General features: G+C 38.5%; 5 protein-coding genes across 6 annotated transcripts; 4 read left to right on the top strand and 1 right to left on the bottom strand.

Annotated features, from left to right (window-relative positions):
- The first annotated feature begins 6880 nt into the window (after positions 1-6880).
- fn1a (fibronectin 1a) lies at positions 6881-62761 on the top strand. 2 transcript variants are annotated; one of them, XM_061723986.1, is made up of 49 exons: positions 6881-7143; positions 7981-8106; positions 8232-8366; positions 8696-8827; positions 9456-9593; positions 10503-10661; positions 14217-14399; positions 15049-15231; positions 15379-15555; positions 19926-20081; positions 21627-21755; positions 21844-21987; positions 27203-27324; positions 27434-27602; positions 27710-27895; positions 30281-30406; positions 30553-30642; positions 31478-31672; positions 34231-34512; positions 36615-36878; positions 37045-37139; positions 38187-38355; positions 38464-38550; positions 39240-39431; positions 40910-41182; positions 43841-43955; positions 44065-44141; positions 44232-44321; positions 44425-44691; positions 44800-44916; positions 46009-46173; positions 46254-46409; positions 48989-49102; positions 49202-49471; positions 50263-50474; positions 51454-51541; positions 51630-51815; positions 51972-52061; positions 53603-53794; positions 53884-53973; positions 55042-55147; positions 55295-55514; positions 55717-55887; positions 55974-56112; positions 58861-59028; positions 59795-59920; positions 60743-60849; positions 60972-61091; positions 61380-62761. In XM_061723986.1, the coding sequence occupies exons 1-49, from the start codon at positions 7011-7013 to the stop codon at positions 61452-61454; spliced, it is 7506 nt and encodes a 2501-aa protein (XP_061579970.1). In that variant the 5' UTR covers positions 6881-7010; the 3' UTR covers positions 61455-62761. The 2 variants fall into 2 exon arrangements, with proteins under 2 accessions (XP_061579970.1, XP_061579971.1); XM_061723987.1 differs by having other exon boundaries at positions 58867-59028.
- Positions 62762-65960: 3199 nt separating this feature from the next.
- On the top strand, positions 65961-75596 carry umps (uridine monophosphate synthetase). The gene is made up of 9 exons (XM_061724550.1): positions 65961-66179; positions 67738-67891; positions 69064-69376; positions 70072-70166; positions 70234-70394; positions 70473-70590; positions 71461-71636; positions 71727-71841; positions 74455-75596. Exons 1-9 carry the CDS (start codon positions 66030-66032, stop codon positions 74631-74633), a joined length of 1461 nt encoding a protein of 486 aa, XP_061580534.1. The 5' UTR covers positions 65961-66029; the 3' UTR covers positions 74634-75596.
- Positions 75597-91287: 15691 nt separating this feature from the next.
- On the top strand, positions 91288-94809 carry cryba2b (crystallin, beta A2b). Its single transcript, XM_061723977.1, has 5 exons — positions 91288-91426; positions 92598-92785; positions 93492-93633; positions 94027-94169; positions 94430-94809. Exons 2-5 carry the CDS (start codon positions 92628-92630, stop codon positions 94575-94577), a joined length of 591 nt encoding a protein of 196 aa, XP_061579961.1. The 5' UTR covers positions 91288-91426; positions 92598-92627; the 3' UTR covers positions 94578-94809.
- A 6895-nt stretch (positions 94810-101704) lies between these two features.
- Positions 101705-105562, top strand: fev (FEV transcription factor, ETS family member). The gene is made up of 3 exons (XM_061723978.1): positions 101705-103149; positions 103790-103861; positions 104946-105562. The coding sequence occupies exons 1-3, from the start codon at positions 103101-103103 to the stop codon at positions 105482-105484; spliced, it is 660 nt and encodes a 219-aa protein (XP_061579962.1). The 5' UTR covers positions 101705-103100; the 3' UTR covers positions 105485-105562.
- Positions 105563-117855: 12293 nt separating this feature from the next.
- cdk5r2b (cyclin dependent kinase 5, regulatory subunit 2b (p39)) lies at positions 117856-122545 on the bottom strand. The gene is made up of 2 exons (XM_061723979.1): positions 122130-122545; positions 117856-121373 (listed from the first exon to the last, which is right to left on the bottom strand). The coding sequence occupies exons 1-2, from the start codon at positions 122349-122351 to the stop codon at positions 120702-120704; spliced, it is 894 nt and encodes a 297-aa protein (XP_061579963.1). The 5' UTR covers positions 122352-122545; the 3' UTR covers positions 117856-120701.
- Positions 122546-144179: the final 21634 nt, after the last annotated feature.

The following is a 144179-nucleotide window of genomic DNA, read 5'->3' on the forward strand; positions in this document are numbered from 1 at the left end:
CATCAATACATGGTACTGCTTAGCATTTTGTTGTCTTACTTTGTTGCAAGTAATTCAAGTACATTTCTCAATACATTATAAGCTAGTGTTTAGCTAGTCAGCTGTAGGGTTGCCACCCGTCCCGTAAAATATGGAATTGTCCTTTATTTGAGAAAAAATGTTGCGTCCCGTATGGAACTAATACGGGACACGATTTGTACCGTATTTTCAATAACTTTTAAACCATATTCTAGTTGAATTATTGAAATAAATTAACTTTTACACCATATTCTAGTTGAATTATTGAAATAAATTAACTTTTACACTATATTCTAGTTGAATTATTGAAATAAATTAACTTTTACACCATATTCTAGTTGAATTATTGAAATAAGTTAACTTTTACACCATATTCTAGTTGAATTATTGAAATAAATTAACTTTTACACCATATTCTAGTTGAATTATTGAAATAAATTAACTTTTACACCATATTGTAGTTGAATTATTGAAATAAATTAACTTTTACACCATATTCTTCACCTGTAGGCTATATTACATCTGGGCTGATATGGACATACATAGCATAGGAGGATATTTCAGTTGCTAGTATGGTTGTCTGTCTGTACAGTCATGCAAGTTCAATGCTATTAAAGCACTTAAAACTTTAAATCAAAGCATTTTGTTTTTTTATATAAAATAAACACATTTTTATGCAGTTTAGAAGTTTTGGGGCTTTTTTTTTGGCTCCTGCGCTGCTGAAATCAGGGCGTCCCTTATTTCTATTTCTGAAAGGTGGCAACCCTAGTCAGCTGTTAGTTTGGCAATGCCAGCTAGAAGACGTTCTGACGTTCAAAACTCAGACCATTGCATGAATGAATAATATCCAAATAACATTTTCCAGATGGCTTAACATAAACAAATAGCAGCGCTCGTTCCCATAACAAAAACAGTGTAAGTGGTCCATGAGGTGCTTATGACACATTTGGAAGTTTCCTGCTTACGATCACAGACGACCAATGTACCAGCTCACTCGGTGGAGATGTGATTCACACATATCTGTGGTGTGCTGTAGCTAGAAGATGATGGTCGTGGCTGTGTTGCTTTCAAACTTTCTTGGGCTGTCATTTCAATCTCTCAGCCTTCAAATGTATGCGACAGATACGTCAGAGAGATGGACACCAGCAAATCCAGGAACCTGTTACCCATGCCATTTGTATTTTTCTCTAATCGTTATCTAGTCCTTTAAAAAACTATTCCCTGCACGACAAGAGGCAAATGCATACAGATGTTGCCGCTGGCTACTGATTCAGTGAAAGATTACGGGACAAATATTGGGCTGACTCAGCTGCACGGTGATTTATGTGGCATTTGAAGAGGTGAGATCTGATGATATCTACAACTAATCAGTCTAAGAAAAGTGTTGCGTCTGAGCCTCTAATAACTTCATGTGTTTTTTTTTCAGACTGTGACTTAATCTCCCTGGAGGACATTGAGTCTTAAAGAAAGAAAAAAAGGCTGTATTGTACATGTAAAGACAGATTACAGGTGTTCCCAACCACTATCCCCACCCCTACCCCACAACGCATTTCTGATTAAATGACCGGGTGGCTTGGACCTCTCAATCTCTCAATCTAGCAAACCTCTGATTTTTAGTTTGGAAAAAACATCTCCCTTCACTATATGAACTACTATCCAGATACTTTACATTAGCTGATAGGGAGTAGCTGATGTGACCAATGATCTCTATTCAAGTCACAACTGCTGAAAGTATGAGAAAGGCCTCATAACTCGAGGTCACAACTTGTATTGTAATCGATGCTATATAAATAAAATTGAATTGAATAACTGTCAGCTGTATTTGGAGAAGCCCCTCAAGACACGTGCAGGGAAAAACAGCAGGCCACCTTTGGGATGTAAAATAAAGCCAAGTGTTCATGTTGTACAGAGATTTTGCAGCTGTAATTTTTTTTCCCTCTTTTTTGGAACGATGATTCTGTAGGATCTTGTGCAATGAAATCACAAAGTTACTGTATGATTTCCACACTTCACCGTTAAACTACGTCTGCTCTGCCAGACTTTCTCAACTGTTGATTCACTTGCAGTACTTCCCATTTACTTATTCCCCAATATCTCAGGATTATTCATACCTCCTGCGACAATCTTTCCTCTTTTTCCTCCTATGTATAATGGAAATGATTGTTTAAGAAAATTATTTCCTCACTTCTTGTATTTTTTATGCTACACAAAGCAAAAGTTTTGCAGTGACAGAAAGAAAACGCTATTGTGTCACAGCTTTGTCACCGCCCAAGTTTCATAATGGAAATCACTGTTGCAATTTTAATTTTGCTGTTGCCTTGTGATTCACTTTTAATGGGAAATTGGCACTTAAAACCAGCCAGTTTAACCATAAGAATGTCCATATATTTATACATGAATCTGCATCAGCTGGTTAAGCTGCACTATAAAGGCTGTGAACTAAGACTTCCATCTTCATCATCGTTCGTCACAGCGCTGCAGTAGCAGACGTGGTTTGCAGATAGTAACCACAGAAATGAGTGTAGTCTGCCATGCACATGGGGGGTATGGGGTTGTCTAGAGAATTAAATACTGCTGTACACTTACTGAGGAACCTCTGCCAGCATGTTTTTGACAATAAAAGATTTGTGAGTTTATGAAGTAAGTACTTTATAAAACCAGAAATTATGACTTTATAATAGTGCAAATTTGCATGATCACCCTTATACTGTTAAATATGTCGTTAACTCTTTTTTGTTACTACAAGCTATCACTGACAATTCAACAACATACAACAACCATATGTTTTGAGGATTGTATTTATGAAGTGGAAATAATAAACCAAATATGATTTTAACAAGTCCAACAAATCCAAGTTTAAAGATAATCTTTATTGTAAAAAGTCTTATAAGACCCACCGCAACTAATGAAATGAACACATAGCTGAATGTTTCTTGGATATTTTAAACCAATTTACAGCCAAAAAAGCCAATGAATAAATAAATAAATAAATAAATAAATAAATAAAATAAAACAAAAGGTTTGGATTTTCCATGGACATAGCAAATGTGAAATTGCTAATGTGTTTTGGCGAATGATAACTCTTAAATACTTGTAATCAGTTCAAAAATATACTTTACAATATGCAAGAATGTGAACAGAGGTAATGTAGCAGGCTCAGTGATGCAGTCAAGCACTGAATATACTGTATGTTTTTTATGTCGATCCTGTATGATTTACCTCCTCTCCATATCCTCCAAAAATAAAAACACCTCAATATTTAACTATGGAGATAGAAGGATGCAGGCTGGCAAAAAAAAACAAAAAAAAACTGCAGTGACGTTTGTCTTCAAAGACCGATGGTAGTTTAGAGATGGATTTACAATTAGACTGCGGTGAAATATTTAAATGAAAACACCTGGAAGCAGATGCATGTAACCCAGTAGTTTCATGACTAACACTGTGTATGTATCAGGACAGAAATATGCATTCTATTTGCCAGATTTATAAAACTGTGCAAACGCCTGTTTCTCTTCTACTGTATGCATCGAACATTGTGGAATTTTATGCATGTGCACAAGACCGTAAACACTCCTCTACATCACTTGTGTATAAACAACACTATTTCTTCTATGGACATTTCAATAAAAACAACAAAAAAACAAAGAAATTTGAAGATATGTTTTGTTTGGCAGTCAAACAAAAACGTAAGTAACAGAAGCAGCAAACTATGTAAAAGCAAAACAAAGACTCTCCCAAGCAAATTCCTGAGTTGATTCAGCTCTGCGAGTTACTGCTGGTTCAGATGAATATCAACATTGATCCCAAACTTTGTCTCCATACAAAAAGAATATCAGAGTGAAACAACCCAACCTTGACGGGACTAAACCTTTTTTTTTTATATAAATTTATAAAAAACTGCATGGGTTTGCAAAGAACCTGCAAGGACAGTCACTACTGGAAAGATTTGGGCAGCTGTTTTCCACGCTGTTTTTTCCACAGCCTTATAATTGATATTTATAGTTAGAATCTTTTCCAGATTGATGGGTGGCAGCAGCAGCAGTTAATTTTCTAAGATCATTGCTGATGTCTTTCCTCCTTGGCATTGTTTTAACAAAAACTTGACCAGACCAGAAATCTACCAAATCTAGGGTTGCCACCCGTCCCGTAAAATACGGAATTGTCCTTTATTTGAGAAAAAAATGTTGCGTCCTGTATTGAACTAATACGGGACACGATTTGTACCGTATTTTCCTTAACTTTTACACCATATTCTAGTTGAATTATTGAAATAAATTAACTTTTACACCATATTCTAGTTGAATTATTGAAATAAATTAACTTTTACACCATATTCTAGTTGAATTATTGAAATAAATTAACCTTTACACCATATTCTAGTTGAATTATTGAAATAAGTTAACTTTTACACCATATTCTAGTTGAATTATTGAAATAAATTAACTTTTACACCATATTCTAGTTGAATTATTGAAATAAATTAACTTTTACACCATATTCTAGTTGTATTATTGAAATAAGTTAACTTTTACACCATATTCTAGTTGAATTATTGAAATAAATTAACTTTTACACCATATTCTTCACCTGTAGGCTATATTACATCTGGGCTGATGTGGATATACATAATATTAGGAGAATATTTCAGTTGCTAGTATGGTTGTCTGTCTGTACAGTCATGCAAGTTCAATGCTATTAAAGCACTTTAAACTTTAAATCAAAGCATTTTGTTTTTTCATATAAAATAAACACATTTTTATTCAGTTTAGAAATTTTGGGGCTTTTTTTTTGGCTCCTGCACTGCTGAAATCAGGGCGTCCCTTATTTCTATTTCTGAAAGGTGGCAACCCTAACCAAATCTTCTGAGCTTGTCTCTGCGTGGAGGACTGTCGGAACTGAGATCAGGACTGCTGGACCTCTGGCTGAGTTCTGTCAGAGCTGCTGTGGCCATCCGTTGCTGCTGGACGCGAGCCGAGGTCCAGCTGGCAGCAGCAGGGGTTGGACACCAGCCTCTAGTGCAGTGTTTCCAACCCTGTTTATCGGTGCACACCGCCCTTGTTGCTCTGCTCTAACACACCTGGCTCAAATTAGTGGGACATAGACAAATTTGTGTAGCAGCTCAATGACAAGCTGACGGTAATCCAATCAGGTGTGTTTGAGCAACGTCTCAAACAAGCAGGCCAGTGGGGAAGCACTGCTCTAGTGGTCAATCCATGAACTGCACATCTATACTGTATTCACTACACTAAGCAATTATTTGCCATGCAGGAGACAAAATGTAACAGAAGGGTCTTCATAATGATGTAAGCAATCATTGTTTTCTGTGTAGAACAAATGGTCAATAAAATATACCACCAGTGATGGCAACATTGAATCTCTAACACCTTACAAATCTGTCTGCACTATTGACATAGCATAGTGGCTATAGTCTATCCTCATATTTTTGACGCAGTTTGAATGGCTTAGTTAACCAGCTGATGGTTCATCTGTTTCACTGCTGTTGGACTTGAGCTCATGACTTTTCAGAGGAAATAATGACTAACCGGGAGCTGGTTCTTATTTCTGGGATGGGTTTTTGTAACTATAGGCTACATAAAACATAAATGATATCCACAAGTAAAAACTGCATATCATGCATCTGTGTTGATATCAAGTTAGTTTCCAGATTTAAGTTCACAATTTGTTTAAAAAAAAAAAAATTGGTTTGAAGATCAAAAAAGCATGACTGACTTTACAAAAGCTGATTATAGGCCTATTTTTTAAATTGTACATTGGGTTTCACCCATATGCTGTATAAAAAATGACATGCATCTAATCTTTTAACAGTCTAAATGTAATAACTAAACATTGAGCAGTCACCGCTGGAAGGAAACGCAGCACACAGATTAAGAACAGTGTGCTTTGTGCATAGGCAAACTTGTAATAGTTGAAAATAGATTTAAAATAGGTCAACCAGACTTTAATGGGAACCACAAAAACAAAGAATCAACTAATAAAAAATTAAATGAACAGCAGAATGGCTTAGCCAAACAAAAGCAGACACGAACTTTGAATATTTGTTTTCATGGCGGAAGAACCGTTTAAATAAAACACTTCCCAGACGTTCAGACTTACTGAATCCAGTCCAGAAACTCCACGTGACCTTATTCCTGCTGTTTTCAATGCGTAAAACCTACAAACCCATAATAATATACAGCATCACTGCCTTGCTGCAACTTTACTTTTTTTTTTAAACTAACTGGGAGACTTCTGTTACAGTGAGAGTCACAGTTGCAGGGGAGAGCGGCATCAAATCCTGAAAGATACAATTTCAAGTGAGAGAGCAGCTGAGGGCAATGATCCCCTGTGGCCATCAGGCTCCTAATAAAGGTTGATTTATGGTTCCGCGTTACACCAACGCAGAGCCTCCGGCGTAGGGTACGCGGAGTAATCGCAAGGCTGATTTATGGTTCCGCGTTACACCAACGCAGAGCCTACGGCGTAGGGTACGCGGCGACGCGCACGCTACGCCGTATCCTACGCCGTAAGCTCTGCGTCGATTTAACGCGGAACCATAATTTAGGCTTAAACCCTCATTTTCAGGTCTCTGTTGGCAAAAGCGTCCCGCATTTTAAGAGGTTGTGGGGACTCCAACAGGCGTGCGTAATTTCGCTTGTTTATAATTTCTAAGAAACCGCAGTTTGCACTGAGGCATCGGTGCCATTAGGAAACATTGTCAAATTTCAGTAAGTTTTTTTTTTTGGTTCGATATTTGTTTCGGAAAAGCGTCTGCTTCGCTGGCTTGGTGGGTAGTCCGTCCACTCTGTAGGATCCTCCTCCCAGTGAAAAGAAGCCATGCCCAGATAAATGCGTCCCAGCGCAGAGCGGTGACCTGCACACACTGGGAGCGCACTGGGCGAGGAGGCGCAGGAGCAGCAGCGGAGGCACAAAGATTTAGAAATAAGAAGAAAGAGGGAAAATAAAAGTTTCGGAACACCTCTTTTTTTGGCACCATGTCCTGTCTTGGCACCACGGCCAGGGTGCTGGTCGCCCTGTGGCTCTCCAGCGCGGTGGACTGCTGGCCCAAAGGCACGCAGCGGGGTCGCAGACAAGCTCAGCAGCATCACGGCTCCTCAGTCTCCCAAGGTTAGAGCACTACTCTCCTTTATTTGTCTTCCAAAACCTGTGTTTGAAAGACACTCACGTGCTTTTGATTGATTTTAGATATGAAACTTTTGGAAAACTCAAATGAAAGATCATATTTTGTAAGGAAACTCATGTGTTTTTGATTATTTTTTTTTATTAGGAGATTAAAATCAGATATTTAATACATATTTGGGTGTGTATCAGTTTAAGTGTCTGTCATCATCAGCCTAGTAATGACATCAAAAACTACAGGCCCTAATCAGTCATGTATATCTGATCTCGGGGTCACAAGATTAACCTTTAACCCCAGCTTTCTCCTCCACCTCCACCCATGAGAAAACCATAATGATTCAAGTGCTCGCAGAGGGGGAAGGAAAGACTCTCGGCATTCGTTTGAAGGTTGATTAAAGGGGGGGAAAAAAGATTCTTGGTCTGGGAAATCAGGACATGTGCACAAAGACAAGGGCTGGTGGGAGTGAAGGAGAGTAAAAGTGGATCCCTGTCTTCTCCACCCTGTGCAAATGATTTATCACTCTGTGCAGGCACCCTTTGAAGTCATGTTAACACTGTCAGAGTCAGTTTCACAGGCATGGTTGAAGTCTTATCCCTCACTAGAATGTTTATTCCAATTTAGGCTTTGCTTATTTTGATGTCTATATATATTATATAAACTTTTTTTTTTGTTGCTTAACCAACAATAATGGTAGATGTGGTTGGGACTAGACCATTTTCCAGAGACTGCATTGCCCCCCACCACCCAGTCCCCTGCTGTGTCTGTCTAAACAAATGCTTCATTAGTTGTGTTTTGTTTTCTCTTATCTCGTTCCCTCTGGTCAGATGGCTGTACAGAGAATGGTCACATCTATAATGTTAATGAGCAGTGGGAGCGGCCGTTTTTGGGCAGCACTCTTATCTGTACCTGCCACGGAGCTGCTGGGATTAAGTGTAAAAGCAAACCTGAAGGTTCGTTTTGTCTGCAGTTATTTTATTTTTTGACTTGTTTCCACAAATTGAAACTTTTTTTGAGTTCTGTCATTACATTTTGCCAAAAAAACTGACTCGTCTTCATTCTTTCCATTCTGTTACAGAGGAAAAGTGTTTCGACAAAGTCAACCAGCAGCACTACAGTGTAGGAGAAACCTATGAGAGACCCAATGATGGCATGATCTGGGACTGTACCTGCATTGGCTCTGGAAGGGGCAAGATCAGTTGCACCATTGCTAGTACGTGTGTGTGTGTGTTTGTTTTCTCCATGTGACTCTATGTGTACGTTTTTTTGTATGGGGGTTACAGCTCATCATTACTGTTCCAACATGAGACCACACACCCTGGTTCAAGTGTTTCTGTCCTGGTCTGCCAGACTGGTGGCAGTAAACTTGTTAAATCTCATATTAAAAATTCATGTCTTTCAGCTGTTTGTAATTACCCAGATCGTGAGGTAATGGGGGGAAAATAGTCTGGGTTCTACAAGTTTTTTTTTAACATTTATTTTAAAATAACCCTACATACAGATGAGCAATCCTTTTTTTTTTTTTTCTTTCTATCTGCCCAGATCGCTGTCATGAGGGTGGATCTTCATATAAGATAGGAGACACCTGGAGGAGACCCCATGAAACAGGAGGATACATGCTGGAGTGTGTGTGCCTGGGTAATGGCAAGGGAGAGTGGACCTGCAAGCCTGTTGGTGAGTCATCGGCTGGCTCTTAGACTGTTCTTTTAAAGAAAAAAACAAAAGAACCCTTAAAGAAAAACCCCTTTTGATTTACTAATTACATCACCAGAACATTTGAGACAATGGATCATTGCCTTGCAGTTTCTGCTAATCATTGCATTTGAGTACGCTGAGTCAATCAACCAAAAACTTTATTAAGGATACATATACTGAGTATCAGAGATGCACCGATTTTGTATTTTTTTTTTTTTTTTCTCTGGCTATTTTTCTTTTAGGGCTGATTATAATCATCTGGGCCCATTAACTAAATCAACAATGAAATATACCAGAGGCTGTATTGCTCTGATTGCTTTATTGTAAGCCTCTTGGGCTTTTTTTTTTTTTTTTTTGCTTCATAAGATTTAAAAATGTTCAGTATAGTGATGGTTTTTTGCAGTGGCAAAACGATTCCCAAAAACTGTTGTCATGATACGCTCAGTCACATGGAAATAAAACTAGGTTATGTCAGTATTGCATTTCAAACCTGCTGCATTTACTGCTGCCAAGTATACAAGTAAATGGTGCATCTCTAGTCTTAATGTATAGGCATTGATAATAACAGTGTGTGTGTTTAACTCATTAATGAGTGTGTGTATTACAGCTGAGCGTTGCTATGACAACTCGGCGGGAACATCTTATGATGTTGGACAGACGTGGGAGAAGCCGTACCAGGGGTGGATGGTAGTGGACTGCACCTGTATGGGAGAAGGAAGTGGACGCATCACATGCACATCTAGAAGTAAGACATCTTTTTATCTCTCTTTCTTTACTTTGGTGTTTCACTCACTTTTTCAATATTTACTTTTTCATTGCATCTCATTAATCGTATTCCCTGTTCTGTCTGTGCTTTGTCTTTTTTTTTTCTTTAAGAGAAATGCAACAGAAAACCCCCCTTTCTAAAGCATGTCTTCACAAATCTCTGCAAAGCAACTGTTTTTTAGTGGGTGGAGTTAGTATTTTAACTCCGTCCCCTTTCTTGTGAAATTGAATTGAAATTGGTTTTAAAGTTTGGCCCTACTCCCTTCAGAGTTGCAACAAATGCAACAAGATGTGAAACTGGGTGTAGTCGCAATATGAGGAACCTGGATAATTCTGCTCTCTGGGTCTGACAAATTCTCAGACATATATTTATTTTTCTCCCATTTATGGCCCCCATGACGTCTGTCACAGCTCCAAACAGAAACTGGGTCATTGAATCACACAAGCAGAAAATCAAATCGGTTGCTGCTGAAGTTCTGCTGTGTTTGAATCACATGTTTATGCACGAGCTCAAACATGACTTTCAAACAGATTTGTCTCATTGTCACGACTAATGGGGGAAAGTGTAACTTATGATTGTTAGAAGTTTTCAACAAGATGCAGAGGAAATGTTTATCAGCTGTGTTGCTGATTGAAACCATTGTATGGATCCTGTATTCTGCCTGATGTAACGATAATGATGAACATCTTTATTACCTTTTTGTTGCATGCAAGAGACCAGGCGGGAAGTGGAAGTGATCAAGTTCTAAACACATTTTCAAAGATCAATCACTGCTTTATGTACACATTCTGACTTTTCATGTTTTTTCTCTCACTGTAAGATTTGTACTAACTGCAGTGTTGGTGTTTAGTTGTTTTTTTTTTAAATTCCTCCTACTTTTTCTCTTAGATCGCTGTAATGACCAGGAAACTCTGTCCTCATACCGTATTGGAGATACTTGGACCAAGACGGATTCTCGCGGCCACCTGCTTCAGTGTCTGTGTACAGGGAATGGCCGTGGAGAGTGGAAGTGTGAACGTCATGCCTCACTTCACACCACAAGCCTGGGTGAGAACTGATAATATCCCCGTCTTTTCCTTCGCCTCACACCATGTCTGACGAGAGGTTTGTATCCCAGAGACAGATGTTATGAGGAGAGAGAGATAAGAAGTGCCAAGTGATGAAGTGTGATAGCTGTTGTCTTGCAACTTATGATTATGACCTCATGAGATGGAGAGGCAGACTTGGTGTGTGGGAACTGAGCGACGTTTAAGCAGAAAATGCACTGGGGGACATTGCTGAGAAAAATGCTGCGATTATGAGATGTTGCATATAAAACATGTTTTATTACTTGTCCTATGGGCAGCAGATTGTTATCTCAAAATGTTTTCTGTGTGTGTGCGTTTTATTTTTTGACTTTATGCATTAGTTATTCATATAAAGTATCTGTTCTTGTTTTACAGGGAGTAGTATTTACTTTTTTTAAACTAAGTTGCTCAGCATTTAGGGGCTGTTTTAAACAAACCTCTAGAAAACATTTATATTAGAGTTTACTGAGCATTGCTGCAGCATCTCATGCGGCTTTGTCTGACATGCTTTGTTTCAGTTCAGTTTCTTGTTTCTTTAAGAGTAGAGGGAGTTTTTCAGAAGATGGGCCGGCTTGTGAAAAGTCCAGTTTGTTCTGATTGGCTAACAATAACCGTAATAACACTTTTTGCTACATACCAGCGTTGCCAAATATACGATCATTATTTATATGATGATTTTGGTTTCTGTACGATCAATAGATGGAAGTGTATGATAATTTCACGATCCCTCTCAAAAAGCATTTATATTTATTCATGACTGTTGTTCAGTGTAAGTCTGATTTGGAATTGGATTCAGCAGATTTATTTGTTGGTAATTGATCTGGTGTTTCAAGTCACGTTTTTTCTTTATTGTATCCTCACTTTGAATCTCACACAGACACGCCTCCATAGCCCCACACCATCAGAAAACTTGTTTCTCTTTCGCCACTGTTTTAGCATGTGATAATTTTCCCGGACATATGGTAGTTTCAGCCTCTCAGTAAAATAATTTGGTTTTTGGTATCTGCCAACACTGCTGCTTAAGTCATGTTTCCACTGAGCAATAGACTGGTCACAGTTGGGTCGGTAATCCCTGACCTGGCTGGAATTTGTGCTGCCGGATGTGTAGGCCAGGTGGTTATCCCTGTGTCAGCTTTACAAGACTGTCTCAGAAAATTAGAATATTGTGATAAAGTTCTTTATTTTCTGTAATGCAATTTATAAAAAAAAAAAAAAAAAAGAAGAATGTCATACATTCTGGATTCATTACAAATCAACTGAAATATTGCAAGCCTTTTATTATTTTAATATTGCTGATTATGGCTTACAGCTTAAGAAAACTCGAATATCCCTCTCAAAATATCATGAAAAAGTATACTAGTAGGGTATTCAACTAATCACTTGAATCATCTAATTAAAGGAGCATGAGGCTCCTTTTAAGAAATGAGACTCATTAGCGCCACCCTTCGCCACGACGGCCGCCAGGGGTACTGCAGCCAACAGCGAAGCCGGCACGGGAGAACGGGGAGAACACGCATTCAGCGTCGCATCCGCAGGACAGCGCAGCAAATTCGCCCCCACAATTGCATCACATTTTGCAGCACACAGCCTGTTCAAGGCAATGGAGAGATACACTAGAGGGCTCATTCTTTTTGGTTTGGAACGCTTCATCTGACATTATTACTAGAAAACTTAAAACGTATACGAATTTTTTTCATAAATCCTGCCTCAATCCTGCCTCATGCTCCTTTAACTCGAAATACCTGCAAGGGTTTCCTGAGCCTTGAAAAACACTCAGCTTGGTTCAGTAAACTAAATCACAAGTATGGGGAAGACTGCTGATCTGACTGCTGTCCAGAGGACCATCACTGACACCCTCCATCAGGAGTGTAAGACACAAAAAGACATTTCTCAAAGAGCAAGCTGTTCACAGAGTGCAGTTTCAAAGCACATCCACAAAAAGTCTGTTGGAAGGGGGAAATGTGGCAGGAAACGCTGCACAACCAAGACAGATGACCGCAGCCATAAAAGCATTGTGAAGAAGAGTCGCTTCCAGAATTTGGGGGAGCTTCAAAGACAGTGGACTAAAGCTGGAGTCCAGGTATCAAAACCACTGTTCACAGACGTGTCCGAGAAATGGGCTACAATAGCCGTATTCCCATGGTCAAGCCACTTCTGAACTCAAGACAACGGAAGAAGCGCCTGACTTGGGCTATGGAAAAGAAGCACTGGACAGTTGCAGAGTGGTCCAAAGTCCTCTTTTCAGACGAAAGCAAGTTTTGTATTTCATTTGGAAGTCAAGGCGCCAGAGTCTGGAGAAAGGCTGGAGAGGAGCAAAATCCAAGTTGCTTGAAATCCAGTGTGAAGTTCCCACAGTCGGCGATGGTTTGGGGAGCCATGTCAGCTGCTGGTGTTGGTCCACTGTGTTTGATCAAGTCCAGAGTAAATGCAGCTGTGTACCAAGAGATTTTAGAGCACTACATGCTTCCGTCTGCTGAAAAGCTCTATGGAGATGATGATTTCATTTTCCAGCATGATCTGGCACCTGCCCACAGTGCCAAAACCACCAGTAAATGGTGTACTGACCATGGCATTACTGTCCTCGATTGGCCTGCCAATTCCCATGACCTGAACCCCATAGAGAATTTGTGGGGTATTGTGAAGAAGAAGCTGAAAGACACCAGACCCAACAATGCAAATGAGCTAAAGGCTAAACGCTATTGAAGCATCCTGCGCATCCATAACACCTCAGCAGTGCCACAGGCTGATCCGTGCAAAAGGATTCCCAACCAAGTACTGAGTGCATTAATGGACATTTTCAAATGTTTGATTTTGTTTTGCTGTTATAAATCTTTTTTTTTTTTACTTGGTCTGAGGAAATATTCTAATATTTTGAGATAGGATATTTGAGTTTTCTTAAGCTGTAAGCCATAATCAGCAATATTAAAATAATAAAAGGCTTGCAATATTTCAGTTGATTTGTAATGAATCCAGAATGTATGACATTTTTTTTTGTTTTTTTAATTGCATTACAGAAAATAAAGAACTTTATCACAATATTCTAATTTTCTGAGACAGTCCTGTATACCAGAGAAACCCTTTACCCATGGGGTGCAGTTGTTCTTGGTAGCTTTTCATATTTTTATGTGACAAGAGAGGCGACAAAATACATTCTGCAGCTGAATGACTTACTATTTAAGTTAGGGAACCAACATCATGGCAACAAAAACTTACCACGTCTCAGCCATCCTTGGAACCTCCATGCTCTCTACCAGTTTGAATCATTGTCATTCCTTATCGTGCCACCAAGTTCCATTTCCACCTCTGCTTCTATGATCCTTGAGGCATGCCACACTAACCCAAAATGATCAAAGCTTAATATTGACTCTTGAGGAAGATGGTTATTTTTGTTTTATTTCAAGTAAACAACTTATTTAACTTCCCATTTTTCATATGTATATGTTTTTGCCATTTGATTAGGGTAGAAAATATTTGCTTGGTGTAGCTTTGATTATTGATGCATGACATCTGATTTGATGTTTCTATTACATTATAGGCAGTGGAAATCGAGTGGTCACCAACATCCAGCCTGTCGGTTTACCTGAGCCTCCCCAGGAGGGAACCTGTAAGACTGAGGCTGGACTGACATTCTTTATTGGACAGCGCTGGATGAAGACCCAAGGAACCAAGCAGATGATCTGTACCTGCCTTGGCAGCGGAATAAGTTGCGACCCGTGGGGTGAGAGATGGTTTTTTTATTCCTTTTTACTTCCCAAAGTTTAGTTTCCCTGGGAAAGTGAATTTGGGCACAACCACCTCCAGCAAAGCACCCATAAGTTTAGCAGTTGAAAAGCATCAGAGGTGTTTAGGGCTGTTCGATTTTGCCCAAAAATAAAATCTCGATTTTTTTTTTTCTCTCAAAATCCGATTTTCGATTACGATTACGATTATTTTGTGAATTGACAAAAGGCAAAGAAATGATTTCAAATATGCTGTTTTTTTTATTGAACATTTGCCCCAAAATGAATGAATAAAGTGCAAAACTGTGTAAAATAAGTTGAAAAAAAGTTTAAAAAAATATAATAATATATAAAGTTTTATCTCTGAAAAAAAATCAGCAAATCAGCACTTGCAGACATACAGTAAGTTATATTTCCAATTTTAAAAAAAATTTAAAAAAAAGTGAAAAATCGATTTTACGAGTTTCACGTTTTGACATCGTTCTAATTACATAATCGCGATTACGATTTAAAATCGATTAATCGAACAGCCCTAGAGGTGTTGTATGAAAAGACCAATAGATGACCAGTAAATGTATAATTCAAAACATCATTGTTATTTCAACTGTTATTTTTGCGACTGCAACTCATCTTTGTGTCCTCATCCAGACGGCCCAGCTCCAGTGTATGGTGGCAACTCTGGCGGCCAGCCCTGTGTGTTTCCTTTTGTCTACAAAGGGAAGACCTACCACTCCTGTACCTCTGATGGACGTGCTGACGGACAGCTGTGGTGCTCTACCGCCTCTGACTTTGAGACAGAACAAAAATATTCTTTCTGTACCGAGAAGAATGGTGAGCAGATGTGTAGGGAATAAGTGGGGATTGTGTAGGGTGTTTGAACCGTATGGAGGCAACAAATTAAACATCTTTGCATAAAGTGATGATAATGATTTATTTTACTAATGTCAATTTTATGACCTTTTTGTTCTTTTCTAACAGCTATCGTGGTGACACGGGGGGGCCATTCTAACGGAGCACTTTGTCAGTTCCCTTACCTCTATAATGGCCGAAACTATACGGACTGCACTGCAGACGGCCGTCGGGACGGCATGAAGTGGTGCGGCACAACAACAAACTATGATGAAGAACAACATTTCGGCTTCTGCCCCATGGCTGGTAAGTGTGTGTGTGTGTGTGTGTGTGTGTGTGTGTAGTAGAGACGTGAAATGTTGAGACCTTGGGGTGTCTATTATTTTTGTGTGTCTGTGAATTCCTTTATTTCCCCCAGGTGGGGCACCTTTTAAGCTCTCACCAACATCTTGCTATTGGTTTCTTTGGTGTAGGCCTGTCACTCATATTTTCAGTGTGTAAATCCCACTTGGGACTGCTCGACCTAAACGTTGGTGGTTGGTTGGTGAGAAAAATCACTCGATGATCAGCATAGTGAATCAAAAGCTTGCACCATGAGGGAGGGTCCATGGCTGTTTCTGAAACCACGTGATTGGTATCTCCAGATTTTTTTTAAAGCAAAATGCAGTACATAGGGCTGGGCGATATGGACCAAAAGTCATATCTCGATATTTTCTAGCTAAATGGCGATACTCGATATATATCTCGATATTTTTTCTGTGCCATAATTGGGGTTTCCCCCAAAGCATTATAGCATAGCATCTCTGTTAGCTTCATTTTTTTCTGAGGCAAACCCTTAAAAAAACTGTCAGTTTTAATACAAAGCCTCGTGCCAAATGTCACACAGGTACCTTTGTTAACAGAGGTCTGCACAATATCAAAATGTATAAAACAAATGAAATAAAAATAAACTGCCTGCATATATAGAATAAAAATGCTTCTTGAATAAAATAAAACAAATATCCCTTTCCTGCATAACAATTAAATTAAAATACACTGTAATTAATACAATGTAGACAGTAACAGGCAGACTTTTCCACTGAGGTTGTGCAAATAACAAAACATTTGTGACAATCTCAAATAAAACATTCAAGTCAATTTGTCACTAAATAAGCTATATCAAAATCATTAAAAAAAAAAATGTAAAAAAAAAAAAAAATTTTTTTTTTTTAAATCGATATAAACGATATTGTCTCGTACCATATCGTGTTTGAAAATATATCGATATATCGCCCAGCCCTAGCAGTACACAATACCTATATGTACAACTGCATAAAGAAAGTATATCATTTGCTTCAAGTGTTTGTGTCTTATAATGCAGTAGGGTACTACAGCCTTCGATGCCTTAGCATAATCTCTTTTATACCGGGTACTGATGATGATTGGTGTACGAGTATGCAGTATGTCTGCATACTGAAATATATGAGCACTTACACTACGTGGTTTTGAAAATGGCCATTGACTAATTGCCCACATAACACTCACTCTTTATTCTTATCTTTCCAAAATGAGAAACACTTTGCACATTGCTTTGGGTTTTACTTTCTACTTTGTATACTAGTTTCTGCTTTTGAATAACTTTTTTGTATTGCAGCCCTTTTTTGCTGTGGAGTGCGATGACCTCTTTCACCAACACAGGCCTATGTCCAGGATTGTTTTTTGTTTTGCCTAGATGCTGGGGATGCGAGCAGCAGGCCTAGTTGAGGAGCTGTTTATGGTGGCGTATGTCTGTATTGTATGTATAGGAGCCCTGAGACGATCTGCCAGCTGACCAACTGTAGATAAGATCAGCTATTTACTGTTCATGGTGGTAACTGACCTGATTAGCACCGTTAAATGCGATGCGTCTCCAACTCTTTTCAATGCATCACCACCTCAGGCTGGGTAATGAGTAAAACAGAGTCAGGACTCACGGCACAGACAAGATCTCATTTACGGTTCTGGCTCCTTTTAATCACAGCACAGCCAAATTCACATTCAAGTCAGTGAATGTGTTTATGTGATGTCTTGGTGTGAATTAGCCCTTTTGTGGGTAACGAAGGAGGTGGAAGCCAGTGAAGCGGTAGGGGGTCTTGACACTTCACTCACATACATGGAGCCGTGATGAAATGGTAATAATGACGTCATCATGAAGATAATGAAATTTAGTGCAGTTTAATCAATCCTCAGGACTGACATGTGATATAGCAATCATCTCATACTGAGACAAAGACAAGTGTCCGTGTTACACTGCTGCAAGAATCATTTCACATATAAATCTTGTTTAACTTTTCTTTGAAGCAAAATCTAATTTGTACGATCCAAATGTTTCGACCTCATCAACTCATGTAGACTTTTGATAAAGCAGCAGTGGAGCAGTGGTTAGGATCCCTTTAACCTTTTCTCATATCTGTAATACATTTTTTTTTTTTTTAAAGATGTGGAGTTAGGTGAAAAAAAAATCTTCACATTTTTGAAAAAGTTACTGATGTGTCTACTTTACTTCCTTCCTTCGGCATCATCCAATCCCTACATTAGTGATGACCATCTCAACCTGCAGCACACTACTTTGATTGGGTGCAGATATTCTTCTCACGAGAGGACAAAAGATAACGGGATGGATCTTGCAAAAAAAAAAAGCAATTAAAATATTTTTTTTATAGTTTTTTCTTTCTTCATTGAAATGCATTAAATGGATGAAATGGCTGATATGTACCCCAACCCAGACATGCATTTACTATAAAACAGCTTTTGAAAAGCTGTCCACAGTAGAGACCACCGTCAATGGAGGAGTTAAATGCTGACCTCACTGCTGGGACCACCTTTTGCCTGACGCCTTGATGTTAAATCAACCTTGTGAAGCTTTTAAAAAGGGCAGACAAGAACTGTTGACTACTGTCAGAGGTGTTTGTGTGCGAGTCTAGCGGATAAAAGGTTTGGCGGTGGGGGAGGCTTTCTTTATATTGACATTAATTACTTCAGAGACACTGTCAAAACAAACATGGTTGTTGAAATGTTAATGGTGGGTGTTTTAAACAACTTGGGAGGCCCTCTCTCCACCATTCTTCTTCAGAGGTAGTTGAATTGGCTAATCCACTGTGTTTTGTGCCCATGGGAGTTTGAGCAGATGTTACTCCATTCAGGTTTTTTTGCAAAATATTTTGTAAACTTGCTTCATTTGCATTATTGGATGCGTCACCACAATCTTATCATTCAAAGACAGGTCCAATCAGCCTCTTTCTTCATCGTTATCTGCCATGCAGATTGTGATGGAGCTGCTCTACAAGGAAGACATAGATTTTCTGCTACACTATGGATCATTATTGCATAACAGGCATTTTTTCATATATATAAACTTAAGACCGTGAAAAATGGTTCTGGTTTAAATGAATGATTAACTTTTGGAAGCAACTGAGAAGTTGGTAAAAAATAAGTTGTAGATGGATTTTGGGTCCTTTTAAACAAGACTCAGCTGAGCCCAAATTAACTTTGAGTAGACTGATGAACATGAAGTCACTTTAAAAAAAAAAAATACTATTTTCATTGCTCATAGCTGGAAAGCAAAAAGGTTGAAAGAACATTGCTGATTAACAAGAGGAATTCATTGTGAAACACTAACAATGGTGTCTGATAATTATCTGTACTGAATAGTTATCAAAATATTTGTAGCCATTTAATGGCATTGACATTTGACTTTTCAGCAGTACATTATCTTTTTCGATCAAAAACGGAAATTCTTACTAGTGTTTAAAGGCTTTGTTTTTAAAAGAAACTCAACAAGTCTATCTGGACTGCAGTTTTGCCTTTTTTTTTATTTTATTCTATTTATTCTTTATTCAGCCTCGAAGGGCCGATTGAGAAACAAGGTTTCTACCTCTAAGAAGTCCCTCTCCAGACGGCGGCACAAGTTCATCCAGATCTTCATATCATTTCTTTCTGTTTTTTCACCTGTTGTGCAGCTATGATACTATATCAGGCATTCTACTTGTGACAAATAATAGTCTGTAAAAATAAATGCCTCGTTTTGTGTTCAGGGTTCATTGCAAGTTCTGCTCTTTTCTGAATTCCTTTACACTGAGTAAAGAGAAGAGGCTACATCCTGCACTACATACGGCCAGCGTGCCATCAACTTTTCTGTTGCATACATGAATAAGTTGTGTATAAATACAGGTCTCTGCTTGCCCCACCCACATTTTCAAGCTTTCTCTCTCTGATAAAAAACTGAATACACTTTTAATTAACTGGGAACATATGGTGAACACACACAGTTATTCAAACACACAACCACACAAAACAGCTGTTTTCAACTTCTAATCAAATTTTGTTTCCTATGGACACAGGTGTTTATGATGGTTGTGTCCTCTGCATGCTGTGATAATTACAGGCTGAAGTCAGTGATCGTTGAGGGGAAACTTCCAGTGAAATGTCTCTTTGAATATGTGTGAAGTGGCTCTGCGTGGAAGCTTTGTGCTGCAAGTTCCCTACAGTTTTGCCATTACTGTTAAGATTTCTTCAGAATCAAGCCATTCAACTGCATTAAATAGACAAAAGCAGGAGCAAAAGTCATAATTTACAGAATCAGCGGGAATCAAGATCCTGAAATATGTGCTTCAGTAAAGTTTTTCTTTTCTTCCTTCTAATCTGTGTGTGACTCCTAGCTCATGAAGAGGTATGCACAGCAAGTGAAGGGGTGATGTACCACGTAGGTGACCAGTGGGACAAACGACACGACGTGCTAGGTCACATGATGAGGTGTACCTGCGTCGGCAATGGCCGAGGAGAATGGAGCTGCGTTGCCTACTCTCAGCTGAAAGGTATGTTTGTGTGGAACAGACAAAATAGAATACCGGAGAAAGAAAAGACATGGAGAGCTGAAGCCATCACGTGACATAATTACCCTCTAATATTGGAATTTGCTGAGTGATGAGGTGGAAGGGCACGTTTGATTTAATCACTCACCTACAAAAAAGCCAAGCTTGAACCTGCACACCTGGACTTTGTATAGCCTTAGCTGCACTGGTAGTACAGGAGTACATTGACATTTACACAGTTCTCAAATGCAAAATATAGAGAAAGTCTACATAATCTTGACTGATTGTTTGAGGCCACCTTAATCCGAAAAAAAAAAAAATCTCTTTCAGTGAACCAGTCAGATTTCCAGGTCCTTTGACGTCAGACTACTGGGAAATTAGATCAAGACATAATTATACAGCTCCCCCGTCTTTATCTGTTCTAGTTTCACATCCTACTGCAGTTGCAGTGTATCTCAAGTGTGTAGTTCATACCTATAACCAGTACTAGAGGGCCAGTCTACTGCACGTTTTAGATGTTTCCCTGCCTCAACACAACCCTGATAGACAAGGCTGTGTCACCAACAGAGTAGGGATGGGCGGTATGGACTAAAAAATGTATCACGATTATTTCTGGCATTTATCCCGATAACGATAAAAATGATGATAAAAAAATACCAATACAACTCCACCTTTTTAACTATGAATCTATCTCGCTCTCAGATCCGCCATGTTTGTCATCAACGGGGATCTTTCTTTCTTTCTTTCTTTCTCTCTTTCTTTCTTCCTTCCTTCCTTCCTTCCTTCCTTCCTTCTTTCCTCCTGCTCTCTCCTTCCTTCATTCCTTCCTTCCTTCCTCCTGCTCTCTCCTTCCTTCTTCCCTTCCTCTTTTCTCCCTTCCTTCCTTCTTTCCTTGTTTCCTTCCTTCCTTCCTCCTGCTCTTTCCTTCCTTCTTCCCTTCCTCTTTTCTCCCTTCCTTCTCCCCTTTCCTTCCTTCCTTCCTTCCTTCCTTCCTTCCTTCCTTCCTTCCTTCCTTCCTTCCTCCTTTCCTCCTGCTCTTTCCTTCCTTCTTCCCTTCCTCTTTTCTCCCTTCCTTCTCCCCTTTCCTTCCTTCCTTCCTTCCTTCCTTCCTTCCTTCCTTCCTTCCTTCCTTCTTTCCTCCTGCTCTCTCCTTCCTTCTTCCCTTCCTCTTTTCTTCCTTCCTTCCTTCCAAAAATCAGTTTTACACAAAAACATCATCAACGGGAATTTATCGTTTTTACCGCGTCATGACAAATTCTTATCGTGAGGAATTTTTTTGACGGTATATCGTGAACGGTAAAATATCGCCCATTCCTACAACAGAGTTGTGTAGACATTGATGACGACCAGTGATCAGAATCAGGTGTGTTGCTGCAAGGAGACATCTAAAACATGCAGTAGACTGGCCCTGGAGTACCGGCTCGTGTGCAGTCCTGCCTATAACACTGATTTCAGAAGAGACTCGCAGGAGATGTGGGGGGTGTGGCAGCTGACTCCAGCTCCTTAAAACATGAAACTGGCATAAAGCTCTGTCCGTGTGTCTTGCAGACCAGTGTACTGTTGATGGTCTGACCTATGATGTCAACCAGACCTTCACCAAACAACACGAGGAGGGATACACGATGAACTGCACCTGCTTTGGACAGAGCCGTGGCCGCTGGAAGTGCGATGCCATTGGTGGGTCTATCATTCTCAAATGTATAATTACATTCATTTATGTCCTGATTCTCTTTACTCTGACCTGACGTTGCATGTCTGCTTTTAGACCAGTGCCAGGAACCAGAGACGAGAGCTTTCCATCAGATTGGGGAGTCTTGGGATAAAGTCATCCATGGAATTATGTACAAGTGCTACTGCAATGGCAATGGCGTTGGAGAGCTCAGCTGTGAACCTCAGCAGTCGTACTCTGGTAAGATATGCATTTTTAACATTGAGCTGTGTCTTGACACTATAAGACGTAGGGCTGGGCGATATGGACCAAAAGTCATATCTCGATATTTTCTAGCTAAATGGCGATACTCGATATATATCTCGATATTTTTTCTGTGCCTTAATTGGGGTTTCCCCCAAAGCATTATAGCATAGCATCTCTGTTAGCTTCATTTTTTTCTGAGGCAAACCCTTAAAAAAACAGTCCGTTTTAATACAAAGCCTCGTGCCAAATGTCACACAGGTTCTTTTATTAACAGAGGTCTGCACAATATCAAAATGTATAAAACAAATGAAATAAAAATAAACTGCCTGCATATATAGAATAAAAATGCTTCTTGAATAAAATAAAACAAATATCCCTTTCCTGCATAACAATTAAATTAAAATACACTGTAATTAATACAATGTAGACAGTAGCAGGCAGACTTTTCCACTGAGGTTGACAGTTGTGCAAATAACAAAACATTTGTGCAAATCTCAAATAAAACATTCAAGTCAATTTGTCACAAAATAAGTTATATCAAAATCATAAAAAAAAAATGTAAAAAAAAGAAAAAAAAAAGATTTTTATTTTTTATTTTTTTTAAATCGATATAAACGATATTGTCTCGTACCATATCGTGTTTGAAAATATATCGATATATATTAAAATCTCGATATATCGCCCAGCCCCATGATGGCTCATAGGCGCTTTTTGGAGTATCAGACCTCAGTGAGTACGTCGCAAGACAGTCATGCAGACTATCATTTTGACTTGGGTCTTTTATTGCGACCTTGTCAATTTCAGCAGCATCCTTTTCCAAGATTGCGAACTTCCGGATGTGGGCCTCAACTTGGAAAAATAGTTTGTTGAAGTCACCTTGAAAATGAGGCCCTTAACTTTGATGTGAAACAGACGGCGAGGGGAGGGAGTTGCAGTGTCCTCTTTTATGAGCGCACCCTCATCGCTGAGCCTTTGTTCCTGCCAGCATGCAGAACATCCCCTGTGTTGTTGCTACAGCTGGACCATAACACTGCAGGTCATGACTGTGTAGAAAAGGCCCATGTACATCTATTTCTTACAAGTATATCTGAACATCTGCAGTTCAGTTTGTGGGTGCAAACTAAAAGATATATTAATATTATGGCATTTTATTACTCTACATAATTTGTTGTATTACTTTCCACTGTACCAGAGAGAGAATACAATCGCTGGTTTTCTCTTCAAAATGACCGGCTGCATGCGTGCCTGTAAAAGTCCAACTGAAGCTCTTATTTGTAAAGAGTTAATATATTCTTTGAAGTATGAATAATTTGTAATAATGTGTGTTACAAGAATAGCTCTTTTCAGTCAAAGTTATTCTGGAAACAACTAGTTCTACAGACAGTACTGCTCCCAAGCAAATAGGGCTCATTGCCTGAAACTACACACTGATTTTTATAATTGTAGTTATACATTTTTAATCTACAAATTAACAGGCTTGTAGCTTTTAAACACATATTGAAAGTATGCTCCATCATCAGCAATGGCCATTATATCACAGGTATGTTTCCCTCATAGGTTTTTGCATGCCAGAGCAGCTTCCCCTGGTGCTTAAGTTAATCTGTTATTCACCTTGAGAGAACAGTTATTGTTGGCACCCTAGATATTGGGCGTTGTGAAGATATATTAGCCCTTTAAAGATTTTCTTGAGTGCCTTTTCTATAGAAGTCGGCTATATGGTGTGGAAGCTATCAATTTTCACATAATTTGCATTTGAAAAAGTGCAAATTCTGGGTACTTTGAATTCTTGATTAATTAAAAGTACAGGCAATTTCCACTCGGTGTATGTAAGTATTTCTGTTTCGCTAACTCGCTGGCTGCTGCTGTGTGTGGCTGTGCTTCCATATGTTTCATGACTACTTTTGGAAACTTCATACAGAACTGAAATGAGCCTTTTCATTTCAGAGTAACAGTAATGTTATAACTAAGATGCTGGTAGGAATTAGTTAAAACTACTTGTTACATGGAAAAAGTAATACTTGTAATGTGTTAGTGCTCAACAGTGGTGTTAGCGAGTGAATCTCATGTTGGAAAGTTTACAGCTGTGTCTGAAATCACCCAAACTCACTACAGTGTGAGTAGTATTTTTTTTTCTTTCCAAGTGCTGTCTCCATAGTGCAAACTGTTATACACCATGTAGTGCCCTCAGTGCATCCCAAAAAGTATTGTAGCCTACAGCTGATGATCACTGCATTAACCAGCAGTCATCCTTTACGTCTTTACTATTTGCAGTGACACGATGAAAAACACTGACAAAATTACGCTGGTAGTGTCTAAAAATTGTCTCTGCTGATGAGCTCACTTCAGTCTTGTATAAACTGCAGGGAATGAAGGGAGAAGTGAATAAGCAACGCAAGCCAGCATCATTTAGAGCTACCGGTAACTCATGGATCACTGCACGTTATTACCTATCCCTTATGGTTAAGTTATCCAATTTCTTTTGATCAGGTGGTATAACTGCGACTTTATTTTAAATATTTGTTTTCTTTCTGTATGTATGCATGTGTGTGTGCGTGTGTGTGTGTGTGTGTGTGTATGTATATATATATATATATATATATATATATATATATATATATATACACACACACACACACACAATTTCTTTTTTTTATATATGCATTTGGTACTTGGCATACCTGTACATGAATATGATAGTTCCAGGTGAGGCCAGAAAGTTGAACAAGTTTAAATGGTGCCTGGTTCGCTGGGTCTTACGTTAAATACGTTTTAAACTGTTACTTGTTTGCTGCAGCAGGTTGAACGGAGAAACAAAATGTAGGGCACTTCTCTGCCACAAGTGGCCATAATAACAACCATCTGTGAACTTGCTGTGTGTGTGTGCGCGTGCGCACACGCTCCAGTGTACAACACACAGCATACAAAGATTTAAGGGCAACATGAGATCCAGACTAAAGTTCAGTTTGTCTTACTCAGGAAAACACCATAAAAAGTAAAAATGGGAAACCCAAGTTTTTCACAGGCCTGAAATTGAGCACTTTGACTTTGATACTATCTTAAAAAAATGTTTTTCTTTTGTCTGCTATCTGGTATCTTAATTTCCTCCCCTTGTCTGTGATCTAATTTAATGTTTTGGGGATTTTTTTTTAGTCTTGAAAGACTTCCATTATTACATCCTTTCACTGTGCTCCTTATCACCACCAGTCTGTCTGAGTGTGGAGAAAGGGTGTTGTGTCTATGTGCAAGTGAACATGTAGGAAATCTTTTTTTTTTTCATGCCCCTCCCACATATGATCCTATGCAACGCTTACCCTCACTAGTGGCATGTGGGTCTGTAATAGGTAGTAATTGGTCCCAGATTGTTTTTGAGGTTTGTGTATCTGCTCGCAACTTCTGGTTAACCGAGCCACTTGCTCAGAAACTTTGATTATAGGTCTGCTATTTGGAAACGTGGTTAGAAAACCTCACTACTTTATGAAAGCAACCAGTTTCTATCAGCACAGCTTATATCAGGGGTCTGCTTGCCACATGGAGAAGAAGACTTGATACCCTTTTTGAATATCTTTTAAAAACCACACAGCTGCAAGTTTTGCCACTACACATATTATCTCTGCTCTTGCATCTGTCAACCTGTTAAAAGTCAACTTGTGCACTCTTTGCAGTCTTGGGTAAATTTGGACACTTGAGTCTGATCTATTTATTATTTTTCTGTAATGCAGACTGTGGATCTATCCACCGTGATGTCAAATGTTTTAATGACCAACAGACCTCACAACTGGAAAGTTTCTCAAGACGTCCACTAATGTTCCCTGACTGGCTGTGGCAGCTGTTAATGTTGTGTAGTTTAATTAAGTGAGAATTCAAATTAAGCCATGAAACCCAGAGTTATTTCAGTAAAAAAGTCCTTTTCCTGCACCGTAACTTAAGTCTAGTAATGTTGTACTGGTTTCTTACTCACATTTATTCATTGTTTCCAAATGTTTCTTTTTTTTTTCTGATCATGGTTCTGCATGATTTTTCCAGGCAGCCGTTAGGTCTCTTTCATTTGGCCACTCATGCATTTCCATGATACATACGGTTTGCCTTAATGGTAGGGCATGCATACATTTGTGGGGGTGTATTACAATCTTTAATTAATTTTTTTTTTTCTATTGTTTTAATGTTATTTTTTTCTTCTTTGTTTTCAGTCTCAGATATTGAATAGCTATTTCTCTAAAATCCATCCTCACAATCTCTGCTTGTGTTCAGATCTGCTGTAGCGGATTCACTGCTGCTTGTACAAATCTTGTGATCTCCACTTTGAGTTCTTTTCCTTCACTTGTCTTCTCCCTCCTCCTTACTTGGGATTTGTTTACTGTTTGCCTGTGGCTCTTTTGCCAGATATGACTTTGTCACAGCATCTTTACCAGTGTGCTTGTTTTTACTTCCCAGCACCTATTCCAGACGGTTATTGGTTGCTAGATTCAGTGCCTTGTACACAACTTAATTTTATTTGGTTCATTGCAGTTCAGTTTAGTTATATTGCATTACACTTATTGGGTGGATGTTTAAGGGGTTGTTTTGCAAAGCCCAAGGAGTTTTTTCAGAAACTGAATATGATAAAGTAAGAGATAGAGAGCCAAAAGATGGTTATAAAGACCCATGTACATGTATAATTTTTCCTCCAGAATTACTGACTATCCATTTGCTAATAATGAAACACAACAACACACAGCAAGTTGGATGATGACATCTTTAGTTTAACAAAGTATAGTTTTCGAATTGGAAGAACCTAGCAGAGATTAGATGTTGGAAATGCTTTGGGAATTCTGTTTTCTTGCAAGTGTCACGTTCACTCTGATTATCAACAATATTTCCACTTTAAATTTGCATTTTCAAGAGGAAAGGCAAGATTAGAAAACACAGTGAAGTAGAACAAGGTGGCTAAGTTTCTCCCCTCCAGCAATGGAAATCTGTGCTGGAATCTCACAGGGACTTGTTAGTTTTATTTTTTTCCCACTCTGCTTGTCTTCTTGTTTGAGGAAAAATAACTGCAAACTGATGCTGCGTTACGTAAAGTGGGTGTAACCTATTTGCTTTACGATAGATCTTTTGTTTCTGAGCTTGTAGATATGATTTTACTTAATTGACTGTTCATGTCATGAAAATGGCTTGACTTTAAAAGTGCAGTCTCTCTTAACTCCCGTCTGTGCTTTCTTTTTTTCCACAGGTGGCTATCGCCCTGTTCAGGTAATCATAACTGAATCTGGAAACCAGCCCAACTCCCATCCCATTCAGTGGAATGCGCCATCATCTGCTCACATCACCCAGTACATCCTTAAATGGAGAGTGGTGAGTTTTCCGTACAACGTACAACAAAGACATGTCTCGTTACTCCAGTGATTTCAGCGTATTGCTCATTCAGTTGTGAACTCTGAAGCATCCTCAAATCTAACCGCAGAAAGACACACACACCGCATGGAGGGAGGTGAACATTCCTGGCCATCTTAACTTCTACACCATCTCTGGTCTGAAGCCGGGCATCACCTATGAGGGTCAGCTGATCAGCGTGCTGCGATTCGGACGCAGAGAGATCACACGTTTTGACTTCACTACTAATTATGGATCATGTAAGTTGCGATCAAGCCCAGATATCGACGTCGGCTGGTATTGAAATCAGAAAACCCTGTCCTTTTCACAAGACAGATTCCATTTCCAACTTCCTTTTCCCCTGCAGTGGCTACATCCCAGGGCGAGACAACCCCACCTCCGTCTACGGTGGACACCTCAGAATCAGTGACAGAAATCACTTCCAGCAGCTTTGTCATCTCCTGGGTTTCTGCATCTGACACAGTTTCTGGATTCAGGGTGGAGTATGAGCTCATGGAGCAGGGACAGGGGACAGGACAGCCCATCGTTCTCGGTAAGTGCAGAAATGCACATTTGCAGTTTGACTTTTGCACTTCATTAAAACCGCTAATATCTAGGGCTCGAAGCAGCAAAGTTCCTGGGTGATAAAAATAATAACAATAATCATAATAAACATCATCATTAGGCTACAGTATTTTCCGCACGATAAAGGCTCAGTTATGGTTCTGCGTCACACCAACGCAGAGCACACGCCGCAGCCGTGACGCCGTGCTGAACCCTTCAGACTTCTCCGTCTCTCCATTTGGTCGCGGTGCAGTACCCCCCGCGGCCACTAGTTAGCGATCTTTTTCTGAATGGTTTATCCGACTTTTTCCGGTCACAGTAAATCAAAGAAATAAGGACAACTATTGTGCAAAGAACAAAAACAAAAAAAATCACACATAAACGAAGAAAAGAGCCCTGGAAGTTCACTACTGATTCAAACCGGAAACCAGAAATGCTTCGCTTTCAAACGAACCAATCACAGCCCTCTCGGTCTGCGTGTGGTCGGCGTCTCCTCGACACGTAGTTACAATTTTCAGGAGGTGCACGTCAGAGACGGCGCAGGTGACGGCGTGTCCTCTGCGTCGATCCAAACCACACGCTGTAGGCACGGCGCCATTTTGACGCAGAAGCATAACTGAGCCTTAAGGCGAATTTAAAATCCTTAATAATCTCAAAAATCGGCACTGCGCCCCATAATCCGGGGCGCCTTATGTATGAATTTTGTTGAGTTTACTAACCTTGAACCAGTTTTATGTCATACACCGCACTCAAAAATCTCTTAAAATGTTTTAGTGCGACTTTGGTAGCGATGAAGCCGCTCCGCTTGATTGGTTGTCGGACCATTCAGCTGACACATTAAAGTCGGTCCTTGGTTGGATACGGGTTGCAACGTCAGACAAGATAGATAACTAATTCTGTAGTGCTGGCAAGCAACCATCATCCAACATCTAGTCAATGTTACCTTACTATAGTTAGACGTCAAGCCAACGTTAGGTTTTTAGAGTAAACCAAATTGTCAAATCTATATCATAATCCAGTTATAACCAAATGTTGGAATACAACAGTGTTCCCACCTCACACTAACTTCAGGTGATGAACCAATCAGAGAACAGGACGTAGTACGACTCTTACCTCCGCCACTTTTTATTGGTGGATTTGTGGAAGACGAATGATTTAAAATGTGAGTGTATTTTTCTGTATTAGTTACAACTAAGTTATTGTGAATGAGTTGAATAAAAGTTTGACTTACCAGTTTCGCTTATATATGTTTTATCGTGCACCTTATAACCCAGTGCGTCCTATATAAGAAAATAGACCCGTTCATTGATATCGCGCCTTATAATGTGGTGTGCCTAATGGACCACTAATTACAGTATTATTATTATTGTTGTTATTATTATGGTTATTATCATTTAACAGAAATTTCTGCCATTACAGTTTTGCCACCAAACAATTTTTTGAAAGTGTGCCTAAGTTCATGAAGCTTGATCCATAAGGGAAGCTACAAGCCATACTTGTCTATTTGATGAACCAATTGGGATACAAATCTATAACTTGGCAAAAGAGACTTCAGATGTAGGCAGCACCAGAAATATCAATTAGCTGACTTGAAAAAATGGCAAACAGCCAATCAAACTGGATTTAGTAAATTAAAGTTTTGGCTCATGTCCTGGTTGTTAAAGTGGATGGAAAAAAGGTTTTTCCCTCTCCATTTCATCCATGCGGGGTTATCGTTGAAGGTTGCAAATGTTTTGAATTGGGTTGGACGCCCCTGATCAGCACTTGTACTTGTTCTAGTATTCGTGGTCATTTACAGTCATTTAAAGTAGGGATGGGCGGTATGGACTAAAAAATGTATCACGATCATTTCTGGCATTTATCCCGATAACGATAAAAATGACGATAAAAAAATACCAATTCAACTCCATCTTTGTAACTATAAATCTAACTCACTCTCAGATCCGCCATGTTTGTTACACAAAAACGTCATCAACGAGAATTTATCCTTCTTTCTTTCTTTCTTTCTTTCTTTCTTTCTTTCTTTCTTTCTTTCTTTCTTTCTTTCTTTCTTTCTTTCTTTCTTTCTTTCTTTCTTTCTTTCTTTCTTTCTTTCTTTCTTTCTTTCTTTCTTTCTTTCTTTCTTTCTTTCTTTCTTTCTTTCTTCCTTCCTTCCTTCCTTCCTTCCTTCCTTCCTTCCTTCCTTCCTTCCTTCCTTCCTTCCTTCCTTCCTTCCAAAAATCAGCTTTACACAAAAACTTCATCAAGGGGAATTTATCGTTTTTACCGCGAGATGACAAATTCTTATCGTGAGGAATTTTTTGACGGTTTATCGTGAACGGTAAAATATCGCCCATTCCTAATTTAAAGTCATTTACGTGATTTTTCTTGCCAGACCTTCCCCATACGGCGTCCTCAGTCAACATCAATGAGCTTCTGCCTGGAAGGACATACAATGTGAATGTCTTTGAGGTTACAGATGGCGAGGATAACCTTATTCTCAATACTTTCCAAACAACTGGTGAGTTGACAAATGTTTTACAGATTACAATTATGGCAGTTTTTGCATTATCTTCAGAGGCACAAAGTATATGTGTGCCAGGGAGACGCATGATAAAAATCAAATAAATGTTTACTTTAACACATCTCGTCTGATTTGTTCCACAGCCCCCGATGCTCCCAAGGAGCATGAAGTGGAGGAGGTTGGAGAAACCTCCATTGTGATCAGCTGGGACAAACCACTGGCTCCAATCACTGGTATGTCAGTTACACCCAGTACTGGAGTTGAGGGGGGATGGCATCACCCCTGAAATAAAAACAGTCCAAATCATCCCCCCTGTAAAACTGCCATCCCCTCTTTCCATCCCTTATGTCATTTCATCAATGAATGTGGTTTTACTGCTATTTCAACATTTAGAGTCATCACCAGAAAAATAACACCAGAAAAATAACTTATTTGACAATTTTCACCTGTTTCAAGTAAATTTTCAATTGAAATAAGTAGGAAAATCTGCCAGTGGGACAAGATTTATCTTCTCATTACAAGCAATAACATCTTGTTCCACTGGCAGATTTTCCTACTTATTTCAATTGAAAATCTACTTGAAACAGGTGAAAATTGTTGTTTTTTCCAGTGATGAGTCTTGTTTTAAGTGTAATGAGATTTTTTTACTAAAATGAGACATTTTAACTAGAAATAAGACAAATATTCTTGTTAAGATGTTGAGTTTTTGCAGTGATCCATTTTACTTATCCTGTGAAGGACAGAGTCATATTGATAAGTTCAGAAAACTGTTTTTTATTGTTGTGTTTTGATGTATTTGATGTAAGCCCAGTGGATATTTAAAGCTTACAGAAGGCTGCATTTAACTGCTGCTATGTCATTCCTGCAGTAATTCTGCAGGTGTTTTGGTCACTGCTATTATTTGTAATATATTATATTATTTGTAATCAGCACAAATTATCTGTCCCCATATGATAAAATCAACCATCCCCCCTGATTTTTTTTTTACAACTCGAGTACTGGTTACACCTCTGCTGGTCTTTGAACCCCCCATCCGCCTTCACAAACACATGTTTTCTCTCCTTTCAGGGTATCGTGTTGTCTACACGCCATCCATAGAAGGTGAAAGCACAGAGCTGAATCTCCCGGATACAGCAACGTCTGTGACACTCAGTGACCTGATGCCTGGGAGGTCTTACAACATCTCCATCTATTCAGTAGAAGAAAATCTTGAGAGCGAACCTATCTTTTTCCAGGTCAACACCCCAGGAGAGCCACTGCCAGGTAAATGGTAAACTGTTATCGTGACAGAGACAGGCTGCACTCAGTAAGCTTGTATGCTCAGAAGTCAGGGTTGGTAGTGAGATGGGGCAGGAATTAAGCAAAGTCTTACGGAGAAGAGTTATTTCAAGTTTGCTTTTTCTTCACATTTAACCTGCTGAACCCAAATGCACTTGTTTTTTGTACAAAAGAAGTGTGATGACTGAAAACACCCTGATTACAAAGATCTTAACCACAAAAATGTCACGTGATCTAATCATGAACTATTTAAGTACAATTGCACCAGAGTAGAGAGAAATGTATCAGCACATACAGGCTCTCGGGTTGCTCAGATACTGTAAATGTGACATCATACGGGATCCGACTTGCAAATTATTTTCTGACCTATTTAGTGTCGTTAGTAGGAGTTTACAATTCTGAGTACTAGTAGTATGAAGTTTTCCAATGAAAAGTGAAGTCACTGAGTTCACAGCTGCTCTGCTTTTATTCTGCTTGACTACAGTTATGTAAAACTTATTAGTCTGCCAAGTCGAACATGCTGTTGGGCCAGTCGTGCAGATGTTGGGGAGGTTTGGGAATGCTTGTTTGTGCGAGACCTAAAGAAGCATGACCTCCTTGTGTGTGCTGTCACCTTTTGACGCAAAGATTAACCCTTTCAACATAGTATAATCATGTGATTCTATGATACCAGCATGGGAAAAAGGTCAGCTGCGTCTGATTGGGTTTGCCATTTTGAGTCAGGAGTGAAAAATTATGTAGCTTTGTTTATTTATTTTTCATTGAAAGGCTGTAGTCATGAGATTCAGCCTGAAATTACAGGTTCTGCCCAGCAAAAACTAATTTTCTATCCGAAGCAAAGCATTGTACTGTAGTAAATTTGTTTTGGAGCTTTGGAGTCTGGAGTGATGAAAGGTTAGACGGTCACACATCTTGCGTTAATTATCTTGATCTTTCCTTTTCATTTTTCAACTTTGTTTTTCTTCTTATATCCTTCAGAACTTAAATCTTTGGGTGCCCTTTCGTTGCCCTCTGTCCAGCTCTTCTTTTGTTCTGCCATCTGTGCAGTCATTGACTTACAACCATGCATGTATGAAAATATACAAAAAATAAGACAGCTATGAATTTCCAGATAGTCCTGCAAGATATGTGATATGAGCCTTTAAATTAATCATTTGAATTTTATTAATAATGACAGTTGGAAAAGAACTGTTAAGTTGGCTAGTAAGTGACTTGGATACTAAGACACTTTTTTACAGATGTGATTTTTTTTTTTTTTTACGAAAGCATTGTTCACATGTTAGGTTAGAATTACTAAGCTGCATGTTTCCACTGAAAGACACAAATGCAACAAAAAAGACTTTCTGTCAAATTGAAATATCAATTTCAGTTTTATTTGAAGAAGTGTTTGATTGCTTTTTAGGAAGAATTGTCTTGTTCTCCATGTTTCCTTCCTAAAGACAAAAACGAGCCAAAGTACCTTTGGCATCACACTTTAGCAGTGATGACACTAGCTAACAGGGCAATTCCATATCGCAGTGGTGACTAAGAAACTCAGGAAAGAAATAACGGATGAGACATCAAGAAAAGGGCTCAAACAAGAGACCAAACTAATCTCAGTGTCATATAAGCAAGATAACCTCACATATGGGGAACTTACCAGAGGTGGAAAAAGTACTGAAAAATTGTAATTGAGTAAAAGTATCTTTACTTTGCTTAAATCGTACTCAAAGTAAAAGTAAAAGTACTCATCTAAAAATGTACTCGAGTAAAAGTACAAAAGTACTTCATTTAAAATGTAATTTGAGTAAAAGTTACTTTCAGTTATTTAATGCAAAAAAAGGATGAGTCACGAATCAAATCCAGCACAAGTTGTTTTAATTAACTTTGAGGCATATTAAAGTATTAATTTAATTAATTTAACATCCACACTTGTAAAAGCTCAGCTGAGCTCAGTAACATGATCCTCTTACTTCCGCAGAACAGGAGAAAAAGGACAGTCACAACCTGTACTGTAAAGTGCAAACTATTTTCAGTCATATTGTCCAACCAACAACACTAAAACCAGAATCAAAGTATTCAAACACAAAATAAAGTGCCCAATGCCCGCAGGATCCTGCTATTCACAATAAACCAAAATGAAATGCCCACAAGATTTTCACCATACATTTTGTACTCAGTAACGTGAGGGGGTTCTAATGTAGCAAAGTAAAATACTTGGGTCAAAATGTACTTGAGTAAAAGTAAAAATTACATATTTCAAAAACTACTTAGAAAATTACAAATTACTCATAAAAAGTACTCAATTACAGTAACGTGAGTAAATTTAATTTGTTACTTTCCACCCCTGGGACTTACTGAGCTACAGATTGCAGAATAATTGCTTTGTGCTGATTTAATGGTCTTCAAACTACATGTTTTTACCTGGTTTCCTCACCGTTTCATTCAGGAATAGCACACTTTTGTCGCCCATAATAAACTGTCCAAGTTCTTTCTTGTAAATGGAGATTTACAGACTTTACAATTTGGTAACATATGCAACCTTTTTGTCTTTCCCTTTCCAGAGGTTGAAGTGGTTTCCCCAACTGACCTGCGGTTCTTTGAAGTATCTGATAAGAAAATAGTCCTGACCTGGACCGGCCCGGGCACTGATGTCTCCGGCTATCGGGTCACTGTGCTCCCTGTTGAGGAGACCGGTGCTCCCCGCAAAGAGATGACGCTACCCGTCAGTCAGAACTCCTACATTGAAGTGACTCACCTGGAGCCGGGCACAATGTACCGCTTCAACGTCTACACCATCCACAACGGAGAGGAGAGTTTACCACTTATTGGGGAGCAAAGCACTAGTGAGTACATGAATAAAGAAAACGCAAGATTTGGTTCTTAGGAGTAATTATGACAGAGTGCGTCTTAATTATCATTGTCACCAAAAGTTGTACTCATCTAATCTTATTATAAGAGGCTTTTAGTCATTCATGCTATGAAATGGCATCAGAGGGAAGAGATTAAATACAGTCCAAAAAATTGTTGCGGGATGTTCAAGATATTATGAAGTAGTATGGTGAGGATAATTTAAAAAAAAAAAATGTCTTCTGTGGACAGCTTATTCTAGTTAATTTAACAATTGACCCCATAAAGATGCAGTCAGACGAAACCTGAATTCCTCAGTGGATTTGGGCTATAATCCATGTTGGCATGTTGATCGGGGCTCTTTGTGGGTCATGGCATTTATCTTTGACAAAGAGTTGACTATGAAATTGGCAGGATTGGGTATTAGTCATGTTGTATTATGAATCGAAGACTGACAAGATCACTTGTATAACATGATGTATGTATGTATGTATGTAGACGATCTCATGTCCCTCTGCGTGCGCAGCACACCGTATACGTATTTGTGTTGGCCTTTACTGCACACTTGCCTGTACCAGGTTGGACCCTTTTTTACGGACTTGATTCTTTGTAACGGAGAATTAACAAGGTGCTAGAAACTTTCTTTATGATGATGGTCCATATTGAGGAGATGTCATACAGTTGGCGCCATTTGAGCACAGTGATCTTATTGTCATGTTCAAAAGAACACTTTGTAACATTGCAAACATAACATTTCCTGCTGGGAGTAGCATGGAGGATAGAGGCCATCAAGGGATATAGATATTCTTGTATGCTGGGGCATTTAATGATTCACATTAGGCACTAGGGGACAAAGTGTACTGAGGAAATATCCCCCACACCATTACTCCACCCTCAGCAGCCAGAATTGTCAGTACAAAGCAGGATAAATCCATGTGACGCCAATTTCTGACCCTACCATCCACATGTTGCAACAGAATTGGACTCATCAGACCAAACAACCTTTTGCTTGTGTTGAGCACAAGTATTCTCCAGTTGTGATAGGCTCATGTGAAGAGGCACCTCAGTTTCTTGTTCTTAGCTGATAAAGTGGGAACCAGTGTGTTTTTTTTCTCCCTGCTGCTATAAACCATCTACGTCAAAACTCAATGTGTTCAGAGATGATCTTCTTCATAGCAAAGTGGTAACAAGGGGTTGTTTGAGTTGCTGTTGCCTTTTTGTTATCGCAAGGCAATCTGACCCCTTTCCTCTGACCACTGGCACCAATAAGGTATTGTTGTCCAGAGAAATTTCAGAGAAGATATTTTCTGTTTTGAAAAATGAATTGTAAACCTTAGACATGGTTATTTGAAACTCCCAGTATACCAGTATCTTCTTAAAGGGGACCTATTATGTCATCTAATACCTCTTTTAAACAGGCCTTGCATGTCTTAAAAACAAGCTTTTGATTGTTTTTAAATTAGAAATCCAGCCTCTGAGCCATGTCTGCAGCTTCCCAGTCTCTAACCTCATTATTTATCCAGTATTCTGAGTGGGCGGGGCTATGATAATGAGGCTCTGTGCTGATTGGCTGCCTGAATGACGCGATACACCGCTACGAAAAAATGGCAGAAGCTCTGGCCGGCAGAGTTAGTTGTGGGCGTGGTTTCACGCATCGGAGGCCAACCTATGTAAATCGCGCCCGTCGTTGCGTAACGACGGAGCAGAATCTGAACGGCTTGTAGATGCCATTCTACGCCTGGATGGCTCATCCGGGCGGCTGTACAGACACTGCAGAATTTGGTTGCTTTCCTCCTTCTCTGAGTTGGCAGGCTGAGGGGAGACCACTTTATATAAGTTAAAGCAAGAAAAAATGTGTTTTTTATAATAGGTCCCCTTTAAGGTAAAGATACCACCTGTCTTCTTCATTCTGATGCTCAGTTTGAACTCCAGAAGGCCATTTTGACAGTGTTTGCAAGTGTAAACATTAAGCTATGGGGCTATGGAGTTTAAACATCAGTACTTAAAGTGACTAGAGTGCAATGCAAAACAGATCTTCCCACTTTTAGGAACCAAACTGCTCCACATCTAACGGTATTGCCTAACTTCTGTCTTTTAGAGCCAGATGCTCCCACTGACATCCATTTCACCAACGTGACAGACGAGAGCGCAGTGATACATTGGTTTGCGCCCCGTGCCAAAATCACTGGTTACCGTCTCTTCCTCACCATTGAGGGCTCCAACCCCAAACAGCTGCGTCTGCCTGGCCTCCTATCTCACTACACCCTCTTGAACCTGCAGCCAGATACAGAGTACACCGCCACGCTGTACGCGGAGCAGGATAACACGCTGAGTGTAGGAGAGAGTGCTGTGTTTACCACAAGTAAGTGTTGATGCATCAACAACCTTAAAATACATGTGGTCATTTTGAAGAGGCTTGCAAATTGTTTTATTTTTAAGCCAGTGTCGAAAGCTTATTTTTAGTTTTTTCCTGCATGATGGTAAACTAAATCTGATAAGAGCACGACTCCTCTGTGTTGTTTTTCCAGACCCACCAATGGGCAATGCTCCTCAGTTCAACACTGATGTGACTGACACCTCCATAATCATTTCTTGGACTCCAGTTCCTCGTGTTGAATACAAGGTATATTTTATGTCTTGCCATCTGCAAATATATCTATCAACTGTGTCTTGGTATGTCTCTTTAAAGCAGGTATGGGATCTTGTGATTTCCCTTAAATTCAAGAATTACCTTTTTTTTTTTTTTCCTATTGAAAAAGAAGTCTAGTTATTTAAGGTTCATTGAAGGTAGGGCTGGGCGATATGGACCAAAAGTCATATCTCGATATTTTCTAGCTGAATGGCGATACTCGATATATATCTCGATATTTTTTCTGTGCCATAATTGGGGTTTCCCCCAAAGCATTATAGCATAGCATCTCTGTTAGCTTCATTTTTTTCTGAGGCAAACCCTTAAAAAAACAGTCAGTTTTAATACAAAGCCTCGGGCCAAATGTCACACAGGTACCTTTATTAACAGAGGTCTGCACAATATCAAAATGTATTTAACAAATGAAATAAAAATAAACTGCCTGCATATATAGAATAAAATGCTTCTTGAATAAAATAAAACAAATATCCCTTTCCTGCATAACAATTAAATTAAAATACACTGTGCAATTAATACAATGTAGACAGTAACAGGCAGACTTTTCCACTGAGGTTGACAGTTGTGCAAATAACAAAACATTTGTGCAAATCTCAAATAAAACATTCAAGTCAATTTGTCACAAAATAAGCTATATCAAAATTAAAAAAAAAAAAATTTAAATCGATATAAACGATATTGTCTCGTACCATATCGCGTTTGAAAATATATCGATATATATTAAAATCTCGATATATCGCCCAGCCCTAATTGAAGGTATCTTAAAAGTTTAATTCAACGTACTTTATTTGTATTGCAACACTGGAGAGGAACAACTTGGTACTAAGAGTAAGAAACCTGAAGCAGAACTGTTCTTGTGGAGGATGGATATCTGCCTCAACCTCAGCAAAGCATGTGATTGTTTGCGAGATGTTACACCAGAGCTGACAAAGTACCACTGGTTTCAAGGTTCTCAGGAAAATGCTGACCTCCGTCTTTTGGCTCCCATAACCTCGACCCATGACTGTGCTGTTCATCTTTCAGCTGACGGTGCGCCCTAGTCAGGGCGGGGAAGCTCCAAGAGATGTGACCTCTGACTCGGGAAGTATTTACGTATCTGGTCTGACTCCTGGAGTAGAGTACATGTACAGCGTCCAGCCAGTTATAAATGGCCAGGCGCAAGGAACGCCAATCACACGCACTGTGGTCACACGTAAGTACGCAGTAAATCCCCTGCAGCTTGGTTCTTTGCTACTTTGTTTCAGTTCTTTTATTTATTTATCCGTCTTACCCTTTTTACCCATTTTTCCTTCATGTCCAGAACTGTCTCCTCCTACTGATCTGAATCTGGAATCCAACCCAGACACTGGTGATCTATTAGTCCAGTGGAGTGGAACCAGTACCCCAGGTAAAGACAGTGACACGTCTGCAGTATAAATATATGGTTAATAACCCAAATTATCATTCTGTCAACTTTCTATTTCATTCATTTCATTTTTCATTTATTTATTTATTCAAACAGGTTAAAACAAAAACTAAATATTCAGAATACATAAAATGTATATACCGAGGAAAAAAAACAAAACAAAGAACAACAAAGAAAACCATAAGCAAAACAAAGCAAATTAAAGAGACAAATCTATATGTAAATAAATATTTCCTATTTGAAAGGGTGTAGGATGAAGTTTCAAAAAACTTTTCTGGTCCTACCCCTTCTAATGTTCTGTTTTTACCGTTTCACACAACTTCTAAAAGAAAAGCATAAAAGAAAAGAAAAAGTGGTTCAGCTGAGCAAGGCACTTTGGTGATTGGCTGTCAGTTCATGTGTCCATTTCCGTTTTGTATCCATACAGAGTAGTGTTTTTAAAGATTTGTTTAAACTTACTTAGTGATTTGCATGATTTCATTTCGTCTTTACAGTTGTTCCACAAATTGACTCCCTTCACTGATACACAATGGGTTTTGATGTTTGTTCGTACATGTTGTTTTTTAAAATTACATATTCCCCTGAGATTATGTTTATTTTCTTTTATTTGAAACAACTTCTGGATGTCTATACCTCTCCGTCCTGACATCGTACTCTTTGCTTTATTCAAGACATTACAGGCTACAGAGTGATGTGCAGGCCCACCAATGGACAACAAGGAAACAGTGTGGAGGAATTTGTGGAGGCGGGGCAGAACTCCTGCACCCTGGAGAACCTCAGTCCAGGTGTGGAGTACAATGTCAGCGTTGTCACTGTTAAGGATGATATGGAGAGCGCTCCAACAACAACTATCATCACTCCAGGTGGGTTTAAGTTTCCTGAGCTACTTTGGAGGGGGTTGGGTGTGCGGGCTCATGTGGGCCTCTGGAAGTTTGCTGTGTACATTCAACCTGATGAAACCAGATAAAAAATATGTATGCATACATTTGAAGTCCATGTAAAGGTTCTCTAAGTGTGTGCTGACGGTTGGAATAATTTCTGTAGTTTGTGTGAAAAAGTAAGAGTGTGCTGTGATCTGCATTCACAATTTTCAAAATAACACAATGTTGAAAGTTTACATTTCAAAACACTGAATGTCACTTTCAACAGGTAACGCGCACTACTAGTACAGCTGCCGTTCATTTGGCAGCAGCTGCTAGATAGTTGGACCTTTTCCATCAAAATGATTCCAGTGCTGGTTCAGAGCGAGTTCCTAATGTGGAACTGTGTTTTTGTTTGTTTCAGAACCAGGCAAACCTGGTTCTAGTCTAGCTCTTAAACTCTGCTAGGATGGATGCAAGAATCACTTATCTCAGGGGCTAGAGGGTGGGGGGTCATGAGCTACCAAAACATTGTGACTACCCTTGTTAAGTCACATATGTGACTGATAAAAGCACAGCTTTACTCTGGTAGGGGGGAAGAAACTAACAAAAACAAATGAACAAAGAATGGGTACTACCATCTAAAAGACTGGAAAGTTGCAGAGCAGTTACTGACTGAAGTGCAGGAATCACAAGTGGTAATGTGTATGCATTTGATGAGGGAAGGAAATATGCAGCAGTCTGAATAAAACATTTTGACTAACAATAAAAAAAAAAGATCTGTAGCCTCTTGTATTTCACTATCCTGCTCAGAAAATAAAGTTGCTCAATATTGAATTTCATTGGAAACAGTAGCAGAGAAGCAATGTTTTATATGTTAAAATGAGCAGTTGGTGTTTGTGAATGTTGTCTAATACTTGGCATAAGGCAGGATTCACAATGTTTTTTTTTTAATTTAATTTTTGCATCTTCATCTGTAAACACTGAGTGCTGCAGTATAATTTGCTAGTGTTTATGAATACTGCTGAAAACAAAGGTTATACATCCACCATGGGAATAGAAGTCATGACATGATGGCGTGACTTTGATTTTTATGTGAAAGCAAATCGTTATTACAACGTTCCAAAGTTGAACCCGCCCAATACCAGCACGCGGTTCAAGTTGGTGGAAAGTGGTTCCTGCACTACTAATGCTTCATGATCTGTGGAGTCTATTAATAGCGTTCAATGAAGCCATTTGATTGAATAATCTCATTGGATAGCAATTAATGAGAAGCAGACATATTAGCTCTTCCATCAGTGGGATATTTTGAATATGTCAAGCTGTTGGAAGTGGACCTTACCCATTACTGTGCCTAACCACTGCTTCTTTGGTGTCTCCTGTCTGTCTTTGCGTCCAAACCCTTTGCTTTCTGTCCGTCTTTGCCTCTGTGTTTGTTTTGGTGTTTGTGTTTTTCTCTTTTCTTTTTCCCACCCATGCAGAAGTGCCCCAGTTGACAGACCTCAGCTTTGGGGACGTAACTGACTCCACCATTAGTCTCCGCTGGTCACCGTTCAACACCACAGCTATCACCGGTTACAGGGTCACCGTGGTCGCAGCCGGCGAGAGCATCCCAATTTTTCAAGATTTAGTCTTGCCAACCACGGGTCATTACACAGTTTACGGACTGGAACCTGGCATCGACTACAACATCAGCATCATCACTGTGACGGAGAACGGCGAGAGTGAACCCACCACGCTCATCCAGCAGACATGTAAGGGTTCCAACCAAACTGATAAAAAATCCCATTTATAGATGAAATTAGCAGGGGTTGATGCTGTGGCTTCATTTGCGTGTTGAAGAATTAAAAATGGCATTATAGGGGTAAAGAGTGCCAGTATTTTCAGGTGCTAGACTCAAACAATAGTGAGCTTTATGAAAAACTATAAGAAAAACTTTTTTTTCTTTTTTTTTTTTAAATTTCGGATAGCCTACACCAGGGGTCGGCAACCCAAAATGTTGAAAGAGCCATATTGGACCAAAAACACAAAAAACGAATATGTCTGGAGCCGCAATGAATGAAAAATGAAGTCTTGTATCAGCCTTAGAATGAAGACAACACATGCTGCATTTTTCTAAAAATCTTCCCCAAGTTATACTTGGGGAAGATTTTTTTTTTCATTATGCACTTCGAGAAAAAAGTCGAAATGTCGAGAAAAAAGGCGAAATGTCAAGATTAATTTTGAAGTACAATCTTGAGAAAAAAGTCGAAATGTCAAGAAAAAAGTCGAAATGTTGAAAAAAAAGTCAAAATTTTGGGAAAAAAGTCGAAATGTCAAGAAAAAAGTCAAAATGTTGAGAAAAAAGCTGGAATGTCAAGAAAAAAGTCAAAATGTTGAGAAAAAAGCTGGAATGTCGAGAAAAAAAGTCGAAATGTCGAGAAAAAAGTCAAAATTTCAAGAAAAAAGTTAAAAAGTCGAAATGTCGAGATTAAAAAGAAGAAAGAAAAGAAGAAAGAAAAAAAGAGAAATAAAGGAAAAAAAGAAGAAAAAAGGAAAAAAAGAAGAAAAAAAAGAAAAAATGAAGAAAAAAAGGGAGAAAAAAAAAAGGTCAAACATTTTTGAAAAAGCTCCAGGATCCACTAGGGCGGCGCTAAAGAGCCGCATGCGGCTCTAGAGCCGCGGGTTGCCGACCCCTGGCCTACACAAAATCCTATAAACACCTAAAGCTTTGCTTTTTGTACCCAAAATGGTTCAAAAAATGTATTAAAAAGAGATCTTCAGACGCTGAACCCTTCCCAGATGTATCAGCACATTTTGCTTAAGTCAGCCTATGAATATCCCTTTTATCTCACAAGTAACTACTCTGTAATGTCCATGGCAGGGCTGGGCAATATGACCTCAAACCAATATGATAAATTGGGCAGTTTTACCTCGATAACAATAAATGCACGTGTTGTAACTTAGCTGAGACTCAGACTTTACCTGGCAACAGAAAAGTCTATTTTCTGATTGGCTGTTAGGCTGGTAACTACAGACAGCTGCTCAGAGCTGAGAGCGCTGTAGCTTACCGTGACCCGTTTGTAAGACGTGCTGTTGGAATTACTATGTGGCGCGAGAGCGTGTGAATTTGTTGAACTGTGTGAGTCTCATGCTCAGGGCCAGTCCATGGTATTTTAACTTATAAACTTTCAGATGGCACCAGTAGGGTTGCCACTTTTCAGAAATAGAAATAAGGGACGCCCTGATTTCAGCAGCGCAGGAGCCAAAAAAAAAAGCCCTAAAACTTCTAAACTGAATAAAAATGTGTTTATTTTATATGAAAAACAAAATGCTTTGATTTAAAGTGCTTTAATAGCATTGCACTTTCATGACTGTAGAGACAGCCAACCATATAGCAACTGAAATAGCCTCCTATGCTATGTATGTCCACATCAGCCCAGATGTATAATATAGCTACAGGTGAAGAATATGGTGTAAAAGTTAATTTATTTCAATAATTCAACTAGAATATGGTGTAAAAGTTAATTTATTTCAATAATTCAACTAGAATATGGTGTAAAAGTTAATTTATTTCAATAATTCAACTAGAATATGGTGTAAAACTTAATTTATTTCAATAATTCAACTAGAATATGGTGTAAAAGTTAATTTATTTAAATAATTCAACTAGAATATGGTGTAAAAGTTAATTTATTTAAATAATTCAACTAGAATATGGTGTAAAAATTAATGAAAATATGGGACAAATTGCGTCCCGTATTAGTTCAATACGGGACGCAACATTTTTTTCTCAAATAAAGGACAATTCCGTATTTTACGGGACGGGTGGCAACCCTAGGCACCAGACACAAAGAAATCAGGAAATATTGATTCTCTTCCTTACTCACTCTTAAGAGTCATTAAGATTACTATTATTATTAAACTTTATCTTAAATCCGTATCTGTAATGTGTTAGACCAGCACTTTAGATAAACTCCTGGCCATGGATGTTGTATATTGGCCTACAATCATCTGAACGGTTTCAGTTTTCCATATGTAATCGGTTTCTCTTCAAACAACAACAAAAAGCTTTAAATCGCTGATGTAATTGCTTTGCATGCTGGTGTTGTCAGTTTAATAAGCCTTTGTGTTTACATGCACGCGTGCAGCATCTGGTTTGGGTTGAGTGGTTTTATTATACCAAGCTTCACTTTGCCCCCCAGTGAAAACACTGCTTGTTCCTTCACTTTAAGATGTTGTAAAGTTTCAGACTCACAGAGTTGTCTACGTAATAGATTATCATCTCAGTGCCTCACTAATATGTTCTTGTTTTTCTCCTCTTGCCTCATTACCCCCTTTATAAAATTATTAACATTTCCCGCCCACCTTTTTGTAAATACCGTAGTAGCAAATCCTGTTGATGTAATGGCCTGAACTCTCTTCTTGAATAGCTGTACCAGCTCCCACGGGCTTGAGCTTTGGTGAGGTTGGGCCGGACACTATGGAGGTCACCTGGGCCTCTCCTCGGGTCCCAAACACTGCTGACATTAACAGCTTCCTTGTTAGGTATGAGAGAACGCACAATCTTTATCTTTGAGAACATTTAATGAAAAATGAATTCAGGTGCTGTTGTGAATGCACGCCGATTTTCGTTGCTGTTCTCTGTATTTTTCAGGTATCACCCCATTGATGATGAAGATGAAATAACAGAAACCAGCGTAGGAGGTGGGAACAACCGCGTGGTGCTCAGACGTAAGTTTTACAAGCAGAAATGTTGCACAGCAGGGTATGCAGACAAGCAGAGTGTGCAGTTTTTATTGTTGCTCTCTTTCCTTTCTTCAGATTTGCTGCCTAACACAGAGTATCTAGTGAGTGTGGTGTGTGTATATGAGCAAAGGGAGAGCTCACCTCTGGTTGGCACCAGGAAAACAGGTGATTTGAAACTTCATTGAAGAATTGTTTTCAGTTTTCCAACAAGAGATTTTGTCTTCCCCCCCACCCCCTGACTTTTATCCATCTTTTTCTATCTACAAAGCTCTGGATTCTCCAGTTGGCCTTCGTTTCTCCGAAATCCTCACAAACTCCTTCACCGTCCACTGGCTGGCTCCTCAGAGCAAAATCACCGGTTACCGCATCCGCTACCAAATGATCAGCGGTGGGAGGGCCAAGGATGAGAGGCTGCCCCCGTCCAGGAACCACTTCACTCTGACGGGACTCGCTTCAGACACGGAGTACTTGGTCAGCATCTACGCAGTGAGCGGCCGAGAGGAGAGCATGGCGCTCACTGGCAAACAGAAAACAAGTACGGTTGCAGAACGGAGTAATTTAATTCATTTACTCATCCTGTTTTCACAAAAATGTTGTGCAAGTGTTTATTTTTTTTGTCTTTGGGTTTTTGCTCTTTTTCCAGTTTCTGATTCTCCCACTGACCTGGAAGTCCTGGAGTCAACCCCCACGAGGATCACTGTCCGCTGGGCCGCCCCGCCAGTCACTGTGCGCTACTACAGGATCACTCATGGAGAGTCAGGTAAAATTAAGTAGATTATACACTGGATGGATTAAAGTAAATTGGGGGTTTACGCTGCCAAAACAGCCCGACTAACAGATCCAATATTTAAGCTGTTTAGATAGATCTCTTAAGTTAGCGTCATCCTTAAAAATGTTTAGGACCAGCTTGGTGGGGTATCTTTTATTTAGACAAAATTAACAGGCTATTCTTACTGAAATGAAATTGCCATTTCATGGATATTTTTGTTTTTGTACTTATTGTATTTTTCTTTGTTTCTTTTACCTTTTCTTTTTTCCTTTCTATTCTTTTGCTATTGACTGATTTGTTTTGGTGATTTTGTATTGAGGGGAGGATTTTTTATAAGCCCTTCGGGCTTCTTTTCCTTTCCTGCACAAATTATTTGTCCTTGTATGATTAAAAAAAATTATTGTGTTATCACTGTGCAAAAAATAAATAAATAAAAAAAATAAAATAAAAAAAAGCTTAATCCCTCTGAGCAGAGAAGTCACCATGGCGGATAATATTTTACACCAGATGCCCTCCCTGACGTAACCCCACAAGTATGGGGAGAGACAAAACCATTTACACGCACACACCCTTACGGGCAATTTAGAATTGTCAATCAACCTCATCTTACGTGTTTTTGGACTGTGGGAGGACAGAGGACCAGAGACAAGCCACGCAAGCACGGGTTTCTCCCCGTAGAACATGCAAACAGAATAACTCCCACTGGGCCTGGGAGTCGAACCAGGAACCTTCTTGTAATGAGGCAACAGTGCTAACCACTTAGCCACTGTGTTGCCCACATCCTGAAATAAGCATAAAATAACATACATTTTGTCAAAATAGTCTTTATTTCAAACAAAGACAAAGAGTGTTTCTTGACTAGAATTCTTAAAACTAGCAAAATTGTCTAATTTCCTTCAAACAAGTGTTTTCTTACTTAAAGAGTTTTTGCAGCGTAATCTTTCATTTCTTTACAGTGTAAATTTTGTAGTTGCGATTGGAAAGTCTTATTTTGGTCTTTACCAAGCCGCATTTTACTCCGCGTTTATTCAAAGTAAGTTTTGGTGTTTGACTTTATCTGCCATACTGCGCCTGTTCACCCAGGGGGCCACAGCAATCCTAAGGAGTTCACCGTGCCCGGTTCTCAGTCCACGGCTACGATCAGTAACTTGAAGCCCGGCACCGATTACACCATCACCGTCTACGCTGTGACCGGCAGAGGAGACAGCCCCGCCTCCAGCATTCCCATCTATGTCACACACAAGACGGGTACATACACACACACATGCCGCATGTCTCTGTGAATGTTCCAGTCTTTGTGTCCTCAACTTTGCTTTCTGCTTCCCAAGGTGTGGACACTCCCTCTGAAATGGCAGTGACTGAAGTGAAGGACAACAGCGTGACAGTGAGGTGGAGCCCAGCCCAGGGCCCCATCATGGGCTACAAGGTGACGGGGGTACCCAGAAATGGACAAGGTCCCACTTTCACAGAGGTGGTGGCTCCAGGTATGGTGTTCACATTCACACTATATACGCTGGCAAGAGGAAGGAATGGGGGAATCTTGGGAATTTAATAGTGTTCTCCATCAATTTTTATAAAATGTAATCCCATGTTCATCTAAGTCAATAACAGACACAATATGCTTGAGCTTGTCATACCACACAAATAATAATTATTTTTAGTGTCTTTTATTGAACACCCATATAAAACACTCAGTGCTGGGGAAAAAAGTATATAAAGGTATAAACTAGTCCATCTAGTGCAGGGGTCGGCAACCCAAAATGTTGAAAGAGCTATATTGGACCAAAAACACAAAAAACGAATATGTCTGGAGCCGCAAAAAATGAAAGGTCTTGTATAAACCTTAGAATGAAAACAAATGGTGAAAGGAGAAATGTCGAAAAAAAAAGTCAAAATGTGGAGAAAAAAGTCAATATTTAGAGAAAAAAAGTCAAAATGTTGAGATTAATGTTGAAGTACAATCTCGAGAAAAAAGTTCAAATGTTGAGAAAAAAGTCAAAATGTTGAGAAAAAAGTCGAAATGTCGAGAAAAAAGCCGAAATGTCGAGATTAAAAAGGAAAGGAAAAAGGAAGAAAAAAAAGAGGAAAAAAAGGAAAGAAAGAAGAAAAAAGAAAAAAAAAACAAGAAAAGAAAGAAAAAAAGAGAAAATAAAGACAAAGAAAGAGGAAAAAAAGGAAGAAAAAAAGAAGAAAAAAGGGAAAAAAATAAGAAAAAAGCAAAAAAAAACCAAGAAAAGAAGGAAAAAAAGAGAAAAGAAAGAGGAAAAAAAGAAGAAAAAGGGGAAAAAAAGGAAAAAAAGGTGAAACATTTTTGACAAAGCTCCAGGGAGCCACTAGGGCGACCCCTGATCTAGTGGAATGAGTTTAGAGTTACCTTGATATAAGAAACGGAAACATTTTAAGATGGGTTGTTATGACAATCATCACAATGCAGACACACTGAGGTAAGGAAAAACCCAGGAGTAATAGTTTAAAAGCTTAAACACATCACAAAAAATTGGCATCTACTACATGTAAATCCCAGAACAAGCAGGCTGTCTGTGGCAGAGGTTCAGAGGAAGCTGCTGCTCCCTTGTTTAAAGAAAACATGCTGCATGCCTGAAGTGTGCTAAAGCTGTAAATACTGGGGAAACGTGTGTGGAGCAATAAAATAAAAGTGTAATTGTTGGAAAAGCATACTCGGCACATGCATGATTCAAAAGAAAAGGGAACAGCTTGCAAATATAAGTACGGCGGAGCGAACACTATGAGTTGCGCTTGTGTCACTGCTTCAGAGCCTGGACGGCTATAGATTGGCTTCAGGAAAATAAATAAAAATATAACTTTTTTGAAGTCACCAAGTAGGAGCATGGACCATAATTAATAGGGATGGGCGATATTTTACCGTACACGATATACCGCCAAAAAAATTCTGCACGGTAAGAATTTGTCATCTCGCAGTAAAAACGAGAAATTCCCGTTGATGACGTTTTTGTGTAAAGCTGATTTATGGTTCTGCGTTAAATCGAAGGAAGGAAGGAAGGAAGGAAGGAAGGAAGGAAGGAAGGAAGGAAGGAAGGAAGGAAGGAAGGAAGGAAGGAAGGAAGGAAGGAAGGAAGGAAGGAAGGAAGGAAGGAAGGAAGGAAGGAAGGAAGGAAGGAAGGAAGGAAGGAAGGAAGGAAGGAAGGAAGGAAGGAAGGAAGGAAGGAAGGAAGGAAGGAAGGAAGGAAGGAAGGAAGGAAGGAAGGAAGGAAGGAAGGAAGGAAGGAAGGAAGGAAGGAAGGAAGGAAGGAAGGAAGGAAGGAAGGAAGGAAGGAAGGAAGGAAGGAAGGAAGGAAGGAAGGAAGGAAGGAAGGAAGGAAGGAAGGAAGATTCCCATTGATGAGGTGTTAATTTAATTGGTGTAGTTTAGTAGTATTTAGTATTCTTTTAGAGCAGTGTTTTGGGGACTCCAGACTGAATGTGGTGATAGATTTATAGTTACAAAAGGGCAGTTGAATTGGTATTTTTTCTATCGTCATTTTAATCGTTATCGGGATAAATGCCAGAAATTATGGTGATACATTTTTTAGTCCATACCGCCCATCCCTAATAATTAAGCAGATATGCTGTGGAATGAGCACACGACAGCCAATCACTCCAAATATGGCATAAATGTTAAAAATTCCCCTTGTGCAGGTCTGATCCAAAGCTACTGGAAGTGTTTGATTGTCATTAACCAAAAAGTTTTGACCAGCTTCTAACTCCAAAAGCTAACTTACTTTCTCCGCCAGTACTGTGAGTGTGAATGTTTTCAGCTGAAGTACATTGTGTTTGTCTGTTATTGCGACTTAGATGAAAATCACATCACATGGCAAATTTGTTATATTATATTACACTTATGTAATTTCCCCTCGGGTATTAATACAGTATTATTGGCTTGAACTAAATTCAATTCAGTTGAACTGGACTGATTTAATTATCAAAACCACTTGCTTCTTTGGGGTCTGCATGCTTTTTCTTGCCACCGCAGATTTGTGTATGTGGAAGCTTTTAAGCCTATTAAGTTAACCTTAAGCAAAACTGTCTTTCCCCTCTTCTTTAGATCAGACAGAGATAACCTTCTCAGGGCTGATGCCGACAGCAGAATATGTTTTGAGTGTTTATGCTCTGGGACAAGATGGCGAGAGTACACCACAGGTGGTGAACGCTGTAACACGTAAGGGTTTGATATTTATACGGATACATTTAGAAAGTTTGATGAACTTACCTGAACTGACTTCATATAATATCTTTCCCATTTCTCTCCCCTCTCTAGATGTAGACCGTCCCAAGGACCTGTCCTTTTCAGACATCGACTCAACTTCCCTGCGAATCACTTGGGACAGCCCCGAGGGATTTGTGACGTCTTACCGGGTCTTGTATTCCAGCTCAGAGGAGGGGGAAAGAGAGCTGTATCCCGCTCCCAGTGAGGATGCCGAGTCTGCTATTATTTATGGACTCCAGCCCGGCACTGAATACACAGTGAAAGTCATTGCTATGCACGATCACACAGCCAGCACACCACTGGTCGGGACGCAAGCTACAGGTATGGAAGCTTTGCGGATGGGTGTTGATTTTAAAGTATCAACTATTTTCTTTTTATTAATCATTTTTTATACTTTTATTTATAAATCGTAATAATATTTAAAGGGGATCTATTATGGCATCTAAAACCTATTTTAAACAGGCCTTGAATGTCTTAAAAACAAGCTTTTGATTATTTTTGCTAAATAAATTAGAAATTCAGCCTCTAAACCATGTCTTTATCATCCCATTCTCTAACCTCATTATCTATGCAGGATTCTGAGTGGGCGGGGCTATGATAATGAGGCTCTGTGCTGATTGGCTGCCTGAATGACGCGATACACCGCTATGAAAAAATGGCGGAAGCTCCGGCCGGCGGAGTTACCGTGTCTTAACACCGTGTCATAACTGTATAATGTGATAAATGTGAATAAATAAATGTGAGCGAGCGTCAGCGACAAAATCAATTCCATTGCTTTTTTTCTATTGGACTGTCCTAACTGGCCGCGAGCGACGCAGTGCGACGCGGCGCGCCGTTTTGAGCTGAACATTTGTCGGACGCCCTGCTTCTATTTTCTTCCTGTCGCTCGCGTTGAACCACTTTATATATGTTAAAGCAAGAGAAAACGTGTTTTTCATAATAGGTCCCCTTTAATACAACTGGCAGAGATTACATTCTTTTCTGTTCTTTCCACCCATCAGACAACAGCAACCACTTTAAAGCTCCATCTGCTGTAAACCTTTTAGTAGCCCCTCCCCCATTTTCCAATAATCTTTTCTTTTCTTTTTCCCAAATGTTTTGCTTCCCTGCAGCCATCTCTCCTCCAGCAAACCTTGAGTTCTCCCAGGTTGGTTCCACATCTTTCACCATACGCTGGGCTGTGCCGGGTCAGGAAAACACCCTATCTGGGCTTCCAGGCCTCACTGGTTACCGTGTGGTGGTGAACCCCAAGAACAAGAGTGGGCCCACCAAAGAGATTAACCTGGCCCCAGACACCACGCAGACTCACATCTCTGGACTCATGGTGAGCATGAAATCACTCATCATTTTAAAAAAAAAGTGACATGTTCATAGGTGAATTAGGTTCTTATTCTGTGAAGTAGGGCTGGGCGATATATCGAGATTTTAATATATATGTCGATATATTTTCAAACGCGATATGGTACGAGAAAATATCGTTTATATCGATTTAAAAAAATAAATAAATAAATAAAAAATTTAATTTTTTTTTTTTAATTTTTTTTTTTAATGATTTTGATATAGCTTATTTTGTGACAAATTGACTTGAATGTTTTATTTGAGATTTGCACAAATGTTTTGTTATTTGCACAACTATCAACCTCAGTTGAAAAGTCTGCCTGTTACTGTCTACATTGTATTAATTGTACAGTGTATTTTAATTTAATTGTTATGCAGGAAAGGGATATTTGTTTTATTTTATTCAAGAAGCATTTTTATTCTATATATGCAGGCAGTTTATTTTTATTTCATTTGTTTTATACATTTTGATATTGTGCAGACCTCTGTTAATAAAGGAACCTGTGTGATATTTGGCACGAGGCTTTGTCTTAAAACTGACTGTTTTTTTAAGGGTTTGCCTCAGAAAAAAATGAAGCTAACAGAGATGCTATGCTATAATGCTTTGGGGGAAACCCCAATTAAGGCACAGAAAAAATATCGAGATATATATCGAGTATCGCCATTCAGCTAGAAAATATCGAGATATGACTTTTGGTCCATATCGCCCAGCCCTACTGTGAAGTATTTGTATTTATTTTTGAAAGTAATTTAAAAATAGTAGTTCACTGGAAAGTTTCCACTTTAGTGCCCTTGCAACTTACACACAAACACACAGACGGAGGCCTACAAACTTGTAGGTCGAGATGAAAATGAATATGTTAGCACATTTCCCACCTGTGGATACCAGGCTGCATTTGGGATGTTCAACCTCAGTACTGCTTCGTCTTTGACAGTTTTCTTTTGTTTTTCTTTCCTTCCATCAGATTGCAACAACATATCAAGTCAATGTTTATGCTTTGAAGAACTCTTTGACCAGCAGGCCAGTCCAAGGAGAAGTCACCACCCTGGAGAGTGGGTGTCTATAACTAGCAATCTTTGAGACTTTTGGTGTAGGACTTTCTTTGTTCCAATACATCTCTTGTTTTTTATCACCTTGAAGGTATCAGCCCACCTCGGCGTGTTCGTATCTCTGATGTCAACGACTCCTCCATCACTCTGACCTGGCGGTCCAAGACGGAAACCATCTCTGGGTTCCTGATCGAAGCCACGCCCACGACCTCCTTTTCAAGCTATAATCCCATTCAAAAGACGATCGGCCCAGACTCTCGTTCGTACTCTATTACAGGTACGCAAGTCAGCTACGTCAAAGTGAAAGCTCAGGCTCTTAGAATGAAACATAAACATATGTAGTATACTTGTCACCACATTCTCTTTCTATACACAAACACCTGCACAGACACACAATTCATGTAACTTTCTGTCTTTTCTTCATCCAAATAAGGTCTAGAGTCTGGCACCACGTATAAGATCAACGTCTACACACTGAAAGGCAACGGACGCAGCGTACCTTTCACACTCACTGCTACCACAGGTAACCAACAGCCTTTGTTCCTTCATTGCAGTCAAGAATTGCATCTTACCGTATTGGCCCGAATATAAGACGACCCTGATTATAAGACGACCCCGTCTTTTTCAAGACTCAAGTTTGAAAAAAGACTTTTTGAACACCAAATTAAATTTTTATACAGAAAATAATTACAGTACATCTGAAACAAATGATTATAACAACATATTCGAGAGAAAAAGCATGTTATTTTGCCTCATTGAAATCATCATCTTGAAGTTTGCATCATAACTTCTCCTCAGCTGCCGGTTCACCTGCCGATCTTCCACCCACTTTTCTCCAAATTGTCGCTACGTTTCTCCATTTTCTGTTATCTCTTCTCTTATTTTCTTCTCTTTTCTTTCTTACCGCTATTTTTTATTTTTCTTCTTCATGCTACTGCTATTTTTATTTTTCTTCTTCGTGACGGGTTCGCTTTGGCCTGGGGAGTTAAGTTCGGCATTTGCTTTAAAGATATCTGGCGCCATCTAGCGTTGTGAATGGGTATAACGTCTAGACCCCGAATGTAAGACGACGCCCACTTTTTCAGTCTTATTTCAATGCAAAAAACCCCGTCTTATATTCGGGCCAATACGGTATTTGCCTATTCATGTGTCACCGTTACAGAGATAACATGTTCTTGCTGAATACGTTGTGTTCAGGTCTGCCTGGGTCCACTTAAAAAAATACAAAATGTCAGCAATCTTTTTGCATTTTAATGTCCGACATCTTCAGTTACTGAGGAATTTCTCCACTGAGAGACTCATAAAGGCTTATCTTTTTTACTTACACACAACAGAGGTGCCTGAAGGCTCTTAAAGGTGACCGTCCTTTACATAAATACATTTTTTGCAAAGGCGAATTGGGAGATAAAACTCAATCTAATTAGTTCTGTCTGAGGGCATGCTAAGGTCACTATTCAGATAATCAAACCACAACCTCTTATAAATATTTATTTTTGTGCCACTCCAGCTGCTTTGTTTTAATTATTTTTTTGTACTCGCTCCAAATCCTCTTAATTGTATTCCTGCATCTCTTCTCCAATGATCCAAGGAGGTTTTGCTGCTCCTGTTATTTCCAGTGATAATTGCTTTGCACTGCCATTGCTGTTTTAAAAACAATACATCTCGACTCCTAGCTTTATTTGCATTAGTTAGTTGTGTTTTTCAGCTTTTTGCATAGAAGTGAAGACCCTTTATCAGCTAAGCTACAGTGTGAAGGGTTTTTTTTTCCACCATTTTAAGCATACAGTCCCACTGGTTTTGGGACAGGACTGATCAATTATTTTGGTGCCCTTTTCAACTTTAGACAATGAAAATGCAAGAAAATGTGTGGTGTATGATTTTACATTGTTCTGTACCACTAAGTGGATCCCAACTAGTAACTAGCAGTTGCTTTTATAGTAATTCCAGTATAATTTGAGATGAATTGAATCTCTTGGGTTTATCCAAACAGCAGGTTCAAAATGTCCCAAATTTAGTTTGTTTTCCTGAATAATGACTGTTATGATTCATATGTTTTTCTTCTAGCCCAGCCACTGGTGGTCCCACCCAGCAACATCCGCTTCACCTCCCTGAATCCCAGCAGCATTTCCTTCATGTGGGACCTCTCCCGCAGTCCCAGGGTGACCGGCTACTACGTCACCTATGAGGAGGCTGGGGGTTTACCTCGGGAAGTCATTCCCAGACCCCACGCAGGCCAGAGCTACGCCACCATCAACGGTGGGTGTCCACAAGTGTTATCGTACACACACAGATGGCCAATACAGATGTTCTTAACTCTTTTATTATGTGCTTTTGTTTGATCTTAGGTCTGAAACCAGGAACAGAGTATGTCATTAAGATTGTAGCCCTGCAGAATACTTTGAGGAGCACGCCTCTAGTGGGCAGAGCTAGAACACGTAAGTTGCAACCACCTAATAGATGTTTTTTTCTTGTATCGGAGGTTAGTAAGTATTAAAATATTACAAATATTGGAGGCATAGTTGAGCATTACTTCTTTTTACAAACTGCATCCCTCTCATGCTTTCATCTAAACATCTACAGGGTTTCCGCGGGGTTTTAAAAAGTATTAAAAAGTGATAAATGAAAATTGCCAAATTTAAGGCCATTAAAAGTGTTAAATTCACTGTCAGAGGTATTATTTTTTTTAAATTGGTATTATTTTTTACCTTTTACATTAATTTAAGCAGTCTATTTTATTGTCATTCACAAAGTGAAATAAATGTGAAACATCTGGTCAACATCAATGAGTCTATAAATCTGTTCTGTATAGTGTTCTATAGGTCAAAATCTGTATTAATGTTAAAAGGTCCGTGATTAACACTTAATGTTGTGACAGTTTTTTAAAAAAAATCTGAAGGTAGTGAAAAAGGTATTAAATTGGTATTAAATTTAACATAAGGATTGCTGTATAAACCCTGATCTAAAACTAAGCTAAAAAGTTTTCCCTTAAAAAAAAAAAATCTAAACTAGACCAGTGCTTTTTTATTGAGTCCTGGTTTCCAGGACCCCCTGCCCTGCATTTTTAGATCTTTCCCTGCTCCAGAACACCTCCCTCAATTTGAGTGGTCATTCAAAGAGCTCTGCCAAGCTGACGAGGTGATCACTGATTTGAAACGGGTGTGTTGGAGCAGAGAAACATCTGAAGCAGAGGGTCATTGAATGAAGAAAATCTATAACTTCTACTTTATTCAAATCAAAAATTGAACAAGTTTGATCACAGCCTTATTGGACTTATTGGTCTGTTGCATTCTTACATTTGAAAGACATTTTTGAACCATATATCTGCTTTATATATGTCTTGCTGTATTTGATATTTGTATTATTAGAGAGCAGCCTCTCCACAGGTTCCCTGCCATTTCAAGTTGAAAACAGTTAAAGCAATTTGAACGTTTTTCACCTATTTATAAAGCAGCTGGCTAATGTCTGTTTTCTTTTGCTTGCATCTATCGCTCTCATGTCATTAGAACCAGCTACAGATTATTCAACTGTGCCTGAGCTGCCGCAGCTTCCCATTCCCCATCGACCCAGCCCCGACATCCTGGATGTTCCAGAGTCCTTCAATGATAAAACGTAAGCATTAGCTCAATCATGTAGCTATTTAAAAATCGAATGCATGTGATTTCTATGTTTTAAAACTGTTACCTAATCTTAAGTGAAGTCTTAAACCCCACAATTGTATTGTTCATTTGCATTGTCCTCTTCTTTGTTCATGTCAAGTTTTGACTCCAACCATGTCCACTTGGCCGGTACGAGTGGCCAGAGCCAACCAGGCCAGCAGGGTCAGCACATCTACACGGAGTATCAGAACCTGGGCCCCAATAACGGCCTTCATGGCCCCTTTAGCGGACCCACAGAAGGCCAGAGACCCACTCTGAGAGAACCACTGGTTTATATTCCTGTAGCAGGCCCTGATGGAAACAGAGTGCCCCTGGTCAAGGTGCGAGTGGCTAAAATTAAGTTTTTAGTAAAGCTGACAACACTTTATTTGGTTTTATTAATTCATTTTGCTACTAAGCTTTAAAGAATTTCCATATGTTGTCCTGGAATTATATGGGGTTAATGTTTTTTTGTTTGTTTTCTCAAATATAGATGAAGGTTTGCATGATTTTGCTTTGTTGCTTTATTGTTTGGCCGTGTAGGTGAGCGACAGCCCTCTGCCAGGTCTTGCATTTGGTTTCCCTGACAACGAAACAGATTTGCCCCAAGAAGCACAGACAATCACAGCCATCTCCTGGCAACCCATCCCTGAAACTTCAGAGTATGAGGTGTCCTGTGCTCCCATTACACATCTGGAGGAAAAGAGCTTCCAGGTGTGCACAGATACACACACACACACACACACACAAACTTACAAAAGAAGAATCCCGGCTCAGCAACGCTCTGTTTCTTCTTGCAGATGCGTCTTCCTGGCACCTCCAACAGCGCAACACTGATCGGTCTAACATCTGGAGCGTCCTACAATGTTGTTGTAGAGGCCATGAAGGGTTCGGCTAAAGAGAAGGTTTTGGAGGAAGTCGTAACTGTTGGCAATGCCGGTACAGTACAAATTCTGTCTCATAGGAATACTGTAAAGTAAAGAGGACATAAAATGGAAAACATTGAGTATAGTGTATATAGCCATTAAAGGTATTGCTGAGGTATTGACTACCAATTAAAAACCTTTGAAATAACACAAAGTTGTTACTTTGTTTAGGCTACTTAAATTTGAAAGCGTGCCATTCACTGAGGTATTCATATTTGCAGCATACTGTGACATCACAAACCCACACTAGAGGAGAATTATCAATCTTCCCCATCAGTCTTTAACATCTTGTGAAGCTAAAACACCAATTGAAAAATTTGCACACTGCAGATAAGGCTCTAAATTCCTACATCTGCTGCTGCGAACAGAGCTAAAAGACATGAATAAAAAGAGAGCTTTAGTAACATAATCACTGTTATTTAAACTAAAGTACGTGAGACGTTTTGATTAAGTAGAGAAAATAACTTTTAAGGCACACACACAAAAAGTTGTTCAATAAAACAGCGGGAGTACCACACATCACACTCCCAACAATGATCATCTTTTTTAGAGTAAATCCCTAAGAGTCGCATTTGAAAAACATTATTAAACAAACAAAAAAATGACGGCATGTCTCTCGTTTGTTTCTCTGTAAGCAGAGGTGGACAGAGTACTCGACCCCAGTACTTGAGTAAGAGTACAAACACTACTGGCCAAAATTTACTCTGTTACAAGTAAAAGTAGCTCAGTCAAAATATTACTCGAGTAAGAGTAGAAAAGTACTTGCTTTTAAAGGTACTTAAGTATCCAAAAGTAAATGCTTTTAAATTTACTTTAAGTAAAAGTAAGAGTAAGAGTACATTTCTTATTTTCCACATCAGTAAATTACTATATTTTTTCTAAATTAATTTAAGGATCTTTTAACTCTTGTTTCTGAGAATTAACTCTTTGAAACCAGCTGCACTGATGTGCTGCTTTTAGAACCACAATGTTATATAAAACCTGCAGAAACACCAAAAACAAATCAAATGAATGGGATCATAAGAGGACAGCAGATGATGCAGAGTTTATTAACAATCATGAACTGAAACCAAATGAACCTGCACCATCCAACTAAGTCTGGATCCCCCTCAAAGACCACTGCTTTACAAAAAACTACATATCTGCTTTCAATAACTCAATGTTGAAGTCACTTAACTTTACAGGAAGGACATGTACCAGTACAATATAGCAATAGACGAATCCGGCGACCGGTTTGTGTGCGCCGCCATCTTGCGGCGGCGCCATTGCTGCGGTGGCAGGTGTCAATCTGCCACCGCAGCGCTGTTATTGTAACCTGACGCTCTACAGCATCATTATAGCTGGATTGATGATGTTAGACAGTGGCCTTCCATAAATAATGAAGGTATCTTAAATTAATGCTGATGTTAATTTATAAATAATGATTTGTTTGAGCGATAAGCAGGAAAGAATAGAGGAATAGGGAGATAAGGGAGTGTATGATTAAACACTGTAATATAGCTCTCTCCACCTCCTCTCCTTACGAGGCACGTCTGCACAATTAAATATTACCTGTGTATGTTTTGTTTAATTTTAGGTATCCAAGAATATTTTATTGATCGCCTGGCGTCCGATGACGAAAAAAAACGCAATTACAGGTCTCTAATTGAAGGGCAGAACTATCTCAGCTCCGGATGATACAGAATACATACATACATAACCCCAATCTGCAGATAAAACTAGTTTGTTGAGGAAAAAATATTAACTCTATTTGTAGCTGCAGAAGAAAAAAATAATCTCACGAGGAAAACAAAAATATTGCTCATGTCTCGGAGCCTCATCAGCATAAAAAAAAAGAAAAGAGAAGTAAGAGTAATAAAAAAGATGTACTGTATGTTTTACTATTATACTAATTTATTGAAACACATGGCGAGTCAAACATCTACCAAAGCAGCTGTCAAACACTAAACAAGGTAGTAAGACGTGGGTTGTGCAGAACTGCGGCAGTAAATCCTCATCGGAGCTCCACTAGTAGTGATTTCATATGGATCAAACCGTTAATAATCATTATTTTCTCCATATACCGCTCCCTGGCTTCCTTGTTTAAGGTATCCAGGTAAATTCCAGTTCCTTTCCAGCAGTTTAACATCTTTTTTTTGCGTTCCGTCTGTTCACTTGGTGAAACAGAAAAGTGGTTTTGACAGTCCGTCCCGTCTTCATTCACTATCAAAACAAATGCACGTGACGGGACAGGAGTTTTCCGATGATACAAATACATTAAGAGAGCCTGGCAGGGAGCGGAGTAATAGATCCATACGTATATATGTCTATGGGCTGGAGCGGAGGAGCGGAGCCGCCACCGCAGTAATGGCGGCCCGCTCGACTTCCGGGTTTCGCCGGATTCGTCTATATAGAGCATAACAAACTGTCTCCCCATGTCTGTCTGAGAGCGTGCACTGTGATAGGTCTCCTCCTTTGACAAAAACAGCTTGTGTCCAATAGGATTTTAGGGAAGAAGAAAAAAGAGCAGACCTGAAAGTAACGAGTACTTTCTAGCAATTTCTAGAAATTTACTCGAGTAAAAGTAAAAATATTTGTCTTGGAAATGTATTCAAGTAAGAGTAATAAGTACCAAAGAAATCTAATACTAAAGTAAAGTACAAATCTTCTGGATATGTACTTAAGTACAGTACTCAAGTAAATTTACTCCGTTACTGTCCACCACTGTCTGTAAGGCACATGATTTGTTTGTATTTTAAGTGTTTTTCTTCCCTTCCATAAGTTCCAGGCGACATCCCTGTCACCACCAACCGGGACGCGTGTTACGACACATTCACGCACACCTACCACGAGTTGGGCTCGGAGTGGGAGCGCATGTCCGAGTCCGGCTTCAAGCTGTGGTGCCACTGTCTGGGTCTGGGCAGCGGCCATTTCAGGTGTGATTCATCCAGTGAGTGGCTTATTAACATCCATCCCATCATGCTTTGCAAACATCCAACAGCACACCATGGAATTACAAAAAAAAAAAAAAACCCTCAATAATTCCATGTGATCAGCCTGAGGAATTTATAACGCATTCATGTACATCCGGCATCAACTACGACTGAGTTCACAAGCCATAGACACCTACAGTTCCTGTTCTATGAGCTGCAACATGGAATAATACAATCTCAACATGGGCAGCAATGAATCCCTCATTTACAGTATTTTTTTCTTCTACATAATGAATGATTATTTTATTTTTTATTACAGATAATTGGATATAATATTTAATTAACCATCAGCCAGATGGTGTGTGAGCTTGCCCATGCTGACCTCTGCTGTGTTTGTGCTAACCTTCACAGTAAAAAGGCAGAAAACTTTACTATAGTTCAGTCTCTGTTTGTATTGTCCATAATTATTAGTACCTAACCTGACAATACCAAGAACTGAGATCATCTATCAGGTTCTGGTTCTATGCCAGCACATTATGAGGTTGTAATCCAACAATGTTTTTTTTATTTAATAAAGGATGGGACCAAGGGTTGTTTGACATACTTAACTATTTCACCTGTATTTTTAAATGTGGTTTTATACTTGTATGAAGGAGAACTGTATTTTGTTTGGCTGCTTCTGTCTCTCCATTCCTCCAACTCCTGCGCTTCTCTCACCATCCCTCTCTCATCACTGTTATCTTCCATTTCTTTCCCTCTGTTTCCTGCTGCTCCTTCTTTCAGAGTGGTGCCATGACAACGGCAACAACTACCGTATTGGAGAAAAGTGGGACCGCCGTGCTGAGAACGGTCATATGATGAGCTGCACCTGCCTTGGAAATGGAAAGGGAGAATTCAAATGTGAACCACGTGAGTACGGACTGGATTTAGAGTTATTTCAACAGTGACTCGTGTCCTGTTTTGACTGATATGTCAACCCGTGCCGTGTCTTCTGTGTTGTCGCCACAGTGATGCACTTAAACAGACTTGCTTCTCGTTATATAACCTCAGTGGCAAGCCAGTACACTTCAGGTGTTGATTGTGGAAATTAGTGATGCACCGATTGTTCGGTAACCGAAATTGTTCGGCCGAAAATGGCAAAAAAACACTTTCGGTGTTCGGTGGAATAAGTGGGGAAAAAAACCGAACAATTAATAACGGCGTTGTACAATAAGGAAATAGACTGGCCGCTCCGTACCGTAACGTTGCGCACTACATAAATCGTTGGTCAACCAAAACCCCATAAGAATTTTACCTAATAGACTGGCCGCTCCCCGTAATAAATCGTTGGCCAACCAAAAACTAACCCCATTAGAATTTTACCTAACATTCACCAGGAGGTGGAACCAAAACAACATAATGCTGGGAAATTAAAAAAATTTCATTTTTTTATGTTCAATAAATATTTTCTACCTTGTAATTTTGTAAAAGATTTTTTTCTTTTTGAAAAGCCTAAATCAAATTTATTTGATTTATGCAATGGTGAAAAAATTGGCAAAATAAATGAAAAACTGCTGAAGAACCATGTTCGGTATTGTTCGGTATTCGGCCAAGTGTTTATTATTATTTTCGGTTTCGTTTTCGGCCACAAATTTTCATTTCGGTGCATCACTAGTGGAAATGTTCCTTTTGTGAACTGGTTTAGTATGGTTCGGTACTGTTGAACTTTAATATATAAACATCTTTCTCTAGATGAGTCTACATGTTATGATGATGGGAAAATGTACCAGGTTGGAAACCAGTGGCAGAAGGAATATTTGGGGGCCATCTGTACCTGCACCTGCTATGGTGGACAACAAGTAAGATTATAGTGACCCCAATGCCCTGCTGTTTTACTGATGTAAACAGTTATGAACAGTCTATGTTTTATTTATTAATTGTGGGTGTGTGTGTGAATGAATCCTCTAACCTTCCTCTAAAGGGCTGGCGATGTGAGAACTGTAGAAGACCAGGAGGACATACGGAGGTGGAAGCTGACCTCATGCAGCCTGTTCCTTCAGATGCCTACGACCGCTACAGAGAAAATGCTCTTGCTAAACTGGTCAGTCTTAGTCTCATAACATTTGATATTAAATCTTAAAAAAGGTGAATAAGGTGAATAACAAAAATGCTCAAATCCAATTTTATGACAAATTGCTGCAGAATACATGTTAATTCCAAGGTTTTCACTTTTTTTTTCTTGCCATTGTATTATATCTTGCAGTACCATGCAAATAATCATGTATTTTTCGCATTTTTCTTTTAAATGCACAACTTTTGGTTTCATGAAAGATAATGACCAGCTCCTTATCATCCATCTTTCTTCTTTGTCTTATTTTCTTTTCTCCAGAACATCCAGTGTCCAATTGAATGTTTAAGGCCAGAGTTGCTTGCAGTTGCAGATGCTCAAAGCCCCTTGGAGTAGAGGAAGAGTGTGAAGAAAGGAGGATACAAGAAGTCCCATCACTTCAACAAGAACGCCTCCTCCTGCTGCATTCAAAGACAATATTTCCATTAATTTGTGCCTTAAAGGTTTTCACCATACCAAAGTGCAGTGCCTTAATAAGAGTTTTTTACTCTAAACTCTGTGCCTTTCCAAAGATCTTATCCAGAGATCTGTCCAAAATCCTATCAGGATCTCGATCCTGTTCACTGTAGCAGAGATGGGATTACTTTATTGGATCTTTTGCATTTGGTTTTTTTAAATTTTCACAGGAATTACAGCACAAATCATGCTGCTTCGTCACCTTATACTTTCTTCCACAAAACATTATTTTCTGTCCACACACACATGAAGTACTGTTGTGTATTTTAACTGTTCCATTGGACTTTTGTTAATTTCAAAACATTCCACTTAGTTTTATTCCTTTTAACCGAGATGAATATCAATGAAAGTCTGTAAAAGACTTGTGTTCCCTAATATGACTGCAGCCACATTGTTGTATCCATTACTGTTTAATCTTTTGTTGTACTGTGACTAATACGCATTCAGAAGTCTTTTGGGTAATGTTGGAACACATGTTGTAGTTTCTCAGATATTTCCAAATGAAGAGAGTAAAAGAGTTGATATGAAAAGACATTTCGCAGCCAAACAGTATTTATATTGTCCCCCAAAACTCAGCTCCTATATATCGGCTCCACTGAACAGTTAGACATGACATAGACAATTAAAATTGCAATGAAATTGTTTTGACAGCTTTTTTTTAAATTGAGTGTGCATTCATTTGACAGAAAGTGATTTTACTTGGTGTCAAAAAATGTATGATTTTAATCACCCTATCTGTGTCCATGTGGTCAGTGTGCTTACAAGCAGGTTATAAATCCATGTCTCTGCTGATTAAGTTACAAAACAAAGCACTGTTACTTTTGAGATGGTATTATTGAATTTATCAGCTTTTATTACTGTTTAGATTTTTGGATTCATCGTGTAGATGAGATTTCTCATCTGTAGCTGAATGTGGGTGTTTTCAAAAAAGGCAAAATAAGCCCCCTCCAAAGCTGTCTATCAACAAATTAAACAGTAGGCAAATTTGCATTGCTCTGAACTAAGTTTGATTTTGTGTTTTTGTTTGGAAAGTAATTTCCTTTTATTTATCCCTTTTTATTCAGGCATTTTGCTCAATGCTGTTTTGAGGTGTACACTTTATTTTGAATTAACTTGTTTTTATATTGTTGGCGCCAACCTCTGAACTACTGTGGACTGAATCTTTTTAATAAACTTTTACAAAATCATGTCGGTTTGTTGCAATCAATGTGCAATCTGTGCTGCAGACTGTCATAGGGCCCATGCACCTTTTCTGAGGGTGAGAAGGTTAGAGAGTGAGGGTCATTAATAGCTGTCACATAGAAGTGGAGCTGGACTTGTGGAATTTGTCACTTTCAGCTTGAGTTCATCTTTGTCTTTTACCGAGCTCACTAAAGAACCGAACACTGGTTCTCTGTGCATTCAGTAAGTGGTAAATCTGTGCAGTCCCAGCCGTGTCAGATCATGCAGCCTCATATATGACTCACACTCACCGTGTAACCAACAAGGCTCTTAGAAAAGACAAATACAAGCACATGTCTTCTGGTGAAAATTGCCACAGCTGTGCTCTATTGTACAAACATAAATGCTCTTGAGCCCAGAGCAGATTCACCTGTGAATGATTTTTTCCTCTGTTTCAATATTCTGTACATTTCATATATATATATATATATATATATATATATATATATATATATATATATATATACATACATATATAAAATCTTTCCCTCTTTGTTTCATTACAGCCATTTGCTAAAAATCAAAAAAGGTCATTTTATTTCTCATTAATGTACACTCGGCACCCCATCTTGACAGGAAAAAAACAGAAATGTAGAGATTTTTGCAAATTTATTAAAAGAAAAACTGAAATATCACATGGTCATAAGTACTGTATTCATACCCTTTGCTGTGACACTCAAATTTGACTCGCATGTTGTCCATTTCTTCTTATCTTCCTTGAGATGGTTCTACTCCTTCATTGGAGTCCAGATGCATTTAATTAAACTGATTGGACTAGAACAGGAAAGGCACAGATCTGTCTGTATAAGACCTTACAGCTCACAGTGCATGTCAGAGAAAATGAGAATCATGAGGTCGAAGAAACTGCCCAAGGAGCTCAGAGACAGAATTGTGTCAAGGCCCAGATCTTGCCAAGGTTACAAAATAATTTCTGCAGCACTCAAGGTTACTAAGAGCACAGTGGCCATCATAACTTTTAATAAAACCGGTTTATTGCATAAACTGGCACATAGAGCCACAATAGAACCTGTCATTATATAACCTGCTCCATAGAACACCCCAAATAGAACTTACTACATAAAGCCTCCACATAAGGTCATATAGGACCGCCATAGGACCTGCTATGTAGAACTTGCCAGATAGGACATCACTAGGGTTGCCACCCGTCCCTTGAAATACGGAATTGTTACGTAATTGGGAATTAAAAGTTTGTGTTCCGTATTGAACCAATACAGACACATATTATGCTCTTATTTATTAATGTCATAATATACAGGTGAAGGTCGGAAAATTTGAATATATTGCAAAACTTTATTCGTAGTAAATTCAACTTAAGGTGAAACAAATGTATTATTTCCCACTACATTCAAAATGAGATATTTCAAGCCTTTATTTGTTATAATTTTGGTGATTATGGCTCACAGTTTATGAAAACCCCAAATAAAAAATCTCAAAAAATTTAAATATTTTATGAAATCAATAAAAGATTCAATCATCAAAATTATAACAAATAAAGGTTTAACATATATTGCTTTGCATGTAATGAGACTATGTAATATATTAGTTTCACCTTTTCAGTTGAAGTATTGAAATAAATTAACTTTTACACTATATACACCATATATTACCATACTTTTACACAAACATAGCATAGGAGGCTATTTCAGTTGCTAGTATGGTTGGCTGTCTGTACAGTCATGCAAGTTCAATGCTATTAAAGCACTTTAAACTTGAAATCAAAGCATTTTGTTTTTTTCGCATAAAATATATATTTTTCTATGCAGTTTAGAAGTTTTGGGGATGTCCCTTTTTTGGAGTCTGCGCTGCCTAAATCGGGGCGTCCCTTATTTCTATTTCTGAAAGGTGGCAGCCCCTAGACATCACCATAGAACCTGCTACACAGAACCTTAACCTGCTATGTAAATTCTACATATAACCTGCCAGTGCTACCATAGGGCCTGCCTTATATGATCACAATAAAACCTACCACATGGGACCTGCTACATAGAACCTGCCATATAGGATCACCATAGTGCCTGCTACCACTTTATACTGTCTGACTCTGCACAGACTGAATAGCACCTACCAATCACCAGCATCCCAATGTGGCAGATGCATGGACATACTGTAGCAGCCAGGTGACACAGCCCAACTTGCTTCCAAATTTCAAAGTATATGGATCTTAGCATTTGGGTTTTAGCAGTTTGGGTTGTTGTCATTAGTTTATGTTCGTTGGAAAGTAACGTATAATATCGAAAACTGATTTAATTCCGCCCATATTTCCCCTCTGTGGGACTATTAAAGGATTATCTTATCTTATCTTATCTTATCTTATCTTATCTTATCTTATCTTATCTTATCTTATCGTATATTTGGATTTTTATTGTAATTCAGATTAATATAATTGTATGCAGGCCTAGTGGTCTGCAGATGCAAGGCAAGGCAAGTTTATTTCAACAAGGTGAAGAACAAAGTGCTTTACAGAGACATTAAAACATCACATAGTACAAATAAAAAGCATGATTTAAGTTTAAACAAAAAGGCAATAAAATAGAACAAAACCAAAAAAGAGTTAAAACGCAATAGTTATGACAGACAGACATCAGTTAAAACGCATGATATAAATGAGATACAAGAAATAAAGGTTTTTGTGAATTGTGGTGGATTACTGAAACGTAGCAGTAAATATAAAGGTGTGTTCCCCAGGTGGGGCTTAAACTGAAAGCTACATCACCTCACTGTGTTTGGCTCCAACACTGGTTACATAACGTAGGCGTGAACCTGGCGACCTGAGGGTTCTGGTTGGTTCCTAATGCACCAGATCAGAAATGTATTTTGGCAGATCACCATTCAGAGATTTATAAACCACAGCAGGATTTTAAAATCTATTCTGTGACAGACAGGAAGCCAGTGTACAAATCTAGGAACTGGGGTTATATGGTCAACTCTCTTGGTCTTAGTGAGGACGCAGTAACCTTTTACTCTGTGAGAAAAATACCGGTTTTGTTTTCGTGTACAGAAAAACTCATACAATAGTATGCGCCCGTTAAGGCTGATTTATTTAATTCAGGCTTTACTACAGTCAAAGGTTGTAGGTGAAGTGGACGCTTTTATTGTGAAAGAGCCGCACCGGAAGCCCAGATTCCGTCCCTCCCCTGCTCGTCACCAGACTTGCGCGGTTTCATGCTCGGAGTTTGAGATAAAAGTGAGCCAGTAATTCACGAATCCTCAAGAATGGACGACATTTCCATTGACAGTTTGATCCTGAAGCTCCACGACGCCAACGCCGTGAAGTTTGGGGAATATAAGCTGAAGAGCGGCTTGCTGACACCGATCTACATCGACCTGAGAGTGCTGGTGTCCTACCCGGCTCTCATGAACGAGGTAAACACGTGCTGCGATTAAACAACCAGAAAACACTCCACATGGCTGTGCTATCACAATATAAAGCTTTCTGCATTCATCTCTGTAAATTCATCTTTGATTTGGAGCTGGTATTGGTGCATATGTGAATGTGTCAACGCTGGAAGGTGCAACAGTCAAAGGGACGGATTTTCAATAAATCATTACATTCACTTAGTTAAAAAAAAAGATTTGTGAAACTCTCTATCTGTGCAAGAATGCCCCATTGATCAGTCAATATCTGAGAAACAGTGTTGGTGGGGATATACTTTGAGTGCTGTGATTATGAGTGTTCTCATAATCCAGCTTTTACAGGTCCTTTTATGCCAATTTGATGAATATATTGTTCAGGGAAGAATTTGGAACGAGAACTGAAAAATGTGATTAGAATCATCAAATCTAACTAAAACTAAGTTCATAATTTTTGGCACTAAAAAAATAAATAATCAAATAATTAAAATTAGTTGTATGGAAATAGAATATACGAATATAAGTTCCTGGGGATAATAATTGATGATAAACTTTGCTGGAAATCACATATAAATAGTGTAAAATCAAAAATGTCTAAAACCCTAGCAATATTAAGTAAAAAAATGATATCTTCTGTCAAAGAGCACAGTTTTTGATGTATAACTCACTCATAGTTATTACTATACATTACTTATTGTGTGGAGGTATGGGGTAACACCTATAAAACAAATACAAACCCTATTTTCTTATTACAGAAAAGAGCTTTAAGGATAATTAATAGATCTGACTATTATGAACCAACAAATAATCTCTTTATTAAATATAATACTTCCATGACATAGTAGAGCAGAAAACTGTTTTATTTGCAGCAGAAACTGCTTCCAAACTGCATTCAGGATTTGTTCCAAATAAAATAAACCTGCTATGACCTGAGGGGGAAACTCATGTTTGAGATGACGACAGTAAGAACAAATATTAAAAAGAAATGTACATCAATTAAGGCAAGAGAATTATGGAATAGTTGTGACAACGACCTAAAAATGTGCATTTCTATCTACAAGTTCAAGAACATATTGTAAATAAATATGAAACACTATAACTATAAAGTATATTATCAAAAACATTATAGAATGTGACACCTCAATTTTATATTTTGTCTTATTTATTTTTTTGTCTTCTTTATGTTGGTTTTCACAGATTAATGCTAATGTTTCAGATTTAAGCTGATCACAAGATAAAAAGGGTATAAGCTACGGCTTCAGTCTACACGTTTTCGGCAAAAGCAATGTTTATTTTACTTTTTTCATTTTTTGTTTTGTAAAAAATGGCTTAACTTGTAAAAGGCTTAAGACCGAAATAAAGACCATTCATTGGGATATACTTTAAGTGCTGTGTTTATGAGTGTTCTCATAATCCAGCTTTTACAGGTCCTTTTATGCCAATGTGATGAATATCTGCCAATCCGTGGCCATCATGTGGTGCGTCTCTGTTGAATGACCTGTGACGCACATTCAACCCAGGAATCCTGACCTTTTTGTTAAAGCAGAACCTTTTATGTGTGTGTATTCAGGTGTCGAGCCTCATCTACAAGCGAATGCAGGAAGAGAGTCTGCAGTTTGACTCGGTGTGTGGAGTCCCATACACAGCCCTTCCTTTGGCCACAATCATCTGCTCCAGGCATGAACTTCCCATGCTCATCAGAAGGAAGGAGGCCAAGGATTACGGTGAGTCCTGCTAATCTTGTCAAGCTCTAGAAAAAAGTAATCAGCCTTGGAGTTACTTGCAATTGCTTAGTTATCCATAGCTTTATAATAACTTGCTGTATTGATCTTGCATAGTTGAATGAATGAATGAATGAATGAATGAATGAAGTTTATTCAGTCATTGCAACACAAAACAACACCAAAAAAACATTGTACACAGCATTAACTATTAAACCAAAAAAATTTGTTGAACAATAACTGAAAAGGCATAGGCAGAAGGAAACTGCTTATAAAAGCCTATCCTATATTAACAACTTTCTATTTTTGGCTACCAACCTCCAGAAAACCAAAAAGAGAATAAAAGAGCAAAGAAACAACAAAAGGCAAAGAAACAATAGAAAAGCAAAGAAACATTTACAGATAGTCAATTGCACTTATAAGCTTCAAAAATAGCTTTACAAACCATTTTCTTAAATACAACAAAAGAATGACATGTTTTTAAATTTATGTTGGCATCATTCCAGAATTTAACTCCAACGATGGAGACATATCTCCTTTTCATACCTTTTTTAGCCATTTGTACTGTGAAATTGCAGACACCTCTAAGATTGTAACGAGTCTCCTGAATTGAAAAGAACCTCTGTATTGGGTCAGGGAGCATTTTTGATTTTGCTTTAAACATAATTTGCATGATTTTAAAATAAAACAAATCATAAAATTTAATAACATGAGAATTTAGAAAAAGTGGATCTGTGTGAGTGTAGTAATCAGCCTTATTGATGGTACGTAATGGCTTGTTTTTGAAGTTTTATTATTGCATTTAAGGTGGATCCCCACAATTCCACACAGTTAGATAAATAGGGAACAATCAATGAGTAGTAAATCAAATGCAAGGCCTTGGAATTCAGTATATTTCTGGATTTATACAGGATTGCGAGTGATTTTGAAATTTTCCCTTTAATATATTCAATGTGTTGTTTCCATGTTAACTTTTGGTCGATGACAACCCCAAGGAATTTAGTCTCAAAAACCCTTTCAATATCAACATTACATATTTTTAATTTAATATTACCATCACTTTCATTTTGATTCCCAAAAACCATGAATTTTGTTTTCTTAATATTTAGACAGTTGTAGTTGTAGTTCACACTGTCTCCAGCAGGGGCTGATGCATTTATGACACTCTGCTTCAGGGACCAGGAAGATGGTGGAGGGGAAATTTAGTGAGGGGGATAAGTGCCTAGTCATCGAGGACACGGTGACCAGCGGCAGCAGCATCCTGGAGACGGCAGAAGTGCTCCACAAAGAAGGACTAAAGGTGACGGATGCCATAGTGCTTATGGATAGAGAGCAAGGTGGCGTGGAGATGTTGGCCTCTCAGGGAATCAGGCTGCTGCCCATCATCTCCATGTTCAAGCTGCTCAACGTGCTGGTTGCAGCTGAACGCATCGATAGCCAAACCGCCCAGAGTGTCTCCAAGTTTATCAAGGAAAATGACACTTTCAGGTACAATTGTATTGTTTTTTTTCCCCCTTTGGTAGCATGTATAGTAGGGCTGGGCGATATATCGAGATTTTAATATATATCGATATATTTTCAAACACGATATGGTATGAGACAATATCGTTTATATCGATTTAAAAAAAAAAAAAAAAAAATTTTTACTTTTTTTAAAAAAATGATTTTGATATAGCTTATTTTGTGACAAATTGACTTGAATGTTTTATTTGAGATTTGCACAAATGTTTTGTTATTTGCACAACTGTCAACCTCAGTGGAAAAGTCTGCCTGTTACTGTCTACATTGTATTAATTGCACAGTGTATTTTAATTTAATTGTTATGCAGGAAAGGGATATTTGTTTTATTTTATTCAAGAAGCATTTTTATTCTATATATGCAGGCAGTTTATTTTTATTTCATTTGTTTTATACATTTTGATATTGTGCAGACCTCTGTTAATAAAGGTACCTGTGTGACTGTTTTTTTGAGGGTTTGCCTCAGAAAAAATGAAGCTAACAGAGATACTATGCTATAATGCTTTGGGGGAAACCCCAATTATGGCACAGAAAAAATATCAAGATATATATCGAGTATCGCCATTTAGCTAGAAAATATCGAGATATGACTTTTGGTCCATATCGCCCAGCCCTAATGTATAGTCAGTGTTACCATAAATAGAAAAAATGTTTCCTTCTTTCAGCCCCAAGAAGAATGGAAGTGATTCTCCAGCCATCAAGAAGCTGTGTGTGGAGCCGAAGCATGAGCTCAGCTACGCACACAGAGCTGAATTACCAAGTATGTTGTCTTTGTGATTAATGGAAAGCTCTGTCATTGTGGCACTTACACCGTGTTTTACCCCCAGACGTTCACTCTCTGGCCTCCAAGCTGCTGAAGATCATGGAGGAGAAGCAGTCCAACCTCTGCGTGTCCGCTGACGTGACCAGCTGCAAGGAACTGCTTCAGCTGGCCGAGTCTCTCGGCCCCAAGATCTGCATGCTGAAGACTCACGTGGACATCCTAAAGGTACAAGGGAAGTGCTCCACACGGGGAGCTTTTGCGAGAAAAGATAAAACTGATCACATTGTCAATATGTGCTGACAGGACTATACAGTGGACTTCAGCCACAAACTGCTGGATTTGGCCAAGAAAAACAATTTCCTCATTTTTGAAGATCGCAAATTTGCCGACATTGGAAACACTGTCAAACATCAGTATGAAGGTGAAATGACTTTTCAGATTTTTTTTTTTATATCTTTTCACTGGCTGGTTGTCCATATGTTTAGTTTAGTTTATTTAGCACATAACATAAAAAAAGAACATTACACAAGTAAGTTCAGTTAAAAGAAACTGTGCAGGGAGGAGCGAGCAAGCCAGTAGGCTTATGAGGAGCCCCCACCTAATAACATTTAACAAAATCCTTATGAGGATATAAAATCATAAAAAGAAATCATAAAAATTGCATGTAGAACATGAATGAAAATAAAATAATAAAAAAAAAATATATATAATAAAAAAAAATTACTGTACACATGATCATGAAAATATGAGTATTAAGCTGAACAAATGGCAACACAGAATATGAAGTGCAAAAGAACATTAAGAGCTTTCTTGGCTACATTTTTGAATTAAATGCTCTCTTGGGCGACTTTTGAACATGGATAGGGACCTACAATGTTTTGCAATATGGTACCAACTATTCCAGACTTTGACACCTCTAAATCTAAACAAAAATTGGCTTCTTGATTCCAGACATTTAGGCGGATGTAGGGCTAGGGCCTGCCGAGTTGAGTAGGAATGAATTTGAGATTTAGTGGCAAAGTATGAACTAAAGTGCTCAGGAACATTTCCTTCTGAGGAAAATATTTTGTAAAGAAAAATGCATATTTGGTAACTGTTGTCATAAATAGTAAGAATCTTTAGATTTTTAAATAAGGGAGCAGCAGTAGCATCCCAGACAGATCCAGATGCAAGTCTTACAAAACGGTTCTGGAGAATTAAGATTTTATGGAGAGTAGTTGTAAATGCACAAGGCTGATGTATGAAACATGTTCAGGTTAATTAAGAAGGTGTCTCGTAAATGCTTGTTTAGGCGGCGTGTACCAGATCTCGTCATGGTCCCACGTGGTGAACGCTCATGTGGTCCCCGGGCCGGGGGTCGTGAAGGGGCTGGGGGCCGTCGGGAAGCCTCTGGGCCGAGGCTGTTTGCTCATCGCACAGATGAGTTCCCAGGGCTCTCTGGCTACTGGTGAATACACAAAGGCTGCGGTAAGCACGTCCCTTCTGAGGCTTTGTTCTGGTGGTGTTGCTTGTCAGTTCACAGCTGCTTTACTCCTGCTTTACGCCGTACCTTCACAGCTGCAGATGGCAGAGGAGCACTGTGACTTCGTGATCGGGTTCATCTGCGGCTCCAAGATCACAGAGAGGCCGGAGTTCATCCACATGACCCCTGGGGTTCAGTTGCAGAGTGGAGGTAAACGTGACAGTTTTCTTTGCCATTCCTTAATGTTGCTTTACCATTAATATTCTTAGGTTGATAAACGTAAATCAGGTGTGCATCCAAGTATGCAAACAATGAGCAGAAAGGTTGACTAAAGGCTGAATTAAGGTTCTGCGTCACACCAACGCAGAGCACACGGCGTCACCGTGACGCCGTCGTGAACCCTTCGGACTTCTCCGTCACTCCATTTTGTCGCGGTGCAGTACCCCCCCCCCCCACCCCCCGACCACTAGTTAGCGATCTTTTTCTGAATGGTTTATCAGACCTTTTCCGGTCACAGTGAATCAAAGAGATAAGGACAACTATTGTGCAAAAAAACAAAACAAAAAAATCACACTTAAACGAAGAAAAGAGCCCTGAAAGTTCACTACTGCTTCAAACGGGAAACCGGAAATGCTTCGCTTCCAAGTGAACCAATCACAGCCCTCTCTGTCTGCGTCGCTCGACGCGTAGTTACAATTTTCGGGAGGTGCACGTCAGTGACGGCGCAGGTGACGGCGTGTGGTCTGCGTCGACCCAAACCACACGCCGTAGGCACGGCGTTTGTTTTGACGCAGAAGCATAATTCAGCCTTTACTGGTCTTATGTCTTAAAGATGATATACTAGACTTTTTTCATAAAGTTGACACAATATCCTGAGCTTGTATTGAAATATCCAACAATTTTTGCTTAATATACCATATAGAATAAGGAAATAAAAGTATTTTTATTTTATTTTTTTTACCCCCAGCTGTGGGTTATCAGTTTTGTCCATAGCAGTGATCTAAGGTGGTAGAATTAGCTTCTTTACTCGACTCCCTCCTCTGTGGAGTGGGGCTTTTGGAGTCTGATGGAATCAGGCCAGCAATATCAGTCTATTTATTTTATTGGTATTTTATTGGCTAATAAATAAACTGAAAGAAAGATGAAATGGGGGGGGGAAAAAAACCCTACCTGTAACCATGTAAAGAATGTTGACGTTGCGTAGCTTGTCCACCAGAGGGCGCTCCACAATCACCATTTGCAACACGTGTTTGGAATTTCATGAACTTTTGTACATTTTGTTGTTACAAGTGATATTTGGGAAGAAAACTACAGTTGTTTTAGTGACTGTTAAATGCCACACATATCAAATGTTAGGCAATTCTGTTTGTTTCAGTTTGTGTCCGTGTTTGGCTAAGGGCCTACATTACATTGTTCAGGCTCTACCACTTGTGTCAGGGATACAGAAAATGCATCAAGATAAGAAATTAGGTGGAGATAAAAATGGTAACACTGGATGAATGTACCCTGATGTTGTAGCATCTAGTGAATCTGGGCAGTACACTAAATAATGTATGTTCAGACATAGTTGGCCCCAAAGTGACAAAGTTCTGTCACATTTTTGAGTTGGGAGTTGCAATAAACACCTTTTTACTATTAAGGCTGTACAATTTTGGAAAACAATGTAATTGCATTTTGTTTTTGTTTTGTTCTTCCCTAATATTGTGATTTAATATGCTTTCTTAATTTATTTATGAAACCTAATAAATGATTTTAATAATAAAATGCTGGAACAAGTTTGTAGTTTTACCATGTGAAGCAGTAACTTTAGTACATCGTGCTCTGAATACCTGATGTTGCACGGCATCTTTCTTTTTTAAAGACCTAAATAATCCCACAGTGTGGATGTGCTGTTCTTCTTCTAGACTAAAGTTTCATATGATTCAGCTTCTGGCTGTTCGGTCCAGCCAGAGGCCGGTGCGCTGCAGATGCAAGGGCAGCATGAAGAGTTGATGCTGTCGAGTCACGTGACATTATAATCGCCCACGTTGCAATTGCAAAATTGCGTTTTGTGATATTATTGCAAATGCGATTATTCATTCAGCCCTATTTGCGATTTCTTTTTTTTCCTTTTGTTTTTCTTTGTTCCATTTAATCATTAACTTTTTGTAATTTACAGTTTTGAAGGACGTACATTTCTCGACTGGGGTCTTCTAGTCATTGACCTTCAGCTCCCAAAGAGATGCAGTTGATAAACTCATCTCATGGAAATATGGTCACCCATTCGTGTGAACTGATTCAAGGCGCGTGATACAGATTGAGTCGAACTTTTAATAATACAGTAATGGTCGTCTTACTGAACTTTTGCATAACTTTTAAAAGACCCCTGAACATTTGAATTTAGTTTAATAACACTTTATATTGAATGAATGTGTGTCCCTGGTGACCTGTCCAGGGTGAACCCCTGCCTGAAATGAACTGGGATTGGCTCCAGCAGACCCTCGTGACCCTGTACAGGATTAAGTGGACATAGAAAATGCATGGCTGGATGGAAGCTGTTAGAAACTTGATTGTAGCAGAGATGGGGGTTACCAAAGATCAGTGTGAAAGCACTGGAAAGTCCCACTATAATCTTCATCAGTGCTCTGAAATTCTCCACTGCAACTGAGAGGAGAGATAGTGGAAACTCATTGCTCTTCTTTTTATTACTGCTCTTCAACTTTTTTTTGTTTTTAAATAATGCCATTTTCGAACACATGGGGGTGCTGTAGCACTATGTTCCTGCTGACTCATCCATTACCTCACTCTCAGCCTCTCCTGTCTGTGTGTCTGTCCTCCTCCCAGGAGATTCGCTGGGTCAAACATACACCACCCCAGAAGAGGTCATCTTCAACAAACGCTCTGACGTCATCATCGTGGGACGAGGTATCCTGGAGGCCCCTGATAGGCTGCAAGCTGCTGAGTCGTACAGAAAGTCAGGCTGGGATGCTTACACAAAGAGAGTGAACCAGAGCAGCCACTAAGAGAGCAGGAGCTGAATTTGCATCATTACATCCAATTTCAAGCTGAAGCTCTGGGAGGTTTTTACAGATGAACCGTCAGCTTTTATGGGCCCTCCTGCCAACACCTACTTGTGAACACGTAGAGATCTAAATCTGTAAAGGATCAGAAACTACACGTGTCACAGGCCAACCCCACGTTTTAACATTTGCAAACGGTGATAAGTCAGCAGGTGCAGGAAACCACAACGTTGCTGTTCAACATTTGTCAATGCATTAAGATACTCTATTTTGGATTTCTTTCTCTGACTAGTTTTATAGTATTCCTTTAAAATCAACCAATTAATTCCTCATGTTCAGTTTGAACCTTTATGGAGGTAGAAAAGTGTTTTAATTACAGCCTGCTTAACTTTCCCATGCAGTCCTTCAGGGTGTGTCTGTTAATGCAGGAATGCTCAACACTTCCAGTCCAGGAGAAACTTTACTTTGCTGTGAATTCACCACGCTTGTGCACACTTTTTCTATCTTTGAGATGTGTAATTAATGCCTTTTTTATAAATTCTGTAAACTTTGCTTTAGATTTCATGGATTCTCCAACAGATTGACCTCAAGGTATCAATATTAAGCAGACAAAAGGTTATCTCCAGTAAAAAGGTGGGCTCATGCTTCAGTGGTGGATGATGGGGTGGCAATATTTCTATTGGGGTTTTTCATTTGTGTTTTGCTCCTTAATTCATTACAAAAGCTTTGAGTGAATCAAGCCAGTTAAATGACTATTGGCCTGTTTGATAATGGTATTTTTCAGCTGTAACCATTTTTTCTTTTTTTGCCATCTGATTATTGCGACTAACATGAGGGAGAGCTCATTGTAGCTGTTTTGATAAGGACCAGTGTGTGCCGTCCATATTTTTTCATCCAGAATAGGAAAATCATACAGAATTTGTCATCTATGACTTGAATTAATAAATAATTGTTTATGCAAACGGGGATTCAGTTTTGTGATTCTTGATTTTAATGTTCAACATGAGCTGAATTTTTGACTTCCTGCTGTGCAGGTAAAACCACATCCAGTGGAGCAGCTTCGTGTGATGTTCGGGATTTACTTGATAACTGAGTTTTCTTTTGTGACGGTATTAAAGGTTCTTCTTTGAGCTAAGGATACAGTTTTACTTTGTGCAAATATCAGCAATACATGTGGTTAATATTGATATTTTGGACAAGTGACACAATCTGTTTGGACGTCTGCCCTCATGCAGATGGTTCAGATCTATAAAGACTAAAACAGACTAAGAAACAGTTTCTATCCTTCAGCCATTACTATGCTAAATGCTGCTATCGTGTGCACACTGCAATGACATTGCAGTCTCAGGTTTACAATTTTTACTGCAAGTTTTAATATTAACTCCAACTAAGGGATTAGTGCAATATGATCTTTGTACGATTGCATGACTTTTAGTTGCTAGTATATGTCTATTTGTTCTTGTTCTTCTTTTAGCATATTTATCTCCTTTAGCACTTAATGTTGTTGAACATTTTTTGATTGCTACAATGATAATAAAGATTCTGGTTCTGTATGACGTGTGTAGACGGGTGAACGAATCAGTCAAATCTAGAATAAATGCAAAAACGGGTTTTATGCAGAACAGAAAACTGACATGTTTTGAGTGTTTTACTGTAACCGTTAATCTGAGATAAAAAGGAGAATATGTTTACTGTTTATGTGATTGTCCATACTGAACTGCACAATTAAAAATTTCACAACATTTTTTTTTCAGGAAATACACAATTTCTTCTGTTTCCAATTACTTTTTTTTAATTTTTGTCTTGTCTTCGGTCGTCTTTTTCCCCCCACATTCATTTATTGAGAAGATGCAAAAAATGGATTATCACAGCTTTTTATTAATAATTTATGGGATTTAAGAGATAAAACAATATATTGCATGTGTTTGTTTTATTTTTATTTACATTTTACACAGCGTTCTACCTGTTTTTGGAGTTTTATATTCCCCTGTGTTGCCACAATTTGAGGGAAAATAGTTTTGATCTATTTTCATCAGAGCAAGGTCCTTAGGTTTTAACTAAGTTCAGAAGTAGAGGAGTGTCCCTTTGATTCAAAGACATGCAAGCTTCTGAAAGGCATGGAGCAGTCTCCAGTGTTGTATGCTAAATCCTCTCCAATCACGTGACTTAAGTATGGATTCTTTTACAGCAATTTCCACCAATTATGTATTTATTTCGATCATCTATTTAGCCTATCAATCAACATGCTGGTTATTAAGATGCATCATACGTAATGACCTTATGATGAAGTACAAATGTTAGAAAAATAAGGTCAAAAGAAAAATAAAACCTCTAAAAATGGATAAAATGGCACCACAGAAGCTCAGGTCATGTCTTCTTTTTTTTTTTTCAATGTTTTAAGATTTTGCACAGGGTTTTTTTTTTTTTTCCATTGAGACATTCATTTTATGAATGCATGCCCCCACTCATGCTCCCCCCAGACAGAGGAGATGTTAGGGAGGCAGGAGTAGGAAACATTTAAGCCAGTGCTTCTATGTATTTTTTTTTCTTTTTAAGAAAATCTGAAATGACAGGCACATAAAATGAAATAGCTCAGATCATCTGGATCACATACAGGGAGTCAAAGACTACAAACATCCGCGGTGACCTTGAGAAAAAGGAGGAGGGACCGCAGTCGTATAACAAAGGCTGTTGTAAACCCTGGACATGATAATTTGAAGGAGCATCTCTGAACCCTGGATGTTGTGCTGTTGACTGTCAGTGCTTTACTTGTTGGAGACATGTGACAGCATCAGCTCCGTTGTTGCCAGGCTACAAAAACACAGCACCCACACATGATCGATAGAGATTTTAACAACGCCTCTTTTTGCTACACACACAACTTTCAGTTGAACTGCTTTTAATTTCTCTTCTGTTTATTTATCTTCGATCAGCGCTGGGAAATGTAGCATTCAGTTCAGTTCAATGCACTGAAAAAAATAAATCTAAGCGCATGTAAATATAACATACTTAAATCTGTGATATTAACAGTTAAAAATGAAGTTTGTTGCTTTGAATTGAATACATCTAGTTTTGAACTTAATCTGCATTTGTTCAAAAAACAAGACATTGTGCATTTTTTCCTTAACAAGCAGTATTTATGTAATTTATGCAAGTAAAGTACATTTTTGCAAGTAAAACCTAATTCTTTTTACATTTTTTATATATATATATATATTTTTCCTTTTTTCTCTTTTTTCCTTTTTTTCTTTTTTTCTTTTTTTCCCCCTTTCTCTTTTTTCTTCTTTTTTTCTTTTTTCCCTTTTTTTCTTTTCTTTTCTTTTTAAAGTCAACTTTAATAAATAAAGTAAACTTAACACAATTAAGTTGACTGTACTTGCAAAATGTATTATTTACATACAAAAAATTAAGTAGTTTATACAAAGACTAGTCTTTCTTAATATACATAATAATCTAATGCAAAAAGTTGACTTATTTTTTTTAAGTAGATCATGCACAATATTTGTATCAGTAATAGTTGTTGTCTGGTGCCACAAACTCAGTCGTGAAGCAAAAGTTGTGAAGCAAGGCCGAGCGTCCTGCAACTGCCGGTCATTTGCAAGGCAAACTGCATGAAAATGATGGCGGACCGGCGAATCCAGGAGGTCGCCAGGTAGCGACGGTACAATGAAGCTTTTTACACCTCAGTGCAGGCACAGCGTTGCCTGGCACACACACACACACACACACACACACACACACACACACACACACACACACACACACACACACACACACACACACACACACACACACACACACACACACACACACACACACACACGTCTACCCCTCCCTCTTTGTGTCAATATTGGATCAGAGCAGAGCGCCGTGCGACAGGTGTCTGTGCGCCCCGAGGATCCACTTTAAGGGGAGGAGAGAGACAGGATAGGAGAGAGAGAGAGGGAAGAGGTATAAAAGGTGTGTACCTGCCCCAAACCACGCACATCCCAGCGCGTGTGAGAGGTGAGAGGTGAGAGGTGGCCCGCGTCTGCTCAGCCTCTTCTCCAGGTAAGGCCCTTATTCCCAGCAGAGCATCCACTCCTGCACCAGCTCTCACTTATCTAACTTCTCCTTTCCAATCTTCCTCCCAACAGGTTGACAAAGAAGCCAGCTGTTTCCCCCGCTGGAGCCAAACTTTGCGCTCTGCTTTTGTGACCTTTTCCCATCTGAGTCCGTATTTGCTTCACGTTGAGCCTCACGTACAATACCTGAAGATGAAGTTTTGTTCGTTCGGCTCGCGTTATGCAGGTACGGGTGGGCGACCGGGAAAGACATTCACAAGAAGATTGTTCTTCCTCTGCCGGGACTCCCTTCATAGTGGAACTTTATCACATTATTTTCATGAGGACAATGCTCTCACCAAATCCTACATTTAGTTAGTGGATTTAAATAAACAAGTCCAGGTGTGGTATTGTTGCCACTCAGAGGTGTCAAAAGCTTGCATTAGACATTTTAAGCATAAACTGTTAAGCCATGGTTATATCTTCAGTTGAGATCAAGAAATGATTAGACTACATTCAGCAACTGACACCAGGTGGGTTGTTGCCTGTTTTCTACTGGAAAGGTAGATTGTCTTATTTGCATACAGCTGGCAGCAGACAGAGCTCTAAAGAAAGCAGCTGCTTGGCTAGAAATCACAATCATTTATCCAAAGTTTGAAGGCTAATGATTTGTTCAATGGGCATATGTTTGTGCAGGATTCAGAGCAGAATAAAGACTTCATTTCTCTGACCAGAAGGAGTTTGTATCCAACCCACTGTGTATGTTTCTCATGTTTAACTGAAGAAGTAAAATATGCAAATTCAGAATGTGAATCATGGTCTCTATCAGTCCAAGTTTTCATGGAAAACCAGGTCGGGCCAGTAGTGTGACACATGTGAAACTATAGCACTGGTAAAAGGTCAAAGTGGTTCTGTTTTTTTTTTAATTTATTACAAGTTCTTGTTGAACTTGTCTGCATGTGTTTGCTTGGGTAGAACCAAGAACATAAAAGGCTGGAAAGGTTGACATCTGCCATGATAAAGGGTGATAATCTCTTTATCTCCCCTTAGTGCACTTTCAATAATCATTTTCCCGTTGGCACATTTATGACAGGAGCATGTTTTTTCCACTGGGGCGGACCTGGTCATCACTACCCATCCCCTAAATCATGTAGCGAGACCTCAGGCAAGCTACAGAGTGCAGATAGATGGCTTAATGGGAGGTTGTGTTAATCATTAACTAAACATTAACTACACACACATGCACAGCAGACACCTGATACAAGCCATCTGCTATCTGGATGCTGTGATGAAGCATTCAGCCATAGAGCTGCTGCCACTGATTAGTCATTGTTTCCTACATAAAGGTTACATGTACCTTTAAAGTTACACACCAATTAGGTAAACTAATTAAAGGGGTTTAACAATAAGTTGGTTATTCTTTTACAAACCATGAATTCTGCTTTGCCAGTTTTTTTCTTGCTTAACTTTGACTTATCTCCAACTGAGGATAAAGCTGGAACCTTAACCATCAAATACAATCATGAGTGACGAAGAGCCAAAACACAAATATGTCTAAAGTCAAATCATCTGAAGTTTTAACTGATATTCTGCACTAATTATCCTCCACATTATGAACAACCACCAACATTTTGTGTAAAAGACAACCAGAGCTTGGGTGAAAGTGAAGAAACAGTTTCTATATTTAATTAAAAGTTGTTCTATGAAAAGTGAACTTCTGACATAACTGAAGATCTGAAGAGATAATTCATGCTCATGTGTTGTTTTTATACTTCTGCTCCTTTGTGGTTGTCATTTTTACATTGATTTTGTTTCCCTGTTAAGTCCCCATCACTCATTTATTATGTCAAAAACAGCCTCATGTGGCCCTGGATAGCTCCGTGGGTTGAGCAGGCACCATTTCTAGAGGCTGTAGTCCTCATGCAGGCAGCGCAGGTTCAAGTCACTCTATAGTACCATGCCGCCCCCCACCGTTTCCTGTCTACCTACTTTCTCAATAAAGGCCACTAGCGCCACAAAAACCTTAAAAAAAAAAAAAGTGTCATGTACATTTCGTCACCTCATGCGCTGCATCATTATGAAAGTCCACCCCGGCCCTGCATGTCACTCTTTACCTCCAGAGCCTATTTGCCTCTGCTTGAATCTTCAGTCAATATTTGTTTAAAGCCAGCGGAGAGCGAGGCTCACAGTCCTCAGTATCCTGGTTAACCTGCTTCCATTCAGAGTGCCCGTCCCAACTGCTGCTGGGGCTCCACCCGTGCTTTCGCTGCTACAGGAGCCGGTTATCATGCAGCTCATTTGTTTGGGATGCAGCATGAAGGCTCAGCCACCTGCTACCTTGCAGACTATAGTTCTACCATGTGCATAATCATTTACACATGATGTTTCCTTCATCAACATGAGTAAATGTCATTGCTTTATTAATTTATTCTATACCTGCATCATCCGGTTCAGGGTCACAAGGGAGCTGGAACTTCTCCCAGCTGTCGTAGGCTGAGAGGTGAGCTTCACCGCCAAGACATTAGATCATTTTAAGAGAAAGAACAAGAACTACAATGATGCATTTCTTTTTACACAGGAACTGCTTACCATTGCAAAAAATATAACAATGTTAAATCGATTTAACAATGTTAAATGTTTTTTTTCCTGATGAATTCAATGTGAACAGTGAAACAATTGGTAAAATATTTTATTTTTTACTTTTTATTTAACCTTTATTGACCCAGGCAAGCAATCTAAGAACAAATTCTTATTTGCAAATGCAGCCTGAACAAAGAGCATAAGCATTTTGAGGGGAAAGGGGAAGGGGAGTGCTAGAAATAAAAAACAACGTTATATAAAATTGCATAATAATACAATAAATATGTACAATAAACATAAATACAAACACATTGAAAAACATTAAGACATTGGGATGTAGCAAGTCGGCCTGATCAACAGGTGCAAGAGTCAACTGTATTTTGTTGCAGATTTTGTTTGAAGACAGAGTGTGATATGAGGGCAGAGAGTTTTAGAGTGTTTTGTAGTGTGTTCCAGTTATTAGCTGCAGCAAATCGGAAGGCGCTGTGACCAAAGACTGTACGGACTGTGGGGATGGAGAGTTTAATTAAATGACTGGACCTCAGATTGAGACAGGTGTAAAAGGGAAGAGAAGTAGAGAGATGTTACGCCCAGTACTGGAGTCAAGGGGGGATGAGGGGGATGGCATCCCCCCTGAAATAAAAACGGTCAAAATCATCCCCCCCTGTAAAACTGCCATCCCCCCTTTCCATCCCTTATTTCATTTCATCAATGAATGTGGTTTTACTGCTATTTCAACATTTAGAGTCATCACCAGAAAAATAACTTATTTGACAATTTTCACCTGTTTTGAGTACATTTTTACTTGAAATAAGTAGAAGAATCTGCCATTGGGAAGATTTATCTTCTCATTACAAGCAAAAAAATCTTGTTCCACTGGCAGATTTTTCTAATTTTAAGTGAAAATCTACTTGAAACAGGTGAAAATTGTTGTTTTTTCCAGTGATGAGTCTTGTTTTAAGTGTAATGAGATTTTTTTTTTACTAAAATGAGACATTTTAACAAGAAATAAGACAAATATTCTTGTTAAGATTTAGAGTTTTTGCAGTGATCCATTTTATTTATCCTGTGAAGGACAGAGTCATATTGATAAGTTCAGAAAACTGTTTTTTATTGTTGTGTTTTGATGTATTTGATGTAAGCCCAGTGGATATTTAAAGCTTACAGAAGGCTGCATTTAACTGCTGCTATGTCATTCCTGCAGTATTTCTGCAGGTGTTTTGGTCAGTGCTATTATTTATAATATATTATATTATTTGTAATTAGCACAAATTATCTGTCCCCATATGATAAAATCCACCATCCCCCCTGATTTTTTTTTACAACTCGAGTACTGGTTATGCCAAGTATGGTTTTGTAGATGAGCAGGAGCCAGTGACAGAGCCGTCTGGTATGGAGGGATAGTGAAGAGTATCCAGTTTCTTGAGGGTGGATTGAGATGCCATCCTGTAGATGGTGTCACCATAATCAAATATGGGCAGGATGGACTTGATTGATTGATGGATGTGATAAGTATATGTTTTGTTGAACGAGTGAAAGAGGCCTTTTTGCGGTAGAAGAAACTCATGCAAGCTTTGACTTTTGACTGTAGGTGCTTGAGATGGGTCTGAAGGAGAAGGTGCCAGATGTGGAAGTCACGGGTGATGGAGAAGGAACAGTAGTGGAGGAAGGTGAAACAGAGAGGACAGCTGAACTGTGGTTGAAAAGTGTTGGTTGAGAAGCGAGGCCATGCGAGACTGATCCGTGACCACAGTCTCACCAAAGGTCATCACGATGGGGAAATGGGGTGGAGTGAGCTTGTTTTTCATGGACTTGAGCGTTTTCCAGAACATTCTAGCGTCAGAGGCACAGGATGCAAATTTATCCAAGAAATAAGAAACTCTGGCTTTTCTGACTGCCTGGGTGCATTTGTTTCTACATCGCCAGAAGGCCAGCCAATCAGAAAGAGCCAGGGAGGACCTGGCTTTCTGCCAGAAGGTGTTTTTCCGGCGGATTAAAGTAGCCAGATCATGGGAAAACCAATGGCTGAGGCGGTCCTTAATCCGTAACTTTATGAGTGGAGCGTGTTTGTTGATGATCTGGCCAAAGGTGGATTTGAAGTAGGACCAGGCATCATCCATAGAAGAGGAAGTGCTGGTTCTATCCCAGTTTACTGCAGCAGCATCGTGGAGAAAGGCTCCCAGGTTAAACTATTTTAAGGAGCGCTTAGATACAGTCACAGGGGGACGTTTAGCTGTAGAACCAGAGCGTATGCAACCAATAGCACAGTGATCACTCATATCCTGACCAAAAACACCGGATTTATAATTAGAGGGGGCATCTGTAAAATATGTGGCAATATATGAAAGTGTAAACCAAAAAAATATAACAGTCCTGCTGTTTAGTCGTACTATGTTTCTGCTACCAATGTATCTATTTTTCATCAGCCCTCTGTTGCTCCTTCTTTGCTTACGTCCTGTCATCCCACATCAGAGGCTTCCCTTACAAGCTAGCTAGAGTGTAGTAACAGAAAGTACTGTTCATCTAAAAATTCAGTCAACACAAATGTTATGGGTCTTATGAATTCAACAGGCTAAACCAAACAATCTTTACCTTGCATTGACCCTATAAACTGGTCTGCATGGCCGTTCTGTATCATTAACAGCAGAGTTTGTATCTGTGCAGCAGGAACATGATTGCATTTGTGGTGCCTGCCCAACTCTTTGGCGTTATCTGTAAATGGTGGAGTGGAGCAAGAGCTTCCCAGAGGCGGTGTGTGTTTTTCTGAATGTGTGTGTATGAGGGTGTGTGAGTGTGCTGTCTGTGGGCTGTGTGCTGTTTCCTGTGACAGTTACTGATAATGAAGAGTCATGCAAATGCCTGGGGCCTGTTCCCTCTTCCAGGTGGCTCGTCCCCACTTTTGCTCTTACACTTTTTTGATGATATAGGAGCGCCTCTGGATTAAAGTGAAAAGACAATATTTAATAAATGTCAACAAGTTTTCTAAGAAAAGATGTTTAGATTTTTGTCAGCAGTGGTTGAAGGCTCTTTCTCAATGATACCTAAAACTATTGTATCTCGCATGTGCCCGATCTGTTTGCTTACACACCTACGTCCCAGCAGACTACATGTCGGTGCTTGTCATCAGTTTAATACTGATTGTCTTTATGTCTTTCAGTTTATATCACCAGCCATGACTGATAAACATGGCCAAAGAAAATATTCTCATCTTTGTAGAATTTATACATGATTTTGAGCCCATTGCTTAGGTGTCCAGTCGGAGAACAACTGGGACAAGAGGAGGCGGCACGAGCAGATGTCCTACTCACATCATCCTTGGATTAGTCTCCGTGGTAACGTTCCACCTGGAGGAGGGCATTTATTCAGGGCAATCTGCATGACAGTGTGCTTGTGTGTAGATATACAAACATTCGTGTGTGTGTGTGTGTGTGTGTGTGTGTGTGTGTGCGTGCGTGTGTGTGTGTGTGTGTGTGTGTGTGTGTGTGTGTGTGTGTGTGTGTGTGTGTGTGTGTGTGTGTGTGTGTGTGTGTGTGTGTGTGTGTGCATGGTAGCGGATTCACTAACTATTCAATGTAAAAAAGCAACACCAGTTATAATACACTTGTTTCGCTACAACCCAAATATACTCATTATAATGTTTGCCTCCACCTATTGTATGATTATTATTATATTTACACACATCAGTGTATTCCAGTGCATTCCATAAAGAAAGGAAACAAAAGGATGGGTACATTGACTATTATTTTGATAAACACTTAAGTAATCCTTTTTTTCTAACATATGTGTGTACAGATACATGCATGTATGTGAGTGTAAGCATGTGTAGTGTACATATGTATGTGGATATGTAATGTGCTTGTATATATGTATGTACATGTATGGATATATGTGTAAGTACGTCATAAGCAGATAGGTATGCATGTATATGTGCATATGCTTTTTGTTGTAGTTAGCTATTATTCATTTGTGTTTATTTCATACAAGGAAAATGTCTCAAACATGTCAGACAAAAGACATTTTGAAATGTAAGTAGGGGGGCATTCATAAGCCGAAGCTTCAGCCCTGACCCTTTGGTCGTGACCTAAGTGTTCATGCTTGGTGGTGACCAATACATTTTTTTCATTCATTCATTCATTCATTCGTTCGTTCGTTCGTTCGTTCGTTCGTTCGTTCGTTCGTTCGTTCGTTCGTTCGTTCGTTCGTTCGTTCGTTCGTTCGTTCGTTCGTTCGTTCGTTCGTTCGTTCGTTCGTTCGTTCGTTCGTTCGTTCGTTCGTTCGTTCGTTCGTTCGTTCGTTCGTTCGTTCGTTCGTTCGTTCGTTCGTTCGTTCGTTCGTTCGTTCGTTCGTTCGTTCGTCCGTTCGTTCATTCGTTCATTCATTCATTCATTCATCAGTACCAGGAGTATGTCTTTAAGAAACAAATTAATAATAGTTATACAATGAAGGTGTCTTCATACAGAATTTCTGTAAGAAGATAACATTTTGTGTCTATAGCCCAGGTAAAATAAAAGGGACAGAATGACGCTGGTGGAGTTCTACTTTGCAGTCAAGCATGAACAGAATATAATGTTTCTCTATTACCCCATGTTATTTCCTTTTTTATTTCACAGTCTGAGTCACTTTGCCAAGAATACCGGTACAATCCTGTAGCTAGCTTTTAGGCCAGTTGTTGATGGCAGTCAGCAGGGTTAATAAAAAACACTGTAGACTTTCTATTTGTAGGCGTAACCGACTTTTTAGTGGGATGGCCCCGGCTCATTCAAAGTGCAGCAGCTGTAATTCTTGCCTTGACAAAGGAATTTGAATAAATTGATGCACTGTTTTATCTCTCAGGATATAATTTGTAGGTCATGTAGCTATGTCCAAAGTTTAGTTTTAAATCTATTAAAGATACTGTTAGTTACTGTGGTCTTACTTTCTGGAAAAGCAGCTGAACTGGTCTAACGTCAACTACAACTGTCAACTGTTTCACCACTGAATTGCATAATGAGACTTCTCCTTCTCCAGCTGAAACCTATCCCCCTCTCCAAGGCTTATGGTTAATTATTACATTGGTATGTATTTTGGTGCTCACTCATCCTTCCTCCCTTCTTGAATAGTGTATAATGTGAGGGTATTGTTTATGTTCATGTTTGTATGATTGAGAGACCACCCAAAATCAGACAAGGCATTTATACAACATGAGATATGCAGTTTTTAATTTCAATATACGTTGACCTACAACTACACCCACAAATGCTAATTAAAATGGTACTTAGCAAGAAAAAAAGAAAGAAAAAGTCTGGCTTATGTTAACCTTGTCCTGAAGCAACATTGGCATCTTTTGTTGACTCTGAGGCATCATGGATGGATTGTGGTCTGATGAATTGGTATTCTAAAACTTTTTATGAGGAGATGGCCAAAGTGTGCTCCAAACCAAAAATACCCTCCAGACTGCCACCAACAACTGGCCTAAAAGCTACAGTAGGTACAGGGTTGTACCAGTATTCTTGGAAAAGTCATTTCCAACTGAAACACGTCGTCACTATCACATAACAACGTGGTATTAACTTTTTTTTAAATGTGCTGCAGGTATGAAATCCAAAAAAGAGAAAAATGGTGTATATTAACAAATGGACACAGCCTTTTGCTTAAATAGAGCAGTAATAGGTTCCCCAGGTCCCCATGACTCTAAATGGAAATGAGCTGGGATAGAGAATGAATAGATAGATGGATGGATTAATAAATGGAAATGAGTGAGCTAGAAAAAAAAAGGAAACATTTCCATACTGTCTACAAAGAATTATAAGTCAAAGTGAACTCAGGAATTACTGCATTATTGCCTTTTATTGGACTTTCCCAGATCATCAGTTTTTTTTTGGTTTGGGATTTTACACTGAGTTTATGCTTCAGTGATTAAGACTTTCAAGTTAATTTCTGTGGTTTGTTTTACATATTTTCTTTACTTCTGTCTGTTTTGTTCATTGTTTGTTATTCAGTGTAAAGTACATTTAGTTTAAGTTGAATTACATTTCCTGTTTAAAGGGCTGACGTCAACGATATGACAGTGAACAAGGCTCTCTCTAAATATGACAGGGGAAACTTGAGTTCTGACCAAACATATGCACCATATCTCAACTGTAGTGCAGAGCTGGTGAGTCATTTGACCAGTTAAAACACATGAATGGATTAGTTATGCAGCCAGATAAGGATTCAAAACAGAACCACACAGTACTAGCTCTGTACTGGACTACACTGACCCGTACACATGCAAATTCCTCCTGCCAGCTGTATTTAACAGGGAAATGAGGTGTGCATGCTTCTATGTCTGTGAATGTGTAGATTCATTTGTGTTACCTCATTGGGACTGTTTCCAACAAAAACAGAGTTTGTGGGGTCCAGTAATCCTCGCTGGGGATCACATCCCAGTCTGAATGAGACAGCACATCAGTTCTGAGGTGGTCCCTTTTTAGGTTTCAGGTTAGGTGTGTGTGTGTGTGTGTGTGTGTGTGTGTGTGTGTGTGTGTGTGTGTGTGTGTGTGTGTGTGTGTGTGTGTGTGTGTGTGTGTGTGTGTGTGTGTGTGTGTGTGTGTGTGTGTGTGTGTGTGTGTGTGTGTAAATATGATGATAACTACCTACAGCTGATTGCTGTTACCAGATCAGATAAAAAAAGGAAAAAGAGAACATGTGGGCATTGACATGTTTTTTTTTTTAGATTTATTTATTTGCATAGTTAAACATTACACAAATAAAATTACCAACTTTACAAATTAAAGTGCAGGAAGAGGCGAAAACTCAAAAGAGCTTATCAGGTGCCTCCACCTATAGTTAACATAAAATTTAATATCATACTTATAAAAACAAAATATACAAATGAGCAGTTAGAAATCTATAAATGATAGAAATTAAAGGAAAATTACAAAGAATTTACACAAAAGAGAAATGATCAGATATATGAAAAACGATAGAGTACAATTTAATAATTAAGAAACAATCAAAAAATAAACGACTAAATAACAAACCAAATGAACAAAAACAAAAAATAATTTCAAGGAGATGACACAAAACGATAAAATGTGTCGGTACATCCATTACTTATGCCGGAGCAGTTCCATTTACAAAACAAAAATTAAGTGGTGTTTCAGACATCCTTTAAGAATGGATGTTGGGGATGTTAATGGTAGTGAATGGAGAGTACACGTGCATGCAGTCATAGTTGTCATAGTTGTCATCACTTTACATAACATGATATCAAAATTTAATGATTCGTACAACGGCAACCCGTTATTATGTTGACTTGCTTTTTATCTCCAAAAAAAGAGTGACAGGTTGACACAATGTCTAAAGGTAAACAGAGTTATATCCCCCGCACTATGAGTAATACCCACAGACAGAAACACAACATCTGTGTCTATATAAGCCTTTCCGTTCACCTGCCCATCACCTGCTCTCAGGGCAGGCAGGGTGACACACACTAATGCACACACATGTAAAGGAGGACAATGAATGGGTTAACAGAGGACAAAGAGAAAGCTGTTCACACAAGTAAACAGCACACATGCCCCACAGGTGAAACACACTCAGGGAAACTCTCACTCTGTATATGAACAAAGTAACTGCATAGGCCTACTTCCTCATATAAAGTGAGAAAGTCAAGATAGTTCAGTTACATCCTCTGTGGATGGATGGTTGTTGTTTCAGATGTATTATTATCTGGTAGCAGACAATTCAGGAATTTGGGTGACAGAAGGAATACAAATGAACAATGTAGTAGCATCATGACAATAAAATTAGTTTAGTTTAGTTTATTGTTTTGCACAGTTTTTAAAAAATATACAGGACATATCAATGATAAACACTATAGGTACAGGAAGAGGCAAAAAACCCAATGGGCTTATTTGAAGCCTCCACCGAAGATATTAAAATTTCATGTCAAGATTAACATACAAAAAAACAGAAAGTAAAACTACACAAAAGTGATGGCAAACTAATAATGCAATATATAAATAATAAAGAATAAAGACAAAAAAATAAGTGTGTGTGAGTGTGCATGGGATATTGTTTTTACAACTTATATTATATTGACTCCTGAGCAAATAAGACTGTACATGTCACTATGAGTGAAACACAAAAAAAAAAACAAAAAAACAAAAAGAACATGGATACATAAACAACAATACATTGGGAAAACAGTTACAAAACAGCAGTCAAGTGGTCCTTCAAACGTCTTTTGTAATATTTCAGAGAGGACGAGCTCTTTGCCAAGTGGGAAAAATCCTTCCACATTACAAATTGACCATTAATTGTAAATTAATGGGCCCCTTTTTTCAAATACTTTGGCTTTTCGGCTTAAAATAGATTACCCAAAAAAGACATGAACTTATACAGGAAACATACAGCATGTATCACAAATTGAGATTGCTGGCTTTCATGAGTCAAGACTCTTTACCAACATGCATGTAGTGAAAGATTATGCCACTAGATGTCACTATAATACTAAAAGGATAAGCTCGCTGAAACAATCCCACAGCACTGGTGACATTGATATTATTCAAAAAAGTGCCAAAGAAAATCCTCACCAATTCTAAGACAAGTACACATTCTCAAAGAAAGAAAGAAAGAAAGACAGAGAATTGGCGTTTAAATAGTTAGACATTAAACCCTACTTTCTCTCAGTCTACACTGCAAGTCTTCTGACAAAACACTTATGACAACACTTATGTCATTATTGTTGCATAAACTGAAAAGGATGTGGGAAACAAACATTTTCATGATTAGCACAGCTTTGATTATTTATCATAAAAACAACACTGTCTTACCCATGTGTGCATTAAGATGGAAGTCTTGGGTTAAATATATGTATTGCTCAGTAAAGACAAACTCTGTCTATGTTTAAAGTTTATTTGCCACCTAGCCAATTCATTTAACAGGCATTGATATTTTAAACGAACAACTGTTCACAGCTAGTGTTATTTCATGCAGAGAACTAAATATGTGAGGGAATATGTAGTTCATTTATTATAGACGTCAGTGAGTAAAGGAGTAGGGACCATTTTTTATCGTTCCTGGAGCCTTTTACTGGAATATTTCATACAGCTTTTTCTAGACCCGGGGTCGGCAACCCGCGGCTCTAGAGCCGCATGTGGCTCTTTAGCGCCGCCCTAGTGGCTCCTGGAGCTTTTTCAAAACTGTTTGACCTTTTTGTTCCTTTTTTTCTTTTTTTTTTTCTCTTTATTTTTTCTTTTTTTTTTCTTTTTTTCTTTTTTCTTTTTCTTCTTATTTTCCTTTTTCTCTTTCTTTCTTCCTTTTTCATTTCCTTTTTAATCTCGACATTTCAACTTTTTTTCTCGACATTTCGACTTTTTTCTCGAAATTTTTACTTTTTTCTCGAAGTTTTTACTTTTTTCTCGACATTAAAGACTTTTTTCTCAACATTTCGACTTTTCTCTCAAAATTGTACTTCAACATTAATCTTCGACTTTTTTCTCGAAATTTTGACTTTTTTCTCGACATTTTGGGTTTTTTCCTCGACATTTCAACTTTTTTCTCAACATTTTGGGTTTTTTCTCAACATTTCGTCATTTGCCTTCATTCTAAGGCTGATACAAGACTTTTAATTTTTTTTCGGCTCCAGACATATTTGTTTTTTGTGTTTTTGGTCCATTATGGCTCTCTCAACATTTTGGGTTGCCGACCCCTGTTCTAGACCCCCTGAAAAAAAAGGAGACCTTCCCTCCAGGTGGACCTGGCACACATCCAAGCATGCACTATGTGGGATGCCTTGGACCCTTTTCCCATCTGGAGTTTAGGGTCCAGTTTACCTAGAGAGAGAGAGAGAGGTCGACAGAGAGAGGGGATCAGCTCCCAGAATGTGTCTATTATCCCGCTACACCAATCAAACTGTTGTGTCAGTCTGTTGCCATTGTATAGTCCTGGGTCAGGTTGCCACTGACCATGGCTGCCATATTGATGACTTGGTCAGTTTGGGGCTCTGAGGACAATAGTGCTCTGGAGCCTCCACAAAGCACGAGGCTAATGCTCCCCATTCAGCCGGCCCGCTCAGCTGCTGAGTGTGCAAGGCTGCTGGGCAAATGGAGTGGCACAGGTCCAGGGGGCCCGGCCCTATAAAAACGCCAGTGAGGGCCTCTTCTCTGACATTGATTATACTGGATCTGTCCCACCTCAGTACCGTCTGTAAGTATACCATCAATTTGCTTCAGACTTAACTGATGCAGAAACTAGATGCAGGGATGTGTCACTGGGGCAGAGCCACCAAAATGCTCCCAATATACTGATAGATGGAGGATTATAGATGCACTTCGATTTGCTAACAGTAAAAACATGGTCACGTCCAGTGGTGGACAGTAACGGAGTAAATTTACTTGAGTACTGTACTTAAGTACATATCCAGAGAATTTGTACTTTACTTGAGTATTACATTTCTTTGGTACTTATTACTCTTACTTGAATACATTTCCAAGACAAATATTTTTACTTTTACTCGAGTAAATTTCTAGGAAGGCTGAAAAGTACTCGTTACTTTCAGGTCTGCTCTTTTTTCTTCTGCAGGTTTTATATAACATTGTGGTTCTAAAAGCAGCACATCAGTGCAGCTGGTTTCAAAGAGTTAATTCTCAGAAACAAGAGTTAAAAGATCCTTAAATTAATTTAGAAAAAATATAGTAATTTACTGATGTGGAAAATAAGAAATTTACTCTTACTCTTACTCTTACTTTTACTTAAAGTACATTTAAAAGCATTTACTTTTGGATACTTAAGTACCTTTAAAAACAAGTACTTTTCTACTCTTACTTGAGTAATATTTTGACTGAGCTACTTTTACTTGTAACGGAGTAAATTTTGACCAGTAGTATTTGTACTCTTACTCAAGTACTGGGGTCGAGTACTCTGTCCACCTCTGGTCACGTCAAACTTTCTCCCTTTATTTTAGTTTATTCCTAGCCAATAATAAGTTTAGTAAAATAAAGTAAACCAAAGATAGGTATGTATACTTGTATGCTTTCACTTAGATACATGTAGGTTGCTCTTGTCAGGGATGCTTGTCTTTAGTTCCTGACCTCATGGGCTGGATGACACAAATCGCTTCATCGAGGCGAATTACAAAGAATACAAAGACATATTTCTGATTATTCTAGAATTGTATTAAAAAACGTACTAACTGCTTTTTTTGTTTGCCCTGGAAGATTGTAGGCATAGGGAATTTAAGAAAAGCATCACTTGTCTGCTTCAAGGATAAAAAGTGCTTAGTTTATTTCCTGATATTTTAGCAGCAGGCAGGATGCAGTTAGGTATGGCCTTTGGTTGTTCTGACACTTTTATATTTAATGGCTGTTTTTATCTGCAGAGATTAACCCCCAAGGGAGAAGCAGCAGCCATGAATACCCAACAGATGGAGCAGATGGGCCAGTTCAAGATCACAGTCTGGGAAGAGGAGAACTTCCAGGGAAAGCGCTGTGAGTTCATGCTGGAGTGCCAGAACATCATGGAGAGGGGCTTCAACAAGATCCGCTCCATCAAGGTTGAGAATGGACCGTAAGTCAGAACTGTTTGTGCACTTCTGCATCCCCTGCTCCTAGATTGTTGGCTTCACCTTCTGAACTGTTAAATTCATCACTCTGGATTCTGTTTTTTTTTCTTTTAACAATGGAATATTGAGAGCCAAAGCAATATGCAATAATTAATAGCGTAATTTTCCTTATTTAATTTGCTTAAAAAGGCCCGATAATAGTAGACATGGTTTCAAAAGCAGACTCTAATCAAAAACTAGAAAAAAGACAGAAGAACAAAAAAATACACAGATTAAACCTTCTGTGTTATTACATGCTAGATGGCATGCCTGTGTGTGTGTGTGTGAGGGTACATTCATCCAAGTGTGACTGTGTTGTGTTATGAGCTGGCCGTGTGCAGCTGCTGCCTGCGAGCTAGAATGGCTTACTGACTGACTGCCGATCAGATAAAAGGGTCTGGGTGCAGCAGCAGTGGCAGAGGCAACGGCAGCAGGAGTAGCACGGCTCCATGTTTGCTTTGTGACAAAAGAAGCTGCATCTGGTTTTCACACAGGCCATTCTGTTAGGCATCAGCCTCTTTAGTTTGATGTAGATTGTTGCTCATTAGTAGTCCATGTCTACATTTGTGAGTTTCTCTACTTTGTTAGAAAATGCTTTCATTTTTATGATTATTTTCTTTCTGGTTGCTTTTTAACACCCTCATTGTTTCCATCCTAATTTATCTCTTCCAGCTGGGTGGGTTATGAGTACCCAGAGTTCCAGGGACAGCAGTTTATCCTGGAGAAGGGAGACTATCCTCGCTATGAAGCCTGGAGTGGAAACAGCAGCTACAGAACCGAGCACATGCTCTCCTTCAGACCCATCAAGTGCGCTGTGAGTTGCCCCAGCCTTCTATATATCATTTCCTCTTTTTAATCCCTCTTCTAAATGTTGACCTGTACTTTTTCATCCCTGTTAATGTTGGAAATTAAATGAAATGAAATCCTCCCCATCATCATTACTTCTAGGTTTCTTACAACACTAATTGTCTTCGTTATTTTGATCTTGATATATTTCTACTGTCTTCAGTTTTTCTTTGTTCTCAAACTCAGAAGCAATAGTTACAGTTCAAAAATTAAGGTCTGGAGAAAATCTATAGCTATAATTCAAAAACACTCCATGATTGCATGGTGAAAAGATGTCGTTTCTAGAGTTTCCTCTCCAGTTTCTTCAGCCGAGCACTTTCAAACTTAACCATCATGTATTCCTTTTCTCTTTTCTCCGCAGAACCACAGCGACAGCAAGGTGACCATGTACGAGTGTGAAGACTTCCAGGGCCGTAAGTTTGAGCTGTGTGATGACTACCCCTCCCTACAGGCCATGGGCTGGTGCAGCAAGGAGGTTCCCTCCATCAAAGTCAACTCAGGAGCGTAAGTCCCTCACTTTTGTCTGACTTATCCCTCTTCGTCTGCATTTTGCCTCTATGTTTCCCCTGTGCTGCTTACTATTGCAGTTACTTTAAATGAGCTATAACCTGATATCTGTTAGACACTAATGTTCTCTCTTGGACATAGATATAAATTAAGGCAAAAGAGAAAAACTGAAATCATTTAAAATACACACTGTGTCTCAAGATGTGTTGACTTTTGTAGATGTAACTGTAACTTGACTCCCTCACCTCTCTCTGCAGCTGGGTGGCCTACCAGTTCCCTGGTTACCGTGGCTACCAGTACATTCTGGAGAGAGACAGACACCAAGGCGAGTACAGAAACTACAACGAGTTCAGCACCCAGGCTCACACCAACCAGGTGCAGTCCATCCGTAGGATCCAGCACTAAGCCTTCATTCTGCTTGCCCGACCCGGCCTTAGAAATAACAAAAGAAAAAAACTCTCCCCTTTATCACTTCCTCGACTTGAGACCTGGACAGACTGCGGCCACAGAACGGTAGATGGAAAAACTCTTTCTGTCACTCTGTGGCTCTGCATGTATGGATTTCTAAGCACCTACTTCTACTACCATGCCATAGCATGCTCTTGAAATAGGAAATAAAGGCTTTTCTTCAAAACTATGAACTGTTTGTCAGTGTCTTTTTCTACTACAAATGTAAAAAACTCACTTGAATGAATGGAATAGGTTAAACCTCAGATAATCTGTAATAAATTACCATGCACTAGGGGTGGGTATTGGGAAGGACCTCACGATACGATACGCATCACGATACTTGAGCCACGATACGATACACATTGCGATATCCCGATTATGCGATATCCCGATTATTATATTCTACATAGTTCACCGAAAAATTTAAAAATGCATCACACATCTTAAAATCCAAGTTGTATATATGTACATCAGATGATAGTGATGGATCTTAAAATCAGAGTTGCACATTCATCAGATTATAGTGACAATTCATGGGACAAACTGAGTCAAAACAATGTTTTATTATAACTATACAAGCTAAAGTTACAACATATTTGTATATGTTTTTCATATTATTTACATCATATGAAATTAACATAAAATTTAGTATGAGGTTGCTTTAATTATGTGGCAAATGATAATAAACACAAGAAAGATGGGTACTAAAACCAAGGACAGGCACAGTGATCAGTCAGTATAGATATAAATCCATAAATAAATAAACCTCTGTGCATTATTTTTCATTTTTTAAGGACAGGCAATTGTGTTATATAAAAAATAAATTATAAAAGAAATAAAACGTGAAATAAAACCTGAGCTCAGTGCAGGGGCCTCCCAGGGTTGGTAGAGAGTGGCAATGCCCAGGACTGTCACTTAGGTAGGAGCACTGGGTGATATAATGGGAAAAAAATCGGGGATAAAAAATATTAAAAAAAAAAAAAAATCGATATTCAAATTTTGAATATCGATATTGAATCGGCTGGAAAATGATCGCGATATATTGCCATATCGATATTTTTGCCCATCCCTACCATGCACTATCAAACATCATACTGTATATTGACAAGTAATCATAGAACAGATGTGTACACACAAATTCAGACCCCCAATGAGTGAAGCTGATGGCAAAGACAAAGGTTGCTTTGTTTATAGTGAAGACGTACAATATTTAGCCTTTTACTTGATTAGGATTTAGGATGAGTAATATTGTTCTTGACACACAATGTTCTTATTTCCAATAAACAAGGGCATATGATTACTTTTGTTTCTTTTATTTGATTTACATCTGTTCCGTGTGTTCAAACTTGCAAAGGGGTGAGGCTGCATGAAAGCAACCAGATAATGTACGATAGTGGGATTAAACCATCAACTTTAGATTTTCAGTCTTTCAGAGTTTTTTTTTCCTGTTCTGGCACTCGCTTGATTTGCTTTCATGGGAATCAAAGTACAGTAGGATGCTGGATTTGGTGTCAAATGCTTTAAGGACCTTTTCTCTGTACAGTTCAAAGGAGGCTAGCAGAGGTTATATTTCTGATATCTCCTTTTTATTTCTAAAGTTCTTGAAAAAGCTGCTGCAAATCAGCAAATCAACCATTTAGGTAGCGACAGTGGACTTCTGTCCACATCTGTCATCGAAGAGCTCAGTTTTGTATATGATACAGTTGATCACAAAATTCTGTCTTGAATATGTTGTGTGGATTAAAGGAACCACATTAGACTTACATCATATATATCAAATAGATACCCTTTTTTCCATGTGAATGGGAAGTCTGTAATACGCAATAGCAGGTCATGATGTTCCACAGGGTTCTATACTTAGCCCGTTATCTTTCACTTGACATATGTTCAGGCACTATTATTAGGTAGCATGACATACATTTTCATTGTTATGCAGATTATACTCAGCTATACCTATCTACAGTACTCGAGTTGTAAAAAGAAAATCAGGGGGGATGGTGGATTTTATCATATGGGGACAGATAATTTGTGCTGATTACAAATAATATAATATATTACAAATATTAGCACTGACCAAAACACCTGCAGAAATACTGCAGGAATGACATAGCAGCAGTTAAATGCAGCCTTCTGTAAGCTTTAAATATCCACTGGGCTTACATCAAATACATCAAAACAATAAAAAACAGTTTTCTGAACTTATCAATATGACTCTGTCCTTCACAGGATACGTAAAATGGATCACTGCAAAAATTCACAATCTTAACAAGAATATTTGTCTTATTTCTAGTTAAAATGTCTCATTTTAGTAAAAAAAAATCTCATTACACTTAAAATAAGACTCATCACTGAAAAAAACAACAATTTTCACCTGTTTCAAGTAGATTTTCACTTGAAATAAGTAGAAAAATCTGCCAGTGGAACAAGATGTTTTTGCTTGTAGATAAATCTTGTCAGATTTTTCTACTTATTTCAAGTGAAAATGTACTTGAAACAGGTGAAAATTGTTAAATACCGTAAGTTATTTTTCTCATGTTATTTTTCTGGCGATGACTCTAAATGTTGAAATAGCAGTAAAACCACATTCATTGATGAAATGACATAAGGGATGGAAAGGAGGGATGGCAGTTTTACAGGGGGGGATGATTTAGACCGTTTTTATTTCAGGGGGGATGCCATCCCCCCTCACCCCCCCCCCCCCCCCAACTCTAGTACTGCCTATCTATCTATGAAGCCAATATGAGCTATAAACAAACTGGACTAAAAACATGTCTTAATAACATAAATATATGGATGATTGCTATTTTTCTGTTGCTAAACTCAGACAAGGCTGAGGTTGCTGTCGTTGGACCTGAGCACTTCAGAAATAAACTGTCTGGTCATTTAGATGGATGGCATTACTTTGGTATCTACGAAGAACCTTGAAATTATTTTTGACCTGGATTTGTCCTTTCATTCATAAATGAAAAAACAATTTTCTATAAATGTGTCTTTGTCATTTATAAGGAAAAGTTTGTCTCAGCGTGAAGCAGAAACTGGGGGTCCAGTGGCACAGCTGGTAGTACAGCCGCCTCACAGCTACAGTAGAAGGACTCGCGTTCAATTCTCACCGGGTGTTGCAGGCATGTTTACTTCCTCATGTCCTCAGCCCCCATACCCTTAAATTTACTTTGAACAGGCTCCATTTGATCCAAGATGGTGCAATATGAGTGCAGTTGAGGATTCTGCAGTAGATCACATTTTTCCAATCTTAGCTTTGCTTGATTGCCTCTGTTTTAAGTTCAGGATAGAATATAATTGAATATTTTTGTTATCTTAACCATGGGGTTTTCTTCAAATAACAAGTTTCTAGATGGGTCTTCTTTCACATTCTTGTCATTGTAAAAATAAGGGGAACCCATCTCAAAGTGATTCAGAAACATTAGTCAAGGTATTTGTCAGATCAAAACTGGACTACTGCAATTCCATGTTAGCATGATGTCTTAAAATGACCCTGAACAGCCTATACCTGATCCAAATAGTTACAGAAAGAGTTCTTATGAAGATGAGCTGGAGAGATCACAGTTCAGCAGTCCAAGTTCGCCTTTATTGGCTTCCTGTCAATCTCACGATAGAATTTAAAATTATTTTCCTCACATATCAAGCCCTTTAGGTCCTTGCTTCCTCTTATCTTGAGCAATTCATAATTCCACATCATTCCAGCAGAGCACTTTGTTCTCAGACTGCCGGCTGCAACGTTTCCAACGTTTCCAAGCCTTCAGTTATCAGGGTCGTCTCTTGTGGAAACAGTTCCACCTTAGTGTTTTTGGTGAATCAGACACCATCTCTACCTAGAGATTAAGCTTAAGGCTTTTGGGAAAAAAAGCTTATTGTAAAGAATAACTTCATAAAAGACATGTGCATCGTCTTCTTGTATAAGTATGCCATTACTATTGTTTCTCTCCTGTCATATCGGACCCCCAACCAGTCAACGTCCTCACTGAGTCTAGTTCTGATAGTTCTAGTTTTTTCCCTGGCCACTGATTGTACTGAAGTGAGATTTGATGCAAGTGCTTGGGTTTCTTAATGTGTATGTTTTTTATGAATTGGCTTTACATGAAATCTGTATTTTGGACTTAAATGGAATGAATAGAATTGTAAATTGGAATGAACAGGAAGGAAGTGGGTTATGCATGAATGCACACAATGAATTTGAAAATTATTTGATTAAATAATTGGATTATATTTAACTTTGTCAACTTCAAATCTCTCCTGTGTAAAGGGCCTTGAGATTACTTTGTGAATTGGTGCCGTACAAGTAAAGTGAACAGGACGGAATTGGACTGAATTGGACTGAATTCAATTCAATTCAATTCAATTCAATTCAATTCCAGAAATGTATCCTGCAGTCCCGTGAATCAGTATTCTAGATCTTTTTAAAAGAAATGGGACCAAAGAGGAAGAATCATCCAGAGTGCTATACTCATAAAGCCCTTTGATATGCTACGGGGTTATATCAGACAATGTATTTACAAAAGCTCCTTCACGTTTCTGTTATGACGACATAAATGCAGAGTACACTGAAGGTTTAGAGTAACATATGTTGCCTTCAAGACCACATATTTTCCAAGGATGTCCATGCATTTTTCAACACATTTTTCCCATTTTCCAAAGACATGGCTGAGGAAGGAGGCAGGGTGTGTAGACTGGACTCACCTGTCTGCAGTGCTTATGTGTCCACAACAGAGAATATGTTGGGAATTTTAAAATGAAAACGGTAAAAATGATGACACCATACCTTGTCACACTTTAAGACATTTTGCAGGAAGGAAGTGCAAAAATAACAACCAAAACTCTTCATTACTTGGTAACCTGCAAACAAATAAATCTGCAAATGAATAAAAGTGAAGGTAAATGTAACTAAGTAAATCATTACTGTACATTATCTTTTTTTTTAAACATGAAAAATTTCACATCCTAACTTTTTCTGATTAAGAGTTGTATTGTGACAGTTTTATTCTGCATCACACGTTGATCTGAGAATCATCAAAGTTTGTATGTTATATCTTTGTTTTAACATGACAGCATTATGTTTATCTTGGACACACATCAGGATCCTGGACTATGTTTGCTTCTTGTTGGTCCAGGACGTGGGATTCCGTGTTACACACCCCAGAGCCTTCACCCCCGTGTGGTCCCACACCCAAACAGAACAGGATCTTTTAATAAATGTGTAACCGTGCACACACACCTTTCTCAAATATGCATTCCTCTGCACACCGATTAAAGCAGCACGTCTCAGACAGAAGTGACACTTGAGTAGTGCAGTGACTTCCAAGCTGCAGCCACACACTTCAGAGCACAAAGGTAAGATTTTAGGGCAACTTTTCTTGGTGATCATACACAGGATGGAATGCATTCTTAGGTAGGCAACTCGTGGCTTCACTTTTACATATTTGTTTATGTTAAAGATTTATCGATTTACCAAAATAACACCATCTTATTGCTGTTCAAATGACACTATATGCATCCACTCAGTTTATATATAAGATAAAGATATCTACACTGTGTATACTAATTGTTCTATCTTGTGGAGATACTGTAAGACATTTAAAATGATAAAGTATAATTATAAAAAAGTCTGTCTAAATGTTTGTTTCTTTTAAATGTTCTTGACTCTTCAGTGGAAGATTGGCCTCTGGGGGATCACTTCCCAGAACTGCATGCTTATTTTTCTGCCTCTTCATCAGTCTGGCTTCCCGGGCTTGTTTTAAGTTGCCTGCGGCTTGTACTTGACACAGGCAGCTAAAGCAAGTCTTGGACACTGGAAACATGCTGCAAGGACACATTTAAGGGGAACGCAAAACATAAAAAAACAGTTCTGTTTGATAACATTTTATGTGACCTGCAGTGCAGAATGCAGATGTCTTGATTGCAAGTGAAATACAGTAAATAGGCTGTTGTGTGAACTCATTATATAAAGATGTGAAATCATAGCAAACTGTTTCGACAAGCTCTGAAGATTTGACATGCAGTTTTTACTTGAAGGTTGGTATTTTGTGCAAGCCTAAGCAAAGACAAGCAGCTCTTCATAAAGATGATTAGCATGCCATTCACTCTCAAATTGGTCAATACAGGGATGATAAGAGTATAGTTTTGACTGTAGGTGTGACTGTATTCGGATCTTGTGATATTTGACATTATGAACTTAAATTCACACAAAGTGTTGAATTTTCACAAGCCAAATATGCTGGCATCAAATATTACTCAGATCTGAATGGACTGAACTACACATTTGTTTCTGATGTGCTTACATTTCACTTAACTCTTAGATTTCAGGCATGCAATATTATTCTTTCACCTGCTGCGTGTCATGGTTGGGAAAGCCTTAATGGATAGAGAGAAAGAAAAAAAAGCTGCACCACCTATGAATCCAACAGAGATTGAGGCACCCTCACACTCTGTAGGTGCCTCATGAAGCATACGTTTGTGGCCCTGACAGCCTTGAGTGTGTGCAGGTTAAAGACTGATGAGGAAAGAAAGCACAACATATCACAAACAAATGTGTTGGTCGCAGTCACACCTACAGTCAAGTCTGCAAGTATTTGGACAGCGACATAGATTGCATGATCTTGATTTTTGACAGCACCACAGTGGATATGAAATACATCAGTCAAGATGTGGTCAAAGTGTAGAATTTCAGGTTTAATCTAAGTGTCACAAAATAGTTCAAACTTGTCTTATAAAACATTTTTATTTTTTGGTTTTCAACCTTGTTTTTTATTTTATCTTTGGTGTTTTAATTGGTCTTATTGTGTTGAATTTAAATAGTGCTTATGTCATATTTTATATATCTCTGATGTTTTGATCTGCTTTATGTTTTTTTATAGAATCTTAGTGTTCCGTTATGTGTGGCATAATTGACATGGCTGTTTCAGCTGTGGTTGTTTTAAAGTGCTTTATAAATAAAGTTGGTCTGGTAAATGATTGATCAGATGTGGTCCAGTCCAATACCTCAGGACAGATGAAGCACATTAAAAGGTCAAACAGCTTCCAAATACCAAATCAATATACCTGATATATCAACTCATGAGCTGATATATCAGGTATATTGATTTGGTATTTGTATCCACTGAGGGAGAAAATAAAGGATTATCTTATCTTATTTGATCTTATCATTAGGCAGAAGAAGCTACATAAATTAGAGAGAACACAAAATCAAAAACCTTACATGCATGAATGAAAAAAAAAATACATCAATAAGTATTAGTGAGTGTAGAATAACAAAGAAGACATGAAATGGATGTTAAGTGTGGAAAAAAATCATTTCAACAGAAGTCAAGAATACTCTGGAGAAGGTAGATATAGTATTGTCAAAATCTACAATAAAGAGATACCTTTATCATAATAGAGGGTTTACATCAAAGTACAAACATTCAAGGACAGAAAAAATAACAAAGCTGTTGTAATCCAATCCAAAGAGTATCACCATATAATGTGTTAAACATGGTGGAGGCAGTATTATGGCATGGGCATGTATGGCTGCGGAATGAGATCTACTAGTGGTTTTTGATCATATGACAGAAGTAGCAGGATCAATTCTGAGATATACAGTGCTTTATTCTCAGTGGTTGTTACTTAAAACACCAACAGACATTTCAACAAAAGATATGATAAAAATGATATTCAAATAAATTGTATTCACAATGTTATGCAGCGCCACTACTTCATTTCATGCTTGCGTATTATACTGACACCCAAATAAAAGGTTTGTGTGCACTGGCTGGTAAAGATTTACCAGTTTTAATTATGACAAAAGATGTGCAAATTAAACTGTGATAATAAATAAGCAAGGAGTCAGGTACATGTTTAGCCTAAAAATAAAAAAAATGCAGCCCAAACAGATGATACAGAACACAGAGCCCATCAGAGGCCATAGTTTTAATGTTACGACGTCATTACCTCAAGATTGAAGCCATATAACCACAAAGGCGCATGGAGAAAATTAGGAGGGATGAAATGTTCTTGTTTTCTGTGCGCAGCGAAGCGTGTTTTTCAAGGTAAATATTCTTCATCCAGCATGAAATAGCAGCTCTTTGTTGTTTGCTCAGAGGTAAAGAGGCGGAAAAGTGAGCAGGATCTGAACTGGTTTCCATGTCAAACACTTCAATTCACCATAGAAACTTAGATCTTAACGCGGAAACTTTATTAAACTGTGATGGTGGATTGATAAGGGCCGAATTTCTATCGGCCTCTTTTTATTGTGGGCACCGGGCGGGCTGACAGAGGTAAATTGCTCTTTTAATTAAAGCAATGCACCAGGGGAAATTGCTGTCTGAATATTGTCTCAGAGATGGGGGCCAGTGACAGTTGCCTGGAAACTTCAATCTGTCCACCCGCATTTATTCCAGATCACAGTTATGAGATAAAGTTTAATAAAAATCTTTTCCTGCGCCTCCAACGAAATGAAATCCAACCCTTTCTGAACATCTGAACACAATGAGACAGGACTGCGAAGGAAACCTCATGTTCAACATGTATCTCTCAGGTTGGTCGTTTTGTCCAGTCAGGAATGATAAAAAAAACTGCATATTGTGACAATTTTGCTGCGTTTGGGTGTCCAGCAGACGATGATGCTCCTCTTCCAGGGCAGAGCTTTGTCAAGTCTTTTCAATCTGAAAGCCCGTCTGCTCTTTTGTCGGAAATCGGAAATCCTTTTTCCTGGACGCGTTTCCTGCAGGCTTCTTGCAGAGGAGACCGCATTGGACTCCGACTGCACCGGGATTTCAATCCATTTGGGGATCATAAACATTTAATTTTAATATAGACTGTGTAATTACTTAATTTTACAGAATTTTATACGAAACTGTGCATTTTCAGAACAGCTTTTCTTTCTTTGATTACTTTTTTCTGATTTAGATTCAACGAAATACGCTACAAAGTGTTTATTGTCGGCTATTTTTTTAACGAGTTGAGCTATTCCTTTGGAAGGCTGGAGTGGTGTTTTTTAATAGTGGATATCTGTAGAACATTTTGTGCCATAGTGAATTTATTTTAACTGCACCAAAACAATATATGAATATATTTTAATATGCGCTAAAAGGGTTCTATATTACAGGAATTCTCCTGTCATTTTTAGAGAACGCTATCAAAATTACGCCAACAGTGTGTCTCTGTTTTGGTTTCAGATCCAACAGAAAATCTATTAAAAGAAAGTAAAGGAACATCTTGGGGCCCAATAAACACAGGAGTGCAGAAAGGTAAGAGAATAAATTCAGCGTGGGGCGCAGATATCACTATTTTTCTCTAATGATAAGCTTTTTTTTGTATAAGAACATTTTATTAATATTTATTTATATAAACATGTATATTGATATAGTAGCCTATTCGTTACAAAGCGTTATAAAATTGCAATTTTGAATATAGCTCTTTAGCCAGGTGTTGAAAATAATCAGATCAATAAACACATTTTAGTATTAATTTCGAAATACTCTATTTGACGTATTTTAATTCCTTTTGCGTATCACTAAGTGTTTGATAGTCCTCGGTGTGATATATTTTCAACATTAATCTGTTTCATCAAAGAAACGCCTCATCTGATGTAGAAAAAGCAAGTAAAGGAAAAGAGGGACAACGATGTGCTTTAACAGGTTCTTTAATGAGAATCGCCTTTTTTTTAAATGCAACTGCAACCTGTTTGAAAAAAAAAAAGAATAATTAAAAATGAATAAGCCTCGAGCCGCTGAGTTAAACCTGTAAAGAACAGCGTGGAGATAAACCTGAATGACGCAAAGACGCAAACCTGCCTGGGATGGAATAAAACACAGAACTACCTGGTAGGCTATCGGACATATTTCATAGGAAAAACAAGTCAAAATGATCCTTTGTTTAATTTGATTTCATTTTATTTTTGGTCAAGTCACAACTGGCACCTCAGCTGTAAAGACTGATTAAAATAGCAATCATAAAGATTCATATAAAAAATAATAAAAATCACAGTGCAAGGGGTTAGATCCCTATATTTGGGGAAAATGCTTATATTATTTGATAGAATACCTCAAAACACATATGTAATGCACGAATTTTGAACAATAACCGTCCTTGTCTAATTGAATAACTATGATTAAATGTTTTGATCCACTTCAAATGTTGGCTTAAGGCTGATTTATGGTTTCGCGTTACACCAACGCAGAGCCTACGGCATAGGATCTGCGTCGATTTTACGCGGAACCATAATTTAGGCTTTAGTTATTATCTATTTCTCATTTATAATTTCTTACTTCTTTGTGCAGCTTTTTGCTCAGTTCCCTCTCGCTGAAGTGTGGCTGTTTGTGGTGTTTTCAGGGAGCGGGCAGATCCAGCTGTGGCAGTTCCTGCTGGAGCTGCTCTCCGACGGCAGCAACGCTGCCTGCATCGCCTGGGAAGGAACCAACGGGGAGTTCAAGCTGGTGGACCCGGACGAGGTGGCCCGGCGCTGGGGCGAGCGCAAGAGCAAGCCCAACATGAACTACGACAAGCTGAGCAGGGCGCTGCGCTACTACTACGACAAAAACATCATGACAAAAGTGCACGGGAAGAGATACGCCTACAAGTTTGATTTCCACGGCCTGGCGCAGGTGTGCCAGCCGTCCACCACCGAGCAGGCCATCTACAAGTTCCAGGGGAACTTCTCCCCGATCCCCTTCTCCGGGATCTCCAAGCTGAACCTGCACGTGGGCCCCGGCGTGGGGCCCTCGGGCTTCTCGTACTGGCCCAGCTCGCCCCCCGCAGCTCTGTACCACAGCCACAACCTGCAGCCTCCCTTCGGGACCGTGTCTCCATCTCACATCAGCTGCGTCAACAACATCAGCAGCCTGGCCAACATCAACAACCACTACAACTGACTCTGCACTGCAAAAACTCTAACTCTTGACAAGAATAGTTGCCTTATTTATAGTTAAAATGTCTCATTTTTAGTAAAAAAAAAAAAAAAATCTAATTACACTTAAAACAAGACTCATCACTGAAAAAAAGAACAACTTTCACCTGTTTCAAGTAGATTTTTACTTAAAATAAGTAGAAAAATCTGCCAGTGGAATAAGATTTTTTTGCTTGTAATGAGAAGATAAATCTTGTTCCACTGGCAGATTTTTACTTATTTCAAGTGAAAATTTACTTGAAACAAGTGAAAATTGTCAAATAAGTTATTTGTCTGGTAATGACTCTTGTTTTAAGTGTAATGAGATTTTTTGACTAAAAATGAGACATTTTAACTAGAAATAAGACAAATATTCCTGGTAAGATGTTGAGTTTTTGCAGTGTGGTGGCCACTTTTAGACAAACTGGAAGCAACAATCAACACAAAATTAACTAGAAGATAGGAAAAGAGCACGGAGGAGGCATTTTATACAGGTTAAATACCGTGGTTCAATCGAAATAGACCTTACACGAGGACTAGATAGAATAGAATAGAATACTTTTATTGTCATTATACATGAGTACAGGGAGATTAAAAGCAGCATCACCTCTCCAGTGCAAGACAGTGCAAACAGATAAGAAATATAAATAATATAAAAATATAAAAGGTTAAGGTGCATTTTGAATAGTGAAATCAAGACCTGAGATCCTGTCTACAGATAATAACATATAATTACAGTAGTGGAATATCGCACAGATAGGCCGGGAGAAAGTATTGCACGGTAAAAAAACAGTAATGAAGACATTCACATTTTGTTCAGGGTGATTATGGCTTTGGGGAAAAAGCTGTTTTCCAAAGCTAACCAGTCTGTTAGCTTTGGATCTGATGACTGTAGCGTCTTCCTGAAGGCAGCAGGTCAAACAGGTCAGAGCCGGGGTGGGAGCTGTCTTTTTTGCAGCAGGGTCTTCCTCCCCGTTGACCTGCACGCCAGGAATTAAGCAGTTGAAACAGTAGTTGATGTAGGAACAGTTTCACGCTAATCCGTATTATTGCTCTTATGTAGATACACGAAAATCAGCGAAAGTATTTCCCCAAACCAGAAATTAATCGTTTTTGAAGAGTTTCTTGTTGTCGGACATTGCTGGAACTACTTGTTGCAAGCAACACTTCTTAAAACCCAACCAGGGAAATTCATCTGTTATTAAAATGTAAATCTTATCACGTAATATATAGCCTACGCACTAAATATATACACACACACACACACACACACACACACACACATATATATATATATATATATATATATATATATATATATATATATATATATATATATAAATTACCATAAAGGACCCCTTCCCCTAGTGAAATCAGTAGCTCGGATCCAGGAAGAAGGAAGGTATAGTAGCTACACTGAATGTTATTTTCTGTATCTTTTTTTAAATTATTATAATTTTTCTTTTTTTTTTTAGGTTGGATGAAATAAATGACATGTCAGATTATCACGAATGACTCATTGTCTGTTTTAGAGCCCTCAGCTGTCATAATTTATGTCCTTCAGTGAAGTCCAGCTGTGTTTTCATTTTCTGGAAGGTGAATTTTCAATTGTCAAAATATAATTTAAGTCCTGGCGCCACCTTGTGTTTATGAAAGGGAATGAGGTTTTACATACTCCATAAATCCATCCATCCATTGCCTGAAATATACTGTAATATTGTTTGAGTGAGTTTGAATCAGTTTAAGAGAAAACACTTTTAAGAAAACCAAACCTGGTCCTCAAAATGAAAAGCAGTGCAACCTGCCAGAGTTGTATTTTGTGTGACGCAAGCTGAGTAGTAACAGAAGCTGTGAATTGGAGAACTCTGTAAATACATACTCACCCTTCAGCTACTTTCAGTGATTTCTTAGTGAATTAGATGACATCCATTGAAGTTGCTCCACAGTGTGTCTTAATCAACTGTAGCAAAGATAAATAAATGTTGCTAAAAAATCTCTTGCAGTTTGCGTTTGAATGAAATGTCTTGAATGTCTTGAATTAAATATATGTATATATATGTATATATATGTATATATGTATATATATATATATATATATATATATATATATATATATATATATATCCCATCAAGAAAACTAATCTCCATAAACCATGACAGAAGTAGTGCTGTTGCGTAAGAAAGCTAGTAAGTGTAATATTACGAAATCCAAACAGCAATGGGCCACCAAAAGTGTGCCAAAATTTCTGATCATACAACAAAGCGGAAGCTAATTCGTTTAGTTTGCATACCTGGAGCCCAATTGATAAAATGAGTTTGGACATGTGATTTAGAGCCTTTTTGAATAGATTAAGGCATTTGTTGTTCATGAGAACCATTGTGAGCAATGCATCACAAGAAGGAGCTGTCTAAAGACGCACGGTCATGAGTAAATGATATACATAAGCTGTGCTCAGATATAACCTGTAAGGTATTATCAGACGATACCAACATTTGATCTGTATCCTTTTGATTAAAAATATTACTTCATAGTAAAAATCTACACATTTTTACATCAAGTTTAATACATTCAATTTGCTTCATAAGTCAATGTTTTATTCAAAGTATTATTTAAAGTTATGGAGATTTTATTGTTGAGCAAAATATTAGATTTTTTTTTTTTGACTTTTTTTCCCCAAAAGGGAGCTGCCCTATGACACAGAATCGTCCATGAGGTAAAGAACCCCCCTTGAGTAACGGTGAAAGGTGTGAGGATATCACACAAACTGGCAGTCATCTCTGTTCATGAGTCCGTCATGCACAAATTACTGAACATGCTGAACATTATGGAGAAAGCTGCTGCTCTCCACACAACTACAGTACTGCATGCCTGAAGCTTGCCAAAGACCTCCCATGTAGCCTTGACAGCCTGCAATGCTAAATGTTTCGTGGATTAATGAAACAGAAATTAAATTGTACAGCAAGAATACTGAGTACTGTGTATTGCACAAAAAGATGACATATTACGCTCATCAAAACATGATCCTAAAGATCACATTGAGGAGGGAGTATCATGAAATCGGCTTGCTTTGCTGCCTCAGGGTCTGAAACACTTGCCATCATCAAGTGGGAAATGAATTCCTAAGTTTACCAAAGTGTTAAGAGTAAGAAATCGTTTAATAGTCCCACAGAGGGGGAATTTCCAAACTGTGTTCTACAAGATAGTGCCAGAGAGGCTTTTCAAAAGTTGAAGTTTAATTGAAGTTGGCTGATGGCAGCAACACAAAGACATTATTAATGCAAATGTACCAGAGAATAGCTTTACAAAAAGAAAATCTGTCCATTGGAACGGCCCAGCCGGAGTGCAGGCCGTAACCCCAGAGATGCTGTGGAGAGCAGGAGAGACACTCACATCAGACAAGTCCCACATTTTGGAAAGAGGAATGGTTTTAACAAAATCCTCCTGAACATTGTACAGGTGTGATTAGGAGAGGATGAAAGACATTACCTCAAAGTGATTTAAAGAGAAAAGAATATACAACTTTTTGTGGGTTTTCGGCTATAAATGTAGCGCTTTCCTAATCAGATGAAGAACAGACCACATTTTGTGGCAAATTAATGTAAAAAACCAGTTCATTTGAAAAGGGTTTCCTATAACCGCTTATTTGGGTCATGGGAATCTGCTGGAGCATAATCCCAGCTCTCTTTGGGTGAAAAGCAGAAATACACTCTGGCCAGGTTGCTGATTCATCACATGGCCACATATAGACAACCAACCAAACACAAACACAGGCATTTTAAAATGACCAATTTAGTACTGACCTGCCATACATGTTGTTTTTTTTTGTACTGGGGGAGGAAGTGCTACAGTTGTACACTATCCCAGCGCTGCAGTACCGCCTATTCACCACACGAGGACGCCAAAACTCCACTGACAAAGCCAAAGCCGCTTACGTAACATAAACGTAGAGGCATTTGCAAGCTACAAAGTAACCTCTCACCTCGTTTTTGGACAGTGCCACCTACAGCTATAAACACCTAAGCAGTAAGACAGTCAGATCCCTTGATCTGTGTGTGTGTCAGAGAGGAAGGAGGGAATGGCTCACTCATTCACAACAACAGTGTGTGTGTGTGTGTGTGTGTGTGTGTGTGTGTGTGTGTGTGTGTGTGTGTGTGTGTGTGTGTGTGTGTGTGTGTGTGTGTGTGTTTGTGTGTGTGTGTCTTGCATATCAATAGGAATGACATGAAGTCGCTATTGACAACTGAATCTTGTTTTTTTTGTAGCCCAAACCCTTTAAAACACTTCAATCACACATGCACCCACCCAGCCACACACACACTCACAGAAATAGAGGGATATATCTTGATTATCTTTGCTTTTATTCATTTTATTATTTAGGCATGTCCACAATGTTGCCATCCTCACTGTCCTCACCGTCAACTGTTGTGCCACTAATCTGCGGCATCTATTGTTGCTCATCCTCATCCTCTCTCTCTTGCATAACAAACTAGGTGGGTGTTTTTTTGCAAAGCCACAGGATTAACCATGTGAATCCAGAAGACCGAGGAGGGAGAAGTAAGCACATAAAGGAGGAAGAGAGCTGAGAGGGAACAGAAACGCAATATCTGTATAGATGTAGCTTTTTATTAATTACCAGCTCTTAAAGTTCACACGCAGAGTTTTAACACCCTTTTAAGTTTTCCATTTTCTGTTATATTTGTGGTTCATTTTAACATGGATTTTTTTCCCCCTCACAAGTCTTATCAGTGTTTTCCACAAAGACATGCATAAACTTTCTTTAAGTTAAATAGCCAGTGTATCTTATACAGTATATGTTAACATTTCAGACATTTATGACATTCAGACATTTATGACACCTGTCACTGGCTGAAGAACATCTTAGGAACATCTTACATCTAAGGTCCATGTGCTAATGTAGATCAACAGTACTCTACTGTTGATGGTAGCAGATTAAAAAGTAACCAACGCAGTCAAAGAACTGCTTGTTGGGACACTGAGACTCCTGCAGCATTTAGAGGGTCCAAGAGCACATGATTATTTTGCAGCTAAAGAGGTTTGGATTTGATTTCCTTCACCATAAACAAAAAAGAAATTAAAGTGCAATCGCTATTCTTAAGGATTTAATTCATCTTCAGCTTTATTTTGAAGGGATATACATCACACTAATGCATACACTAAACAGTCATAACATTACAACTTAATATATAGCAGGTCCTCCTTGTGCTGGAAGAAATCTGGTCATTCGGGGTCTGTCCTGCAGCATCTGGGAACAGAATGTTACCTGAGCTTTTGGCTCATCTAGTCAATAGTAAGCTGAATCCTGTAAAAAATTTAAAAAAAATAAAATAAAGGAGAGTATTGACACAGAAATGAAAATAAATAAAACTTTGTTCTTTATTTAAGGCAGTTGGGGGACCTTGTGTTTGTTCATGTGACGTGTCACAGCCGTGACTCATTCTCCCAGTCAGAGACATGGATAATGAAGGCTTGACAAATTTAGAGTAAAACACCTACGTAGTTCTAAAATTGACTTGAGAAAAAGAAGGTGAGAGAAAGAGTAGGAAGATGAAGAGAGAGAGATTCATTAATATAAGAGATGAGAAACCACACAGGCAGCAAGAAAGAGGAACAAAACAGATCAATGTACTGTATTTGTAACCTTTTTTCAGGGGCCCTAAAGCCACTGATGTACATTTTGTATAAAACTCTTTAAGAGGAATTTAATTATCTTACTGAAAATAATCTTGGGTTTTAAGCATTAAATGTTAAAACGATGGGCTGTAATAGAGATTTGGAAGATGGAATCTGCAAATTTCCCTGTAAAGAGTTTATCTTAACATAACCAAATAAAATTTAAATTGTCCATATTCTGGTAAGCAGACTATTACAACTTGAGTGCATAAAAGCAGTAATACCCTAATTGAAAGGTTTATTTTTTAATATAGGATAAAATCTTGTTGGAGTCTTTGGAGTCTGACTGTTAGATAAACTACGATAGGTAAATTATCATGATGATTCATGCAGTCTGAAATCGTTTACCTAAAATATGTAGGCATTTGTTGAAGGAAGAAGTAGTATTACATGATATATGAGACTTTTGTATATAAAAAGTGTCCGATAGAAACTTCATGACTGATGAATGATGGACACGAACAGTGCAAATCACTCCTAAATGACCAGAGCAATTAGGTGAATTCAGACTGTGATTCTGTTCATTTTCTCTGCTTGATTCGTCTGCTAAGTAATCATGGCGACACGGTATCTCTCACTATAACTCAGCACCGGAGTAATCTAGTTAAAGAGAGATTAGCAGGCAGTTATGTAGCAAGAGGACAGCAGAATAGACATAATCCCTGAGGGTGTTACAGGACTTCATCCAGATTGGGTGTTTTTTTCCATTGAACACAGGAAGATAACAAATAGGACTGAATCCCATTACAAGGTGGAATGATGTAAACAAATCCCCACAAATGGACTACATGCGTATAAAAATTTGACAGTGTGACAAGTTGACAGTGAGTTGCCATTAAGTTTGCCTTTCTTTGTGTTTCAGCAATTCTCCAAGTCTCTTACATTAGTGGTGGATGAAATATTTAGCTCCTCTTGTTTCAGTAAAACACCCAAATGCCTAAAAGTGATATGTCATATAATCTTGACTGAATAGTTTTTAATTAGCAAACATTTTCAAATGTTAAACAGTACCTTTGCTGTAAAATGTACCCTGTAATATACTCTATAATCAGTGATTATGTTACTATTACTCTTTTACTAAAGAGCAGTTTTAAGGCACATTTACTTTATTACCATTTGTAGTTTATGCTACTTTTGTTTTGTTTTATATAATAAATTAAATGTTATTTTGCATGATATAAAAAGTAAAAAACAAGCAATGAGTTGTTACATATCATATTTAAAAAATAAGGACAGTTTATAAAATAAAGAGGAACCTAATGCAAAGTTATAAAAATGTTTATTTTTATATTTTACAATGCACTTTTTTCAAGGGTGATTCTTAATAAACTTTACTGTAAACAGAGATAATTTAAACTGGGGTACAGGGCTTCTTTTATTTGCAGTGTGAGTGCACATTTGCAATTTACAAAGGATGCAAGACTTGGAACTCTCTTTTAACGCTGTAAGTAAGTGTACATGTGGCGTCAAGAACTATCTAAATTTCAAAGAGTTGCACAGCTTGACTACAGACACTAATGTGCACTTGAAGAGAGACAGTTTGTGGCAAGAATGATAAATAGAAACAGTGGAATAGTTCTTCATTTACAGAACAACACATGCAGCTACCAATATAGCAGCTTTCCCAAGAGCACTTTATAAAGCAAACAGAAGGAAAACTGTTCTGCTGCACCAACTTTCTCCAATGCTTCTTTTGCGTCTTAAAAAGGTTCCTACTCAGATGGCCATTGAAGAGAACTTCCTGGCTGCAGCCATGGGGAGTCTTGTTGTCCTAGGCTTCCTCACTAGTTCATGTTTGTAAAACAGGCTCTACATTTTTTTTTTTTTTGTCTACATTGGCTTTAAAAAAACAACTCTCACAACCAAATTTCTGGAGTTCATCACTTTGCAGCATCTGCATGTGCCGTCAAATACTTGTGAAGTTTGTTCGAAAATTAATAAATAAAATACATTTCCTGTATTGTTCAATACAATACACAGTAGAAAGAAAAATATCTAAACCCCTTCTACATATGTTGACAAAGTGGAGATCCTCTGAATAACTGCTCCTCAGAGAGCAGATAGTAATTGGGACGAGGGTTGGAAAAGTCTGTCCTTGAGCATCTACAGTTGGTACAGTTGCTGGTTCAATACTCATACACTAATACAGAAACATAGATTGTATATTTAACAAAAGGAATGTAGTGTCGGACTTCTTAGATTTCTCTGGTCCCCTTCCCAATCTGACCAGTGATGATAGAGTCATCGCTTTGTTGCCGGCTGTCTCGGTGGAGTTCAGAAAACAATTTGGCCTTTATTATAACAGTTGGAAGATGTCTGGGGAAAGCCGGGTCTGTTAAGAGAGAGGGCATTCATCCCACTTGTGATGTTGCAGCTCTTATTTCTAGAAATGTTGTTGATTTTATTAGACGCTTCCTGACAATCCAGGGTCAAGGCCAGGATGCAGAGCTGCAGTCTTACATGCTTCTCTGCTGCGTCTCAAAATAAATAAATATAAATAAAAACCTATTATTTATTATTAATTAATTTATTTATTTTATGACAATTTATTTCATAATGGCATATTAATTTATCCCATGATGTTTATTTCACAATGGTATATTTATTTGTTTCAAGGCACTTTTATTTCATAATGGTATATTTATATATTTCATTTTGCATTGCCACTTTAATTTCAGGGCTCTTTTTATTTCAGTTTCTCATATTCAAATAAAGGGGCGTGGTTTTCTATGTGGGTTTGGCCATTCGAGAACTTCAGGAGATCCCCCATAAGGGACGGGAACGCTGGAAGAAAACACAAAAATGATAAAACATAAACAAAGAGGAAGAACACAACAACATTGTTGGCAGACTTGGACTTTCACTGGATGTTTCAGATTTGACTGCTGTAAACTGTCTGAGAATAAAAGCATGGCAGACTTATTGAGAGAAGTTACCAACCACCTGGATAAAATGGCAATCTCACCAAGCCCAAGAATCCCTTTCCACAGCAGGACCCGCTGCTGCTCGCTGTGAAGAGTGATACATGCTTTCATGTTTGAGTCTCCAAAAGTCTTCAATAAAACCTGAAAGAATTGCTAGATTTGCTACTAGTCGCTTTTTGGAAACAAACAAACAAGCAGAAAAAAAAGTTGTTTAAGGGATCTGAAAACTTGCTGAATATAGCGACAATGTTTTAAGCCTCTTAAAGAGGGTCTCAGACAATAAATAAGTGCCAATACTAGTTCTACTTGACCTCGGTGCTGCTTTTGACACTGTAGATCACAACATTTTACTGCACAGGTTATAGCATGTTGTTGGGATTAAAGGGACAGCTCTAGGTTGTTTTGAATCAGCTCTATCTGACAGATTCCAGTTTGTTCATGTTCATGAGGTTTCTTCATAACAGATGAGGATCTGCTACGGTGTCCTGCAGGGTTCAGTACTAAAGCCATCTGGTTCAGTTTATACATGCAGACCTTGGGAAGTATAATCCAGAACCACTGCATCAATTTTCATTACTATGCTGATGATACACAGCTGTATTTGTCTATGAAGCCAGATGAAACAGAACTGTCAGGGCCTGGATGTCCACAAACTTTTTGCTTCTAAATTCTGTTAAAACCAAGGTTATTATTTCTGGTCCCAAACACCTTAGGAAGGGATTAGATGGTGTTGCGTTGGCCTCCAGTACAACTGTGTAAAACCTTGGTGTTATTTTCAATCAGGATTTGTCGTTTAAACAGCATATTAATCAGGTTTGTAAGACAGGACAGGAGTCAACAAGGGATACCTTGTCTCTCCAGTGTTAGGTTCAAATTTAGAATCTAATTCAAATTTGTATGACTTGCATATAAAGTCCAAAACAAAGACCAAATAGTACTTTATGTTCCTAATAGGCCTACGCTGCAGGGGACACCAACATGATCCACTGAGCGGTGCCCCTCACCCTTTTTCTCTCCTCCTCTTCTCTTTCCTTTCTTCAGCTCAATCCACAGTTACTTATTAGAAGTATCTGGCATATTTGTTCTTGTAGCTTGTTGTACTGGACTGGCCCCTCTTTCTCTTCTGCACAGGTTTGCAGGCCAGAGCTTCCAGAGCTGCATGCTGACCTGAAGTCCCACGCTCTGACCACTAGTGTTTACCTCCATCTAGATATATATATATATATAGATTATCTACTAACATCCTGACCTGAAGTCCCACGCTCTGACCACTAGTGTTTACCTCCATCTAGATCAGGGGTCGGCAACCCGCGGCTCTAGAGCCGCATGCGGCTCTTTAGCGCCGCCCTAGTGGCTCCTGGAGCTTTTTCAAAAATGTTTGACCCTTTTTTTTTCTTCTTTTTTTTTCTTTTTTTCCTTTTTTTCTCTTTTTTTCTTTCCTTTTCCTTTCCTTTTTAATCTCGACATTTCAACTTTTTTCTCGAAATTTTGACTTTTTTCTCAACATTTCGACTTTTTTCTCGACATTTCGAATTTTTTCTCAACATTTCGACTTTTTTCTCGAAATATTTACTATTTCCTCGACATTTCAACTTTTTTCTCGGAATTTTGACTTTTTTCTCGACATTTCAACTTTTTTCTCGACATTTCACCTTTCACCATTTTTCTTCATTGTAAGGCTTATACAAGACTTTTCATTTTTTGCGGCTCCAGACATAATTGTTTTTTGTGTTTTGGTCCAATATGGCTCTTTCAACATTTTGGGTTGCCGACCCCTGATCTAAATATATAGATTATCTACTAACATCCTGACCTGCAGTCCTACCCTCTGACTACCTCAGTCTTTGATGTCTACATCTGTTGATATAGTCGTCTCTGTAGTCCATCAACTAACCACGTATCAGTAATATGTACATAGAACTCTTAGTTCTCCTGCTAACAGATAATGACCACTAATAAACCTTGTCTTTTGTACAATATACTGTATCTGTGTCTCTCCCCTCTCTGTTCTATAGTCGCTCTTTCTGATCTCCCTTTTCCTGCTCTACCCAACTGGCTTTTGGCAGGAGGGTTCCCACTTGTGAGCCAGGTCCTCAATGTGTTTTCCCTCCTAAAGGGGAGTTTTTCCTTGCAACTGTTTGGCTACAGGACTTTGTCTCGCTAGGGGAGTTTTAACCTGCCATTGTTTATGTAATAACTTCTCGGGGGTCATGTTCTGGGTCTCCGGAAATCACCTACAGACAACTATGTATTGTAAGAGACACAGTTCTCTCTTATTTTAGAAATAAAATTGAATTGAACTGAATTGAACAGTGTGTTTAACAATAATAGTGATTGAACTGAACACAGACAGTACTTAAGAGAAAAATGTAATTGTGCTCTTGAAATGAATAACGTCAGAAAAGTGGCAGAAAAACAAGTTAATTAAACATTAAATGGTGCCTTAAATGTATATTCAAGTATTGTACTTTGTTATATATCCATACAAATAACTACAGCAAAGAAACCAAAGAAATATTAGAAATGGTCGCACATGGATTAGTTGTGCTTGCATCAACATTCTTTTGCACCATATGTCCTCTATTGATTGCAGGAGTGTGCATCTGTTGAGCAGTGCAGCCTTACATGGCTCACTTTGCCCAGCTCTCATTCACTTACCTAGCCGTTACTATAGAGACGCAGTGGAGAGGAATGCAGAGAGCTGGCAGACAGATATGCGGGAGACCTGGGCTGAGGCTTCACAACAAAAAGAAGGCTCATTCACAGCTCTGTGGCTAGAGGCGCTTATCTGGGTTACATAATGCTGTTCCAGGATTCAGACGGGATTTAGTTATTTTCCCTCAAATGTTTGACCTTGTGGATCAGAAAAAGTTTAAACAGAGTAGATATCACCCAGTTTTCTGTTTTAGATGTAGCAGCAAGCACAATTTCATTTCCAGAGAAAATGTTTAATGACAGAAAATCTCAGTCCTGTTTTTGACTGATATTTCAATTCCAAGATAATGGGACAATGTGTTTAACGTAGCTCTTTATGAACAGCAGACTGAAATTAGACAGGATCTGAATTTAATAGAAACCAGTCTGTCTAATTTCTCTCCTGCTCCCCCCCCCTTTTAATCTCTTCTTCTTTTATTTTTTCCAGTCTTCAAGATTCAGTTCCACTCCTGGTCCTTTTGCTGTCAGAGTGCCTGTTTGATCTTATTTTATGTCTTCCTTTGTCAGTTTTTGCTCTGTAAATAGAGACTGTGTGTCCCTGTGAGATGAGAGAGGCAGAGCCACAGACAGTTCTGAGACTGCAGCAGATTCTAACCAATCACATGTAGGAGCTCTCCAGCCCACGTGGCTTATTCATAAAACCAAGAGGAAATCCTCATTATTGCAAACCCATTCTGTCATCTGGTAAATCTTCAATGCATCCCAGATTTAAAATAAACGGAGAAGCTGCTGAAAATCAATTTAGTCACCAAATCAAGTGCATTTATGCAGCTTTTTTATTATTTGATGTATTCTCTCATCTGGACATTGTTGAACACGGCAAAGGACACTAACTAAAATACAAAAAAATAAATAAATAAAATAAAACTTAATTCAAGGTTAAATGTACTGGATGCTAGTGCACTTGTCTGGTCTCATGCAGCAAGACATTTTTACTTGACATTAAATCTTTTTTCCAGTTTAGATCTGGTACAAATACAATAAAATAATGATAATAACAAAAATGACAGACTTGCTACAGTGATCAAGTGAAATACACTAAAATGTAAGAAATAATGTCTAAGTCTGAGTCCAATGAAAAAATGAAGACCAAGGAACAAGAACATAAACTCATAAAGTGGATAATGGTGTTCAATCTTTTAATGCCTGACACATGAAACCTGTTTAGGGAGTACAACTATCTCTTGCACAAAGAAAGCTTGGATAGGCTCCAGCAGATCTCTGTGCCCCTAAATAAGAATAAACAGCGATAGATAATGGATGGATAAATAAACTAATTTTGCTTCATCTATTATTTTAAATCTAGGCAAGAACAGAACAATTTGCAGGGAACCAAATACTGAGAGTAACTTGCAGCAGATGTTAGCGTGAACACTAAACGGTAAGGATACCCTTTTCCTTTCCTTAATGTTAGGTTGTTTGCATCCCGATCTTTCTATTTGGCCTGAAATGGAGCAGCCAGGACGCAAAGAAGGGGCACCAAAAATATCCTTTATGTGTGTCAGCAGACTTTCATGTCCTCAACCTATAAAGCTGCAGTCTAGAGCAACACATTCTGAAATGTCAGTCAACCATTTGGGAAAAGATTTACAGATATAGCAGACTGCTTCTACACCATCAAACTTCAGTTTTTATACATAGAAAAGATGTTTTGAGTGTAATAATACGATTATGTGATGGGTTCTAGTTTCATGGCAACCAATTACCTTTCATGAATTTCAGTCTCATAGCAACCTACATCGGTCCATCCTGAACAGTAGGCATATTCGACATGGACTTATTGCTCTTGCATAACCGGGTCTCAGGGGGGTTGGTTGTGAATCAAGGATTAGTGTGTTTTGTGCATGGATAAGAAAGCATTCAAGTTCCTTTACCAAACTTCAAGGTATGGCTAATGCAGACTATAACCATTTGCATGAACATTAACATTGCTTACATAAACGTTGAAACTATACAAGTGAATAAAGCAATTAATGAGAGGCAGGAGATTCTACATAGGTTTGCATTTATTTCATTATTGTTACCATAAACATTTACTGTACTGTATCTTTTTGTCAAACACGTGGAAAGAGTGAATGCATCGGTGGTGCAACACTGCAGACAACACACACCTACATATCACTTTCCACATGACAATATAGAAGAAATGGACTGTACAAAAGATAAAATTCACAGATGATCAATCCAAAGTGAGAGCTGGTGACAATAACTGCAGACTTAATGGCAAACAGCCCAGCGCCTGACAGGAAACACTGGTACATCACCATTATGCCAAATCACTGTGCAAAAACATTGAAAGTTTGTTCACAGCTGTGCAAAATAGCAGCATCATTATTCACTTTCCAAGCAACGGATTCACGACACATCACAAGGACCTCTCAGAGGGACCTCAGGACTCAACAGGCAGTGTACCACGTACCTTTGGTCTCAGAGTTAAGTCAAATCAGTTTTAGCTTATATATACTGCAATGACACATGTGAAAGATAGTCATCTGTCACTCAGTAATCAGATCTTTTATTTTAATAAATCCTGAATTGAGCAAGTGAGCAAAAGCTTAAACCACCACTAAACTGAGGCCAAGAGCAAATCTACAGAACAGGGCAAAAAAATGCCATTTAACTGTTAAGCTCTATTTGTTTTTGTGTTGCTCAAACTACATCATGTACAGTCATCTTCAAAACAGGCAAAAGAGAAAATAAAATAAAGATATTATTTAAATATGGAATATATACATGTAAACCATAAAGTTTTAGGCCATTTAATAGTTGGCACAGAGAAGATTTAAACAAATCTTTTAAATCCTACATTCCATTCAGTCTCCAGTTACACACTAATGTGTTGAAAAGCAATGCATCATAGCAGCCAAAAGGAAACGAATAAATAAAAGAGGCCCTGCGTTAATAACCTTGTTTAGTGGTCATATTTGGCCCTTTTTAGTGCAACTGAGTACATTCCAGGGGTGGGGATGTTCCCTTTTTAAAATTTACATCTCTGCCCATCGTCTGCAGCTTCAGCCAACAACATGCTTACTGTACAGGAACATTACATTAGAAGTGCAAAAACAGATTGCTGTTCATTGATATTTGGTGGTATTTATAAGACAAGAGACGCTAAAAACATTTAGATACCTTCCAGGTATTAGATATGCATGGTTCCTTATGTGGCGCTTTTAAAACATCCAGTCAAGCTTTAAAGAATTCAAGTAATGCTATATACTTCTAGAGGAGTACCTATAAATATGTTGATTTATGTGTTTTACTCCCTTAGGTAACCAGTGTCTGTTGCATTATCAAGAGCAAATCTATCAGCTGACTGAGATGTTTAAAAAGCAGAATATACACCGTCTGCTTACAAGGTTTAGGCTTATGTGCTGCAAGTGTACCGGGCTGATTGTAGTCCTATTAAGCCAAGCTTGGCTTCTACCCAGCTCCTCTTCACTGGCAGGGAGACGAGCAGAAATGGCACCCAGGTCAGCACCTGGGACAGCTCCAGCTCCTGACACGACTCCCATCTATTCTGGTCCTGCCTGGGATTTCACCTCCCATCATCGTCATTTACCCAGAATATAGGCTAATCTTATGTGAAATAGAGATCTGAGAGTTTCTTACAATGTGATCTGTACAACGAAGTCAACCCCTGTGTGAATTAAGAACTAAAGAGGACAATATTTACAACAAGCATGCATGTTTAAAACCCCCCATACTGAACCCTAAACGCCATACTGAAGAAGTTGTGTAACATTATGAGACATGTTGAGCATGAGAAGCCATAAACATTGGCCTTTCCGTGCAAAATCACACTGAAGTGATTTTTGCAGTCATCTTTTACATTCATCTTTAAAACCCTCATTGGCTTTTTTTTTTTTTTGGTTTCAGCGGTCCAGGTTGGACTCACTGGACTCGCGTTGGTTTTTCAGATCCTGGAAGACCTCGGTGAAAAAGTGCGGATCTGCGTTCAGCTGGAGCATTTTGGGACTCATCCTGTTGATGATCGTCAGCGAGGTCTCCCAGAAAACGTCCTTGTTGGCCTCGATCATGAAGGGCTTGAGCGGGTAGGAGATCTCGTTGCCCATGTAAGAGTATGCCAGGTAGAGGCAGGTCTGAAAGGCGCCCTGCAGCTCGCTCGAGCTCTCGATACTATCCGTGATCGCGTCCTGGCACAGCAGGTACACGAACACCACGTTGGCCGGCGTGATGAAGCCGATGTCCTGCCAGCCCTGGATCAACAGAGTCCGGTCGATGTTTCGGAACCAGAGCACCACCTCTCCGCTGCTCAACTCCTTCAGCTTGTAACACCTGCGGCACATGAAGTCCCCCAGGCAGCGCAGCAGCTCCCCGGTGGACGCCTGGATGACGACGCGCCGCGGAGACACCAGGGAGAAGCTGCTGGGCTGCTTCTGCACCGTGGAGAGCCGCCCGTTCTGGAGAGAGATCTCGCTGTTTTGCGTGGGGACCTTGGGCACCGGGACTGGGATGGGCGCTTTGGGCTTCTTTTCCTCGGTCTGCTGCGTTTTCCGGGTGTTTTCGTTGTTGAGCTGAGCCACCTGACATGACATGACAAACATGACAAACATGACCTCAGGGGAACAGCAATGTTTAAGACAACAACAGTAAGAACACATACAAAGGGCAGATGTATATCCATTTTAGGAGTAAAACTGTGGAACTCATTAATAGACAACGACCTTAAATTAGCAAACTCAATAAAAGCATACAAGATATTATTCAAAGCAAAGGTAATGGACATATAGAAGCAGAATTAGCAAACAAAGAAGAGTGTACACATGTATGTGTGTAAGTGTGTATGTGCCTGTGTGTGGATGTGTACCAGTATGAACATATGTACAGTATGTAGGATTTGATGTATAGACAGAATACACATGCATGAGATGAAATGACAACCTAAATTGGTTTTGTCGGTTTCTTTAGCATCTTTTCAGTTTCTGTTTTCTGAGCTATCATTATTATTATTATTGCTATTATTACACTAATTTAAGCTATCATTATTATTATTATTATCATTATTATTATTATTACAGTTATTACAGCTATTGTTATTATTATTACTATTATTATCATTATTATTTTGTGTAGCCTCATGATACTTCATTTGTTCTTTTTGCATATTCTATGATGTTAAAAGGTGGGCAAGATAAGCTTTATGCTTCAAGCCCAGACCTTTTCGATCAAAATAATCACAATGTTGACCAGGGAAAAACCTGTGGATGTTTGTTATCTTGTTTGTTGATTTTTATCCTTGTGATTGACCGACATAAATATGAACAACTACAGTAACTAACCTGGCTGGCCGGCAGCTCGCGGACGGGCGCCACCGGGTTCGGGGTCACTTTCTTGGCGCTTTTCTTGGCTGAATTCGCCACCAGCTTCTTCCACGACAGAGATACGAACATGGAGTGCCGCTTCAGGCTCTTGTCGTTCTTGGGTCCGTCTCCGGCTGCGACCTCGGCGTCCATTATAGACGCCTTTTTGGTCGCGGGGGAGATGGAGAGGACGGTGCCCATGGCTGCGGAGGAGAGAGCTGCCGTGGCGGGGATGCTGCAGCGGCTTGAGATGAGGAGAGATGATGAGAGGCGGTGCACGGCAGTCACGACTCAACATCCATTTACGCGCTTATTTACAGGAAAAAGGAGCAGATTTTTCCAGCTGAGTGAAATGTATTCCAACAAATGCTGTCTCTGCGACACAAATCCCGCAGCCTTGAGCCTGCATAAAGTTTAGTCACTCTGCGTAAACCCTTTGCGTAAAGCCTGAATTATGGTTCCGCGTTAAATCGACGCCGTAGGGTACGGCGTAGCCTACGAGGTATGCTCTGCGTTGGTGTAACGCGGAACCATAAATCAGCCTTGAAACGAACCAAAGCCGCAGCCTTTGACTGACAGCCGAGTCGACCAATGACAAAGCCAATCAATGATCCAATCGCTACCGCTGTTGCTTTTAGGTCTCCGTTTCTATTGATAGACTGCGACACTCAGTCTTTTAGGTCAGGTGCTATTTTTCTCCGGGTCACTTTGGTGTATTTGGGTATCTTAAAGCAGCTCTTAATTTGTTTACTGTCTGATAGGACAAGGTGAAGCAAAAAAGTCTCCTGCGGATTGGTCGGTTTGTTACAGGCATCTGATGTTTTTCCTTTTCGTTTTAAACCTCAATTCCCCAAAAGTTATGATACATGTAAATAAAAAACGGAATGCAATGACTTGCAAATCTTATAAACCCGTATTTCTTTTTTATAAAAACAGATGGAATGCTTTGTAACATGAGGTACATTATCAACAGGTCGGTGTAAAAAAAAAAACAATAGAGCATGATAAAGAGGCAGTCCCAGAGGAACAGGCAGGTAGATGTTTGACAATCTGAAAAAAAAAAAAGAAATGCATATACAAAGTTTAAAACAATATTCAGAATATTTTTTGGTTAGCAATGAATTGTGAAGGTGTTGGATATTGCAGTATCTACAGGTCATAATATCAAAAAAGTGAGAGAATTTCGCAGAAATCTCTGTGTTTGGGACAAGGCCAAAAATCAATATTGGATGCCTGTGATCCTCAGGCCCTCCAGTGGTACTGAATTAAAAACAGATTATGATTCTTTGATGGAAGTCACCACCTAAAAGTCACTGTCTAAGAACACAGTTGGCTGTGCCATTCACAAATGCCGATGAAAGGTCTGTCACACAAAGAAGAAGCCATATATTAACATTATCCAGACTCATTGCCATCTCGTAACTTTTATGATTAGGGAAATTAAATTGTGCCATGCATGCTGCATCATCTGGACTAAAGGAAATAGGTACAATTGGAGTCAGTATCAGTTCTCAGTTCAAAGGCCTGCATCTTTGATGATATGGGGGCGCATTAGTACCAGTGGCATGGAGAGCTTGCAAATTCTCACATATCTGGAAAGTAAAAACATATATGAAATATATATACAGGTTTTAAGGCAACATTTATTCGCATACAAATGTCTTTTTCATAGAAGGCCTTGCGTCTGTCAGCCAATAAAAGCTTTCTAAACGTATTAAATGCTTATAAATGTTCTTTGAAAGAAAACTTTCAGATGAAGAGAAACTACAGTGCTGGATTTGTACAGAGAAATCAATCACATCACAAATGTAAAGTAAATAACATCACATTCACATCATATCATAATACATACTGAGATGTACACAAGCAAAGTGTATTGTCTTGTCCTTTACTTGGATTGTGTACTTTAATGTAGCACAAGGAAGGTTGCTGCGCACCTCCTTTTTTATTGGCCTCTTCCACTTTTGATTACATCTTCACTGTTAAAGATCTTCCAGCATTATCTAACTATCATAATTTTCCCTGAAAACAATAATTTACTGTAACAGCTTCTCAGACTAAATGCAGACCAATCAATAATTCCCACCTTTAAAGGATTACCTGCTCACGGGTGTAATCAGTGTTTTCCCAAAGGCTGCTTGTGTTGCTTTTCTCCATTTCTTCTTCCTCTTCTGACTCTTTTGTGTCTTTTAAATGAGTTTCAATCATTCTTCGAATTAAATTAAATTAAAGCACATCCTGTGAGATTATTCATCTCCTTTGTTGAATTGCTAATACATTTAATTCTCTTACCACAGAAATGTAAAGGGAATGAGTGTCTTGTGTATAATGAGACTCCTCCTCATACATGTATATCCATGTGCTTGTTTTGGTCTTTCACCCCACCAGGTGTGGAACCAAACAGCTGCACAGTGATGACAATCAAACACAAAACTACAAAAGAGTCTTCTTTATTAAGCTCCTATTACAACTCTCCCAACAAATTACCAATCAAAACTAAAATAACAAAATAAAATGCTGAGGAAAGAAAGTGATTATTAAGCCAAACTTTATAAATCAAGAAGAAAGAAAGTAGTCTCCCAAACTGCTAAGTGCTGCCCATTTCTCTCGCACTCTTTTGATCATGCCAGTGTTTGATCATAGATCAGATGCTGATCAAAAGAAACTCTTTCATCACAAATCAAACAGAATAAAAAAAGAGAGAAAGACAGAAGAATAATCTCAGTGTATTAAAAAGGAAGCATTAAGCTTTTCCGGGTCTAATATACATCCTAATAGATAATACAGGGGCGGGAAAAAATATCATCCCACCAAGGAGTGGAGATTAGAATGTAAATTGTAATGTAAATTTTGGCTCTGCGAGGGGTAAGTATTTTAGCTGACAGGAATGACACCTGGTGTGGTTTGCAATAATAGTAGGCTATACATTATTGCAAACCACACCGCAGCTCTATTTTTTAATGAAGTCAGATAACACTGAACCTTTATCTACACTTCAGGCAAGTCTTAATCATCAAGGACTGGATGTCCACATATTTTTTGCTTTCAAATTCGATAAAACCAAGGGTATTATTTTAGGTCCTCACCTTGGGAAGGGATTATATGGTGTTGCAATGGCCTCCAGTACAACTATGCAAAACCTTGGTGTTGTTTTCTATCAGGATTTGTCATTTAAACAGCATATTAATCAGGTTTGTAAAACAGCGTAAAATCGCAAAGATTAGGAGCATCCCAAAAACGGTGTTGGCTTGTCAATGCACATTTCTAATTAGCCAATCGCATGGCAGGAACTCTATGCATTTAGGCATGTAGACATGGTCAAGACGATCCGCTACAGTTCAAACTGAGCATCAGAATCGGGAAGAAATGTGGTTTAAGTGACTTTGAATGTGGCATGGTTGTTGGTGCCAGACGGGCTGGTCTGAGTATTTCAGAAACTGCTCATCTTCTGGGATTTTCATGCACAACCATCTCTAGGGTTTACAGAGAATGGTCCGAAAAGGAGAAAATATCCAGTGAGCGGCAGTTCTGTTGGCACAAATGCCTTGTTGATGCCAGAGTTCAGAGGAGAATGGCCAGACCGGTTCAAGCTGATAGAAAGGCAACAGTAACTCAAATAACCACTCGGTACAACCGAGGTCTGCAGAAGAGCATCTCTGAACCACAACACATCTAACCTTGAGGTGGATGGGCTACTGCAGCAGAACCACACCGGGTGCCACTCCTGTCAGCTGAGAACAGGAAACTGAGGCTACGATTAGCACAGGCTCACCAAAATTGGACAACAAAAGATTGGAAACACCTTGCCTGGTCTGAGGATTCTTGATTTCTGCTGCGACATTCGAAAAGTAGGGTCAGAATTTGGAGTCAAAAACCTGAAAGCATTGATCCATCCTGCCGTGTATAACGGTTCAGGCTGGTGATGGTGTGATGGTGTGGGGGATATTTTCCTGGCACACTTTGGGCCCATTAGTATCAATTGAGCATCGCGTCAAAGCCACAGCCTACCTGAGTATTGTTGCTGACCATGTCCATCCCTTTATGACCACACTGTACCATCTTCTGATGGCTACTTCCAGCAGGATAATGCGCCATGTCATAAATCGCAAATCATCTCAGACTGGTTTCTTGAACACGACTATAAGTTAATTGTACTCAATTGGCCTCCACAGTCACCAGATCTCAATCCAATATAGCACCTTTGGGATGTGGTGGAACGGGAGATTTGCATCATGGATATGCAGCCGACAAATCTGCAGCAACTGCGTGATGCTATCATGTCAATATGAACCACTGAGCAACGTTTCCGTTACCTTGTTGCATCTATGCCACGAAGAATTAAGGCAGTTCTGAAGGCAAAAGGGGGTCCAACCTAGTATTAGCAAAGTGTACCTAATAAAGTGGCCGGTAAGTGTAGATGTCTGTTGGATATCTACTGACATCCTGACCTGCAGTCCCATCCTCTGACCACCGGGGTCTGCTCTGTACATCTGTTTATATAGTCATGCTTGTAGTACACTAAAGTACCATTGTGTCTGTGTCTCTCCTTTCTCTGTTCTTCATTCTCTCTGTCTGTTTTCTCTTTTCCTGCCCTGCCCTGCTGGCCTGCGGAAGGAGGGTATCCCCTTATGATCCAGGTCCTTATCAAGGTTTCTTCCCTCCTAAAGGGGAGTTTTTCCTTGCCACTGTTTGTCTTAAGGTTTTTCTCCCACTATGGGAGTTTTTACCTGCCATTGTTTATGTTTATGTTAATGTTATAATTGCTCAGGGGTCATGTTCTGGGTCTCTGGAAAGCACCTAGAGAAAACTGTGTATTGTAGTAGACGCTATATAAATAAAATTGGATTGAATTGAATTGAATTGAATATCAAATTTATTATTCTGTCTTCTTGGTTACCCAAGCTAAAATATTCAACTTTCGCTTTGTCACATTTCCATCTTATTATTCCCCCTATCCTCTCCAGGTAGTTTGTCAGTTTATGTGTGATATCTGCCATCTGTATAGTGGACTTACCAAAGCTTTTTATAAAGATTATGAGATCACGCTTTTTCAAAGTCTGGAAAAGCAAACATAGATAAATAAATGACTGATTAGCTTTGTATAAAAGAAGGAATTTTACTAAAGTTCAATCAGAATAAAATGGAGAGACCCTGTAAAAATCTTTGAATAATTTTTCACTCATACTTGAATTTTGAACTATTAGAAAATTAGGAATGAAGGAATTGCTCATCTGATGAAAATTCCCACACAGAAAAAGCTGTTGCAGTGCAAAAGTTGCTTCATGTTTTTAACAGTCAGTGTTGATTACTGCAAATATCTGCCCTCTGATCACCTCCGAGGGTCAGATCAGCTAGCAGCTTCAAAACTCAGCAGCACAAATGATGACTAAGACCAGAAGGATGGCTCAGATTTCACTGACTTCTATTTCACAGAAAACAATTTTAATGCACTAAAGTAAGGTACAATTTAGTTAAGTCACTTTCATTGCAATGTTCAGTGCAACCTCAGAAGTTAATTTAGTTTCTTCCAATAGAATCCAGATTAAATAATCACGTAATGCCAATTAATTAAAATAAAATAGCCAAGCTAAGGAACTAAACAGTTTACTCTGAACTGATGTGCAATCCTCCATCTAAGCAAGTATGAAGGGACAGTGGAGAGAAAAAAACCTCCAGCAGAACCAGATGCAGAACCAGATTGATTTGGAGTCTGTGAAACATTCATCCTGAACTCCAGAGGGAGAAATTCATATTTTTATTTGCAAACTCAAAAGGTTTGATCTGGTGTCTGAACAATTATTAGTTACTGATATTTTTTATCCATACATTTACCAGCCTTTATTTCAATATGTTCATATTTAATGTAGTTTTACTTTAGAGCTAGTTTTTAAATTTCATTGTTTTGATAATTAAAGAACGTATTACTATTTCTAAAATAGCCTACAGATTAAACATCCAGTTTATTTTTTATTGATCTACAGATTTATTTAATATCTAATAGGGTTGAATTTTGATGAGCTGGAACGGTGTGCTGATAATTTGTGAGGTATTTCTTGCCTTCCCTTTTTATATCTTAAGTCTATGAGGTGCTTGGTGCTACATCTAGTTCTAAAAAAATACAAGTGACTGATTGATTCTCAGTCAATATATTTATGACCTATTCCACTTGTAAAATCTCAATGGCATGGCTCTTATAAGATAAATAAATACAAAAATACAAAATCTCAATGATCTTCCTCTCACGTCACATTCCTGCTTACCCATGCAAAAAAAATCTATGCACTGATAAATAAAAATTTAACTAAAATATCTGTCACCTCTCTCTGCTGGGAAAATGCCTCATATTTTCAGTTACAGATAAACTAAGCTAATTAAGAGAGATTTTCTAAACCCACACTTAAACAGGCAGATTAGAAACTGCTCTGTGACTGTTGAACAGTGATGCATATAAACGGTTTCTCTTCATATGGAGTTAAGTCAAAATAATCTTAAAAGCACTAGAGAGAGATCCATCAGCTAATTACCTCTACTTGAAAAACGAATCTTTGTCCAGGCGTGTTAGGCAGTGATAGACTTCTATCCAAACTCCTTGAAAACCTGTTACAGTTAGCTATATTGCTATTTGTACAGAGGTAATCCGCTCGAAGATTTTCAGTCAGGATTTTGATCACAGAGACATCACTGGGGAAAGACAAAACAACAATCTGCCGAGACAGTGGCCTTATATCTATCCTAATTGTGCTGCACTTGATACAATCCAGTTAAAAAGTCATAAACATCACTGTCATTAAAGGATGGATTCCAGTTTGTTCATGAACCAGGAGCCTTCCTCATAGTTAGATGGATGATTTTTATTTTAGACATGTTTCCATAAGATGACTGTAAGCAGCATGGCAATATATTTCTGCACATTTGAACATGTTTAATAACATAAAGGCCCGGATGACTGTTACATTTCTAGATTTCTGTTAAAGACTTAAAGTTTAAGTCTTAAACTTATGCTATCAAACCAGAGATTGTACCACAGCACTATATTACATAGTTGGCGTACAGAGGTGGGTACAGTTCCCCAGTCACCTCCAGTCTTTCAAAAATGTGCTATCAAGCCATGGATTTGCATGCTTTCTTGACTGCATGTGGTTAATTCTTAATGCCTTAGTGTCTATATGTTTGACAGCTTTATAAAAGTATTCTGCCTTGAAAATAAGTTGGAGAGTATTGTAATGCCTCTTCCACTTTTCATATTAACGACATACTGTATTTGTCCTTTTGTTAGCACGCTTAGGGGAAAAAAATATCTTGATATATTCCTGGATAATTGCAGGGCTCTCTTGATTTATCAAACCAACTGCTTGGAAAGTGATACACGTGACAAAACAAGTTTAAAATTTTACATTCTACTTAACTTTTCTTTTATTTCCCCTTTTCTTTTTTAAGCATTCATTTTGATCTGCCTCTCAAAACAACACAGCTCAATGTCTGGACACAGGCAGATCTACACTCTATCTAGACTCGGATGGCGCCCTCTGCTGGAGTGAAGGGGCTACTCTGTAACCTATACATAATTGAATTGTAACGAAATAACTTTTTTAAATAGATTTTTGCATTGGTCTTTATTTTCATTTATCTCCAACTTCCAGCCCAACAAGTCATATTTTGATGTTGTGTAATAAACTTAGATAAGAGTGAGGCTGTTCTTTGTATCTGAGAGCTTCAGGAATAAACTGTCCAACCGTTATGTTACTGAATGAAATTTCTTTGGAATCTATTGTGTGAAGAACATTTGCTCATTTATTTATTTTATTGAACATGAACATAATATTAAGTACTTTCTTTCAGCTGCATGATAATTTATCCTTGTATTAACACTTAAAAAAATAACTATATTTGGGATCTCATTGTATTTCATTGATTGATCTATAAAGGGTTAAATACTGAAAGTTGTCAGGTAGGAGAAACTGAGGTTCAGCATATCTGAGCAACTCTTTTGTTTAACTAATCAAGTTCTTTTTTTATTTTCATTGTTATTTCTGAATCACTAAATTTATTTAAGTATGACATTTTTTCAAATTCTCTTTTTTTCTCAAAAAAACAACAAAAAAACAAGGTAAAAAATCCACACCTTCAGTCACCAGTACAGACAGACATCTTGATATCTTTGTTGTGAAGAGATGGCTAATGTTCCAACATTTATCAACTACAGTCAAACTGAAATGTATCATCATCAAAAACAATCAAAACTGACATGCAACTATGAATAAAGTATAAATGAAGAGCAAAATGTCACTATTACAGTGCATGGCTACACAAGTTTAGTTCTCTGAATTAAATTATATAAATGAACAACTTGGTAATTAAGTAATGACTAAATTCTAGAATGGCATTGCTCTAGCGGCAGCCCTTAGCGGTCACTCTGTCAAATTGTCTTTCTTTGTATCTTCATGAGATTTCCCAGTGAAATTGTGATTTTTTTAAACATTTTTTCATTCTGGTCTAGACGATGTTCTGGCTGGAGGATTTCTACAAGCAATTTCGGCAATTTTAAATGTTTTTCGTGATATGTATCAATGGCAATGTAAAGTTGTTTACATGTGGAAGTAACAAATTAGCTTTCAAAACAACAATAAATGATTAGAAAAAGGCCTCAAATGCAGATGAGTTGAGTGTCAAGAGCAATGATCACAAAAAAAGGGACAGGCAAAGGAAAAGGGTTTGAGATCCCCAGGAGATGAGTTTAAACATTTTGTAGCTCTGATAGGAGAAAACATGAGTATTGTTTTTTTTTAAGATGTGGCATATGAGAATCATATAAGAAACTTTTCCATTTCCATTCCTTTTTAATTTCTTTCAGTGGTCGCAAAAGCAGTTTTCCATCAGTAAGCCAGTCAAGAACAAATAGTAGTCTATCTACAAATTTATTGTTAACAAATAAAAATTGGCCACTAGAGGGCAGTCACGTCCAGCTGGCTGCGACCCACTCTGTGGAGGAAATATTTGGGAGTGAAGGAGGGCTGGATGGTGATATATCCTGTCAGCAGCCATCTTCACCTCCTCATCCTAATATTTAATTAGTTCATGTGAAACTGTGGACCAAGATATCAGAACAGTGATGGAGGAGAGGAGGAGTGAAGGTTTCTGAGGACTAATATTTGCTTTAGTGACAGAATTCTACATCAAGCACGAGAAAGTCTGCCAGACCAGAGCATGAGACAGAGAAGGAGCAGGAAGACACAAAAACTGACACTGAAATAAATGTATTTCTTTTCTTCTTTTATGTTACTATTCATACATGTTTGTTTTGCATAGTTGAAACAGTAAAATATTCTATAGGGAAATGCTGGTAATAGTAAATTCCAAGTCAGAAATAGCCGATATTTTCATTACATTACAGACAACACTAACATGAGTATGATATTATACACTACCATAGCTCATTATATATAGAAGTATATGATCTCTTATTTTTCTTACATAAACATGCATTGCAGGGAAGAGCAGAACAATTTCTGTCACATTAAATGCTGATGAATTCAAACTGCAAACAAGCAAAAAATTGAAAAAGTAAAGTTTAATATCACTTGTCTACTTTTTAATAATGAATTATTTCTTATGATAAAGATAAAGCTATACCTTATTGATCCCCAGGGGGAAATTCCAGTATCACAGCAGCATACAACGGAATAGAAATACGGGGTTGAAAAAAAAGGAAAAAGAAAATACATACACACATAGACACGTGTATACATAAGGTATATACACACATACATATGCATATACTGTATGCAACAATGAAGATAAATAAAGATAAAAAAATACAAATATATACACACACACAGCAACAGAGAGGTTGGAGAACTGTAAAAGTCCATCCAGAGCAGGGAGAGGTAAAATCATGATTGGGCTTGAAGTAATAAAATACGTTTTAAAAAGTAATAATAAGTGGAAGCATGACATAAAAGTAACACAACACTCGTGAAAAATGATGTAAAAATTGGCCTAATAGTCATATTGGTACAACAACTTTTCCACCACATGCTCACTCATCACGAGGTGTTCTCACAGGACATTTTCATTGCTCTATATTCAAAGTTCCTATATATGGACATGCTTCTGGGAAAGGCCCCCTCTGCAAACCGGATGTTTAACTGCTAGCTGTGATTTTCAATCTATGCTGTCACTTGTGTCACCTGTATTACCTGCAAAAGCTGCGTGCCATCATTAGCGCAGCCTTTGCCAGGCTGTAGACAAAACACAGTGGTGCATCCACTGTGTAATCCTGGAGACTTCCACCAAGCCACTCTCTTACAGTCCACTTCCCAGTTTGTCACTTCATGTATATCTATTTCCATGTATTTATTTCATTATTATTAACTTATCGATATTTCACAAGTAGTTCACACTGCAACAATATGACTTCCCTAAATATATAATAAACAATTATTCAATTCAATTATCTGTCTCTCTTTCCTTCTGTGTGTAGGTAGGATGTTCTTGACTTATTCCTGCCCCTCTTAAAAAATAAACATTTTTGTGGTTGAGAGCATGTAGTAAGGTGTTTGAAGTGTCCGTGCACTCAAAAACTAGAAGATAAGACAACACTGTCAGTTTGTTAGGGGTGTTTTAGAGTCTCATTTAATAAGCCACTAAAATCTGTTCACTGAGTCTGAATCACTGAGAAATACTAGAGTAAAACTGTACAGCCCCATCCTTTCCACTACCCATCTACACGTCGTTCACTATTTGTTGTCCCTCAGAAGTACGACCTCAAGGAAAGACAGGCTACATTCAAGTTGAGTGGCTGACACCAAAACTGGATGCTATGAACAAGGCTGTAAAGACATGTTGAAAAAGATGCTTTTTATTGTACCCATGAGATATTTTGACCAAAGCACGTCAAAGATATTTCACAAAGATTTTTGAAAACCTGAATAAACAATTGCCAACAAAATAAGTGCAGGCTATTTTAGAATACACTTGAACAATAAAACTAATAATACTTTTATTGGTTTACTCGAGAACATGGTAATGACTTGCAGGTATGATTAGACAAATGCTCTTATTTTATTTACTTTAAAGCAGGAGATTTCAGCGATCTAAAATGATATCAACACACTTACCCACATCTGCATTTGCTTTGTTTTTCATGTTTCCTTGGTTTTGCTGCAAAGCTCAGAGAATTTACAAAACACCAGAAACGTGTCAGATGTATCTCTGGTTCTGCAGTTATGAAGTTAACAAGTATGCTTTGTTTTTTTGAGTAGTCGCCAAAAAGGTCTCCAAAAGGAGCGTGGCAGAATGGTTTACATTTGTATAGTCCCATTTGAACAAACCAAAAGACCCCTGGAGCAATGTCCTTTGGAAAGACAAGCCCACAGTGGAGACTTTTAGCTATCATGCAAAAGAACATGCTCAGTAAAAACCATACACAGCATATCTGCACAATATAAGCTCCCAGGCAAAATGGTAAAGGGATCATGATTTGGATTTCTTTTCAAGCAACAAGACCTGGGCATCCTGGTGTCATTGAATCTCAAGTATAGGATATCGGGTTAAGTAACAGGATAATGATTTCAAACACATCTACAAAAATGTGTCTGAAATACAGAATAGAGGTGTTGCAATAGTCCGGTCAAAGTCCAGAGCTGTCCATAAATGAATGTCTGGAGACCACATTGAGTGGCATTTGAATCGAAAAGAAGAGTTGAACAAAATTAATCTACACAGTGATGTGAGAGTGATAATGTCATAAAGGAACTAACTACAGTACATTAAGTTATTCCTGTAAAAGCTAGTTCTAGAAACTGTCGCATCATGTGGTCACACATTACCTTTCTATTTTGGCTTTACTTTTTCTTAAATAAATAACCCAATGTTGTATGTTGTTGTTCTTCTGAGCTTGTATTTACAAAATTGTAAAAATGATTAGGGCCAGATAACGTAACTGATACGCAGAACCTTAGAACTGAAAGAGGATGTACTTCCTTCTTCATTACTGTTATTACTATACAGTTTCCTTTGTTCAATTTCCTTATAGCATCTTCCTGTTTTGTCTCTCCTTTTGGTTCCCTATACTCTTTTAGATTTAAATGTTAAACTTTGATCTTTCTGCCCTGCTTCACCTTTGATCTGTTATTTCTGGTTTACTATGAAGATAAACTTCAGTTTTGAATCTTCTTGGTTCCTACTTGTGAAACTTAATTTGGATCTTTCTTTTCATACACACAAGCTTGACACTGTTGTTCTGCTTTTCAGGAGCATACAGTTAAGAATTTGTGGGTGTGTGCGTATGTGTGCGTATGTGTGCGTATGTGTGCGGGGTTGTGTGTGTGTGTGTGTGGGGGTGGATGTGTTGGAAAGATCAAAATCTAGCAAGAGGATCGGGTATCATTTCTTATCGAAGACACGTCTGTCAGAGCTGGTGGGAGGGATTAGCACTGATGACACGGCAGGTGGAGGCGAAATACAATCTAGAGAGAGCGCAGTGAGACAGGTGGGAAAATCCGAATATGAAACTGACACACACGTGTGTATTCACACACAGGCACGCAGGTGGGCCGCTGAGAATACTGCAGACCAGTAAAAGGGCTGCTTCTCCTCTTGTCTGCAGCTGCATTGTCATGCACACACGTTCACACACCCTGCCATTCACATATTTTCCCATCCATGAGAAACCAGGACTGTTAACACCACTGAATGGGATGGTTCATATATCGTAAGGATTGAGAAACCTGTTTAGAGACATCTGTGCCTAAATCCTGGGAAAAGCAAAGAAGTTTCATAGCACAGAGGAAGTCATTTTCAAGCACATATGGGATCATTTCAAAACTGATTCAGACAGCTGTATTCATGTCCAGAAGGACAATTCATTTGTCGTTTACTCCATCTACAAAACTCCATCTACTCTGTTTACACACACACACACACACACACACACACACACACACACACACACACACACACACACACACACACACACACACACACACACACACACACACACACACACGCACACAAATCCCATGCCAATGTTAGTGAGTGGTGAAGATCAGACAACAATAAGTAAAAAAGAAATGCAATAAATAAAGATGAAAATAGACAACTTATACATGTACCATCACTAGAAGTATCTTTTAAAGTAACTGCTGTCTGAATTTAATAACCTAATACAGCAAAGAATAAAAGCTTTGGAGTATAGATTACGTCCCTCAGAGGTACATGACAATGGAGGCCTCAAAGCATCCCCACAAAGTCACCAGACAGAACATGATCAGGCTGGCTAATAATGCTCTTTTTGCCTCTTAACCACCCAATTCTTCCAGAGGGATTACAAGTGTCTTTGTCTGACTGCTACTGTTGGAGCAAAAACTTACAGTGACAAGCACACTGTTTTTGATAGATAATCAAATTCAACCAGCAACAAATTGTCAAGAGACCTTCAATAAAACAGCAATTAAAGTTACTTGAAATATTCTTTCTGATTTTAACAAAATCAAACAGAGATATAAAATTAAACTAACAATATCTGGACAGCTTCATTATGTGACTAACTTCATGTTCAGAATTACATCTGAAGTCAAAGGTAATGTCTTTGCATTTACATCCTCATTCTGACTGCAGCATGTCCCTTCTTATTGTCAGAATCAACAGAGTGGTCCATTTGAAATGCCTTTACAAAGTTTGATTCACTGTAACAGATGTCACGGTTTGGTACTTCCGGTTTTATTTTGAAGCCCGTGTCTTTGTGTTTGAGTTCTGTTTTTGACTTTCCTGCTTCCCATCAGTAGGGTTGCCACCTTTCAGAAATAGAAATAAGGGACGCCCTGATTTCAGCAGCGCAGGAGCCAAAAAAAAAGCCCCAAAACTTCTAAACTGAATAAAAATGTGTTTATTTTATATGAAAAAACAAAATGCTTTGATTTAAAGTTTAAAGTGCTTTAATAGCATTGAACTTGCATGACTGTAGAGACAGACAACCATACTAGCAACTGAAATATCCTCCTATGCTACGTATGTCCACATCAGCCAAGATGTATAATATAGTTACAGGTGAAGAATATGGTGTAAAAGTTAATTTATTTCAATAATTCAACTAGAATATGGTGTAAAGGTTAATTTATTTCAATAATTCAACTAGAATATGGTGTAAAGGTTAATTTATTTCAATAATTCAACTAGAATATGGTGTAAAAGTTAATTTATTTCAATAATTCAACTAGAATATGGTGTAAAGGTTAATTTATTTCAATAATTCAACTAGAATATGGTATAAAAGTTAATTTATTTCAATAATTCAACTAGAATATGGTGTAAAAGTTAACTTATTTCAATAATTCAACTAGAATATGGTGTAAAAGTTAATTTATTTCAATAATTCAACTAGAATATGGTGTAAAGGTTAATTTATTTCAATAATTCAACTAGAATATGGTGTAAAAGTTAATTTATTTCAATAATTCAACTAGAATATGGTGTAAAAGTTAACTTATTTCAATAATTCAACTAGAATATGGTGTAAAAGTTAATTTATTTCAATAATTCAACTAGAATATGGTGTAAAGGTTAATTTATTTCAATAATTCAACTAGAATATGGTGTAAAAGTTAATGAAAATACGGTACAAATCGTGTCCCGTATTAGTTCAATACGGGACGCAACATTTTTTTCTCAAATAAAGGACAATTCCGTATTTTACGGGACGGGTGGCAACCCTAGCCATCAGCCCTGATCGTCTGTACCCGTGTCTCGTTAACCCTTGTGTATATCTGGTCTTGTCTTTCCTTTGCTCCCTGCTGGTCCGTACTGTTTCCTCCCTCAGTGTTTTCCACGTCAGGTTTTGGTAGTTTTACTTTTTCATGTTCTGGTTTTTTTGTATCCTGCTCGGCAGCGCTTTGATTTTGTTTTGGACGAATAAATCACTACTCTTTGGAACTCCTGCCTTCTGGTCTCCTGCATCTGGGCCCTACTCCAACCGCACCCTGACAGAACGGACCAGCAGGGAGCAAGGGAAAGACAAGACCAGGTATACACAAGGATTAACGAGACACAGGTGCAGACGATCAGGGCCGATGGGAAACAGGAAAGTCAAAACCAGAACTCAAACACAAAGACACAGGCTTCAAAATAAAACAGGAAGTACCTAACCGTGACGACAGACAGTGTATCATTCTGATATTCATCAGTGTCTCATCTTGAAACTCCTCTATAGGCTCATTTTCATCAACTGCTTTTTGCAATAAAAATGCCATATATTTCTCATATATATTCATTACAATAAACAGTCCCTCTTGACTGAAAATAGGCAGCATGGATTAAGAGAGTGCACCTAAAAACTACAAATAAAAGTTGACATAGATAATTGATTGCTATTATCATTGAGTGATGTTTTAAAATATATTTGTATCACCAGAAAGGCTTTAAACCAGGGTTTAAAGATTGCTATAGGAGAGCACACCATTTAACTGTGGCTGGATTTTGGAGCAGGAAAAAAATATTGGAACAGACTCTTTTTAAAGAATAAAAGTATAATTAATCAATACAAGCTGAGGGATGTTTCTTGTGAAAACACTATATTGTGTTGTGCTTCTTCCAACATGGAAACGTGTTACGAATACCAGCTTTAATATAGTAACTGAGAGAGCTGATTTGATCACCCTATTAAGGTACTTTATGCACATAACAAAAATTAAAAATATGGTCTCATGCAACCTTACCTACCACCTACTACTGAGTTATGTAACTGAAAAAGCAATATGAAAATGCTTTCAAAGTGTACATTTTTAATCAAACATAGCCAGGTGATCAAAGGCTATGATCTCTGTTTCATATAGTCATACAGAGTTATGGCTCATTGTTCTTTAATATTAACCCAGTCTGCAAATCTGTCCTGTGTCTTTCTGTCTTGCTATAATTAGAACAGGGAATGATAAGTATTCAAATGCTTTGATGCTCTTATCTGAAGCAGCCAAAAGGGACACGGGGACATGCACATGGTCCTGGCTTAGACTCACACTCATATCTCACTCAGTATTAATGTTGCACGCACGCACGCACGCACGCACGCACGCACGCACGCACGCACGCACGCACGCACGCACGCGCTAGTAGTGTTGACTTATATGTTAAACACTGTACTGTCTATGAAAAACTTTAAAAGTCATGCTGACCACTAAAATTTTCAAATTGACAAGGCACAAAAACCCCGGAGGCAATTTCTACTGGAAAGATTAGACAAAACAGGAGCTTTTTGCCCAACATGCTCTATGTGAACAGATGCAAACATGAAGCATTTATTAAAATATCACCGCACCTAATGTGAAACATGGAGGAGGCTTAGTTATGTTCTGTGGCTGTTTTGTTGCATCTGGCACAGGGTGTCTTAAAACTGTGCAGGGTGCCATGAAATATATATACTGGCAAGGCCCTGTGGAGAGAAAAGTACTGCCTGGTGTCAGAAAGCTTGCTTTCCAACAGGATAATAACCCCTAAAACACACAGCCCATAACTATGAACAAAACATTGGACTCTTCAAAGTGGTTTTTTGAATTAAATTCGGATCTAAACCGATTAAACATCTGCGGAAAAAACTGAAACATGCAGTCTAGGGAAGAAACCCTTCAAACCTCAAACAGCTGAAGCAGTTTGCTCGTGAGGAGGGGCCCAAAATATTTGTCTATTGGTGGAGAAGTCTCATAATTACAGAAATTACTTGAATGCAGTGATTATCTTGTGTTAAATCACAGGACAAGAAAAGCTTGTTTTTTAATGATTATGATGAACTAAGAAATAATAATGATAATAATAATAATTATAATATGTATTCTTGGTGCTTGTGTGTATGTTAAATAAGGTGATCAAAAAGACTATCCATCCATCCATCCATCCATCCATCCATCCATCCATCCATCCATCCATCCATCCATCCATCCATCCATAACTGCATCTTGTCAACCGTGGTAACAAGAACAATGTACACTGTTCACGGGGTGTACACGCAATACAAATAAAAACAGATGAAATAGATTTGGTGGTATTACCATGGATACCCACAAGGCTGTGCCCTTGTCTAGATGTCATACAGTGCAACATTCAATCTGATTTTGTGACTGAGCATTGATGTGGGGATCTGTGCATTTATGTGTGACTTCTCACTCAAGCATATCTAAGAAAAAACACAACAATAAGCTAAGTTAATCTTCAAGGCTCTGTTCTTGACAGAGCTCACAATTCACAAAAGTCCCCATATACTGTAGATAAAACCATAACAGGAAACAACCACACCCTTTTTCTACAGCACACACACACACACACACACACACACACACACACACACACACACACACACACACACACACACACACACACACACACACACGCACTGCTCTTGTCATCAACCCCAGCCTTTGATGACATACTGTCTCGTCCTGCCAGCCCCTCTTTGTTCTTCTGCACTGAGCCCTTCTCTCCTCCTCCTCTTTGTTGGTTCATGTCTAGTTGACCCTGTTAAACATCCAGAAAATATCTTTTCAAACATGAAGTCATAGTGACAGCGATAAATGGAAACATAGTTCATCTCGTGTTTTCATCTTATTAATAAAACAGTAAGTATTTACCTTAATGCTGGTCTGATTCATCCCCCAAAACACCTTTTTATAGAATGTATAATATAAAAAAATACCATTACATCATGTATGGTGGCAGTCTTCATTAACAAAAAATAAAGAGAAACTGATGGAAGATGTGTCTTTAAAATTCCAAATCAGTCTCCACCCATGTTTTCTTTTCACCCACTAAGGTAAATTAGATTAACAATAAAACATAGATGTCTTTCCGCCCACGCCTCTACTCTCCTTTGGCCAAATGATACAACATAGATGTTAAGTTCACACGCAGGTTCAAATTCAATCTGTTTCTCAGTTGGAAAGGACTTGAGCAATGTTTACATAGCAGGAAGATTCCTGCTCCATAGGAACAGAGCGTGGAGGCTTTGATGCTCGATAGGAGCTACTGAAAGAGATCACGAGGAGGACAAACAGAAACTACAGTTGGACAGAGACAGAGCTTGAAATGATGATGACCCTTGTGGAGAAACCTTGGTTTGCTCATCTTGGAAGGATCACAAAATATGGGTAACAGATGTTTTATGTTTTTGTCTGTGGGCTTCTCATGCCCACAGGGCAGAAGGTTGAGGTCTTATGCTGGTTACTGGGATTGTGTTTGTGAATATAAAATAAAACACATTGAATGCTGATACTCTAATGCAGAATAACACTTTCAATGTCTATGGCAATGATTTTATGGAATATTAAAGAGACTATATTGGTATAAGTGACTGACTGATAGTGTGCTGCAACAGATTAATGTGCAGCTCATAAACCACCAAATCATTAGCTCTCCAACTGTAAACCTTTTCAAAATAAAGACTACACATCAACAATCAACATTCATCTGAACTGTTTCAAACTGCAGAGCAACACTTGTGAATATACCCTTTTTATTTCCCCTCTATTCGCCTCTTGCTGTTGTATTTTTCTCTGAGCCAGAGATCAGCGAGAGCTCTGTAGACCTGTGGGTGCTGGCCAGCTGGCCAACACATCCAACTGGTGGCTATCTTATTTCCCATCCATCCCACCTCCTTTCTCTTCTGCCCACCAATGTATTAGTGGAAAAAAAAATACACACATTTATTTTGACAAATTGCCAATGACTAAGTTTGTGGTGAATCAGCCTTTTGTTGTTCTATAGTTGTATTCTTTGGAACTCATATTTGTAACATTAAATATGAAGTGTCTGAGGCATCAGATAGCTCAGAGGAGCAGGCGTCCCATATCCAGAGGCTGTAGGTTTTTGTTGCAGCTGGTGCAGCTTCACTTCCAGCCTCCGACGCTTTATCCTTTTTCTCCCAGCCCATTTCCTGCCTCTTTGTGCCATCAATAAAGGCCCAACATTCTTGAAACCAAATTTCCACAGAATGTAAAGTCATTAAAGAAATTTAAAACATTTACTTTTAGATTAGACATAGATGAAGTGTTGATGAACTCATGACAAAAGGTGACACGGTTAGGATAACTTAGGAGCTACATTTTTAATTGGATGACCCATGGCTCCATGAGCCACAGATGAGAAGAAACACTTGCACACACAGAAATGGGGTACCTAAGGGTTAACATCCCTCCAGCAGATCTTGAAATGTTTGAAGAACAGAGCTTTTCATTTATCTAATGTTATGAACCATGTGCAAAATGAGCAGCATGGAAACTCACAAAAAGTGTCCTGATGTCAAGTTAGGATGGACCTGAATGTGGACGACAAGGAGGTAAGAGTTGTAAAGGGGGATTTTATTTATGGCTGAAGATTATGCCACAGTAGGATAATCCAAATAAATCTTGGGAATGGAGAACTGGAACAGAAACATTGAACACCCAGGACCACAGGTGAGGCAGAGACGAAGTAAACTGGTGACCGAATTCATAGAATGGCAGAGGAAAAAGGGTAACTCTCAGCAGATTAAAAGAAACGTCGGGATGATGGGGGAAAGGGCACACTGGGATTAAGACAAATACTATATTCTATATTGTGCACTACATATGTGCAGTAAATTTAACCCCCTCAATGGTCAGCTCAATGGTCACCCCGTGCCAGAAGAGGTGGGACACTCATTTGTTATCGTCAAAAAGCACCAACAATAGTGCAACTTTAATTTCTCACAAAAAAGGGAAGATTGGAAACACAACAGGGAAAACTGGATTCATTTTATTTGGAGTTGGCAATGAATGAAACATCAAACCTTAACAGATTGGTCTTGACCTTGACCTAACCCATCCAAAGAAGAATATCTGTTAGTTTCTTTTCGAGTAAGAGAAAGGTTTGACATTTGGACATCACTCATTCACACGCTGCACATTGTAGCAGCTCTTCTGCGTAGTACATCGTGTTAAAGTGACTAACGAAAGCATGCTACGTGGAAAATAGCCTAAAACATAACAAAAGAGGAGAAACAAATCAGCTGGATGACTCTGGGCAATCCACCCATCTCTTCTCGTTACACTGCATTCTGCCTCACTAAAGCTTTCGGAGCTAGTTTCATTGTTGTTGATGTGCGACACAGCAATATTCAGTTGTCGCAAGAGAACATGGATGGAAATCCAAGTTACTTTGGGTGTTTTTTTCCAACAGTCAGGATGGGAGACCTGACAACACTTCATTACAAGTAACCAACATTTTACACTTTATCACCTGCTAACCATACACATATGTTCTTTTCCTGCCCAAAGCTATGTTCATTTTGGTCATCTTTCTATAATACTGTCTCAAAAGCCCTTAATAAACCGGTGGATTCTAGCCCTTTAATTTCTATTTTTGGTGTACCTGAAGATTTTAATAGTTTTACTAAGAAGGAGATTAATATAATTGCTTTTTCCTCTCTTGTAGCTCGTAGACGTATTCTACTTCAATGGAAGGACCAAAAACCTCCATCTCCCAATTCTTGGTTGAAAGACCTGATGTCATTTTTATATTTAGAGAAAATTAAATACGGTATTAGGGGTTGCTCTGATAAGTTTTCTTATATTTGGGAACCTATTCTTTCTTTTGTTTTTTTAGGGTTCCTCTTATGTCAGTTTATTTTAATTTGTATTTATTTATCTTATTTTTTTTAATTTTTTTATTTTATTTTTTTAACTTTTTTTTGTTGCTGCTGTTTTACGTGTCCTGTATTTTAGTTTATTACTTTATTTTTCCTATTATTATTGTCTTCAGTCAGAGTTTGATTGGTAATCGGTACTTACTTTGGGACCTGTTTATAATTACGTATTTTGCAGTGTGTGTGTTTTGGGGTGTTTGTTATGTTAAGTTTTGTGTCCTTATTTATTTTATTTATTTATTTTTTTTAAATTTTATTTAGTTATTTATTTATTTATTTATTTTTTGAGTGTGTATGGTAAAATATAAAACGGGGGAATTCTGTCGAACCCTTTAAAAGAAATGTTTATTGTGTAATATAATTTACATGGATTACCCAATAAAGAAACATGTTAAAAAAAAAAAAAAGTAACCAACATTTTCTTCAATTGAAACTGAAACTGACATTTTTTCATGAAGGGCATCTGATGCCTTAACCCATGCCAAATCAATGTGTGGAGCATAATCATCTGCTTTGGCAACTCATAAAGAGAAAAAAGTCAAAGTAAATAAATACATTCTAATTCAAGGTGAAATGAGGCCAGCGTAGGTGAAAATTGGTTTCAGTAAGTTTCAATAAGACTGTACACCAGCAGCCACTTGCCAATGTCCACCCTGAGAAACAAATCTGCTCTTCCTTCTGGGGATCTGCTGAGTTTATACCGGTTCCAGTCCAATACAGTGTATTAGCCAGGCACATTAGTGAAACGATCGTTCACTTTGTGAGACAAGCGCCAAATTTTGCACAAAGTATTTTCTAGGTCTACTTTTTCAAAAAAGCCCGTTAGCCACGCAAAAAAAACAATATGGCTGCCATTTTCCAAAATGGCTGCCACAAAAGCCGTTTTTATATGTTTTTTGACCTGGAATGTGATTGGAAAATCCTATTTTGAGTATTCTGACATGAGACTATAATATTGGGACCCCCCACCCCCTCCCCCATTAGCCATGCAAATAAAACAACAATATGGCTGCCATTTTCCAAAATGGCTGCAGGCAAAAGACAGTTTATATGGTTTTTGACCTGGATTGTGATTATATAATTAGATTTTGATTTTTTGGCATCAAATTATAGTCCCCCCCCCCTCCCATTTCTGTATCACATTTTTTCTAATCATCACAATTGCAGGCCAGCACACAGCTCCCGAAGCTCCGGCCTGCAAACATGCACAAAAGAGAAAAAAGGAGGGCCAGCACAAGAAACTACAGGAACGATGGACAAAAATGTTGGCTATGAGATACTTATAATAAATAAAAATGGAAATGGAGAAGAGAGGAAGGGAAGAGTCAGAATAGTCAGAATGACCCTGAGCCATCTCTTCAGCAGTGCTACAACTGGTCAAGATAAATAAA

The sequence above is a fragment of the Cololabis saira genome, chromosome 6 (genome assembly GCF_033807715.1).
Source record: "Cololabis saira isolate AMF1-May2022 chromosome 6, fColSai1.1, whole genome shotgun sequence".
NCBI lineage: Eukaryota > Metazoa > Chordata > Actinopteri > Beloniformes > Belonidae > Cololabis > Cololabis saira.

Coding starts and splice junctions, on each gene's coding strand:
- fn1a (XM_061723986.1), top strand. CDS start 7,011: ATGTCCTGTCTTGGCACCACGGCCAGGGTGCTGGTCGCCCTGTGGCTC. Junction 60,850..60,971: donor CCTGCTATGGTGGACAACAA/GTAAGATTATAG, acceptor CTTCCTCTAAAG/GGCTGGCGATGTGAGAACTG. Junction 61,092..61,379: donor AAAATGCTCTTGCTAAACTG/GTCAGTCTTAGT, acceptor TCTTTTCTCCAG/AACATCCAGTGTCCAATTGA.
- umps (XM_061724550.1), top strand. CDS start 66,030: ATGGACGACATTTCCATTGACAGTTTGATCCTGAAGCTCCACGACGCC. Junction 66,180..67,737: donor ACCCGGCTCTCATGAACGAG/GTAAACACGTGC, acceptor GTGTGTATTCAG/GTGTCGAGCCTCATCTACAA. Junction 69,377..70,071: donor AAGGAAAATGACACTTTCAG/GTACAATTGTAT, acceptor TCCTTCTTTCAG/CCCCAAGAAGAATGGAAGTG.
- cryba2b (XM_061723977.1), top strand. CDS start 92,628: ATGAATACCCAACAGATGGAGCAGATGGGCCAGTTCAAGATCACAGTC. Junction 92,786..93,491: donor ATCAAGGTTGAGAATGGACC/GTAAGTCAGAAC, acceptor TATCTCTTCCAG/CTGGGTGGGTTATGAGTACC. Junction 93,634..94,026: donor TCAGACCCATCAAGTGCGCT/GTGAGTTGCCCC, acceptor TTTTCTCCGCAG/AACCACAGCGACAGCAAGGT.
- fev (XM_061723978.1), top strand. CDS start 103,101: ATGAGACAGGACTGCGAAGGAAACCTCATGTTCAACATGTATCTCTCA. Junction 103,150..103,789: donor GTTCAACATGTATCTCTCAG/GTTGGTCGTTTT, acceptor TTTTGGTTTCAG/ATCCAACAGAAAATCTATTA. Junction 103,862..104,945: donor AAACACAGGAGTGCAGAAAG/GTAAGAGAATAA, acceptor TGGTGTTTTCAG/GGAGCGGGCAGATCCAGCTG.
- cdk5r2b (XM_061723979.1), bottom strand. CDS start 122,351: ATGGGCACCGTCCTCTCCATCTCCCCCGCGACCAAAAAGGCGTCTATA. Junction 121,374..122,129: donor GCGAGCTGCCGGCCAGCCAG/GTTAGTTACTGT, acceptor ATGTCATGTCAG/GTGGCTCAGCTCAACAACGA.